Below are 144179 nucleotides of genomic sequence, written 5' to 3' on the forward strand. Positions count from 1 at the left end.
ATAGCCTGGCTGTGTATTATTTCTTGTTTTGACATTTATAGACATATATATATTTTAATCAGTGTTAGGCCTTGCTATGGTCATGCCTTGTAAGTGGCAGCAGGCTTAAGACGCTTTGGCCAAAGGGTTAAACTAAATGACCCTTTTTACAAGAGGATATATAGGTATTTCACTGTGTATTTGTGCCATTGGATGTAGCACTGGGCTCTGTTTGTGTTTGTTTATAACTTTAGACTATACAAGAGCACAGGGGGAAGTACTTTAATGACCCATGAGTGGGTGCTATGGAGGGCCAGGTTCTGTAGGGGAGAGTCCTCCATTTCCTGGCAACCATTCGCTTCCAATTATCCTGCCCATACCATAGTAAGAGGATTGAAAGGTCAGGGGAGGGTGGGGAAAGGTACTACTTTGCTTAGAGATTCGTTTATTTATTGTTTGTGTTTAAAGAGATATTATCATGGGAGACAAGGTACGCCTTTTTACCGGGATCATACACCGAGCAAAACAAGATAGTAAAACAAATTGTCATTTATTCCATAGAAACAGACGTACACACAGTGGATTACAAAATACAAGAGAAAACACAATTACTGGGGGTCTGGGCTAACAAACTAGACTTTCCTAGGTGAAATAAGAGGTAAAACAAAGTCTTTAGGTTGACCGGGACTTGTCCCAAAATGTCCTAGAACTCAAATCGGCATGAAGTTCCTGATGCAACCGCTGTATCTGCTCCGGAGCTGCCACAATCCCTTGACCGGGAAATAGTACCAAACGTCCTGGTAATCTTTTTGGCTTGCAATCCCAGCCGTGACCGCTACGGTCTATACTCAGGCCCCGAAAAGTGAGACTTAGAAAATGTCTCACCTTCAAATTTCTGAAGCCGGCTCGCTGGTATCTCTCTCAGAGCATCTTTTAGTGATTTGAATTTGCTGCTGCTGCTGTCTTGGCACTTAGAATCTGAGTGAATCTCTCGACTGGATTGGCTACTGGCTTTCTTATAGTATTTCAGCTTCATTCATGAAATACTCCAGCCAATCCAAGCATGGAAGAAATCCTACCAGCCAAACAGAGCATTGCCAGTCTATCTTAGCCGGGCAAGCACAGATTTGGATTCTGACAAGGACATACGCCAACCTGGCACCTGTGCCACTTGTCACTCAGAAGTTACCCACTGAGTTAGGCTCCTCACAATCTGGCTTGGGGCAAATGGTGGTCCGAGACCGCCATTCATCCCAGGACGTGGGTACTTCAGCATAACGCCAGAGCTCAAATGACTTTCACACCGTGACAAGCTCTGGGGCTTTCATGACCGGGACCCAAGCAGACTTGGTGGCACCAAGCTTGGTAGCCACATGGTCTCTCGGAACCATTGACCTGGAGTCCCCAGCTCTTAATACCGTACACAAGCATATTATGAAACAAAATATTTTTTCTCATATTTTTTCTAAGCCCCAAGGTTGAATTAAAAAATGCTTAGGTTCATTTCCATGGCTGTATCTGATCCCTTTGAAAAACGGACTTAGGTTTCATAAAAACCCTCGCAACCTCATATATGGTTGGAGCACCCCCAGAACCTCTATCCTGGTTCTGGGGAACTGGGCATTGAACTGGGGATCCCTCTGTTACTGGGGGACCCTGGTACCATTCTTGGGATACTTTACACCCTTATGTCCCGCTTACCTTTCTGGTCTGTGCTGAAGCAGGGAGTCCTAGCAGTGAGTTGCAAAAGCATTTCCAGAGCAGAATTTTGACCGGAGCCTTGTGCCTACATGTATCCGGGCTGCCTGACCTGACTCCCGGGTACACTATTGGGGCGCCCAGTATCTCTGGACCCCAACTATCTAGGCACAATCTGATAAGACTTTCTCTGCAAAATCCCCCTTGAAACTCATAGCCTAGCAATCTCTGCTTGCTGGCACCCCTAGAAAGGTAAAATACACATAAAATCTTTATTGTTGCACAATTACATACATTGCAGATACAATTAACAGGTTCAAGCGCTGACACTCTAAAACCCACCAAAAAACAGCCAGGCATAATACCTTTATTGATGGTCTGGTTACCCCTCCCTGTCACAGTTATATCTGTGATTGCTTATCGTGATCTGAGGTATAACTGCTTCTGAGCAAGTATAGCTGGTTGAGGCAGAATTCAAGCCCCCACCCTCCAGCTCCACAATGGAGGTAGGAACCATGTGACCACCAGTGGACTTCACAAGATTACAATCTCTTCTCTCAGTGTGTTGTCAAAGTCATTCTTTAACCAGGTTCCAAACAGCAGCAGTACAGCATCAACAAGATGTTAAGATTATTATACACATAAAAAAAGTGGATGAAGTCCAAGTATCCATTTATGGATGTACAGTACAGCAAAATATACAGTTGTATCATATTACTTTTTATTTATACTTCATATGACCAAAAAAGGATTCATTTCAGTGACATTTCTGCAGACAGACTAATGGCCCATCGGATTAATACAGCAGGGGTTCCTGGCATTCATTTTGAATGGGACTGCCAGGGACCCCCGCTGTAAATCCGATGGGCCTGTCTGAAGAAATGTTGCAGCATTTACCCAGCATATACCCAGCATGTACCTGGGTCTTTTTGGTGATTGCCCCAGATTTGTTTTAGAATAATCGTCGGTACTACAGTATTAATATAGTCTATTTCATCTAGGGGCATATATACATACCAGTACATACCTAATTAAGGTTCTTTTGACTCATTAGCCCTGGTCTCACCTTCTGACACCTTGTTTTTTTTGGCTCTGGGGATTATTAATCCATTTTTAGTTTTCACTATGTATTATATGACCACTTATTGTGATGTTGTTATCTGAATACTTTTGAAGTTTATTATTTTATTTTATTGGTTAGAACACTTTTGCTCCTGTTTGTTATATAGATCAGTGAGTGTATTCAGCCACCCCATTTTTGGACCGTGAGTGCATTAAATAGTGACTACTGTGGCCACCTGGTCACTCTATTTGTGTTTATTAATAGTTATTATTTCCCTTTTGCACCGGGTCATTTTTATTCTTGTTTGAAATTGGAATGAACAGTGTGGCTCCATGTAAATAACGAGATTACATTTAAACCTGACTCTCATGAGTAATTGCTGTCATTTTTTCTGAGAACCTGGCAATAACTGCTGAAAAGCTCATCCCATGAGTACAGCACACCAGTGCATATTGTTTTATATACAAATCTGTAAACAAATTAATATTGTTTCTATTATCATCTATTATACATACGACATCAGATCTATCTTTTTTCCCAAAACTCTATCAATGCCTACTTATATATTGTATCCTCTAGAGTCTAAGTTTATGCATATATTATTGGTTTGTCACATATATAGATTGGACATCCTGAATGATCTTGAACATACTGTTTATGTTCAGGTGTACTGTATGTGATTATTTCACAACATGTTTTGTGCTTGCCCTACAGTTAAAGTTATTTAGCACAATAGCCAATAAGTGAAATACAGGCATACCCCGCTTTAAGTACACTCACTTTAAGTACACTCGCGAGTAAGTACATATCGCCCAATAGGCAAACGGCAGCTCACGCATGCGCCTGCCAGCACGTCCTGAAAAGCAATACCGGCTCCCTACCTGTACCGAAGCTGTGCGCAAGCGGGGAGACTATAGAGCCCGTTACACATGTGTTATTTACATCAGCTATGCACATATATAACGATTGCAGTACAGTACATGCATCGATAAGTGGGAAAAGGTAGTGCTTCACTTTAAGTACATTTTCGCTTTACATACATGCTCCAGTCCCATTGCGTACGTTAATGCGGGGTATGCCTGTAGTGAGCTCACTTGGTGCACTTCAGATTTGTGCCTCTGGTCTCTGTTGGTTATTTTCAACAGTGCTGCATCTGCCTCTTATCCCCTACAACCTGACAAGTAGTACACTGTGTCTGAGTGTTTATTTATTTAGTAAGGGATATAGGCAGCTCGTCTCACATATTTTATTTTAATTACTTTTATACTCACAATCGGTAATATATGTTTTAAGTAATGTTAATAAAAGCTATATTTTATACTTCAGTGGTGTGCATTTATGTCATGGAACAAGAATCACATTCCTGCCCGACCCCCCTTCTGCTTGTCAGCTCCTTAAGTTCAGCTGCAGGCATTGGCTCCACATACACACACTGTGCCTGTGTAACATGCAACAATGTTGCATTTTTTGCCTCTGAGCACATAATCAGTGAACTGCTACCGCAGCTTCTCCAGTCCTCCCAGTTAATGGACTTTCCCATGTTCTCCCCTGTCTTTTGCTGACAGTTAGTGCAGTCCCACTCAACCTTTAGTGTGACCCCTGCCCCTCACTTTCTTTTCCACCCTAGATTACAGTGAGTACAGACCTGTCTGCATCCACCCCTGGTAAGGCCTTTCTCTCTTACCATAGTCCAACCTCATAGAAGCATCCCACATAGAGAAGCACTCTCTGCCTACACTACACCCACAAGTTCCTGTGTTTTCTAATCCAGCAATAAAATTAAGAAAGACATTAAGGACTTGTCATGCTTTGGAAGAGGGAGGACATGAGTTGAGCTTACTGGAATCATTCACACATCATTCGTGACCCTGGTTCCAGGAAAGTAAGAGAGAGACCGTGTATTAGAGGTCTACGCAGAAGCTATCACTCACAGCCTTCGTGCTACAAAAGTGCAGCTCTACACAGCTATACAGCAAACTGCTACAGCTTTCTGCAAAACAAGCAGCAGTTTAAACAGAACAGTAAAACAAAGACCTGTGTTAGGGAATCACACAGGAGCTACTACTCAAAGACTTTATGCTAAACAGAATAGTCTCTGCACCCCAGGACAAGCAGCAGCTTCACTCTGCCAGACAGGGCAGCAAGCTTTATACAGCAAACTGCACACAGCCTGCAACCTTACAGAGAAGCAAGCAGCTTACACTGCACGAGCAACCCTGCACACAAGGCAGCAGCTTTGCAAACAGACTGTACACACAAACCTAATTGCCTTTTTCTCTGTCTGAGTCCACCCGCTGCTCGGCCCCACAGTGAGGAGCCAACGGACACCTGTAAGTACAGCTACCCCAACGCTGCACGCTGCAGGACACCGCTCGGCACCATCTGAGACAGACGCCCTACGCTGATAAGGTAAAAGACCGCACGCCACACGCACTGGCAAAAGGCCTACACACACCAACAGCATGGCAGAACTCAGAGCCTCACCAGACTTCACGCAGGAAAGCGATCTCTCAGATACAGAGACCGCTGCGCATCTGCAACAGGCGCAGGCAGGCGCAAGGCCCAAACGGACAGTCACACTGACACAAAAGGCCCGCGAAAAATATGAGAACGACATTGAAGCGCACCGCGCTAAATTAGAGTTGGCCTGGGAAACAACCACACTGGGAATACGCAATGTCACTAGTATTGGCAACTATGCGCAGCAGCTCGAGCAGGCAATAACGCAATTAAGGACTGATCACTCGCGTTATCAAGAGCTATCAGAGGCATACGTTACTTACCTGACCAGGGCCAACACCAGCGAAAGCCTGCAAGAAAGAGACTTACAGAGCAACATTGACCTGGCACGACACAGCCGCGTACGTACCACTATCACGGAGGCTGAGAGTAGGAGAAAGGACCTTTTGCTGGAAACCGCATCGCAGCGCTCAAGCACATCCAGACACTCATCAAGGTCAGCAAGATCAGCGCAGTCTAACGCGTCCAGCGCAAGCACAAACGCTACCAAGGCGAGAGCCGCTGCAGAGGCCGCACGTGCCCGGGCCGAATATGGTCGGAGAGAGGCAGCCGTAAGGGCAGAAAAGGCGCGCATAGAAGAGGAGGAGCAGGTCGCCGCCGCCGCCTCCGCTGCCAATGCCGCCGCCGCTGCTACCGCCGCCGCTGCCAATGCCGCCGCCGCTGCTACCACCGCCGCTGCCAATGCACGTAGAAAGGCCGAATTAGACGCGGATCTAGAGGCTCTAAGCAAAGAAGAAGACGCCGCTGCCGCCATAGCCCAAGCCGAAGTCCTAGAAGCAGCTGCGAGACAGGACGGCGGGGAGCTACCCTACAGACGGATTGCCTCAGAGGATCCAGCCCAACGCACTGAAGACTATGTAAGGAGCCTCTTCAGTGTAAACACCAGCGCACCATCTCAACACGGAGGGAGCGACACCACAGACAACGAAGACTCGCTAGGACCACGAGGAGAAGACGCTGCTCCGTCAATGGCACACGCTGCCTGGGATAGCCACAGCCGCAACAGTGATCCACACGCCAGAGCGCACACGGATGCACCACAACAGGCTCGTAATCCAGGTACACCCACGCGGGAGAAAACAGCCCCTCACACTGGCCAGCAGTCATCACGCGTCCACGCCAAGGAAGAGGCGACCGCACAGACCGTCCCAGCAACTACCTCAGAACGGGGCAAACGCGCCGACGTCTCAGGTCTGACAGACATAGCCAAGTACATGATCCGGCGCGACTTGGTGCACGCAGGACTCATCAGCTTCGACGACCGCCCTGAGAACTACCGGACGTGGAAGTTCACGTTCAAAGACGCAATCGACAGCTTGGACTTCTCAGCAAGGGAAGAGCTCAACCTGTTAGTCAAGTTCCTGGGGAACGTATCCAGGGAGCAAGCGCAGAGACTTCGGACGGCAAACGCGCATCAACCCCAAGTAGGTCTTGACCTAGTGTGGGAAAGGCTAGAAGAGACCTATGGCAGCCCTGAAGCAGTCGAGGATTCGCTCTTCAAAAGAATCGAGAGCTTCCCCAAGATCACAAGTAAAGACTACTCGAAGTTACGAGATCTTGGAGACCTGCTGCAAGAACTGGAGTCCGCAAGGAAAGACCATTCCTTAATAGGTCTCAACGCCCTAGATTCAGCTCGTGGAGTGAGACCCATCCTGGAGAAGCTACCCTTCAACCTCCAAGAAAGGTGGCTTTCACAAGGTTCCAAATACAAAAGGGAGAAGCAGGTTGTCTTCCCCCCATTCTCATTCTTCGTGAGCTTCATCTGCGAAGCGGCAAAGACAAGAAACGATCCCAGTTTCATCTTAGGTGCGCAAACCACATACAGTGCAAGCAGCCCGAAGAACGAGAGACCAGCGACGAGATATGGTAACCCCCAAACACCCATCTCGGCCCGCAGGACGGACGTGCCTCCCACGGCCCAAACTACTCCCGATCAGTCGGTCGCCGGAGACAAGGAACCAAGGGACCCAAACAGGGAATGTCCCATACACAAGAAGCCACACCCACTCAACAAGTGCTTTGGGTTCAGGATGAAGTCCCTAGAGGAACGCAAGAGGTTACTTGGAGAATTCGGCGTTTGCTTCAAGTGCTGTGGTTCCACGACCCATCTAGCCAGGGACTGTAAGGAAGAGATCAAATGCACAGTGTGCGAGAGTGACAAGCACGTGACAGCGTTACACCCAGAGGCGATGATACTCCACCAACTCAAGAACCCATCCTCCATAGCGGAGCATGGCGGGGAGAAAGAAGAAGGAGAGTCAACATCCGTCACATCTCAGCGCACTGAGGTTTGCGGAAAAGAAGGTGACAAAATGTCCTGTTCCAAAATATGCCTTGTCGCAGTGCACCCCCAGGGACAACCTGAGAAGGCTATTCGGATGTACGCAATCCTCGACGACCAGAGCAACCGATCACTGGTCAGGTCAGAGTTCTTCGACATGTTTAACATACAAGATGGTGCCTTTCCTTACACTCTCAGAACGTGCGCAGGGCAAATGGAGACCACAGGGAGAAGAGTGAACGGCTACACCATATGCTCAATAGACGGCAAAGTGAACATGCCCCTTCCCACACTCATCGAGTGCAACCACATGACCACAAACAGGGACGAGATACCCACACCAGACGTGGCACTCCATTACCCCCACCTCAAAGGAATAGCCAACCACATCCGGCCGGTGGAACAAGACGCCAAGATCCTGCTGCTGCTCGGTAGGGACATCATGAGGGTACATAAAGTCCGTAAACAGCACAACGGACCCCACAACGCGCCATACGCCCAAAGACTCGACCTAGGATGGGTGATAGTGGGCAACTCGTGCACTAACAGAGAGCACGGGCAAGACTACGTTGATGCCCGCAGAACGGAGGTGACAGAATGTGGACACACATCTCTCTCTGAACCATGTCTTGGCCATCTCCAAGTGACCGAAGGGCCAAGTGAAGAGGAAAGACAAGGTCATACCCCTGAGACCAACAAAGACATCCTCACGCCGATGGGATGCGACAATGGCTTAGGATGCTCAGCAGTCCAGACAGCCAAGGATGATGAGTCGACTCCACCGAAGGAAGAGAGTAACCTCCCAAAGGTGACCGATAAAGGGATCGTCCTAAAAACAACAAACAATCAGACAATACTCCCGCGAGCAAGGGCACAATTAAGACGTACAGTTGTTCCTCTCCACAGAGTATCAAGCAACAGAGCAACCAATTGCCACGGCTGGCATAGCCGCAAAAGATTGCGCCCCACAGGCGAAGCCACAGTGTCAAAAGGACTGTTCGTTCAAACACGTAAAAGGGGACAGTTGCAGAGACATTTCCCAAAAGGATTTACAAGGACAAAAGAGACTGTTCTTCGTCATGTCCAGGGAGAAAACAACCTCCCGATGGCAGTCAACAAAGAAACACAAAAGCGTTTCACCAAACTACGCGGAGATGTTCTCGTGCAAGAGAAATGTACCGATGAACTACGGTGCACAGCGTTCCAGACAACAAGGAACGATGACAAACAAACACCCTCGAGGGAAGATAGAGGATTCCCGAGGTTAACTGTCAAGGAGCCCTCTAAAGACGGACTAAGCAGTCGGGTGACTCCGCTACCATTCCGTTCACCAAGGAGGCACTTCCCAAACAATGGAGAACATGCCATCTCTAGGTTCACCTCGCACCTCTGCGGCCCACAAAGGGAACCAGAGACCAAAAACAACTTTGTGGTCTTCATCCAGAAGATATTCTTTACCGGCCACGCAAAGCCAGCACCTCTAATGGAGGAAGGCAAAGAATGTCGGTACCTCCAATCACCTGGGGCCTACCACCCTCAGGAACCCGATCAAATCCGGGTAATGTTCAACCCCAGCGCTCAGCTTCAGGGAGTCTCCCTGAACGACGCCCCCTTTATTGGATTACATTCGACAACCAGTTTTCCAGGGACAGTAATCCGCTCCCACAAGGAGCCAAAAGCCCTCTCCTTCTGCCAAACGCCAGGTGATAGAGCGACAGGCTACCACGGCTGGTATACCTACAAGGGGATACACTCTGTGGGTGAAACTACAGAGACAAAAGGACTGTTCTCTCACAAGGCTAAAAGGAAACAGTGCCAGAGACTTTTATACAAAGACATTGTGGTGCAACCAGCAAACCTGGAGCTGTGCATCCACCCTGCATCCTTTGCCAAAGAACCTTGGCCAAGGGACCTCGATACCAGTGATACCGGCCGGTGTCACATCGCTATGTGGACATGGACTCTTGCATTGTTAGAGAATGTGATGTTATCTTTGTTATGCATTGCACATATGTTCCACATATTCCAGTTATATAGTGGTATCTCCAGATACCAGACGGGGAGTGTCATGGAACAAGAATCACATTCCTGCCCGACCCCCCTTCTGCTTGTCAGCTCCTTAAGTTCAGCTGCAGGCATTGGCTCCACATACACACACTGTGCCTGTGTAACATGCAACAATGTTGCATTTTTTGCCTCTGAGCACATAATCAGTGAACTGCTACCGCAGCTTCTCCAGTCCTCCCAGTTAATGGACTTTCCCATGTTCTCCCCTGTCTTTTGCTGACAGTTAGTGCAGTCCCACTCAACCTTTAGTGTGACCCCTGCCCCTCACTTTCTTTTCCACCCTAGATTACAGTGAGTACAGACCTGTCTGCATCCACCCCTGGTAAGGCCTTTCTCTCTTACCATAGTCCAACCTCATAGAAGCATCCCACATAGAGAAGCACTCTCTGCCTACACTACACCCACAAGTTCCTGTGTTTTCTAATCCAGCAATAAAATTAAGAAAGACATTAAGGACTTGTCATGCTTTGGAAGAGGGAGGACATGAGTTGAGCTTACTGGAATCATTCACACATCATTCGTGACCCTGGTTCCAGGAAAATTTAAGTGAATTTTTTCTTTTGAGCACACTGTCATGTGACCTCACTATTTCACTGATTCACTTTCAGTTCCCAGTTTGCACCTACTTAATAATTATCGACAATGCTACGCTATTGTCCGTCACTAGGGGATTTGATCTGGCATTGCGGGGGTCTGCTGGTTCCTGTCGGGGGACCTCATGATCGCCGTGGCCAGCTTTTCCCTATACTTATGTGCAGTGTTCGACAAATCACCCAAAAATCTACTCGCCCAACCAAAAAATCTACTCGCCACCTAGTCCCACCCGCAACCCCGCCCCCAACCCCGCCCCCAACCCCGCCCCTAGTCCCGCCCCCAACCTCGCTTTAAAATAAAATATATAAATAAAATACATTTAATAAATTCCTAGTCAGAACAACATTCGTTTTTGACAAATGTATTTATTGTATTACATTATACTACAATTAGTCCTTGTTACATGTGTGTGTGTAAATGTCGGATCTAGAATTAAAAGCCTGGTGTGAATGACTAGTTTCCTGAACCCCTTAACCAGTGTCTGGATGCCCCCGCTTCACAATATCTAAAGCAGCAATCCCACCTGGGATCTTACCTGATCCGCAGTCCCTCAATGTCCAGGGACGCTCATTCCCGCAATGTTATACATTGGGGAGGTGTTCCCTACCTCTCTTCTGGGTTAGGGGGGGTTCCGATGTCTTCTGTGTGAAGCTTGAGCCAGATCTGGAAGAAAGCAGTATAGGGTAGTTAAGATTTCGGTGTAGTATAGGGCAGTTAAGATATATAGGGTAAATAAGAGATCCAGATCCAGAGTGTGAGTGACTGAGAGAGAGAGAGTGTGGGGGAGAGAGAGTGTAGGGGAGAGAGAGAGTGTGTGGGGGGGGAGAGAGAGAGTGTGGGGGGGAGAGAGAGAGAGAGTGGGGGAGAGAGAGTGGGGGGAGAGAGAGAGAGTGTGGGGGAGAGAGAGTGTGGGGGAGAGAGTGTGGGGGAGAGAGTGTGGGGGAGAGAGTGTGGGGGAGAGAGTGTGGGGGAGAGAGTGTGGGGGAGAGAGAGTGTGGGGGAGAGAGAGTGTGGGGGAGAGAGTGTGGGGGAGAGAGTGTGGGGGAGAGAGTGTGGGGGAGAGAGAGAGAGTGGGAGAGAGAGAGAGTGTGGGGAGAGAGAGAGAGAGAGTGTGGGGAGAGAGAGAGTGTGGGGAGAGAGAGAGAGTGTGGGGGAGAGAGAGTGTGGGGGAGAAAGAGTGTGGGGGGGAGAGAGAGTGTGGGGGAGAGAGAGTGTGGGGGAGAGAGAGTGTGGGGGAGAGAGGGAGAGAGAGTGTGGGGGAGAGAGTGTGGGGGAGAGAGGGAGAGAGAGTGTGGGGGAGAGAGAGAGAGAGTGTGGGGGAGAGAGAGAGAGTGTGTGTGTGGGGGAGAGAAAGAGAGTGTGGGGGGGAGAGAGAGAGTGTGGGGGGGAGAGAGAGTGTGTGGGGGGAGAGAGAGAGTGTGGGGGGAGAGAGAGAGTGTGGGGGGAGAGAGAGAGTGTGGGGGGAAACAGAGGAGAGAAACGGTGGGTGACACACACAGAGGGTGGGTGATACACAGAGAGAGAGAGGCTGGGTGAGTGGTTTGCTGGGTGAGTGGGTGAGTGACTGACACTGACTGGGGGTGGGTGAGTGACTGACACTGACTGGGGGGTGGGGGGGTGACTGACACTGACTGGGGGTGGGGGGTGACTGACACTGACTGGGGGGTGGGGGGTGACTGACACTGGCTGGGGGTGGGGGGGGTGACTGACACTGACTGGGGGTGGGGGGGTGACTGACACTGACTGGGGGTGGGGGTGAGTGACACTGACTGGGGGTGGGGGGTGACTGACACTGACTGGGGGTGGGGGGTGACTGACACTGACTGGGGGGTGGGGGGTGACTGACACTGACTGGGGGTGGGGGTGACTGACACTGACTGGGGGTGGGGAGGGTGACTGACACTGACTGGGGGTGGGGGGGGTGACTGACACTAACTGGGGGTGGGGGGTGACTGACACTGACTGGGGGGTGGGGGGGTGACTGACACTGACTGGGGGGTGGGGGTGACTGACACTGACTGGGGGTGGGGGGTGACTGACACTGACTGGGGGTGGGGGGGTGACTGAAACTGACTGGGGGTGGTGTGACTGACACTGACTGGGGGTGGGGGGGTGACTGACACTGACTGGGGGTGGGGGGGGTGACTGACACTGACTGGGGGTGGGGGGGGTGACTGACACTGACTGGGGGTGGGGGGTGACTGACACTGACTGGGGGTGGGGGGTGACTGACACTGACTGGGGGTGGGGGGGTGACTGACACTGACTGGGGGGTCACTGACAGGGGGGGTGACTGACTGGGGGGGGTTACTGACTGGGGGGGGTTACTGACTGGGGGGGAGGTTACTGATTGGGGTGGAGTTAACTGATTGGGGGGGTACCTCTGGTGTCACACACATACACATACTCCCATACACACATACATTCATTCACACACACACACACACACATTCTCCCCCCCCCCCCCCACACACACACACACATTCTCACACACACATACACATTCTCACACACACACAGGGGAGGAAAGGCCGCGACCAGCACCACGCTCCTCCCCCACGCACCCGCGCCCATCTCCCGCTCGTGTGGGGGGCAGGCCGACATCCCCCCCCCCAATCAGCAGGGTGGGTGGGAGGCACGTGGCGAGGTATCCCCCACTGGGCGCCCCAGGTGACAGTCAGCCCCGCCGTGGCCGCCACTGCCCTGCTCCCCTCGCCAGCATGTCACAGTGCACGGCCAAGATGCAGGCTGCTTCTTCCCCCCCAGCCCACGGCGGCATGAAGCACCACGTGCCTCCCATGCGCCAGCTGCCCCCCCCCCCCCCCGCAAGCCAACCGGGCTGCAGCAGCGGGGACCTCCCGCCCCGGACATCGATCGGTGGATCGAGGGGAAGGGGACAGGAGGAGGGGAAGGGGACAGGAGCAGGAGGAGGGGAAGGGGACAGGAGCAGGGGACAGGAGCAGGGGAAGGGGACAGGAGGAGGGGACGGGACAGGAGCAGGGGACAGGAGCAGGGGACAGGAGGAGGGGAAGGGGACAGGAGCAGGAGGAGGGGACAGGGGACAGGAGCAGGGGACAGGAGGAGGGGAAGGGGACAGGAGCAGGGGACAGGAGAGCTGCCGCGGTGGGGAGTAGGGAGCCATGTGGGGACCAGGGGGATCGCAGGGAAGGAGCAGAGGGGCCGCAGCATGGAGAGTACTTACCCTCCAACAGATCTCCAGGCAGAAAGAATGGCCGCTCGTTGGGGGGGCGGGCTCATATAGAGCCTGGCCGCACGCCCACAAAGCCTGGGAGCACGTGCCAATCAGCGGTCAGGTAGGGGAAATTTTTTTTTTTTTTTTTTTGCGCGAGCAGGGAAATTTCAGCGCGAACGGGGGAATTTTAAAAAAAACCACACGTGCTGCTTGGGCCAATATTTACACGCCCGGGGGTTAAATCCACCCGCCCCGGGCGAGTAAATGTATAGGATTGTCGAACACTGCTTATGTGATTGCTTATGGGCTTCATTCACTACAGCTGCAGCTTTCCGCTTTCTACTCAGGACTTTGGTACATCAAGGGTTAATGTGGATGCCTCCGCGTGATGCACGCGTGTCTACTGGGCTAGTAGCGCCATACACTGAGGTTCATTCCTCTCATTGCTATAGTATGGTTTATAGTTGATCACTCCCTATCCCACCCCCTTTTTTTGTCCAATAGCCAATATCTAGCCAGGGGAACAGCTACGACAATGCTTGTCATTGACTTTTAAGTGGTGATGCACTGTATAATGGTTGCCATTAAATCCTTGCAAAATATAGCGTACAGTATAAAATGTTATAAAAGAGTCACAGCCAATGGCTCAAGACATATTTCTGAGCTATCTCCTTACTGTTGTCTGTAACAAATATACTGTAACAACTCATATACTTTGGTAACCATCATTTAATCATGCCAAAATAATCTTTGTGGATTAGTTAATATGTAAATCTCTGTAGTGCCATATGTCTTAAAAATGTAACAACAACATCTTCAATATTTATAATCTGGATATTTAAAAAAGAAATAAAAAAAACTTTGTTTATCCGAAATTCAGTGTTTGAACATAGCAACCTCACAATACCTGATTTTAACAGCTGTTTGATTTACTAATACTACTCAAATTCTTACCCATTTTAGTTTTGTAAAACGCCTAAGGGAAAGGGTCATGTGAGAGAAATTACAGTCACTGTCAACCTTGGCCACACCTGTAAGTCAGTCTCAGAAATAGACTTTTAAGGTGGCAGACTGGATTTATAACCCATTGAAAAGGAAGTTGAATATTGCTCTGCCTGGACGATAGGACGGCAAGGGTTCTTTTGGAGGAGTTTTAACAACAAGAAGATGTCCAATATCATAAAGGTCTTGTGCTTTCTCTATTACATCTATTTGGACTTGGCAACATTATGCAACAGCCCAAAAGTTACAGTTGCTAGGCTGCAAGGGGACATCATGATAGGAGGATTGTTTCCAATACATACAGAAATATCTAATTTAGGAAACCAAACTGAGCCGTGTGATCTGGGTTGCACAGGGTAAGTTTGCCTTTATTAGCATAAGATAATATTTTCTTTACGGTGCAATCAGCTTATCAAGTAGTTATACTGTAACTATTGGTATTTTTGTGTTAACATATTATGTAAACCTCTGATATATATGGACAATTAATTTTTGTATGGTATCAATAGATTGTGTATAACTGATTTTGATCCATTAAAAGATATGAAAACCTGCAAAAAAAATTGTAGATCAATATACATATTAACATTCAATTCACTTGTGTTAAATAAGACAATGATGTAAAGAACTATATTGTATGGACAAAGTTGTAATGTTACAAATGATACATGTTATTTTATATTAAAAAAACAACATGGGGATCATACAGTATTTCAGATTTTTTTTAAACTTACATTGCATTTTCTCTGTGTGGCTATTGTATGGGTTCATACATGGGCAAGTAGAATTTGAACCATTTGTATTTTTTAGCAAATAAATGTACTTGATGTTAAAGCTACAGCATACCGAAAAGGAATATATACTGCGTGTGTGTGTGTGTGTGCGTGTATATATATATATATATATATATATATATAATCAGAGGTTTACATAATATGTTAACACACAAATACCAATGTTTTATTCCTTGAACAAAGGGATGCTGTCTTTATTAATAATGTATTTGCATGAATGATTATTATGAACTTATATTTAGCTCAAATGACAAAACAGTATGAAAGCAAATTATTTCAGTTAAATTCTAGAATCAAAATTGAAACCTACATGATTAATATTGAAAATGTTTTTTTTCTTAATAAGCCACTTCTGAATACATTTGAAATATATTCATGATTGTTTGTTTTGACCTGGAAAACAAGCTCTACTTTGTTCAACAACATAAATCTGAAATGTTTATTAAATTAACATTAACCAAAGAATGCTTAGACAAAATATGATTCGTTATATAAAGTTTTGCTAAAAATCTACGTTTAGAGTCACAATAAAAAATTCAGGAAATTACCAGTTTAATTTTCCTCATTTAATATATGGGTCCTGAAACATATATGTAGTACTGGTGCAACCTTGACATACTGTATGGGCAGCAGCAAACATTCAGGATTTAAATTTATCTTGCACACATACAGATGTAACACATGGTATTGCTTCCTCTTCGGGGTCGGTGCAAGGGTATTAGGTGCCCTAGGCAAACCTTCAGCCTTGCGCCCCCCTCTCCCACAATTAACTTTCGGAGAAAAAAACCTCTATCTGCCATGATGCCATGTCAACTGAAAAATGTACATTTTATACCTAATAGATGTTTTCTAACTTTCTGCGTGTGAAACTGCAAATATGTGCGAGTGATGTACAGTATACATCACGCGTTGTTACACATAATCACGTTCCACCAACCGCCCCTCCCCCAATTTATAGAACCAAGGCAAAATAATCCTGTAATTTTTTACTGTATTCGTGAATATTCTCTATGTTGGTGGAACTTGTTGAGGCCCTAAAACTACCCCTCCTTCCCTCACATATACTCCCCCTCTCTCCCCTTCTTTTCTCTCCCCTCTCCCTCCTCCATTTTCCCCAGTTCTTTTTAATGTGGGCTTCTCCTGCTTGCATATTATGCATGTCTGCAGCAATGCGCCAGCGGGAATAATAATGTTTGCTGCATCTTTACTTGTATCCCTCTTCAGCAGATAGTGATGATGCATTTATTCTTCAGTTAGGGAACAGCTACACTTGACCACTTTGATGGGGCAGTCCCATGTAGCAGGTTAAACAACTATCAGTGTACTCAGATTCCTTGCAAATATCCAATCATTTTTATTCCTTAGCGGGGTGTCCCCCAAGGCTGTTCAGTGGTGCCCCCTCAGTTCTCGCAGCTACGGCCCTGGGAAGTAGATCTACCCACCAGACACAAAATGGCCGTGGCGTCAGAGTTGTGTTATTACAGATGCAGCGGCCGTTACCCAACCATTTCTCGGGTTGAAACACACACTATAGTGTGTGGTGATCCGAGATGGTCCGCTCCAGACTAAATAGCCCATCGGATTAACACAGCAGGGGTCCCTGCTGTGCTAATCCTACCGGGGTCTACCTGTCTGTAAGAGATGCACAGTCACTCTATCTGCGCACCTCTAACAGGTGATCGCAGGGTTTTTATTTAATTTTAATACAACAGTATTGTAGCAGGGTGTCTTCAGAGCTGAACCTCATTGATATCAGGTCCGGGGACCCCCTACTTTCCGAGTTACCCGATATGGTTTGCTGGTATCCCTGCCATGTTAAAATCCTGAGGGTCACATGACCGTGGGATTTTAACATTGCAGGAGATACCGGCAACCAATAACGGGGCCTGTATCTCGGGAAGTATGGGGTCCCCGAGGATGAAATCAACTTTGTACAGCTCAAACAACCCCCCAAAGAAAAAATCATTACCTTAGCGCAGGAGTGGGGAACGTCCGGCCCGCAGGCCACATAAGGCCCGCGAAATGATTTGGTCCGGCCCCCGTGCAGCCCTGCCCGTTATATTAAAAAAAAAAAAATGGCAGCGATTCAGCATGCGCAGAGCAGAGGTCCCGCAGGGCAAGCAGGGTGTCCGGCCTGCTGCCTGTGAGCCCGCTCCCCCCCCTCTTCCCAATTTGGGACTGAGGGCGGGGAAGCCCCAACCCAGCATCCCCCGCGCTGTGCTGACCTGCGCACTACCAGAGGTCAGCCAGTGCGGGGTTTACAGTGAGCAGTGCGGCTCTGCACTCGGCTATCAGCACAACCCGAGAAGCCCAAACCACTGCAGGTGCCGCTGGAGGGGAGAGGAAGGGGGAGGAGAGGAGAGGGGAGGGGAGTCTGCACCAATGTGACAGCAAACAAGCGGAGGAACTTCCTGCTGGGACAGCATGCTTTAGGTAGGAAGAGCTGTACTGTATCAATAGTCAGTCTGGCCACACCTCCCTGTTTATGGGAGAGAATATCAGGCTTAGCTAAATGTATGTATATATATGTGTGTGTGTGTGTGTGTGTGTATATGTGTGTGTGTGTGTATATATGTATGTGTATATGTGTATATGTGTTTGTATATGTGTGTGTGTGTGTGTGTGTGTGTGTGTGTGTGTGTGTGTGTGTGTGTGTGTGTATATGTGGGTGTGGGTGGGTGTGTGTGTGTGTGTGTGTGTGTGTGTGTGTATATATATGTGTGTGTGTATATATGTGTGTGTGTGTGTGTATATGTGAGTGTGAGTGTGTATATATGTGTGTGTGTGTGTGTGTGTGTGTGTGTGTGTGTGTGTGTGTGTGTGTGTGTGTGTGTGTCTGAGAGAGTGTGTGTGTGTGTGTGTGTGTCTGAGAGAGTGTGTGTGTGTCTGAGAGTGTGTGTGTGTGTGTGTGTCTGAGAGTGTGTGTGTGTGTGTTTGTCTGAGAGAGTGTGTGTGTGTGTGTCTGAGAGAGTTTGTGTGTGTGTGTGTGTCTGAGAGAGAGTGTGTGTGTGTCTGAGAGTGTGTGTGCGTGTGTGTGTGTCTGAGAGAGTGTGTGTGTGTGTCTGAGAGAGTGTGTGTGTGTGTGTGTCTGAGAGTGTGTGTGTGTGTGTGTGTCTGAGAGTGTGTGTGTGTGTGTGTGTGTCTGAGAGAGATTGTGTGTGTGTGTGTGTGTCTGAAAGAGTGTGTGTGTGTGTGTGTGTCTAAGAGTGTGTGTGTGTGTGTGTGTGTGTCTGAGAGAGTGTGTGTGTGTGTGTCTGAGAGTGTGTGTGTGTGTGTGTGTGTCTGAGAGTGTGTGTGTGTGTGTGTGTGTGTGTGTGTCTGAGAGAGAGTGTGTGTGTGTGTGTGTCTGAAAGAGTGTGTGTGTGTGTGTGTCTGAGAGAGTGTGTGTGTGTGTGTGTGTGAGTGTGTGTGTGTCTGAGAGAGTGTGTGTGTCTGAGAGAGAGAGAGTGTGTGTGTGTGTGTGTGTGTGTGTGTGTGTGTGTGTGTGTGTGTGTGTGTGTGTGTGTGTGTGTCTGAGAGTGAGAGTGGGTCTGAGAGTGGGTCAGAGTCTGATTTCCCTCCCCCCTTTCCGGTGTGTGTGTGTGTGTACGTGTGCAGACACCAACCCACAGTCAGTCATAGTTACCCACCACCCAAGAGTCAGTCAGTCACCCAAAGAGAAGCAGTACCAGCCATCACATTGGGGGTGAGTTAATTAAATGTTTGACCAAATATAGCAGGCTAATTTTTAAGTTGATAATTTTGTATGGCCCTCGAATGATTTTATAAATATCAAAATGGCCCTGGGCAGAAAAAAGGTTCCCCACCCCTGCCTTAGCGGATAGCTGCTAAAGTAATGCAGCCGCTTACATATTTTATTTTTATTTATAGTGTGCGTGAGCAGGGCGTCTCCGGAGCTGAACAAAGTTGATGAGCCATTAGTCTGTTGCGGCAAATCTAGTGAGGATCTCTGGAAGATCTCTAAAAAAAACTTTGAGAAATGTTCGGATAACGGCCACTGCATGTGTATATAGTAAATAATGCAGTGATTGCTATGACCTCTCCAGTCCCATCCCTAAAGCATTCTGTGCATGGGCGTGAGCAATGCATCACACGTTTTTACAGTGACGCTAAGTGAGACAACCTGAAACTAACTCTCTTTGGAGCAACTTTACAGCAAGCCAGCTATTTACCACCCTTAATATATGTCTCCCCTTGTGTTAAACAGTGAGATACCATGTTCCATAGAAACAATTGTGAACCTGATGCTGTGTATACCTAAAGGGTGCTTTTATATGCAGGGTGACTGTGTGTCATTTTAAAAGCTCTCTTTCTCTGCCTTGTTTATGTTTCTGTCTACATATTCTTGTTAGATCTTATATATGAAGTTGCTGTGTTGCACACACATTTACCCTGCATCACCCTCTATGCATACACAACAAAAGGATCATTCTTAAGAAAGTGTGGTGGAACAAGCTAACTAAAAACTGTAATAAAACTGTGATTTCAAATGACAAGTTTCCTGTAAGGCAACTGAGCTACGTACAGTATAAGTACATAGTCTGGATAAACTGAATCTTTCTAATTTGTATTTTGTTTGCTTTTGATTTAGATTTGATAGGAGAGGCTTTATAAGGTCCCTTGGTATGGTTCATGCAATTGAAAGAATAAACAACTTGAATCTCTTGCCTGGTATAACATTGGGGTATGAAATTTATGACACGTGTGCAGATGCTTCAAAGGGTCTTCAAGAAACAATGAGATTAATTGGTGAACACGATTCATCTGACAGTATTATAGAAATGATGTGCAATAACACAAATCACATACCATTTGTGAAAGCAGTTATAGGTGCAGGGTATTCTGAAGTTTCCATCACAGTTGCCAGGCTTCTCAGCTACCATCGCATACCACAAGTAAGTAATCCACCTAAAGAGAATGATCTGAGAAATATAAACAAATACAATATGCACCAAGTTTATAATATTCCAAGGAAAAATAAGAATTAAGGCCATCGAATTTCCAAAAAACAAATGTACTGTATTCAAGTCAAAAGGTGAACCAACATTTTGGTTGTCTGTGCAGCCTTTGTCCCTCAGGGGTCCAGTCTTGACAGTGAATATGTGTGATTGCAGTATGTTAAATATAAAGGACAGGTTACTCTAAAGCATTGAATTACATCTTGGTTGCTTTTTAGATCTAAGATAAATATTCAGCATGCACCTCCATTTGCACTCTTAAATAATATTATTTTTAGTGACATTGTTCTGTCCCCTGTATGGGTTTTCTTTGTCTGGCTGCAATTCCCTTAGTCTTAGTTATTACTATGTAACTCCCTTAGCTGGCTTCTTAGCCTGTTGCCATGGCAACCCCCCTTTACTCCTCTGTAATTTGGACTGCTCTCCTCCCCTTGCTACTTGGTGCAGTCTTTGTCCTCTTCCTACTTGCAAAGGCAAACACACTTCCTTTTCAAGCTAGCAGCCATTGTGAGTAGTCACCTCACTGATTTCCCCATGTAAAGTTATTGTTATTTACCTATCTCATTTGCCATTACCATCCCCTTTTTCTCAGTTGATCCCTTACCCCAGTGTGCTCCCTAAGTACCTTTTTCCCTTTTTTATTTCTTGTTGTGCCCAATAAACACTGCAGTAAATAAGAAGCTTCCTCTTGTTTGGTATATGGGAGTGAGTTAAGCTGCCTGCCTCTACTCATTTGCCACAGTGAGCTTTGGTCGGAACAGACATCACTGCTGCTGCTTCTGCTCATCATGTCTGGAACATGTAGTCATCTTGCACAAACAAAGCTACATTGTAATATGTTTAAAATAAGTTTTTCCAGGTGTCTCATGCTCATTTAAGAGCATTCTGTTTGATAAAAAAAAATGAGAGGTCCTTTACATTTTTTTAATCTCACTTTTATTAGTCACATATTAGTCACCCTTAGCTGTGTAGGGAACGTTTAGGAGGATATACAGTATTCAGCCCCTGCTGGCATTAACCTTATAGCTTTTTTTCTGTTCGTTGGGTCTTTTATGAATACACTTGGAAGGCTTGAGGGCCTCAAAGACTTGAAACGGATGCTGACTCGTCAGAAACCTAAGAGAATATCACGGAACAGATGATGCAAGTGCTGGTATCAGATTACATCAACAAGAATACGAAATATCACAATGTCACCAGCGGTAGCCAGACTGCGCAGGTGCGCCACTGACACAGGAGTGGATTCACCTGGGACTTTGAGCACTATAAAGGCTGGACCCCTGAAGATCTGACACATACTGTACCATTTCCTTGACAGGCTTCACAGACAGCCAAAAAGTCTGTTCACCTTTTTGGCTTGCATAAATTAGATTTTTGGAAATCCGAAGTTCTTTAATTCTCCTTCTTTCTTGGAATATACAACATGGAAAGCGGTGGGTCTTCTATGGCATTAGGAGCACAGGTATAAGTATCTCAGCTGTTTTATTCTATTGTTTGGTGTGCAACATATCCTCTGTTTCATACTAACATACCCAGTTTATAAAAAGCATGTTATATCTGTATTACAGCACTAACCATTTTAGTATCATTTGATTCACTTTTTACAAATTGTGTTAGCTATGTATTGTACTGTACTGTGATGATTAGTAGATGCTGATCATATCCTTCAGCAAAACTTTAATTTATATTGAGTCACATGATCCATTAACAGGGTCATGTTATGTGATATGACATGGCAGCCATTTCCCTGGTTTACCATTTTCTGTGCTACTTTTTAATATGTATTACTTTTCTGTATGATAAAGATAATAGGCTATATTTATTTAGCAGTGTTAGGCCAGTAGACCCCTCTTGGCTCATTCAAGTGAATAGCTTTCATTGGCCCAGATACATCAAACAGTGGTAAGGAAAACTGGAGGTGTGATCTCCAAAAATTGCATGCAAGTTGACCAAAAATGTACTAATTTTCTGAGATAACACCTCCCGTTTTCCTTACCACTGCTTAATGTATCCGGGCCATTGTGTCTTACAGATTAACACCTCTCAGTACATATTGCCCATAATGCCAAAGTAGAAATAAATATGTGTTTTCTTGTCACACAGATAAGTTATAGTTCATCTGCTGCAATCTTAAGTGATAAACGGAGATTCCCATCTTTTTTGCGTACTGTTCCAAGCGATGTTCACCTGACTAAAGCTCTGGCGACACTCACAAGCATATTTAAATGGACGTATGTAGGAGTCATTTCCAGTGATGATGATTATGGACGCTCTGTCTTGGAATCTTTGTCAATGCATTTTGACAACCAACCTGTATGTACTGCCTTTAAGGAAAAGATTCCCTCGGACGTAGGGAACCCAGGAATTGATGAAACAATAAAACAGATTATCGGTAAAATAGAAAAATCTTTGGCACACGTTGTGATTCTGGCTTTAAAGGTACCAATTGTCATACAGCTGTTTTCTGAAATCATAAAACAAAACATATCTAGAGTCTGGATCTCCACTGATAACTGGTCCACCTCACGGGAGATTGCTGAGATGCCAAACATTGACAGGGTTGGGTATATACTTGGCTTTTCTTTTAAAAATGGAGAAGTGACAGGATTCAGAAAGTACCTGCAGACTTTGCATCCAGGACCAAATGCAATAAATGCCTTTATTGAGGAATACAAACATCTCCGCTTTGAATGTACAGAAGAGTATAAGGAGTATAAAAGCTGCATAAGTGTGTCACCAGAAAACTGCAGGGCTTCAGAATCTGTCAAGTTCAAGTCACCATTGGCCTGCAGCATTGAAAATGTCTCCTTAGCAACTGATGACTACTTAGATAGAAACATTGAATTGGATGGATCTTACAGTGCATATTTAGCAGTTAACGCAATAACTGAAGCATTACAAAATATATTATGTTCCAATGGAACATGCAACACCAACACAAGCTTTCCTCCATGGCAGGTAAAGTATTTTTCTACTTGCAACAACACTACAGTATATTTAAAGTAACAATACATTTGGAGAATTTAACTTTATTTCTACTGGAATGTGCACCCTTAGCTAAGCTGACACTGCACTTAGCTGCAGAGTCCTCTTGGTTCCAGAGAAAAAATATTTAAAATTGCTGGGGAGCAACAAAAAAAGCCCAATATAGAGTAGCTGTGAGGTCACCCAATAGAAAGCTGCAACCCTATCCCCTGATAATGTTGTTGCTTTCGCCTGACCCCAGGAGCCATATTGTTCTCCTACACTTGAATACTTGTCTTGGAAAATAGTAAGCTCATTTCTTTAGAAATGTATACAGTATTCAGCTGTGTTGCTGGGAAACAAATATTTTGCAAACTAATCTATTAAAATCCTTTCTGTAGCAACAGTTGAAACACAATTGCTGTAGGTGCACTTACTGCTGTTGAACTTATTTTAGAATGAGTTTGTGATAAAACAGACCACAAATAGGTTCTTATTCTTTCTTACACTTTCTTACACTTTCTTACACTGTCACTCTCTTGTGCAAGTCCCATTACTAGTTAAATACATGTTCCAGAATGTAACTCAAAATCATAGTCCTCACACACACCGCTCTGCAGGACACTGCTCTCCATACATTTCAAATATTCTTCCATACACCCGCCCCACTCTGCTTGTGATTTATTTATTTTTGTGTGGTGACTCCCTTGTCTGAATTTTTAAAATACTGGTAACACTGTTATCCATTTTGTGTCTTGGCTTTCAATGCCGGAGCTGTAATAATTCACTGACTTTTTTTTTCTTTAATTTTCGTGTAAATTGTGATTTTCCTTTTTTTTTTTTTTTATATATATTTTGAATGAAATTCCTTTAGCTAAATTGCTGCATACTCCTTCCTTTCTAATGACAATTGCCACAAAAGCATTTTGCAGCTTTCATGGGTAAATGATTATTTAAATAAGAATTATTGTAATTACGCACTAGTATTATTTGCAACATGTAGAAAAACAGCACCAGAATGATCGAAGAGAAAAGGCTTGTTTCTGTTGAATAATATGTATTTGTTAATACGTTTATATATGACTGTTTTTGCACAAATATTGCTCATGTTTTGTAGCTGGGAGTCTTTGATAAATAGCCAACATACTCACTGCACTCAAATGTACTCAGGAGCAGCATATACACTGGCGACACACTTTATTCGAGCTCGGCTAGTCCCATGAATTCGGGTATACCCGGGTGTATTGAGGTTTGTGACTGTTTTCTGCCCGAGTGCATTGAGGTATTTTCCAGGCAGGGATTGAAGCATTTTATTCCCGCTGGCTGCAATACTGCACAGTATATATATATATATATATATATACTGCATTACAATTCATGAATTTATGCCATCTGGTAGACACGCGAAGCATTGCAGCCTATTAAATCCTAATCATTATCATTTAACAGATCAGCCGCCCGTCAGCCAGGCATGAACCCAGGCTGGGAAGGCAAACGCAACGGGGCTTGTCAGAGGTGAGGAGTGGCGCATTCCAGGTATCTGCCAGGTACAAACTGGGTATTTGCTCGAATAAAGTGTGTCGGTGCAGTACAGAAGTGATGAGTACCGTGCAATTTATAGAGTGAAACAGAATGGTTCTACTCACCAGGGCAATTTATGATTACTCATAATGGCAAATCACTACAATAATAACCAATTCCTCAACTGTGTCTCATAAGCATCTTCTTTTATATTCATTACTCATTGTTTCTCTTGCAGCTGCTTCGTGAGGTTAAGAAAATAAATTTTAATGACTCTGATGAGAATATCTTCTTTGATAATCATGGAGATGCTAATATTGGGTATGACTTACTTTTTTGGCACTTCATCAATGGGTCCATGCACTTTCATGTCGTTGGAAAATATAACCTTCAAAAAAGCTCCATTGATTTTAATAGCTCTAAAATCGTGTGGAACACGCCACATAATAAGGTAAAAAACTTTTTTTGTGCCCTGTGCAGAATTTCACTCTAACGTTACAATTCTCTTGCAATTGTATTATCTTTAATTATACTGGAAAGACACTATATAGTACCCTTAAGGAATATGATTAGTAATAATACTAGTCGTAATACTTTATTTGTATATAGAGATACCCTTACATGCAGCAGTACTTATAGTAGATCCCTTCTCTTCCTTTTGACTAAGATCTAGTGTAGTATCTGTATTTATCAGAAGTGGCTGCACTTAATCCTTTCATCATGGCTGAGAATACACTTTTGGTCACAGCACCAAGCAGCCAAGCCTTGTCCACATGCGGGAGCCTTGTACCTGTATAATGCAGTTTGTGTAAGACCCTGCACTTGACAATTGGGATCACCTGGAATGACACTGAGCACGATCACATGTGGATCATTGACATTTTAAGTGTTGCCCTTTCCCCCCCCTCCCTGGAAACCTGTTGCTGCTACTGGGATGTCTGTGGTGCGGTCTTACCTGTGAGGGTCCAGGAGAGCTGAGTGTCTGCAATTTTGTGGGGTAACAGGACAGACTTTCTGTGTTCCTTAAGTTCTTTTCATGTGGTGACAGCGCCTCCAGTCACAGAAGCAGTCCCTACCATGACAGTCTTACTCCTATACTTCAGGCTAATAGACTGCAACTCAGCCAGAAGTATATAAACAGGATCTTTATTTGATGCAGCCACTGCAGGATGGTATAACAGCGTTGCATAGAGTAGAGTAGAGTCCATTTGACTACATTCAACTTGTAACTCCCTGGTAAAGCCCAAATTTGATTCTGCTGTCTCCTTTTCACCCCTTAAGTGTCCATTTGACTACATTCAACTTGTAACACCTTGACAGGACTACACCCTGCTTAAAAATACCAATTGTTTAAATGGGCGTCACATTGAGCTGAAATTAATTCAGTCAGGTGATATGTAAGACCTATATATCTAGAGACACATTGGGGAAGCAGCAATGCAGGGGGCAAGCAGCATACATTTAAAGTAACAAGTTTTAAGTAGAATACAGTGTGGAGTTCAACAGGGAGTTCAACAGGAGTAAAACAAGTGGACAACACCTACTGGTCCTGAATCCTGGATTTTGAACGGTGCTGGAAAGGAGGAAATTATCTACTGTTCGAGACTGTGTTTCTCGGCACTAAACTATTGCTGTCATGCCGCCACTACTGTTTTTATTTGTTTTGACCTCACTTCTATTCAAAATACGCACCTCCTTCTACCAGCCTCATTATGTCTCTAACTCTATTTATATATCTCCATCTCTCCTTCCTTCGCCACTTCTCAGTTCACATGAACTCCTTTCTTACCTGCGCCCTCTGACACTACACAGCTATATCCCCTGCACTAAATCACACCCCTACAAATCAGCCTCACACATTCTCTTTCTATCCATGCTTCTCCTCGCTTCTGGGGATATCTCCCCCAATACTGGTCCCTGCCTTATTTCTGCATGCTCCCATCCTTGCCTTCCACATACAACTTCTACTCCTTCGGGTGTTAACCCCTCTAACCTTATACCCATCCCTATCACCCTCCCTCCTCTCTCCGTTCTCCTGTGCTCTTTGGAATGCACGCTCCCTTTCCAACAAGTTTCTTTCTGTGCATGACTTCTTTTTCTCTAACTCTCTGCTCCTATTTGCTATAACTGAGACCTGGCTCACTCAGTCTGACTCTGCACTGGAAGCTGCCATCTCTTATGATGGCCTTTCTTTCTCCCACACTCCATGCCGTGATGGTAGGGTTTGAGATGTGGGGCTCCTGCTCTCCTCTATCTGCCGCTACCGTACCCTTCCTATTCCACCCTCTCTTGCTTTTCCCTCCGTTGAGACTCACACTGTCCAGATATTCTCTCCTCTCCCTGTCCATGTGGTGGTCATCTATTGCCCAACTACCTCTACTCATCCCCCTTCTGCCTTTCTCTGTCACTTTGAATCCTGGCTCTCTTTCTTTCTCTCCTCAGACTCCCCTGTTCTTCTTCTTAGGGACTTCGATTACCACATTGATGACCCCTCTCTCCCTTGGGTTTCCCGCTTTCTCTCTCTATCCTCTTCTTTTGGCCTTCAACAGTGGACTGCAGCCAGCACCCACAAAGATGGCCACTACCTAGACATGGTTTTCACTAAAAACTTCTCTCTCCCCCGATTTCTCCATTTCCCTTTTTCCTCTCTCTGACCATCACCTCATCTCATTCTCTCTTTCTCTCTTCTCCCCTTCATCTACACCTTGCTTCTGCAGAGACCTGCGCTCTATTAACCTACCAGTTTTTTATTCCACTTTACGCTCCTCCCTTTCCTCTCTCAGCTCTGCTCCAGACCCTGACAACCTAGTCAGGAACTACAACTCTGCCCTATCCTCATCTCTTGATCTACATGCCTAGCTATCTCTCTGCCGTTCCCGCCCTTCTAACCCCAGACCCTGGCTAAATTCCCACACGTGCATGCTGCGTTCCTGCGCTCATTCATCTGAACGCCTCTGGAGGAAATCTCACACTCTCACAGACTTCCTTCACTACAAATTTATGCTATCCTGTTTCAACTCTGCCCTCTCTCAGGCTAAACAAACCTACTTTTCCTCACTAATCAACACGCACAAGACTAATCCACGCCGACTTTTCTCTGTCTTTGAATCCCTACTCAGACCACCCTCTGCTGCCTGTTCTTCTTCCTCCATCTCACCTCTGGACTTTGCCGACAATTTCAAGGAAAAGGTGGAATCCATACGTCAGGCCATACCCTCTGTATCCTCCTGCCATCCTACACCTCTCCTAACTCTCCTCCTGCATTCCTTGACTCTTTACCCGCTGTCACGGAGGAGGATGTGTAATTGCTGATCTCCTCTTCTCCCTCTACCTCTTGAACCCATTCCCACCCACCTCCTAAAACCTCTTGCTCCTACTATAATCCCTACGCTCACAGACTTTTTAAGTTCTCCCTCTACTCTGGTACCTTTTCATCCTCCTTCAAGCATGCAACAGTTAAACTATTACTCAAAAACAGCAAGCTTGACCCTACCTGTGTAACTATCGACCTGTCTCCCTCCTGCCTTTTGCCTCTAAACTCCTTGAACGTCTTGTATTCTCTCGCTTGCTCCAATTTCTCAACACCTATTCTCTCCTGGATCCTCTACAATCTGGCTTCCGCACTGCTCACTCTACTGAGACAGCCCTCAGTAAAATAACTAATGACCTCCATGCTGCCAAAGACAGAGGTCATTACACTCTTCTCATATTGCTCGACCTCTCTGCAGCATTTGAGACTGTGGACCACCCTCTTCTCCTTCACATTCTCCATACGCTTGGCATCCATAACAAAGCTCTTTCCTGGATCTCCTCTTACCTCTCCCAGCGTACTTTCAGTGTCTCTTTTGCAAACACCTCCTCCTCTATCGATTTCTCTGTGGGGGTTCCCCAGGGCTCTGTCTTGGGACCTCTTCTCTTTTCTCTTTACACACTCTCTCTAGGTGACCTAATCACTTCTCTTGGATTCAAATATCACCTCTATGCTGACGACACACAAATTACAGACTAAAGTTTCTGAATGTCTGTCGGCTATATCATCTTGGATGGGCCTCTGCCGACTTAATCTAAACATGGCAAAAACAGAGCTCCTCATACTTCCTCCATCCTGGCCGTATTCCCTCCTTCTACATTACTGTTGGAAGTACCATCATTCATCCAGTAGCCCAAGCACGCTGCCTAGGGTTCACACTCGACTCCTCTCTCACATTCTTTTCTCACATTCAAAACGTTTCTAAAACCTGTTGCGCTTTTTCCTCCGCAATATTACAAAGTTACGCCCTTTCCTCTGCTGCCCGACTGCTAAAACGTTGACTCAGGCCCTCATTCTTTCCCGTCTTGATCACTGTAACTTCCTGCCTCCCACCTGTCTCCCCTACAATCTATCCTTAATGCTGCTGCCAGAATCACTCTGCTCTTTCCTAAATCTGTCTCAGCATCTCCCTGCTGAAATCCCTCTCCTGGCTTCCTATCAACTCCTGTATCACACACTCAATTCTACTCCTCACTTTTAAAGCTTTACACTCTTCTGCTCCTCCTTACATCTCAGCCCTAATTTCTCGCTATACACCATCCCGGCTCTTGAGTTCTGGTCTTCTCTCTACCCCTTTTGTATCCAAAGCCCTCTCCCGCCTTAAACCCTTCTCACTGGCTGCCCCACACCTCTGGAATGCCCTTCCCCTCAATATCCGACAAGCACCCTCTCTATCCACCTTTTAAAAACCCCCTTAAAACACACATGCTTAAGGGAGCATATGAGTAGCTTGATGGCTGATAATTAACACCTCATACATTAACCCTAGACCCTTGCAGATGCACTTACCAGAATGCTATCCTCCTGTCTCTGCATGTTCTTCCTACCAACCAGAGCTTAGATTGTAAGCTCTTCGGAGTAGGGACACCTTTTCCTAAATGTTACTTTTTAAGTCTGAAGCACTTCTTCCCTTTGTGTTATGTATATCTTATTATTTATATGATTGTAACTATTACTTCTGTGAAGTGCTATGTATAATAATGGCGCTATACAAAGACATACATACATACAGTAGGGGTTTCAGGCCCTTGGATGGTGTTGGCCAGCAGATAATGTGATGAGGCCTTGTGCTAAGCACAGATCTTCGCTCCTCCACCCATGAGGCACACACGCTCCTCTTCCCAGGAGGGGCAGAGGAGAACGAATTCCTCTAATTTAGAACATCCTCCTACATGCAAAAGGGGAGGGCACAGGGTCTGCACCATGATAGGCTACAACACAGACCCAGTGTCCACAGACCACCTCTCCTGCCACTCAAGGAACCTGCATGAGGGGGGCAAACCCCACAGGATAGCCTGTTACTGTCTGTTCCTAGGAGAATGTACGTGACAGGGGGGGAGGGCAGAAAGATAGCTGGACCAGCCATAGCTATACTCTCCCCTAGGTGAAAATTCCCATATCCTCACTGGGATCCAATTTGGGCACCAACCAGTAACCTGAAGCCTGCAAAACAGAACAGGTTACACCAGATGTATAACATAACCATCACAGTCATATAGACAAATGCCCACATCATCCACTGATTTACAGTGATGATGAATACATAACTACTCTTCCATTGAATAGCTTGGTCCACACAATATATTTTTGGAGAACCAGGACGTTGCCTAATTTCTGCACGGTCTTTGTATATGCAGGTACCTACCAACCATTCTTCCATGACAGAGCGAATTTTGGAATCAGTATCAAATCTGTCATCAGATGTTTTGGTCTTTATATTCACTATGACAGCCAGCTGCAACCATTCCTGATGGTTTAGATCTATTTCATCCATTATTGGCTCCGGTACATATGGGAATTTATGTGAGTGCGACTGATGGTACCTGTTAAAAAATTGCTCTGTCAGCTCTACTCAGCTTTATAATCTGATGGTCAGCTCCCTGACCAGGTAATACCCAGAACTTAGGCTCACTGAGCTCTACCTCTTGATAGAATACAGAGGGGCCCTTAGGAAATCTTACTCCTAAATTGATCTCGCCCAACCTTTGCGAAGGGCCTCAGCTATCTCTTCCTGGGAGAGTTGACCTTCCTCCCACTAGTGGTCCATGATGGAGCCATCCACGAGCAGTAGCCGTGTTCTATTAAGGCTAGCAGCATAACCCTCAAACATTGGGTCCCAGCACTTATTAGGTTCCCTAGACTGACCTTCTACAGGTGGACTATCGGACCTTGTGTCCATCTGGGAAGACACACCAGTATTAACAGATTGCTGGGACAGAGATGAATCCCTAAAGGACTTAAATTACCCTGGAGACATAGCCACAGGAATACAACTTAAATGGGGATTTCACCCTCAGAGTCATCTGACCACCCATCCTTCCCAACAAAGTCCCAATCCCTTAAATCTGGTGACATTCCTTGGGACAAGCTATCACTAGGGAACTTGGTAAGCACAAAGGTAGCAGTAGCAAGGGCTGGTGACAGGGCTGATGACGGCATGGGCAACTGGGGCCAGTGTACTGGGCCTATCACTGTCCATGACCAGTCCAAGGGATGTACGGTTAGGTCAGCCACGACATCTAGGTGATGGTATAGGGGCCTTGTTGAAGGATCCACGATGACTTATTCCCCTGCTCGGGGTCTGTGGTGGAGCTGGAGCAGCTGAGCACCATCTGGCACTCACCCCGGTAGATAGTAGTGTAGGTTCCGCATCCGAGACGGCGGCCATCTTGTCGACGTCATCGGGTAGTGCCAGCCTTGCGAGAGTCTCAGGCAGGCCCACACTAGGCGGCGGCGATGACGTCACATCTGGCTGCACCGGAAGTACATCACCCCGCAGCACACCAAACAGGGCTCCGCCTGGCTCCTCGTTTGGCAAGGCCGCAGCGGACTCTTGTTGGGCAGTAGGATATGTCGCCTCAACCAACTGAAGGTAGGAGATGTCATCGGATCTTGCCTTTTCCTCGGCAGTTTGGTCTTTGGTAGCGCTGACATCTTCCTTGGGCATGGAGCTCCTCCGGACCTTCGACAGCACCATGGCCTTCAGGACAGACTCGATCGCAGGACACCGGTAAGTGCAGAAGTCTTCTCCGCAGATATCTGGCAGCTGTGTTCTTCATCAGAACAGGAAGATGGCAAGGACACCTCTGCCGGGCCACGATGTTGGGGCATCCGGCACCCCCTGGCAGTAATTGGCACAAAGCAGGCTTACTCTGGCACCACCAGAGGAAACGCACCCAACACCCCCAAGGGCAGTCGACTCACCCTCCAGGCACACCGACACCGGGGACCGTTTGGATTTGGACCACAGGAAACGTCTCAGATACCGTAACGTTGGGGCCTTGGGAACCGATCCTTGGTTGCACGGACCCACAGGTGGCCCAGCCAGATAGACGTAGCTGCTGGCCACTTCCCATGACAATAAGGCCTGATCGTAGATCTACAGGAGCAGGGGTGCAGAATGAAATGGAGGGGCCGCACCAGATGGCGTAGAGGCCCGCTCGATTGGTTGAATTACTGCTGCAGGTGGCACAGGGTTGGCAGGCCATATAAACTGTGTCCTGCAGTTCTGGCACAGTGCCATTATACTGGCATCTCCCCCAGGAAGTCTGCAGTTGGGACACACACATCTCAGGTACTGTCGTCCATAAATGGTGACCACCAGATAGCCTTCTGGCAGAGAATAATTCGTTAGGCCTAGCTCTGACATGATCATTTATCAGAGATAGATGAGATAGGCAAGGTAGAATGAGGCAGAGGATTAACAGCAGCTCTATACTCTTCCACAGCTCAGCAGAACTAAAGTCCAGCAGGGTTTGGCAAGCTCCTCCCATAGCCGAGACAATAGCCCTGGATTGGTGCAGGGTTATGGCTCCTCCCCTAGGTGGAACACAAAGCAGGGTTAGGACGGACCAAGGAGTGACTTGGCTCCATCTGAGCCAATCCCAGAGATGGGTGGTGTCTGGTTTTGCCGCCTAACAAGATGCAACTATTTTTGCAAACTTGCAACTACTTTTGCAAAACTGGTAACTGGCTTGTCTAACCCACACGGTCCCGTGATTCTGTTGGGAATGCCATTTTGACTGCGCAACACTTGCCATGTACTCCATTTTAAGCACACAGCAATAGACCATGAAATAAAGGTACACAGGGTCCCACAGTGCTGCCATATATAGGCAATTGATAATATCATTTAGAGCAGGGTTAACATCCTCTTTAGCAGTAACATCAGCAACTTGAATATCCCAAATGAGAGAGAAACAATGAAAAAGCCAAAATCCATTCAATGAAGGGAGGCAGCCTTCTAACCTATCCGGTGAGTTTTTAACTCCACCCGGTGGTCCCTCTGCGGGTGGGCCGGTATTAGCCTCTCATAACTTCAGAAGAAATGTAAGAGTATATACTCACACTTTGAGTTCGTTCTTTACTGCGTTTCTCTCTGCTCGGGTAAGCTGGATTATCCCCTGCTCCGTCGCGTGCATCAGTTCCAATGGTAAGGCAATAGTGGGTAAAGAAATAGAACGAGCACTGCTGCTTGAATAGGCTGGAGGCAAGGTGCTTAATAAAAAAAACTTTATTCCGGCATACAAGCCAAGGTTAATTTTGAAGAGGGGCAGGTCTTACATGACATACTGTACAGTGAAATCACCCATCATGTTTACAAACAAACATACCTCGGAAATTGTATAAAAACGAAATACTTAAATATCTAAATACCCAATTGTGTTTGTAAGAAAAAGCACCAACTGCCACTACTTCATTATGAGTCTTGTAAGCAGGTTTACATTGGCATAGCTTCTATTCTTAGGTGCCTTGTGATGTATTTGTCATGGTCCATTCAATCAAGGGATTATCTGAGTGATATACGTATTTCCTCGATTGTAAGACGCCATCGATTGTAAGACGCACCATCGATTTGGCCCTTACTATCGAAGAAAATTGCTTTTTCGCTTACCATGTCAGAGGAGTAAGAAGCTGGCGGCAGGAGAGGTCCCACATCTGCAGATGGTTGAAGATGGACAACAGATGGGACAGGTCCCAAGTCTGCAGGTGAATGAAGATAAGAAGATGGCGGGCGTGCTGTAGCAGGAGATCATAATAGCATGAGAGCAGGAGCAGAGCGGCATAGGGAAATGGCTTGAGAGGTGCACACTGTAACACCGGAAGTTGACCGGAGTACGACTTCCGGTTTCAGTGTGCACCTCCCAAGCCGTTCCCCTATGCCGCTCTGCTCCTGCTCTGCTCTCCTGCTATTATGATCTCCTGCTACCACACACCCGCTGTCTTCTTTTCTTCATTCACCTGCAGACTTGGGACCTTTCCTGCCGCCCGCTTCATCCTCCGTTGGCATGGGACCTTTCCTGAAACATGGTAAGTTAAAAGAGGGGGTTAGTGCTTTAGACACTTTAAAGAAAAATGTATACATCGATTCTAAGACGCACCCCGATTTCAGACATGTGAAAATCAGAAAAAAGGTGCGTCTTAGAATCGAGGAAATAGGGTAGTAATAATGTTGCTCTGTTCTTTATTCTATGTGATAATACATCACAAATGATGTATCCACTTACACACATCAAAAATGACTGCTCTCTTCATGTGTGCTGCCCCACAGGTTCCTGATTCAAAATGCTCAAAGTCTTGCATTCCAGGGCAGTATAAAATACACTCAAACATTATGTGTTGTTATAACTGCGGTCTGTGTGCAGAGGGCTACTACTCCAATGATTTCGGTAAGTGTCTTTTTATTATTATGTCATTCATGATTTGAAATGCCAGCAAAATAACAGAACACCAGTTAAACATTTTATAAAAGGAAGCAATGTTAAAAAAAAAAAAAAGTTTCAGATGGATCACAAGCCCAGATTTAGACCTGTAACATGTTCTTACTGCTAACATATATTTTAACATAAATTGAATTGCTTTGGTTAAAGATTCAGGAATGTTTTTTTTTCTTTTAAAATGTTTTTCTTAAATAATTGGCAAATATGTATTTTTTTGCCTTTTTAAGGCAACAATCCCATTTAGAAAACAAATATTGAACACTGCAGTATGTTTGAATCTGTGGGCCTCTGTTATTCTCCTCTGAGTTCCAGGTATGACTGAAGGGACTGAATTTGGCACCAGCCAATGAGAGAACGTTGGAGGGGAGCGCATACATATAGAAAAAAGCAAACACACCACAAATAGTGCAATATGTCTGATAATTTAAGGAAACAGTCTTATTCTCAATTCCAGTGAAATTTGTACTTACAAACTTCACTCTTTAGCAAATCCCATAAAGGTTTCTTTATGTAGTAAAACCACGGATGTTCCCCAGGGAGTAGTAGACAGGTAACATGATTCACTGGGTAAAACCTTGGTATGGTAATACAAGAAACCGGAGGTAGTGCAGACTGGTACAAAAAGGTTTATAAAAGTAATCATAGATAAAACACACTCACATTGTGTCAGATCTGAAAAGGCATTTCGATCAACAAACTGACGCCGGAGGCTGAAGGCTGGAAACTTTTTCCTTGGGGCGTGCGGGTGGTTGCAGAAGTCCCGCCCTCTTCCCTGAGGCATTTAAATTAAATGCCGGGGGACCACGAAAGGCCTCTGCAACCTCTACTTACCGGGCTTAGTCGGCTTTGGTATGTGTGACCATGGCAACGCGGCATCACACGACCCCGCAACGTTAAATTAGGTAAGGGGGGGAGGGCAGGAACGGAGGGAGCAAGGCAGGGGGGGGGCGCAGCAAAATAAGTTTGCGTGCCCCTGATCTAATTGTTACCTTACAGAAGGATTTTCTAGTGATTCACATGTACAGTATGTGTACATATTATCATGCCAAGATTTCTTCCATTAACATCTATCTGTAAGGTATCAATTAGATTACTGGCAGCAGCAGTTTAAACTTAAGTGGACACATTAATTTTCAATAGGTGTTCCTCTCTTTAGATTTCCCTGTCTATGCGAACACTCTTTTTTCTTATTTTTGTTGTGTTCAATATTCCATTCAGATGGGAGGGAGATATTTTGTGGTATGGCATGAAGGGAAGTACCACAAGTTCATTTTTGAAGGTCCTGTGGGAACGGGCCTGAGGAAGGGGTAGTCAGCCCCAAAACATTGCCAGTCTTTTGCTCCACCACACTTACTCCCTTTTTTTGCAGTTAGGCAGTTTATTGTTTGTACCCAATTCTCCTTGTGTTTTCCTTGTTTTCCCTTCCCTCCCTTACCTCCCTCCGCTCCCATGTTTGCCATTTCTTGGCTTGTGTTTACATAGATTTCCCCTAGGTCAGTGTCAATATCCTATGTATATACAGTATATCCTTTATTGTACACTACTTCAATTACACTACAATCTATTTTTTGGCATATTCCAGTGTTTTTTCAGTTTATTCCCAAGAGTGCTGGGGACATTACCTTTGTTGCCTTATAGATTTGGGAGGGTTAAGGGTCCCTCTTATTGTTCCCGTGCACTGGTCATTTTATAACTGTGACTGTAACATAAAAGTAGTGCTGTCTGTAATACCGTATTTGTTGTATGAGCTCAGGTTCAGTTCAGCGTAGCCTGGCAAGCCTGCTGCTATTGCCGTTTAATATTCTGATTGAAAATAAAAGCCGTGGTCATTTTTCCCCCAATTTTTCATTGGGTACAGGGAGAGGGCAAGAGGGAAAAGGTTGGTCATTCTTGTGTAGGATGTTAGTTTGGTATGTTTTTACTTTAGAAGGTCCAAAGTCATGTGGAATCTGTAACTAAACTCAAAATATTGAATACCGAAGAATGAAATATGCATCTTTGAGTGTGTTTTCTGATTCTATATTTTCTTAGCCCAGGCTCTGACGCACAAGCTGCATCATACATTAGGCAAAAGCTATGGGGCAGTGGTTATCAAATGAATATATTTCTTGACAACAGTTTGGGCACATTTCTAGGAGGGTCAGCAGATAAGTGCAAACGTTCTGTTGGTGACTGGATGCTTTTCAGAACTTGGACTTGTTCATAATTACAATTTGTACTTATTTATATATTTATCAGATTTGAGTAAGTGTGGTGGTCTTGCACAGAATTTTTAAACCTGAAATTATCTCAAAAAAGCCCCAGATCTCAATAAATACCCAAGTCCAAAATAGATAGGATGTAAAAAGAGAAACATTCAATGTACTGATTTGCATGTTATTAGTCAGAGTCCCAATACACAAATCAACAACTCTGAAATAATTTCAAAATATCTGTTTTCTTTTTTTTTTTTTTTAGATATCAAGGAATGCACGAAGTGCCCCGATGATCAGTGGTCTAATAATGGAAGCTCTCACTGTGAAAATAGGACAATCGAGTATTTCCAGTGGAAGAACCCCTTTGCCATTGTTCTGTCAAGCTTTGCTGCAATTGGTTTCCTGCTAGCGTTATTAGTAGGAATCGTTTTTATAAAACATGTTGCCACTCCAGCTGTTAAAGCAGCAGGAGGCATTTACGGCTGCGTGATGAACCTGTCTCTCTTAATCAGCTTTTCTAGCATTGTGTTTTTCATTGGTGAACCAAATGACACGTCATGTAAGATCAGACAGCCTATGTTCGGTATTAGTTTTACTCTCTGTGTATCTTGCATTCTGATCAAGTCTTTTCGAATTGTGCTGGCGTTTGAGTTGGGCAAAAGAATACAATACAACGTAAAGTTAACTTATCAACCCCTTGTAGTTATTACTACATTAACCGGTTTTCAGGTTTGTGTTTGCACACTATGGCTTTTTTTTAAAGGACCTTCAGTTACGAAAATTGTCATAATGCCCGAAATTGTGATTCTCCAGTGTAATGAAGGATCCGCTGTGGGGTATGGTATTATGTTAGGGTATATCGGTTTCCTTTCTCTTATTTGTTTCGCTCTAGCTTATAAAGGACGGAAGTTACCGGACAAATACAATGAGTGTAGATTTATCACATTCAGTATGCTCATATATCTTTTTGTATGGTTTGCTTTCATACCAATTTATGTGACCACCACCGGAATGTATCTTCCTGCAGTGGTGGTGGTGGCCATATTGGCATCCAACTATGGTGTATTATGCTGTCATCTTATACCCCCATGTTACATAATATTTTTCAAAAGAGATAGCAACAGCAGAGAAGTGTACCTGAAAAGTATACAATCTTTTTCCAAAGGCAAACGTTCTATTTCTTATCTTGCTCATGAAGTTCCAAGCAATAAAACATTTAAAGAATGCCAGACTTGCCTAAATATTGAGGGCAGCCATTCTAGCTCCATTCATGGATTGAGAAAACGGAGTGGAAGTTGCTAGGAATTGTCACGCTCTATATTGCTGATTATTAAAATCTATAATTAGAAATGTCCGAATATGTCAAGATAGTTTTTTCTGCAGTTTTGAGTGAACTTTCCAAAAGTTTGCAGAATCTGCAAATATTTGCTGGAGTTATAAATTCTAGCGAAACAACCCAAATTGTGCAAAATTTGCTATTTTGCTTTTTGAAAGTGGCAAATGTAGCTGTTTTGCTGTGGCTAAGTAGCAGTCTAGTGACTTTAACAAGGGGTTTATTACAAATTCAATCGAATTACAAAATTAATCGAACATGCAATGCCCATTGACATTTTAGAGAATTTGTCGCAAACTTTTGGATTGAATCAAACTTTTTTGCAGATCTAATAAGGGGGCAATGCGCAAATTGTGTTTGGTCATGGAACATTTTAGACATTTCTACCTACTGTATAACAATGACAACACACATTTTATTGACATATCTTAATGCAAAAGCAGACACTATGGAAATCTGACGACTGACCAAGAAATCTGCAGAAACATTTTAAGCGAAAAAATTAAAAGGACAAAATGGCAACATGAAATTCACAGGTACTCAGACCCTTCAACATATGTTTAATTGTTAGGTACATTCTGAAATATTTAGCATTTTAAAACTAATATAGTTATTCTTTGAAACCAGAGATATTTCTTACCTTTTAAAGTCTCTTGCATCTTAATATTAAAGAAGCTGGTTCAGGATGACTGGGGTATCGTCATTAATTCTGGGAAGAGCTGTTCTATCCTGTCACTGGTCGTTTGAGCCAGGATTAAAAATGGTAAAATTATAATTCTATTTTCTTCTTTTTAGAAATCTATAAACAGTACAGCACGTTCAAAAATGTTTAGAGGCAAAATAGTCCTGGATACTTTTCCATGAATGACAGTGCTATCATTAAACAGAGATGCAAAAACTGAGAATTCAATGCAATATTCCTTGAGTGGTAATATCAATATAACTGTTTTGTCCTTATTTTAATTACTATTAAAGATGTGATAATCTATTATTTTTGGCTTCGCTTTCTTTGTCAGTGTTTTGAGAAGAACATTATTTTTATCATTAATGACACCGAAGTAATTATGTTATGTTGGATCTAAGCAAATAATGCTGAAATAAATCTTGAGTGTACAAGCTACAGAATTCAGTTTTTGCCTGTGTCATTTATTCTGTGTGATCTTGGTAAAATTACTGTATCTCCCTCTGCCCCGATATGCCATACTTAAAAACAAGATGTGTGTCCCACTGTATCAATAAAATAATTGTATATAGAAAAAAATTATAGTTATTTCAAAAGCTCACAAATTGTATGATGTTTCGAATACATAAGACAGCAAATAAACTGCATCCCTGAGCCAGTTTCAAAGTCTATGCAATGTAGAATAATCATAACTAGGATACTCATCTAGGATTTGAATATCTCAGAGCTTAAATGTGTAGACAACAAAAGACAGGGGTGCCAAATGCTACATCCAATTGACAAAACATATATGTATAACCCATGGACCCCGGGGCAATCGCAGATCGGCCCCCCGTAGCTGTACTGGGACCTGGCTACATGTCTTAGTGTGGTGCATACCTGCTGGCAACAGGAGGGCCTGAGTCTCCCGCGATGGTATGGGGGATAACAGTAACAGGTTTCTGGGGTGGATGCCTTCGTTCTCATTCAGTGGTGCAGCGCCTCCATCTTTAGTAAGCCCCAGGAATGCGGGGTGGAATCCTTACCAAGAGTTCCCACACAGGGATGAGAGATTCCAGTCTCACACATGTTGTCTTTCTTTAAAAGCAGCAGTCTTTATTCACCGCAGCAGCAGCTGCAACAACAGCAGACAGGTACAGGGTGTCTGATCCACTTTGATTGCTCTCCTTTAGGATGGTCCCTTCCTGCCACCACTCTGGATCGAGGGCATCCAGAGTGGGGCTAACTCTTCCCTCACCCCCTAAGCAGGGTGAGAGGTACTGGCCCACCTCACTAACTATTGTTCTAGCAGCTCTACTCAGAAGCTGCTCCTCTTCTCCTCCCTAACACTAACTAACACTTGTCACACACTGGACCAGCCAGTGACAGACAGACTCTCCAACACTAACCACTAAATAGGATGTGCACTGCTCTTTATATCAGCAGGCCTGTGTCTCTTGCCTTGACACAGGGTCAGGTGACCTACCTCCACCACTCAATGCAAGTGCTTGAGGTGGGGGAAACCCATGATAACTCCTGTCAACCTGCCCTTACCAGGGCTTATGCCAGGAGGAGGATAGAACTATAGCCCTATTTCTTACCAATGCTACATATGGTAAGAAGTATAAAGTTTAAATACTTCAATAATAATAATAATTACTTGGTTATTTAGTTAAACCCTTTGGCCAAAGCGTCGTAAGCCTGCATACCAAACGTCAAGGTATAACCAAAAATACAGATCCTACAATACATTGTGAACCTCTGGTCCACTACACTGTGGACCTGAGTAGGCCCAAATATTAAGCCAAAAAACAACCGTTTCTAAAGAATTTAAAAAATCTAATTGCCCTCAATAATCAAAATCTAGCCATGCTAAAAGGAATGATTAGACTGACTTTGTTTATTTAGAACTTAATTACAAATTGCATTTCTTAAGGGCTTCTGAATGTTAAAGTGTCATACAGTATATTTTATTTACACTTATCGCACCCCGTCCATATTAATGAGCCAGTAAAGGTAAGGGAGGGGAGGGAGGCCTTTATTCTCTAATCCCTTCAGGTACCGGTAGGAGTTTTCATCTGTTGTTAGTAGCAGTCACAATCATTATACTTTTGCATGGTCTTTTACAGGGGAGAGGCACAATGGCCAGAGCCACAAAGCTCCATCCTAACTTAATGTCTCGTTAAGACAAACAGTGTATCCTCCAAAGGGACAATAACATAGTTTTAAGCCATGTTTTCTCCTGTAAACTGCATAGTGTTAACTATAATGGAAAATAAATACACAAGTCCTGTGCTCCTCCCAAATTTGCTTTCAAATCGCAACAGGACTAACAAGCTATTAAATACATTCTACATTTTGATCCTGTCTATTAACAAAAGAGCCATTTAGTTGCATCTTTTGGTCAAGAAATTATTCAACTGCTAACCCCTTCAAGGTAAACTCCCTTTTAAGCAGGTACCAATACTGAATGTATATTACAGGCATACCTCGCTTTAAGTACACTCACTTTAAGTACACTGGCGAGTAAGTACATATCGCCCAATAGGCAAACGGCAGCACACGCATGCGCCTGTCATCACGTCCTGAACAGCAATACCGGCTCCCTGCCTGTACCGAAGCTTTGCGCAAGCGGGGAGACTATAGATGTATGTTTGAACTGGGGCGCTCCCTGGAATGTGCGGCTAAAGGATGTTTCAACGCCTAAGATATATTAAAAAATTAAAAGATGTAAAAAATTGTGTTGTCGTGTAAAAGAGTATAAAAAATGTATACTGGCCCTTGTTGTTGATTTTTGGCTGCTGCTTGACCTTGAAGAAGGGAACCCCGAGTCCTTCTTAGCGTTGCAATAGAAGTATGGAGATGGTCAGCGCAAACTCATGGACCTCACGGTGTTGATGGAACGGAGTGGAATTCAATAAAAGATGGAATAAAAGATAATAAAACACAGTATTAGTGCATACATCCACATGTGTGGGGAACGAGGGGGGGGGAGGGGAATTGAAGGGTGGGGTGATAGTGGATTGCCACTAGATATATAATAAATGAAACGTGAACAAATAGTTTCAATGACTCACACGGGCTTGTGTGAGACTTCACCCTCAACGCTGACTCTGGTTGGTAAATGTAAACTCCTATAGTGGAGTAACAATAAACAAAAACTCACACGGCCTAATGTGAGTTCGTTCCCTCAGTGGGTGATGTCAGCCTGCTTAGGTGATGTAGGTACTTCTCAGCAAACAATCCCCAGTGGGTGTGGTGTGTGAGTGGCTCTTTCCCCGTCCCCATAGACCAAAGTATACAGAAACCAGAATTAGCATAATAAACAGGTCTTTAATGGTAACAGTTTATAACATGAAACATGGAACATGAAACATGGAAAACAAGCATAAATATACACAGTGTAAATACAAAGTAAATAACGAACACACTCACACTAAAAATCAACTCTTCTTGCCCAGCATCAGCCGCATTTATTTTGCTAATTCTGGTTTCTGTATACTTTGGTCTATGGGGACGGGGAAAGAGCCACTCACACACCACACCCACTGGGAAGACTATAGAGCCTGTTACAAATGCGTTATTTACATCAGTTATGCACGTATATAACAAATGCAGTACAGTACATGCATCGATAAGTGGGAAAAGGTAGTGCTTCACTTTAAGTACATTTTCGCTTTACATACATGCTCCGGTCCCATTGCGTACGTTAATGCGGGGTATGCCTGTATTGCTTATTGTCCTGTGAATTCAACGCATTTCTCTATAGAAGCTTCATCAGGAGTATTACTCCTGATGAAGCTACTATAGTGAAATATGCTGATTGCAGGAATGAGACTGCTGCTGTCCTGTGCGTACATCGCCACGAAAACTTCCAGTCCCGGAGCTGGGTATACTGGAAGTTACGTCACGCTTCGAGTCGATGCTGGTCATGAGTGACGCTCTGCGGTCGTTAATGCGTACATTAATGCGGGGTATGCCTGTATTGCTTATTGTCCTGTGAATTCAACGCATTTCTCTATAGAAGCTTCATCAGGAGTATTACTCCTGATGAAGCTACTATAGTGAAATATGCTGATTGCAGGAATGAGACTGCTGCTGTCCTGTGCGTACATCGCCACGAAAACTTCCAGTCCCGGAGCTGGGTATACTGGAAGTTACGTCACGCTTCGAGTCGATGCTGGTCATGAGTGACGCTCTGCGGATCTGGGAGCTGTGAGATCTTCAGCACTCCAAATTTGAGTACAGGAATACCCCGGTTTAAGGACACTCACTTTAAGTACACTCGCGAGTAAGGACATATCACCCAATAGGCAAACGGCAGCTTACGCATGCGCCTGTCAGCACGTCCTGAACAGCAATACCGGCTCCCTACCTGTACCGAAGCTGTGTGCAAGCGGGGAGACTATAGAGCCTGTTACAAATGTGTTATTTATATCAGTTACGCACGTATAGGACGATTGCAGTACAGCACATGCATCGATAAGTGGGGAAAAGGCTGTGCTTCACTTTAAGTACATTTTCGCTTTACATACATGCTCCGCTCCCATTGCGTACGTTAATGCGGGGTATGCCTGTAGAAACTTCTAAAACCAATGCGTTTTTTAATCTGGGGTATTGTCAGTGCGCATTTGTTTGTGCCTATCTCAGTGCTGATTAAATCTCTGTTTATACCATCTGCAGCATTGTATGCTTGTCTCTCCTCTGAGGTGGATTCGTTTCTGAGCTGGACATACAGATAAACTTCTGATGTGAATCCCCTGGCATCTAGCTGTACCTTGTGTTTGATATTAGTATAATTTCTTATTTTGATACTTTTCACATCACTTGCACTACTTATCCACTTGAAAGTCATAGACACTCACTGCCTCTTGAGTTGAGAATGAACTTCAAACTGCCACAGAAATGTATTTAGACCTATTTGCTAATTGGAGAATTGGCAAGTAGCGCAGAACCTGAAAGGAAGGGCCAGACACCTCCAAAAATCTATTAAACAAAACATAATTAGGTGAGCTGAGACCTATCCCTATAATGTAATGTATCAGTGTGACGGAGCGGCCTGTAGGCGAGGTCAGACAGACACATAGACAGAGGGTGAACCTTAACTAAATTGGTTTATTAACCCAAAAGACAACTAACACATTGGGAACACTGTCCCTTTAAGGCAAAACACAAAATCATAAAATAAACACCTACTCCATGTTAGGAGACTAAATAAACATTACTCCGGCCCTTTCTATCTGACTGACTGGGTAGGCTAGTTCCCAGTCCAAAAACATATGAAACAATATTTAGTAAGACATGGAACAATATTTAAAGTCTTAATTGTGCGTTCTGGTCCGGCGTCTCCGATATCTCCAGGCACTTAAGATGCAGGCAGTGAAGTCCTGCTGCTCCCAGTAAGTCTATTTGCCCATCTCTGGTACAGGCTTCTCTGCTGGGTGAGACTGTGGGTTCCTCACGGTTGCCAGGCAAAATCTTCTGTCAACCAGCCTGGATCCCTGCGAGCAGGAGCTTTGTCTGTGATCCTCCTAACAGACTCCAAACAGGGACACTGACAGCAGCTACTTCCAGCTTTTTATACCTGTTCACTCAGGAGTTTTACATGTCAGCTGCAGGAAACCTGACACCTCAGTTCAGTCTCCTGCCCTGTATAGGGAGTTAACTTCTTCACTCCCTTACAATCAGGGACACAATATAATGCAATACCTTTACTGACTATGCAGCTAGGAATAGATTTGGCCTTTTATTTATGGAAAACAAATATGCAAATCCTGCGCTCCTTCATCTATGGAGTATGCTACTAGGAAAATCCATTTTTCCAATGGAGCACTGATCGCGTACCACACTGAAGCTGGCGGCTGGAACCCAGAACTGACCACATGATCTCTACGAAGAGAAGTCATGTGAACAGAAAGTGTAGGAATTTGCACTACCCTCTGGCGCTGAAAGGGTTAAGGTTAACACAGGGACTTAACGTTGCATAAGGTAAGTCAGATCTAAAGTTTCTGCCACATCGATACCCTGAGATAGGGCTTTTACAGGGGCTGGTGGGTGTAGTACCACAGTTAGGCATAATTTAACTAACATAAAAACATTTCTGTCTTCTCTATTTCTCAAATCAAGCTAAATATCTATTTCCGGGTCTGGATCAGAGTAACAACTTATTCTATATAAATGCTGAAGTGGACGATCAGGTTGTTTTTGGCTGAAAATCCTCATTGACGTCTATGGGGATTTTCATCTGAAAGCATCACTAACAGCATCCTTGCCATACTGTATATAGAATTATAAAACACAAAAACAGAGTGTGAGAAGGTGACATAGGGGATCTCAAATAAATAGCACTATGATCTAAGCTGCCATTTTGTTCCCAACTAAGCAGCCATTTTGTTCACAGCCATTTTGTTTGTCTGTTTTTGTCCCTGTCGGTCATCCATTTTTTGATGTGTTCTGTCTCTGTGTCAACCATTTTGGTGTTTTTCTGCTTGGATGCATGAAATGGAAGGACAGCTTGGGTTTGAAAGAATGTTTCGCTCTCAGCAAATTTTGTTGATCATAGCCATGGCCAGCTGCAAAGGAAAGGAGGGTGCGTACAGCCTTGAAAAGTGGGATCAGAGTTAGAATTGACTTCTCAACATTTAAGTGTCTGGTGGAATCTGAGATAGAAATAATTTCTCACATTACCCCCTAAGAGAATACACAAACAAAACAATGTAGGGGAAAGGTTACTGAGCTTGTATAATGATTTTAGCAGACTTTCTCAATTTCCTTTTTGTTTTTTCTTATACATTAAATTTATTTTCTATGACGTACAAACCACCACATAAGGGGGGCGTGAGCTTTTAGTGTTGGGTTATAAATATATTGTATGCCGTATATCTGTCAGAGAGCTTTGTCGATAAGCTGTCTCCAGTGTGCACCTGTTTGCAAATAAACTCACTCGTTATTCTGTTATTGAACCCTAACTTGTATTTTTTATTCACTCTTTCACAGATGGCGCATTCCGAATGGGGACCCCAATATCATCTGAACCTGGCACCAGGATGGACCAGACTCCTCGATCACTCAAACCTGAGCTCATATGAATCAAGGTAACATTTGGAGAAAAAAAATGCCTACGTTTAATTGTGTTTGAGTGATCTGTAGTGCTCGGTCTTGAATAACAACCCATCTGAGTGACGGGGTTACCTACAGTTTCAAGTGAGCTTATTCATTTAAATCTGTTCCTGTGTCCATTTTTAAAGTATAAGACTTTCAAGTTTATTTGTACTAAGGTAAGAGTCTCACTGAGTCTTGGTATTTTGGTGAAGGGAAAGAGTGTTTTTATGGTTAAGGGACTGTCTTCAGGCCGTACCTTGGTTTTGATACACTATTTGTTTTCTGAGCACAACAGGTCCTTGCTTATATATTTACTCTGTCTTGTCAATAACATACCACAAGAATTGTACGTAATCAAGTTGTTTTGATTACTGTAACACAGAATTGTACATGATCAATTAGTTTTGATTATTGTAACACAGAATTGTACATAATCAATTAGGTTTGATTATTGTAACAGGAGAACAATGGGAAACCAAAGTTCTCATCCGACCAAAGGGTCACCTGTTGAGGTTATGTGTACACTAGACGGATCATTCACAGGGAAATATACTAAAAAATGGGTACCGAAAACAGAAGCAGATAAGAGTAATACATTTATTTGGCCAGCAAAAGGCACTTTTAATTGTACAATTATTAAATGTTTGCGCAATACACTTATTAGTTTTTCCTCAAAAATGTTGTGTTAGGTTGTAAGGTGAAATATGTTAAAAAGAGTTTATTTGCAATAAATTACTATGGGAGGAAGTGTGAACCTATGGGCGCAGCACCGTTTTTCTTATTCGTAATAATGCGAACTCAAGGGCTCATAGTGGAACCTTCTAACCTTCAGTAATACCTGTGTGTTCGTGGCAGTATAAATCTTCGATTTTATGAGGCTTTGTGGCTGAGGCTCAGCATGGCATCGTCCGGCTAACCAATGCTGCAGAGTCAGGTATGCGAGAAGAAGCCTTCCCCTCCATTTCCCCACAGCAATAAGTGGTTATAAGCCACGTCCTGATACAAACTCAAGTCTCGGTGCCATCAATTAAATTGTTGTGCCCTTGACGAGAAGCTGTAAAAATGGATCTGATCACCTCATGAATTTTACCTGAATGAATCCCCGTGTGAGAATTGAATCATGGTAACACCAGCTTATTACATGTATACAAATCACCATTCAGGAACTTGCAAGTGCTTACAAAAATAAGAATATTATTAATTGCTCACGATGAAGTTTACATTTCTAAAAGGTATACACCCATTATAATACGAAGTGGTCAACACTGGACAAAGGCCACGAGAGAGAAAGAATTAGAAAAGCAGCCCAAACAGCCAGCCCCCCTCCTCCAGTTTAAAGAATGTGAGACACAATCCACACATGAAAGTTAACTAGCTCCGTAGCTTCAAATTAGGTTCAAAAGCAGGTTAGTTATACAGTAGAATGCATTAAAACCAGAGACATAACATAAAACACAGACAAAGCTCAGTTTTTAGCACATCTAGTGAGACTCATACACGGTACAGTGCCTAAATATATATGGATAAATATCTAATAAGTAAATGGTCTTTTAGTTTGACATTTTTGGCCAAAATTGTTGTAAGCCCCTGAGGGGGTTTAATAGGAGCTTGTTAGGTGTCCAGTATGTGGTGCAGTAGAATGGGCAGACAAGGTTGTATGGTGCTCTGAAACAAAAGGCAGCTAATATTGTGATAACAGCTGAGGTCTTGGGTGGAGTACCCCTCCAAAGAAAATAATAAATGAGGCTAGGATATAATACTCCCACAGGCCTAGTAGATGTGTAACTGGAAATATAGTCCCACAGGCACTGAGGTAAGGACAATACACACCTGCCGGTGTCCAGCATCAAAACAACATCACGGCAATAACATGGGGTATGTGAACAATAATCCTTACAGCCACTTGTAGAAAAAGGAGAGTGGAATGGACTCACATTGAATGTTGAAACTCACGTGGTTGAGGAGCCTTAAAGTCCACTTGTCCTGGGGTATACTGTGCCTCTGTTCATGTAGATCAATATGCAAAGAAGGAGAAAAAAATGAAGCACTGGTTCCACTGTTAGCTTGAAAAAACACAGAGGTGCGTTCCCATAATAAACAAGTTTAATGGATCAAAAAAACGAAACAAACAGAACATCTACGCGTTTCGGGCTTGTGGCCCTTTATCAAGGTGAATAAAAACAGCTTACATATGTACAGTAGTATTGCAACTATATTTCACCCAGTTTATTCACCACCAAGAAATTGGTTAATAATTTACCTAAGGGATGTTTTAAATATCTAAAATGTAAATCTTATAAATACATGCAATCCAAATTTGAATTTTCTTCTACTATCACAGGGAATAGCTACAAAATGACATCTTTTTAAAATTGCAATACTAAATATGTAATTTATCTACTTAAATGCTGTTGTGGAAAACAATACATAGGCCGAACAATTAGGGCCTTGAAAGTTCTAATACTCGAGCATTTACGCCTAATTATAAAAATAATGTTAATCACCCTGTCTCTTTACATTTGACCAATTGTAGTATGGGTAATGTAAACAATTTCTCATATATTGGTATAGAGCATATACCATGTCCCATTAGAGGTGGGGACAGAAATGGCATTTTAGACAGGAGAGAGCTCTTCTGGATTTTTACCTTAAAGACTCGTATCCCAAGTGGTCTCAATTCAGACTGGGACGTTGGGCCTCTCCTGCTCTAATTTAACAAATACTTGTCATTTTTCTTTCCTCCCCCACATGGGAAGCACATTTGTCTCTACATATATTTCTCTTTAGTTCGGAACATTTTCTATGAAATAAATACAAGGATATGAACAATAAAGATATATATATATATATGTTCATTTAGTATTAATTTTTAGCAAAAAAGATCTTATTATATATATTCATATTCTTAACCCATTATCAATGGCTTTTTGTCAAATTTGTTGTTGGGATTGTCTCTCATTCTGTTAAAGACCATTATTATATATTTTTTTGATGAGGAATATCTTTTTCACTTTATTATGAACACTTTAAATGGTTGTGGACAGTATGTGATATTTGTTTAAAATTGGATATCATGCATTCTATTGTGAGTGGCAATTTTTCATTATTCATATTGAGTGATTTATATATATTTTATTTTTATTCTTACTCATTGCTCAAGATTATTGCTTCTATATTGCCATTTATATATGATATATATGTTCTTTCCAAATTTACAAATACAATTTCCATTGAACTCTAACTGCGGTTGTCCAACAGGTATAGAACATGCTTAACTCATGAATGAGGCATTATTTGCTCTTACTCATTGAATTAACTATTCCATTGTTTCTTTATTTGTTTTTTAACTTTGTTTTAATGTTTAGACACGTTTTTTCATTCATTTGTGGAGTGTCAATTTTTTTATGTTATAATAAAGTTTGTTGTATTGCACCGGCTCCAACGCGCTGACGTCACACGTCCCACGTCGCTTTTTTCAAACCAGGAAGTGATGGGGGATTGGTTACAGCAGCGCGAGGAACAGGTATTTAAGCACACTCCGGTAAGCTGTTTTTATTCACCTTGATAAAGGGCCACAAGCCCGAAACGCGTAGATGTTCTGTTTGTTTCGTTTTTTTGATCCATTAAACTTGTTTATTATGGGAACGCACCTCTGTGTTTTTCAAGCTAACAGTGGAACCAGTGCTTCATTTTTTTCTCCTTCTTTGCATAGTTATAGAATGGGGAAAGAGAAGGATATTGTTTAACTAGGTTTGCAGGATCAAACTGTTCTGTTTTGTTTTTCATTATCATTTTTGTAAAGTTGGTTTGCTGGGGCATGGGAAATTATGCTTGTTTATTATGCTTTCTTGCTGTCTGTGTGTAACCAGTAAATATATTCAATTTTATTTGTTCTGATTAGGATATGTTTGGGAATATTTAAAAAAAAAATGCTGGTAAAGCAACAAATAAACTGTCCAAACTATGTGTCAAGAATGTACCTGCCCCTTATAATGTCCCGTTGTTTTATTTTTGGGATGCCATGAAAATTTAGTCTGCATTTGGGCTGTGGAAGAAGCTCCATTTTTACACTTTGAGCTGCCCATATGTAACTGTGTATATTACAAAACCAGCAGTTAATATTATTTGGAATACTGAATGCCATTATCGGCTACCCCAAGGACATTTGACGCAAAGCCCAGGCTGCCTGTGCGCCTGGATGAGCAAACTTTGAAATTATTTTTTTAATCATATAGAATAATGCTGAGTGTCTTTCTGTATAGCACTGTCCACAGATGTGCTTGGTGCTTCACAAAGAAATGACAGTACAGGAAATTGGTGTGGAGTCCTATACAAAATCATTTGTCTACTATAAATTTTACTGAATATGTGATGTATTTTATAACTTTTGAACTTTTTTTCTCTCCAAAGGTATCCCATTTTGAATGCCTCTCAGCAAACCAGATGTTATTTTGCATTTTAATGGTACCTGTTAGAGAAATGTAACTGATAATTTGATATCAGATTATATTTCTCCCCAGCAGGAGGTTTTAATGCAAATCTCCTACCCAAGGTTTTAGGGGTTTTTATTATAGCAGCAGGTTCACCAATACATAACGCTGAACATATAAGGAATCTGCTAGACGCATTGTTACTCCCTCAGTCAATATCAGTTATAAAATTAGCAGCCCATACCAACAGAAAGGACACGATATCACAGGTCAATGCTTTTGCTGATTCTACTGCTAAAAAAGTGGCCGGACGGCCGTATGTCCAGCCATATGCTATCACTACTCCCACTGATCCAGACACAACCATTACCATACCACTTGATCTATCCTTCTTTTATAAACAGTTAACCACAGAGGTTGTCCATGAATGGACAAGCAAAGGTTATCAACAAAAAGGGGACTTTTAGTACGGCCCTGATGACATACCAGTCTTACCTCCCTCTTTATAGTCTTAAATTATTCGTATGACTCATGGGTTATCACACATTCAGGGAGGGGGAATGCTGCTATCCATCAGATTGTTTTTTGCATAAATATGAAATCTCTCTTAGATCCTATGTAAAGGATACTACAGATATTATTAGGGTTTTAGACAATATTGAATGGCAGGATGGCTACTTACTGGTAATGGCGGATGTAACATCTTTGTATCCATTGATTGCTCATAAACACGGAGTAAAAGCTGTAGAGAAAGTATTAAGAGCAGATAGTAATGTCAAAGAAGAGCAGGTACAGAAGCTTATTGAATCAATGCTATTTATTTTAGAGAATAACTATTTCTGGTTCAATGATAGATATTATTTGCAAAAATGTGGTACGACCACATGGAGGCAAGGTTCGCACTGAGCTATACTAATATATTCACGGGCTCATGGGAAAATGACTATATGTGGTCCAACCATGAGCTCGGTGCGTACCTTTTCACCTGGCGGAGATTTATTGATGATATACTGTTTTTCTGGCGGGGCAGCATAGAATAATTGGAGAACTTCTTTATATATATATATGGGAAATAATTATATGAATTTAAAATTCACGACATAATACAGTAAAATAGAACTAGAGTTCCTTGACCTTGTCATTTATGTGGAGAGCGATGAGGTAAAAACCAGAAAAAAAAAAGGCAGATAGTATTAATTTTATAAGGGAAAGTAGCTGTCATAATCCGGATTGGATTAGAAATATTCCATATGGCCAGTTTCGCATATTAAAAAGGAACTGCACAGAGGAACATACCTATCGCCAACAATCTGATATTCTAATCAAAAATTTAAGGATAGAAAATACAGCCCCCTCACTATAGAGAAAGCCATCAATAAGATAAATAATGTTCAAAAGAAAGATTTAATAATAGAAAAGAGTCAAACAGCTATAATTAAGAAGAATTTTAATATGTCGTTTTTAACACAGTACAATATAGAGGCACCAAGATTTAGAAACATATTATGCAAACATTGGCTATTTTAAAAAAATTACCCTATTTTAAAAGACCACATACCAGATAGACCCAATATGATTTTTAGAAAAGCCCCAAATATTAAAAGTAAACTGGCCCCCACAACTCTAAAAAAAAACTGAAATATAATCCACAAGGCTTGACAAACCTAAAGGATTTTTCGGATGCATTATGTGTAAGGCTTGTGCACACAAAGATACTGTAAAAACAAATTCCATTTTGTTTCTAAAAATAATGGTGAGAAGTTTGATATTGAGAGCTACATTAACTGTAAGACAGAATTTGTAATATATCTATTGGAGTGACCGTGCGGCCTTCAATATATAGGTCGCACTTCAAGGCCACTAAAAGTACGTGTCCTTGAGCACCTGGGAAATATTAAAAAGGGGGTTTTAACACATAATGTATCCAAACATTTTAATATCTATCAAAACTCCGATCCAAAATGTTTAATTTATAAAGGCATTGAACATATCCCAATACATTGGCGGAGAGGCAATAGACTTAATAATCTAGCCAAAGAGAAACCTTTTGGATACATAAGATGCAGACCTAAATGCCAAAGGGGCTAAATGTAGATATCGACATTGGGGCCTTTTTAATCTGATGCTGTTTTAATTTAGTATTTCATTCTATGGGTATTAGTTTATACTGTTATTTATATATCATTGCTCCCTTTATGTTTCATGTAGATAGTATTTTAATAAGTTTAAAAAAAAATTCATATGTTTTTAGTCTATTTCCAATTGTGTATTTTTAACCATGCATTTTCCTTCTCCATTTCAGAGTTACATCAAGCGTCTATTATTACACTATTTTTATTAATTATTTAGTTTGGTGTTAATGTTGCTATTATACTCACTTTATTAGTTATTTAGTTATGTATTAAAGTTATTGTTCTGTGTTTATATGAAGTGTGGTTTGGGAATGAGATGTTCATTTAGCATGAATGTAACATTGATTTATAATAATTATAGCTGAATCTGTGATTTAATGATGCACACATTTTCCCCACTCTATATCCTTATTGTTGCCATGTGTCCTTTCCCTTTCCCTATGATTCTCCTTGTTTAAACTGGCCGTTATGGGCTGAACGGCATAGTTTGTTTATTGAGACATGATACTAATTTGTATCTGGCATTAAATTGATTAATTAATTAATTAATTCATGATATACACTATAAATAGTCAGAGTAGAGGACATGCAACATGATTCCTGATACAGCCTAGCGAAACGCGTTGAATCAGCAGTTTCTAATCTGTTACTGTGAGTACCGGAGTACCAGAGTTTGCAGACTGGCAGCCGAGTGAGCAGAGACTACTTCCGCCCTGACTTGAGTCATCACAGGAAGTGAGGCACGTGGATGCAGAGGGGGTAGCAGGCAGACTGGCAGATTCTACAACAGCCAGCGGTTCTTTCCCATTAACTTTATTTATGTTGAAATGTGAGTGAAACAGCTCTATTTGTTATCTGTGCAATACACTCAGTTCTTTACTATACAACACCATTTGCGAATTCTTTCTTCTTTTTGGGAGGATTAACTCCAGATTGGAAGCAACTACATAGACATACACCAAAGAGGGCTCATCAAAGTACTCCCATCAGAGATAGGTGTATCTCTGATACGCCATATTTTCCAGAGGAATTTGTGAGTGACACCATTGCATAATTTTCTAGATTTGGTGTTCCCTCCTTTATAACCTCTGTCTGTACTCTAGCTCATTGCTCTGCATAGCTTCTTGTAACCTCTGTGTGTGCAGTCCTATGCTTTGCTCTCCTGTGTCTTTCAGCATTTGTTCCTGCTCCTGCTTACCCCTGGGTCTCCTTGGCTTGAACTCTGCTTTGTACTGGATTACCCTGCTCTCTCCTGCCCTTGAACCCTGCTTACGGATACGACTTTGCTGCCTTCTGTTATCCCTGGACTCTGGCTTACGGACATCACCATCCTGCTCTCTATTGCCCTAGACTCTGGCACACGGACATCACCATCCGAACTCTGAATCCCAAGGCGTTGCAAGTATACCTTAATCTTCTTTCTACAGGCCCGGCAAAGCACTACCACACTCTGGGCACGCCCTCACTGCTGTGGGTGCGTGTTATAACCCTACCCACCTCAGTACTGGGGACTGCCCAGGTCTGCGGGCATACAGGCGTTACAATTGGTAAACATGTTCCTATTGGTTCAGGAAAAATCATGTACTCACAGGGCCCATTTTGCAATTTACAAATTGATATTATTGAAATACCACGCAGCCTACACTATCAATATGTTTTGGTTGTTGTTTGCATGTTCTCAGGATGGGTCGTCAGCACGCGGACGCACGCACAGTGGCTAAAAAGCTACTACATGAGTTCATACCCAGATATGGAATATCTCAGCATATTTTTTCAGACCAAAGCACACATTTCACTGCCGCTATAGTCCAGGATATGGCTAAGGTTCTAGGTATTATCTATCATTTACATTGCCCATACCATCCTCAGAGTGCAGGGAAAGTTGAGAGGACTAATTGGGTCCTAAAGAACAAAATCAGCAACAATTGTGCTGAGACAAAGTTGCAATGGCCAGATGTGTTACCATTGGCGCTTATGTCAATCAGAAGCACTCCACAAGGTAAAACCAAATTAACCCCACATGTAATTATAACGGGTAGGCCAATGGTTAGTTGCTGGCACATTAGCATTAATGTTGCATGATCATGCTCTCACTGATGACTTAATTAATGTTTATTATGTAAGATTAATGAAATCTCTTAAGTCTCTCCACTCACAGGTACAAGCGGTACAGTCTACCAAAGAGAACACAAAACAGCATCATCTCAAGGAAGGCGATTGGGTAATTGTCAAGCATTTTCTATGCAAGAACGCTCTTCATCCCAGATGGAAAGGCCCATTTCAAGTACTACTCACCACCAATACAGCACTTAAAGTGGCAGGGATCTCTTCCTGGATCCACGTTACGCACGTGAAGCTTGTCCCAGCACCACCCAAAGCCACGTCAAGTTAGCGTTTTGAAGGGCAAAGAAACCCTGACCGCTAACCCCCGGGGGAATATGACTCCAGGCAAGGCCCAGTCTTATCCGAACAATTTTCTTTCAGGACTCAATAGCATTTTTTATTCTTTATAGTGTGTTTAAGTTAGAACTTAGGATGTATGCACCGTTGGGCCTGCGAAAGTATCGCCCGCAGAGAGATGACAAAATTGTAGTGGGAATGGTCTGCTGAGCCTTGTCATTAATACTGATTTTTCTATGGTCCCTGTATTTCGCAGATACCTATCATCATGTCCCAGGTAAATCTACAGTGAGCACCATCTCACCCACCAACATCACAAAGTCCACAGTTACACTTCGAGATAGGCGAGACTTACATTTAACCCCTTGGAAAAAGACAATACATTTGTGGACACATGCAGTACAGTGTACAATGGATCTGGTATTAACGAATCTTGCTGGGTATGTGGGTATGTGCTGTGAAAGCGTAGAAATAATATCAGTAAGTCAAGGGTTCAAAGTATCACCGTGAGTTTATTGTAGCAAGGTACAAATGAGAGAAAGAATTCAAAATGAACTAATTCCTCTGAAAACATATTGCTTGACATCACACTTTTATACATTTCAAATGAGTAATACGCCCCTTAAGGGGGCTGGCTTAGAGATAAAAAAACAATATGATGACATACAAAATCCTTATTCATGCATAAATATGCTTCGCATGCTAACCTTTATCATATATATTTCCCCATAATTTGGGCCTCTTAACCTCCTAATTTAAGGAGTAAACCTCTTAGCCTTTTGTGTGGTGTAGCTGCAAGATAAGAGAAGCGGGAGGTCAGCAAGAATGAGTTTGTTGGAAAAACTCTTAAATGCAATTATCTCAATTTCATGACTAGTAGGAATTATGCAAGGGTTAGTCTTTGCTAGGAGCGATGCTCTGCAGCGCAGCTTTCATACACGTACAGATACACATACATATAAGCAAACATTCAAAATGGCTGCTGCACCAAAATGGTGGTGATGATAGTCTGTCTTCATATAGCCTAAGCCACACATCTTATCTCAAATCTTCACAGTTCCTCACAACCAGGAGTCACCCTGGATTGGCACCCCTTATACTCATGAGGATTTAACACCTGCAGTTAATGAAACACCACGATTACCCGAAATGTTGAAAGGAAAATTCTCCAGAAAATATAACAGGGTACCCTTGATGAATACAATCACAATTGGAGATTGTTACATAAGCAGCAATACCGGCAATGTCCCATAGGTCAAGTCCTCCCTCCTACCAATGAGACGTGTTTCCAACTAGGAATACATGTAAATATAGAACAAGGGTCCATTTCCTATTGGTACAAATGCATAGATAACAGTACACTAAATCTGACACAATATAGAGCAATACAAAAGGCAGCTATGAGATATATAGCCAAAAACACATGTTTATCAACAGACACAATTTTTCGCGGATGTAGAAATTTTAGTCTACCCCATGGAGTCTATTGGCTCTGTGGGAAATGGGCATATAGGGTATTACCTTGTAAATGGATAGGGTCTTGTTATTTAGGAAAATATTCAAGTCCATATATATAAAATATATAAGTCCAACATTGTTAATATTATGTATTTTTATTTTTCATTCCAGGTTGGCTAGTCTTATCTTGTCTATGTCTATACTGTAGTGTCCATTATACACCAAAGAAACATTGACCGTATGTCAGTTTGGGGTAGGTGATAATAAATGGTGATATCTTTTGGCGGTAGCCAAACAAAATATCTTTTGTTGCTTGAACAATTATAGCCCGCAGCACATTAATGGACATGTCCCGACCAATGGCTGAGGAACAGGAAGTCATAGGACCAAGAAGGAGACAGGCAGTCGGCTTAGCGAGGACAAGGGGTAAGGATGTGACCGGAGAGAGACAACATTCCGCCCTCCAGCACGAGGCAATAACTGATCCTAACCATAGCGCAGGGATTTCTACAAGGACTGCCATATAGAAAGCCTTGTTTGTCACCCCTGCACAGAGGGACAGATTCACCGGTTGTACGGGACGGCTCATTCGCCGCTCCGCACGGAACAGGACTACCCCGAGCCCCTAAATGAAAAGAGAGGCATGAGTAACCTGAGGCACATGGACGACCTGTGCATGTAAAATCACCCATGGGGATTCCTGAATACAAACAGCTGTTCCCCTTAGCCACAACACAGGCCTGCAACACCTCAGTATCCTGCAAGCCAGCAGGTACCGGCACTGCACACCTGGTAACAAGGTAAATCTCCCAGAGTGTGTGGGAAACACTGCTCCACAAAGTTTAATAAATCTAGGCCATAGAATCCCAAGAGGGGAGAGTCCCCTGTAACCATGTAAAGGTTGTGTGTTACTTGCAATTTTAGTTTGTTAACAAAACCACAATTCAAATTGTAATTTATTTTGTGGTGGGTGGTGGCCACAGTCACAAGGGCTTACATACACTATTGTATTCCTATAAACATATAGGTCATGCTGATTAAGAGAGGATAGAGAGAGGACACAATCAGTCAATTGTTCCTTAGGGGTGTAATTAAATTAAACTACACATATACATTATGCATATACATCTGCATTTCCATTTTATCTGAAGATATATATTTCCCAAGAACCCATAGTTACAGGTTTATCAGCACAAATTTGGAGATTTTGCAAATTTTTCTACTGTCATAGGATAGATTATTGAGGCAATCCTAATTCCATTGATGACTGTAATTTAGATTGGGATATGTGATGTTATGCAAACAAAGATGCCTGCTGTACGTGTTTGACAACCTGAATGCTTTTCTTGTTTCATAATCGCTCATTTAATTTGCAGATCATCCGTATGTGTCATCCATGTTTTGTTTGTCCCTGGGCTACTTGGAATAATTACAAAAATTGGATTTATGATAAAACAGCAAGGTTCACAAGTCTGAAGCTTTATTCCATGCTTTAAACTGTCTTCTAGTATAAATAAAAGTGGTGTTTACAAAATAATATCAATTATATCCTGGTATAAGGTGTATGTCCCTCAAGAAGCGTAATCATGCTTCCAAACAATTGGAAAAACACAAATGGAGAGGTGACAGCACACTACAAAATTCACAGACTCACTGTTTCAGATTTCTTAGTGCATGTGGAGAAAAATCACAAGAAGATTTACATCATGATAAGTAATTGCCTTTACTGACCAGGAATCAGGCAAACATCCCAATAAAGGCAACGTTGCAGGTGCTCAAAGACAAACAATGTGCCCCATTTTATACATGTCGATGGACGCCATCACCGGAACTAATGTCACTGTGTGTCAGTTTCCCCGGATATGTGGCATCAAAACAATTTCATATAAAAGAACTACATTTTCCATAAATCTGCTCACCTTCAACCCAAAGAGGAAGCGCCATGATGTCATGGTATGATCTAAATATGCGGCCTCGGAGTGTGCTACAATCTCAACAATGTGATAACGTATCTACAAACCCAGACATACAGTATATAACATAAATAAGGGGGGGGCCTATTGTGTGGGTGTTTCTGTATTTGGAGAAGTGAGAGAAAAAACCTCAAAACAGGTGCTACAAAAACACTGGACTGAAAATAATGAAGCAGGAGAGATAGTAATGTACCCTTAATGGCGGAGTCGAGAGTCCGTAAGCAAGACTGAGGCTGCTGTAGGATATTAGTCTAAGTGATCCACATAATGCAGGGACAAATTGATAATTGGAGAAGCCGATAGCCCCACGGATGGCCACACGAGCAATACCAGGCACCTGAATTAACCCCTAGTGTAATAAGCAAATGGAAAATCCTGCTAATGTTCAGCAAATCGTCAAACATATGAAACAAGGTACTGTCAAACATATGAAACAAGGTACTCACGGACCCGTAATTACAGGTAAGAACATCCCGACATCCCGCTGTGCTTCCTTCTTGTGATGAGATCAAAGTAGCAATTGAAAATAGCAAAAAGGAGCACAGCGATGAAGAGAATTGGAGGCAAAAAAATTAGCAAAGTAACAATATGTATTGAGGCATGTAGCCTAAGAAAATGTAAAAACAGAAACCTCTAACGCTTTTCCTGCCGTGATGGCGCTTTATCAGAGAGTGATTCCTTAAGCCAAATAGGTGTCACTTTATAGCAACTCCCCCACTGGAAGAACTGGCAAAAGCACTCCAAGGTAAACCCCCCTGGGAGAAAATACATTTCTGAGAAGCTGGAACACCGAAAAGATGGTGGTCTGTCAGTGAGGGAGACTACCTACAAAGAGACACTAATGTATGAAAAAATAAACCTGGTCATTAAAAGATAAGTAAATAAAACTGACTCACAGGTAATTAAAAAATATGCAGTCTCGGAGTGTGCTACAATCTCAAAAATTTGATAACGTATCTACAACCACAGACATACAGTTTATAACTTAAATAGGGGGGCTGGCGGCTATTTTGTGTGCTTGGGGAGAGGGCTTATTGCATTTGTATTTGTGCGTGTGGGTATTTGGGTAGGGGACTTATTGTGTTTATTTGGGGAGGGGGATTATTGTGTGTGCATTTGGGGACGGGGATTAGTGTGTGTGAATTTGGGGACGGGAGCTTATTGTGTGTGTTTTTGGGGCAGGGGGCTCATTGTGTGTGTGCTTGGGGAGGGGGGCTTATTGTATTTGCGTGTGTGTGTGCGCATTTGGGGAGGGAGATTAGTGTGTATGTGTATTTGGGGAGGGGGGCTTAATAGGTGTGTGTGTATTTGTGGAGGGAGACTTATTGTGTGTGTGTGTGTGTGTGTGTGTGTGTGTGTGTGTGTGTGTGTGTGTGTGTGTGTGTGTGTGTGTGTGTGTGTGTGTGTGTGTGTGTGTGTGTGTGTGTGTGTGTGTGTGTTGGGGAGGGGGGTTATTGAGTGTGGGGATGGGAGAGAAATACATGGGGGTGGGAGAGGTGGGGGTGTTAGAGAAGGAGCGGAGAAGAAAGGGGTGACGGGAGAGTGTAAGAGCGAAGTGAGAGAGAGGGGAGGTGTGTGAGAAGGGGGGAGTGTAAGAGAAAACAGGGGGGTTTCTTGCAAGGCTGTCAACACGAGAAAGGGGGACCCTGGTGGAAACTCTAGTCCTGGGCCCAGGGAAAATGTCTGTGGCCCTGTGGGCTATAAAATACATTATAATAGATAGAGATAGTTACACATTCCTATCAATCCACCTCTCCACAAAGCGTGCCTAACGTAAGATATGTACAAAAAATCTGTTATAATTGTGAATAAAAAGACTAAGAAAACAAATGAATTATTATATTAGGAGTCTTAAAAATATATTTTAAATATAGGAGGCTCATCTTATTGTACATAATGGATCAAATACGCAAAAATATACTGAACATTAAACATGGAAATACAACTGAGTATTTTCTATACTATGTTAATTATAATGAATCTCTTTTCTATTATGCAACCAAAATTAGGTCAATCATTGACGTAAAAGGATTTAGGGATGGTTGTAGACAGCAGGCTAAGAAATAATGCTCTATAAAAAGGAAAAATATATAGTATCTTTGGATGGAAGGGAATGGAAGAAAGCACAACGGTGTCATTGTTTGAATCTTTAGTATAACCAAAACGCAAATATGGAGTACAGGTTTGGGCACGACTCAATAAAAAATACATTATGGCACTAGAAAAAGTACAGAGAAGAGCCACCAAAATAATAAAGGGGGTGGAAGGTCTGATTTATGAGGAGAGGCTAGCTAAATTAGATTTGTTTACATTACAAAAGAGACATCTAAGATGGGATATGATAACTATATACAAATATATTCATTATCAATGCAAGGAACTTTCAAGTGAAATATTCATCCAAAGGGCACAATGACACAATATTAAACCTTATTGTTGGAGGAAAGTAGATTTCACCAGCAAGAAAGGTGAGGGATTCTTTACAATAAGGGCAGTTAAAATGTGGAATTCATTACCCATGGAGACTGTGATGGCAGATTCAATAGATATCTTCAGAACAAGGTTGGACATCTTTTAGAAATGTATAAAGGGAAATACCAAATAAGTAAACATGGGAAGTATGTTAATCCAGGGCCAAATCTGATTGCAATTATTTGGAGTGAGGAATTAATTTATTTTTGCCGGGATGAAGGTCACCCTCCTCATCCTCAGGGGCACACTGCTGATTCCTCCAATAAAGATGCACAACCCTAAAAATAAAACCAATATTCACACATTTGGCTAGCAGGACTATTGCTCATTACTGTAGCTGTAGTGTGCTCTTGTTGGGGGTAGGGGAGTAAGTTATGTGTGTAGTAACTACAGTCACCAAACGGTTTACTGTTATTTAGATCAGAGGTTTCTGTAATAATAGATACTGTATTACAGAAGCCTATGATAGAAATATTATCGTGATGCAGTATTAACACATTATTAATGGTCGTGTTCATTCCGACATCGCAATTTGGATCCGTATTGCACCTGCTACATTTTTACTGCAATGTTGATGAATATCAACTTAAAGTTGCGGTAATAATTCCTGTAAAAAAAATCTGCAATAGTAATTCCACTTTAACCGAGTTTGATGTATCAGGGCCAATGTGTCTTGTGGAGTAGGAGACATACATTGTCATAAATTTCCCAATTCATCATACAATACAGAAGGTGAAAACACCTTGGATGCACCAGAAATAAGCAGAAAGCCAGCTCCATATACGCCTTGGCCAGCTGCACTACACACTCACAAAACTGAATAATCTCACTTGCTTTATCGAATTATGCATACTGGATACTACATAGACCCCTGATAATCATTGACTGACAACCATGTGTACCCATCCTTACTAATTCTATCACTTTGGACAACAGTCCTCACCACCACTACATGCTTCTCAAATGTTCCCAGATTCTTTCTACAAGTATTCCCCTCAAAGGGATTACAGAAACTTTTAGGCACCACACTTGTGCTTGAATAGGCAACCAAGGCCCCATTTACACTGACCCTCGATGAACTGGAATCCCATTCCCTTGTGGAGGTTGGCTGACTGTCCTAATTGCTGAAAAATGTCAGCCAGGCCATGAAAGGGGGATGAATTTTGTGGCATCATGAGTGGCAGCCACAAGTGCTTATTCTTGACTTTCCACCTACCAGTATGACCACTGTGTCCACCATCTTTAAAATGGCAATACCATCCACTGTACAACTACTTGGTTCTGCACTGCCTCCTTGAACTCATATGATTGATCTCTCGCCCACCCGCTTCAACCGCATGAAAATGAATTGCTATGATTCAGATTGTTTATGGTCTCCATTTGATTTTTGTCATTCAAAATTCGTCCTGTCTGCTATAATCCCTTTTGTTCCCCAGACTATTTTTTTTTTCCAAACTTTTTTATTAGGCAGATATAAAGTGTACATACAAGGAACGATATGCATAGCCTAATATAGAAACATTTTTGTATTTTTTTGGGGGGAAAGGATGGCAAAACCTGTTGCCCGAGAAAGAGGGGGGGTGAGAAAGAGAGAGGACAGAGTGGGAGGGGGGGTTAGGGGGGAGATGAGTGTCTACCTTGGTCTCTGGTGTCCCTTTTGGACGAACTTCGTAGAGGTACTGATTGTCAAACGCTTCCTTATCCGTAATGCCTTATCTCCTTGTTTCTTCCTTGGTGAGCTTGACTCGTTCTATATGATTATCCATGGTTCCCAGATTTTATAGAAAGCTATTGTTTTTTGCTTATGGTGCGCGGTTAGCTTCTCCATAAGCATTACTTCATTTATCCTGTTTTTTAGTTTAGTCTTGGAGGGTGGGGACACTTTCTTCCAGGAGGCCGCAACCTCACATCTCGCCGCTGTGAGGATGAAGGAGACCATTTTCCTCACTGGACGGTCAATTTTTTCCATTGGCCTGGCCAGTAGGTAGGTCCCCAGACTATGTTTAATGTTAGTTTCATAGTGTAAGAAATATTGTGGGGTGTGAGAAAGAAACACATTTAAGATAAACAAATAATTGTTTAGAGGACATAGAATGATACATAAAACAATACCAAGGATATGGGCTTTATGCCCAAACGTAGACCAATAAAGGACACAAAGTTGTTCTGCTAAATATCGTTTAATATTTTATAATATGCAGCTTTGGTTGCCTAACAAAACATGCATAGGGTAATTTAGAAGCTAGGAACTACTATATGAATCTGTTTTTAGAGTATATATGTCAGATAACAGAACAGAATAAAAAATGTTGATCCAGGGCACATCGTTTTTTCGTAAAGATTTATTGTAGCACAAAAAGCACACGACGTTTCGTCCTTCTATGACAGTCACATGAAAAATTCCTCATAGAAGGTCGAAACGTCGTGTGCTTTTTGTGCTACAATAAATCTTTAAGAAAAAACGATGTGCTCTGGATCAACATTTTTTTATCCTATACATTGGATTTTTTAGGCAGTTATCCCTGAACCAGGAGCACCGGTCATTGCAAGTATTCTTTGTTATTTAATTGGTGTGCAGCTTTACCTACTATTAGATAACAGAACAGAAACACAGCCCAAGCTGTTCTCCATTTTTAACCTGTATTTGCTGGCATGTCCCTGAAGCTTGTTGTAACTGCCTCTGGAAGAATAAATACATTTGGAAATGCAATTTCGAGCCAGTATCGAATCTGAGACACACCATATTTACGATGGGTGATTTTAGGGTGTAAGCCGGCCACAGGGGTGAGTCTCAAATCTTCTCTTTCAACAAGGTTGTAAGTACGTGGTCTATACAAAAGAACAAGAAGGAGTTCAGAGAAGAAGATACAGTTATTATATGGACTTTCAAGACTTTGCTGTCTGAATAAGGCTGCGCCTGGCAGGGACATAGGGCACATGTGCACGGTTGATGTCACATGCTCAGCTGGGCGATTTATGGCCAGCTAGTTGTGTGCGGGGGGGTGTGTCAGGGGGCACAGCCATGATGTCACGTAGCTGGTTCGCCCACATTGGGCGAACCGCTCACATGATGCGCCAGCGAGCGGCATAATCAAATTTGGTTGTCTCTGCAAGCAGCTAAGCGCTGTGATTGCGCAGGCGCTCACTCACTCTGGTAAACCAGGAGGAGACCCTCAGCCTGAGATCATGCCTCACCACTATCTTAATCCTAGCTGTTATTTGAGTCATAGTAATTGCTATCAAAGTTAAGTATAGTTACTTCTACATTTTAAGTGAATCCCTTGTTTGTCTGAATCATTACATTAGACCAGATAAAGTATTTCTGTAAGCTACCAAGCAGGAAATGTCTAAAATGCAGACGGTAAATTTAGCTTGGAATGCTTGCCATCATTCTAAAATATTTCCCATGAATATTTATTACACTTGACCTAGAAAACAAGCATTTTGTTTTCCACGCCTCTTGAGTGTAAAGAAGAGCCAGGATACTCTGATGTTATTGTTGGTAGTGCTTTCTTGCTCATGATGAACATCAGATGCTCTGCAGGGCACGTCTACCATAATCATGTTACTAAATGTACTGGTTTACGTACTTGCTTCTTGTTTCCTCTGGAGATTAGTTCCATCCTGTGACATCCATGAACAAGCAATAGCTCGGCTACCTGGGGACATCATGATAGGAGGAATCTTTCCCATTCATAAAGGAGTTTTTAATAAATTAGAGCGCACTAATGCAGATGATTTCATTTGTACCGGGTAAGTGTATTTTTATTGTTTTTTTTCTGATGGTTTTGATGAACCCAATAACCAAAAAGAAGGGATAAGGTCTGCAACCACAATTGTAAATGTTTAACTAGTCTTTGTGTAATAATTGATGGAACTTATTTTTGAATATTCCTCACTTACTACTTATCTTTTATGCGTGTGGTCTATGTACAGAAGCTACAAAGAATGCAAGTTGCAGAATAGTAGAGGAAACAATATTTTTTTTTAGCACTAAATTCTATTACTTAAAAATCTGAATTTCAAGATATTGTCATCGTAGCTAATGACCAAGAGAAAAACAATAAAATGCACAACAAATCTAAGAAGATAATATATAAGTGCATACAGTTACATAGTAACCTAGTTACATAGTAGATGAGGTTGAAAAAGACGTAGGTCCATCAAGTTCAACCTATGCTAAATTTAGACAACAGATGCTTTATCCTATATCTATACTTACTTATTGATCCAGAGGAAGGCAAACAAAAAACCCCATTAAGGTGAAAAATTAATTCCTTCCTGACTCCAAGAATTGGCAATCGGATTAATCCCTGGATCAACATCCTTCCCATGTATACTTATTTGGTATATCCCTGTATACCTTTCCCATCTAAAAAGATGTCCAACCTTTTTTTAAACAAATCTATTGTATCTGCCATCACAGTCTCGAGATGGCACCCCACACATGCAGCTTCACGGGGTGTTTTGGCCGCGGCTTCAAAGATATGCGGCCTTTTTTGTGGAATGCAAAGCTTGCAAATCTCTCCAGCGACACAGTAAACTCGTCAGTGAAGATGCAATCCTGGAAAGTCTCCCCAGTGTCGATCCATGCCTGGGCCTGGACCACTCTTTTGATTTTGTTTGCGTCCCATATCATGGGGTATGCTCTGTAATGACAAGGAATAAATAATTTTAGCGGTACCGTACAGTTTCCTAAACAACACTTTTACCTCCTGTACTGTCCAGTACTAACCTCACACGTCCATATTTCCATCCAATGCTGCGTCTCATCTTCTTTATGCTGCTTTCGGATACAGTCAGATTGTGCTTTTCCTGCAGAGTGTTTTTGACCCTTAATGCACTCTTCTCATCATTCTCCTCACTTATTTTGTCCACCAGATGAGTTGTCTCCCTACAATGTAAAGAAAATATATTGTTTTATTAATATGCAGCAATATAACATTTATATATAAATATACAAAATATATATACTGTTGTATATATATATACAAAATATATATACTGTTGTAATATAAATATAAATATACAAAATATATATACTGTACTGATATAAATATAAATATACAAAATATATATAATTTTGCAATATAAATATAACTATACAAAATATATATATATACTGTTGTAATATAAATCAACAGAAATAACAAAATTATTAGATTTAAATTAAAATTAATTTTATTTTAAAGTTGTATAAATATACTTACGCGTTAGTTACCCTTGGTGCCCTTTTGCGGTCTCTGTTTTAGCAGCAATTCGGTGTCCGCTCGTGTACATGTCCTTAATTCGAATGCTGTGCTCCTTGGAAATCTTTTTAACAGGCATTGCTGCGAGTAGAAAGAAATACAAACACAAGAATGTATATTCGATGTTTACTCGATGTGTATTCAATGTGCAGTGAATCCATGAAATGGATGGTGTATTTATACGGTAATGACTCACATTAGAGTACGCCCACATTGAACACCTGTACCTGGTCGCCATGCATAAAAGGTTACACACTTGCATAGCCCACCACTCGATGATCTTTATCTGAACTTGCCCTTGTCCAGATACTACATTGTGCCACCTGCTTCCATGGATCAATCCCGATTCTACGGACAAAGGAACCCACTCGCCTCTGCCGTGCCTGTCAAGCAGAAAAAGCGAAAGGCGGTTGCCGTTTCCACGCCAAGGCAAAAGCGACAGGCTAAGGTCAATAAAGAAAACCTTCTGCTGACCCCAAAGGCTAAGGTTTTCATAGATGTCAGCCTTATTATGTCAAGAAGATATACGGTGATGTACTCTCGACGCAAAACGATTGGCAGCCAACCCATCGAACCCGCAGACCACTTCCTCACATACGCTTCGACGACTCTGCCGCTGCTTTCCCGGAAATCTTCAGCCCGTCTTCTCCACCGCTCGTCCTTGATGCTGCTGCCGCCACCCTCACGGAAACCCACAAGCCATCTTCTCCAGTTCTATCCGCCGACGCTGCCTCTGAAATCCACGTGTCACTTTCTCATTTGCTCTTAGACGACTCTGCATCTCGCCCGGAAATCCAAAGGTCACGTTCTCCATCCCTCTTCGACGACGCTGCCGCTGCTTTCCCGGAAATCTTCAGCCCGTCTTCTCCACCGCTCGTCCTTGATGCTGCTGCCGCCACCCTCACGGAAACCCACAAACCATCTTCTCCAGTTCTATCCGCCGACGCTGCCTCTGAAATCCACTTGTCACTTTCTCATTTGCTCTTAGACGACTCTGCATCTCGCCCGGAAATCCAAAGGTCACGTTCTCCATCCCTCTTCGACGACGCTGCCGCTTCTCCTCTACCGAAGTACTTTGTATGAAACGCGTAGAGGTCACGACAGGTCATCCTGCGCGTGTATGCTGGTAAGCTGAGACGGAGCCTGCAGGAGACAGCAGCGGTTTTATCCATCTCCGCGGTGCCGAGATCCGGATCCTGTGCAGACACCGCGAGTCTGCTGACTGCCTCAGTGTGAGTGTCCGTTTCCCCTTGCAAGTGCCCAACCCTATGGCGGTTTCTATACAAATCTGTTGATAGGTTGTTTTCATGTTTTTTTTTTTTCATGTTTTTTATATAAATTTTACTGTATTTGTATACTGTGCAGCTTAGGGTTTAGTCATCATTAGGTGTTCTCCTTGGTAGTACTTAGCCGTCCAGCTGCACAGCTGTTCTGAGGTGGGGTTGGATCCCCTCAGTTTTTGTGTATTTTTAATAAATTACCTTCCACTAATCCCTGGTGCGCATGTGTGCATTTTTTATTAACCCATCCCCCAGATGTTCACACGCCAGGCACAAGAAGCAGCTCTTTGACCGGATGCTGAATGGGATAACTGTGGATCTCCCCGGGAATTCTATTGTGCTAGCAAAGATAGATCTGCTTCTGGAGACAATGCTAAATGTGGAGCAACGGATGCTACAAATGGATCAACGGATGCTACAAATGGATCAACGGATGCTACAAATGGATCAACGGATCGATCGACGGATGGAGAAGATAGAGGCTGACATAGCGGGCATACATTATTTGCTCGGTGTTAATGCCCCTGTTTCCCCGACGCTGGAGCAGGGGGGTGACATGGATGTGATGAATGGGACCTTCGACCCCCTTCCATCACCAAGCGCACCCCCTCCACCAGAAGATGTAGTGTACATGTATGCCGTTGAGGAGGACATGGCAACCCCATCAAGACCACGCCAGGAGACAACACGGCGACCAAGACCGGAGGAAAGCTTCCTCCCAGACAACCTACCATCGCCCGTCGCCTCAAGCACACCCGCTCCCAAAAGACCTACAGTCGCTCGCATCGATACGGTGCCCGACATCACCCTGTGCGATCTGCCACCGGCACTCAGGGAGAAGTATAGGGTGAAGAGTGCTGGTGCACCCCACAAGTATGCCTTGTTACTTTATAAGCACCATGTTCCCTACTCGTTGTACTGCGACTGGGCCTTCAAAGTGAACTACGACGGAAATCGCGTAAAAAAGGCGCTTCCTGCCAATTTAAGACGGAACATTCGGGATGAAATGCGGCGCTTTTATCCAATTATAGATCCTGTAATGAAAGGCGTTCGGGACTGCATTAATGGCGTTTTGCGCCATGCAAGGAATCGGCCATGGACGGACAATGCTGAGGACTTTCTGTAAGACCATACTGTTGTGCTGAACTGTATTGTACTGTACATGATTTGACCTGCTGTACTTAAATAAAGGAGATTTTGTTGTGTGTTTTTTTTACTTGTATTTATACAGAAATGTTTTAACGTGCTGTCCACTCACACAGGACATGCACAATTCCAGTCCCTGCGGGCCGCAAACAGGCACAGTTTTCAAGGTTGTCCTGAAAACCTGCCCTGTTTGCTGCCCTCGAGTACTGTACTGGTGCAGGTCTGACTGACAGTTTTGCACACCATCCCACTGTACTGTATATGTTTCTTTAATAAAGGAGATGTTTCGTTTGTATACTGCATTTCATGAATACATTTTTTTTTGTAATCACAGGTAAGACCATACTGTTGTGTTGAACTGTATTGTACTCTACTGTACATGTTTTGACCTGCTGTACTTAAATAAAGGAGATGTTGTTGTGTGTTTTCTTACTTGTATTTATACAGAAATGGTTTAACTTGCTGTCCACACACACAGGACATGCACAATTCCAGTCCCTGGGGGCCACAAACAGGCATGGTTATCAAGGTTGTCTGAAAACCTGCCCTGTTTGCTGCCCTCGAGGACTGTACTGGTGCAGACTGTTTTGCACACCATCCCACTGTACAGTATATGTTTTGACTTGTCGTTCTTTAATAAAGGAGATGTTGCGTTTTGCTTATTTTATGAATAAAGAATTTGTTTTTAAAACATGTGACTGTAAACCATACTGACTGACAGAAAAGCCGGTGATACACACCAATACCCTCCAACAAATTGTGGCTCAATACGATAAAAACAGAGATCGCTACATAACCTTTTCCTTATTGCACGCTTCCACGTATGAGGAGTTGGCGAAAATTTGTAAAAGTCATAGTTTTCGATAAAATACTGATAAATTTGAATAACTGTTGCCATCTTATCCTCTGTTGCATTAATCGCGGCCAATATCAAATATGCGTAACTTCTGTCGGGTTTTTGGAAAGCGGGCTGCACTTGAACACTCATGGCGGGCAGGTCTCTGGAGAATACTGTAACCGAAACTGGTCTTTGTCTTTCTTTAATATGAAAAGCCTAAATTGATACATTTTTGCAACCTCTTCCTTCAGTCTCAAGGCCAAGTTACAATAGCACACTGTGGTATCTTTTTTAAACGAAACACCTGCAAATCGACACATTACTGAAGCGCATGCGCATTACAATTCATGAATATCTGCCATCTGGCGGACACGCGAAGAATTGCAACCTATTAAATCCGAACCATTCTCAATAAACGCATCAACCACGCGTCAGCCGTGCATGACCCGTGGCTGGGAATGCAAAATGAACGCGGCATGCGCCAGGGGAAGAGCGTCACATTCCAGGAAAAAGCCAGGGAAAAACAGGCGATTTGTTAGAATAAAAGCTGCCGCAGCAGTAAGTCGTTTTTTTATTCTTGCATCCCAAATGCATATCCTTACATTTATCTGTATTAAACCTCATCTGCTTTTACCTGCCCACGTTTCCAGTCTCTCCAAGTCCTTCTGAAGAGAAATTACATCCTGCTCTGATTCTATTACCTTACACAATTTAGTACCTTCAGCAAAGATGGAGACTTTGCTCTCGATCCCAACTTCAAGGTCATTAATAAACAAGTTAAAAAGCAGAGGTCCCAGTACCGATCCCAGAGGTACTCCACTCACGACTTTAGCCCAACCTGAAAAAAATTCCATTTATGACAACCCTCTGTTGTCTGTCCTTTAACCAGTTTTCAATCCAGGTGCATATATTATTACTGAGTCCAATTTTCTTTATTTTGTACACCAACCTCTTGTGTCAAAAGCCTTTGCAAAATCTAAGTAGACCACATCAACTGCATTACCCTGGTCTAAATTCCTACTTGCCTCCTCAAAGAAAAAAATAAGGTTAGTTTGGCAAGATCTATCCTTCATAAATCCAAGCTGACTATTACTAATAATTTTGTTTTCCATTAGGTATTCCTGAATATTATCCCGTATTAAACCTTCAAGTAGTTTCCCTACTATTGAAGTCAGGCTTACAGGTTTATAATTTCCCGGTTGTGATCTAGCTCCCTTTTTAAATATAGGCACCACATCTGCTTTACGCCAATCTTGTAGTACTGAGCCTGTGGAAATTAAGTCCTTGAATATTAAATATAATGTTTTTGCTAATACTGAGCTTAACTCCTTGAGAACTCTTGGATGTATGCCATCGGGGCCAGGTGCCTTATTTACTTTAATTTTTTCAAGTCGCTTATGAACTTCTTCCTCAGTTAACCAATTGCTCATTAATATGGAGGTTGTGGCTTCCTCCTGCGGCACTACTATGAACTTGATTCTTCCCTGGTAAACACAGAAGCAAATAATTTGTTTAATACCTCAGCTTTTTCCTTATCTCCAATAATCTGCCTACCCATCTCACACTGAAAGGGTCCTATATTTTCTTTTCTCATTTTTTTGTTATTAAGGTACTTAAAAAACTTTTAGGGTTGACCTTACATTCTATTGCAATCCTTTTTTCATTATCCATTTTTGCTCATTTGATTGCCCTTTTGCAATTTTTGTTATATTCCTTATAATTCTGATACGATGTCTCTGTCCCTTCTGACTTAAAGAAACTAAACACCTTCCTCTTCTTGTCCATTTCCTCCCCTACCTGTTTATTTAGCCACATTGGTTTTGACTTATTTCTTTTATACTTATTACCCAAGGGTATACACTGATAAGTGTGCTTTTCTAACAATGTTTTAAAGACTGCCCATTTATCTTCTACATTTTTCCCTGCAAAAACATCATCCCATTGTATTACTACTAGATTAGACCTCAGTTTATTAAAATCTGCCTTTCCAAAGTTGAAGGTCTTTGTTGACCCCAAGTAATCTGTTTTTTGATAATTTATTTCAAATGAGACCATGTTATGATCACTGTTACCCAAATGTTCCAGGACTTGAATATTTGTTATTACTTCTACATTGTTGATATGACCAAATCCAGAACTGCCCCTCTCCTGGTTGGTTCCTCAATAATTTGGGTCATATAATTGTCTTTAAGCACCCCCAGAAACCTGTTCCCTTTTGTTGTAACGCTAATCTCATTGCCCCAGTCTATGTCTGGATAATTAAAATTCCCCATTATGCAAACATGACCAAGTTTTGATGCTTTCTCCATTTGCAAAAGTATTTTAGCTTCCTCAATCTCACAGATATTTGGTGGTTTATAGCATATTCCCACAAACATTTTCTTTATACTTTTACCTCCACTGCTAATTTCTATCCACAAAGTCTCTACTTTTTCATTATTCCCTTCATAGACATCATCCCTTAGAAATAGGTTTTAGATCCGGTTTAACATACTGTATAAACATACTCCACCTCCCCTTCTATTTGTTCGATCCTTCTGAGAAAGAGAATAACCCTCTAAATTAACTGTCCAGTCATGAGTTTCATCCCACCATGTTTCAGAAATGCCTATGATATCATACTGCTCCCTGGCAGCTATTAATTCAAGCTCCCCCATTTTATCTGTCAGGTTTTTAGCATTAGCAAGCATGCATTTAAGTTGTTTTCAGCCTGTACTATTATCTTATCTGCTCCTTCCTTTTTGCTCCCACTTGGTTTAGTCTTTAGAAGTTTTCTAGTATTACTGTATCTGTATTTACTATGGGTGTCTCACTGCTTGTCAAACTTGCCCTTGCCTACAGTGAAACAACAAAAGACAAAAATACCCAATGCTACATCCAATGTGACAAAATACATAGTTAAACACTTAGTATTCTCATGAGTAAGGGTCATTTAGTTAAACCCTTTTGGCCAACGCATTATAAGCCTGCAGCCACTTCATAGCATGACCAGTATGCAGGATCTAACACGACCTGTGAAAATTCTCATTTACCTCTGTTGTGGAGGGAGAATGGTCTGCATAGATACATGAAAAAAACTGCTACAGCCTGTCCTCGGTTATCCGACACAATGCGTTACTCAAAATGGCGTTGTAAAGCGAAACGTTGTAAAGCGAAACACGTTTTCCCATAGGAACACAGTTTAAATGAAAGGTTCCGTTCCTGAAGGCATTTTTAACACTAAAATACACCAAATATTTTATGCAGGCAATAAGATATGCAGCACACACAAATTATATAGTGTATATACTGTATTATATATATAATATAGCATAATAAATAATATATTATATAGTATAATATAATATTATATAGTATTATATTATATATATATACGCTCTTACGACGCTTTGCAACGTTGTTTATGTGAATGTGTATATATATATACACATATACACAACGTTGCAAAGCGTTGGATAAGCCATTTTGGCGTTGTAAAAATGAATATAGGTATGCATTGCATAGCGTTGGATAAGCCATTCGTTGTAAAGCGAAGCGTTGTAAAACGAGGACTGCCTGTACTTACAAAAAACCATACAGTGATACAACGTAACTGTCCCTGAAGCTGAGGTCCACTCTCTCACCCCGAGAGACAAACAACAAAAAGTAATCTGTATTAACATGAATAGTCCCCAATTCAAAGAATAAATTCACAGGAGGGTAGTTCTTTAAAGCGTATAACTGAAAATCCAACAGGTCACATGGATTTGATTGCTGGGCTCCTCTCTTTATTTTGATTGGTAGTTAGAACTAGATATGGAAAGGACAGACATAGTATAATTCCGTTTGTTACAAAATGCGTTCATAACAAGTGATGCACAGTGCACTCACACATGTGTAGAAAAGAGTACACCTGACTGACAGGCAACAGCGACTTGATATTCTCTACATCGCATTGACTCTGGATCCCAAACACCTCCACGTCTCACCTATCATTAAAGTGACTGAGTCCGTCAATGCATGTCCATACGGAATGGGCCTAGCTAAAACATTAGCAACATAAGAAACAGACAAAAAAGTACTTCATATAAATGACAGATAGAAAATGTTGGTTAATATCAAACAGAGTGATGTAGATCCTAAACAAACATTTATAACAGCCTTACAATATTAATCCAGAATGGCATTGTACTCACACTACCCACTTATCGAGGTTTTTAAGCAGTTATCGGCCAAAAATACCTACAGCTATTCAGAAAGCCTTGATAAGTAGGCGGTGAAAGCATTTTCTCAACATTTTTGGCTCTCTCCAAAACACATCCCCAAGTGTGCCACGATCAGCCCCTTATAGGCAGTTTTTGAAAATCGTGCAATTCTAGTAGCCTCGATAGTGTTATCGAGGGATTAGAATGGGGATTTTATCCCAAATTCGTCTTGCCAGAAAAAGTTGGCATGAAGCTTGTAAGAAGCTTGTGAGAAGGCGGCGAGAGAGGGACTTAGAAAAAAAAATGCATTTTTCCTGCATCGGATTGATGCCGGGGGTCTGCGGAGCTGATATTACATCTTCCATTGAGTGAGGAGCCAACACACCCTCCACCCCCCCTGAGCCGCCAAGCACCCCGCAGTGAGTCGCTGAGCACGCCTTCCCGCCCCCTAGTGAGCCGCCGAGAATTGCCCCCCTAGTGAGCCACCACCGAACACCCCCGTACCTCCACCGGGGGGCTGGCTCCAACAGAAGGCACAAGCAGCAGGACACAGTTGGGGAGAGAGTGGGGTCTGCTCCGGGCGGGGGGCTCAGACTGACACCCCCCACCCCCCTCCCCATGTCCGCACCAGAGATATCTCCTAAAGCACTGCTGGAATTGCCCTGAGGTCACTCTTGGAGAGGGGGTACTGTGAGGACTCTTGGGCCACGCAGACCCACGCGCGGGTCCCGCTCGACCGCACTTACCTGAGAACCGCTCCGACGCCCGCTGTCGGTCTCCCGTAAGGTCGGGTTCCCTCGCGTGCTTCCTCGCGCACACGCAGGGTGCTTACCATGAGAGCAGCACCCCCCACTGGTATGGTGCACAGGTGCAAACCCCGCATTGCGAGATAGAAGTCTGGCTGCATCCTGCGTCATCAGCACGCAATGCACGCGTGTGACCCGCGCGACGCACCCTAGCTACGGGTCAAGAAGAGCTCATTAGCTCCACCCTCTTCAGCTGCCTTGCCCATCCAGCCTATCACTGGACTCTGCGGAGGTCACGCCTCTGCTCCACCCCCTGGGGGATTGGTCAGTGCCTGCTATTTATGCTCAGCTGTGCCACTGGCACTTTGGCTGAGCATAGACTCCCGTTACCCTGTGTTTGCCTCTGCTTATCCTGCCTTGTTCCCGTCCTGTTGCCTTGTTTCTAGTTCTGATCTCCCATGTACCGACCCAGCTTGCCCTTGAACCCTTTGCTCTCTGGAATACTGATCTCGGCTTCACCTTGCTCTCCGCACCTCTCCTACCCTGACCCTGGCTTTGAACTTTGACAATCCGCTCCTCTCCAGCCCTGACTTTGTTAATAGTACCTTCCACGCTCCGGACCTCTCCTGCATCGGTGTCAGGGTCGCCTAGACCTCCTGCCTAGCCATAGCTTCCTTGTCCACTGGGTGTGCTGCTGCTTTCTGTTGGCTCTGGGTTCTTCTGTCTGTCTGTCTTCTTGTTGCTCCTGTCTCTGTCCTTTATAGCTTGTTTCCTGTCTGTTGCTTTTGCCTTTGCTTCAAGTCAGACTCCTACAGTATGCACATGCCTCTGTCTTTGATTCCTGATCTATTCCTGTACCTGTACCTGTATTTGAGTCTGTTCACAGTAAAAGCCCTTGCTAGTAATCTGGCTTGTCCCTGTTTGTTCCTGCTCCCCGGTCTCAGTCCCTGCTCCCTGTTCTCAGTCCCTGTCCTGCCCCGCCTGTCCTGTTCCAGTCTCCTCGTTGCCGACCTCTGCTTGTTACCTGACTTCACTACCTGACGCCTGCCTCGGAACCCTGCTTGTTACCTGACTTCGCTACCTGCCGCCTGCCTCGGACCCCTGCTTGTTACCTGACTTCGCTACCTGCCGCCTGCCTCGGACCCCTGCTTGTGACCCCTACTACGCTCGTGCTATTCCGGCCACCGAGATCCTACCCGCCACAGGAGTCTCCCATGACAATCGGACCTGGCAAGTATACATTTACTCTGATCTCTACTATCCTAGACTCGGCCAGCAAGACCATTCTACATTCCAGAAGGGGTCCCTGTGTCTGTGGCTGGTGTTTGCATATTCCCATCTCAGCACAGGGATCTCGTCTAGTTTGTGGTGAGCACAGCATAACATTAAGTCATAATGGCAGCCATAAATATGCAACACATACTCTTGCTTCCATGGGACAGCAATGCATCAGATAACTCCTGTTCACAGCATTATCACCATCTTCATTGGTAAGTCACCATCTAAAATAGAGGGTCCCACACTCCGTGAGGCAAGTGAGTATGGTATGACTTAGTATAGCATATAATGTACCTGACAGCTACTTGTTATCAATGCTGCAATTCCATTCATGTAATGCAGTTGTCCATACTGTCTGTGCAGCATGAGTGGTACATAAAAGCCGTGGTTGATGTGCTGAAGCAGCAATGGTGTGCCTGTGAGGACAGACGTGTCCCCGTCTTTTAACCACATTATGCAGGAGGCTTGGCTGTAGGTGGTCCAATCATAGCCCAGTCTAAGGGCAGTGCCGTGATTAGCTGACGTCATCTGAGAGGCTTGTCAGTTCCCCTTAAGGTGATTGGATGACCCTGTTTCTCAGTCTCTATTGGTCAGAGTAAGGCAGACTGGAGCCGCATACAATGGCGCAGTGTTGAGGGCAATGAAAATATATAACATAAAGGAACCAATATAGCAGTACTAGGGAGCAGATAGAAACCACAGAAATGTATTAATATCACAACAGAATCCTAATATGGCGATATGGGTGGCAAAGGGGTATTATAAAAATGGAGTATAAAGGAACACTTCGTTGAGTCCCTTAAGAATTAGGGTCTGTAGATCATAGATCCATTTGCCTTCTCTTTGGAGGAGAATGTGGTCCCAATCTCCTTTTCTTTGGCCAGTACTGAGGTGATCAATGCCAAAGAATTTTAACCCCTGCATGTTACCATCATGGGCCACATTAATGTGTCTCGTCAGGGGGGTTTCTGAGTATTGCGGACCGAGCCTACATGTTCAAGGACCCGACGTCAGAGTTGTCGGAGGGTCTTGCCCACGTACTTCTTCCTGCAATCACAAGTTTCCAAATATATGACACCTGTTGTCAAACAGTTGATGAAGGTCCCAATCTCATATGTTTTGGAATCATTCCAGTTGTTAAATCTTTTTGCTGGTAACATGTAGGTGCAGGCTTTACATGATGCCTTCGATTTGGTATTAGTTGGAGCAGTAAAGTGGCTATGGACCAACATATCTTTCATATTTCTGGCTCTTCTACTATGTGGATTTTGGCCTAAGGACCGGGCAAAGGTCCTCATTTGCCAGTAGAAGATGCCAGTGCCTCTGTAGGATTCTCGTGATTTCACTCCACCTATGATACTAGTTACTTACAAATCTGATAATTTTTGATTGTTCGTCAGCAGCAGTTCTTGACGATTGGCTGATCTAGCCCTGTTGTACGCCTTTTTTATACACGTGTTACTATACCCACTCTCTTTAAAACGAGACTTTAGTTCTAAGTGCTTGATGTTCAAAAGTTTCCATTGTGGTACAGTTCCAGCGAATGCGCATGAACTGTCGAGTGAGTATATTGTGCACTAGATGTGTGGATGGTATGTGTCAAATTGAAGAAGGCTATTCGTTGCCGTATATTTGCGATACATTCTGGTAAGTAAATTACCATCACAGTATTTATTGATTGTTAGGTCCAAAAAATTGATAGAGTCAATCTGAATCTCACTTGTCAATATAAGATTGAATGTGCTTATATTCAATACAGAGATAAACTCGTGAAGAGCATCCCTTGGGCTGTGCCATAGGATGCATATATCGTCAATATACCAACCCCATAGGTCGATATATTGGGTATACTCATCCATAGAGTCTGCAAAAACTACTGTTTTTTCCCACCAGCCAAGGTACGGATTAGTGTAGGTAGTTGCACAGATAGTGCCAATTGGTGTACCTTGAAGCTGGTGAAAAATTGTTGTTAAACAAAAAATAGTTATTTGTAAGAACAAAATCAAGTAGTGCCAATATAAATTGTTAATGTTTTTGAAATGAGGTGCCTCTGGATCCTAGATAATAAGATATCGCCTTCATACCTGCATGATGTTCTATACTATTATCCATCCTACAGATGTAGCAGACAGTAGCGCAAATGCATTAATGCTGTCGTGTTCTTTAACAGTTGCGCTATTGAAAAAAAGGGTTATGGGGATAATGCATACATAATATTATGTATTATTTTTGGCGTTATTTCATGTTAACGGGCGTAATAACAGCTGCCACATCTGTGAGTTCCAGCACCAAATGGGATTTTTCTGATCATTTGTTTTCATTCTTAAGATTAATGAGTTTCTGTTTTTTTTTATTCCAGCTTGGATATTCGGCACATGGTTGAAACCCTTTCTATGATATATGCAATAGAAAACATTAATAATTCCACCTTTTTACCGGGGATCACGTTGGGCTATGAAATTTATGATTCGTGCTCTGATCCATTAAAATCCAGTCAAGCAACACTGAGATTAATTCCAGAGTCTGTTACCATTAAAAATGTAACTGAGTGCAACCAAACAGAAGTTATACCTGCTGTGAAAGCTGTTGTTGGAGAACAGTATTCAGAAATGTCAATTGCAATGTCCAGGATTCTCAGCATTCATTCTATACCCCAGGTACAATGCCGCACTCTTTAATAACGTTTATGATATCAAAATTAGAATTTGTTTTATATTATGTGTAAATTTGCTTACCATAAAAAAAAGTTCAAGAGGAAGTCAAGCAGATTAATGGACTAGAAATACAGTAATGTGTTCATTAAAGTATTCCTCAATTTAAACTCACCCAATACACGCATAGAGATAATGGCATTTTCCCAGCCATATACATATTGTAGGCAACATACGAAGAGGAGACGTAATTGAATACACCTAAACCCTGAACCAGTACTTTAACCACTACAGTATGTCACAGATAATGTGTTACATTGATATACTTAGTTTCATTGGAACATATTTTTCTTCTCAAGCATAGGGAAGATTACTTAGATATGTTGAATAAACGGCTGTGCTCTGAAACCACTTCCCCGTACTGAAAAAGATTACAGTCTCATTTATTTGCATGAACCTGAACACCTTTCCAGCTCTGGAAAGTGGCTTCGCAGCATTTTGAATAAGTGCTTATATTTCACACAGAGGTGCTGCTCAAATTAGATCACAAAAAATAAACTTACACTGTAAAATGTGTCTATGCAATAACTCAGTATATATAACACACTATATATAACTCTCTATATATAACACACTATATGTAACTTACTATATATAACACTTGAGACTCTAGCATAATAGGATTCACTCTCGCTGCTCCAGTAAAACCTATATTTAAGAGTCTGGCGGGAGCCTATTCTAATGATAACTAATGGACATTGTTTTTGTATATCATTACCTCTGTGGATCAGTGTTAACCCCACAGAACATAATGTTCATTACTGATTTTGATAATATGATGTAATGAGCCCTGATTTAACAGCACTTGGTGTATCTGAGTCTAATTGTGAGTATATACTTTGTATTCTTTATGTATGTAGATAAGTCCAGCATCAACTGCTGCTACTCTCAGTGACAAAGTGAGGTTCCCGTCATTCCTACGTACTGTTCCAAGTGATACACACCAAACAAAAGCTATTGCCAAGCTGATCAGAACATTTGGGTGGAACTGGGTTGGTATCATTACAAGTGATGATGACTATGGACGTTCTGCACTTCATTATTTGAACATCTTTTTAAAAGAAGAAGGAATATGTACTGCATTCTCCCAAATTATTTCAACATATGTAGATCATCCTTCTTTGCCAGGTGTAATAAGCAACATAACTAATGAACTTGTCAATTGCTCTGCAAATGTTGTGGTTGTCTTTATAAAAGCTCCTATTGTCATTAAACTTTTTAAAGAATCTATCAAGAAGAACATATCTAGAACTTGGATTGCAAGTGACATCTGGTCAAACTCAAATGTAGTTGCTAGTATGGAAAACATTGAAAAGGTTGGTACCATACTTGGATTGAACTTCAAAGTGGGCCATGTCCCAGGATTAGCAGAATTTCTGAAAAACCTCCAGCCTCCCAGACACGGAGCAATAAATACATTTTTTGAAGAATATAAAACACTACGATTTGGTTGTACAGAGGAGTACATGGAGTATCTGAAATGTATAAGTTCATCTTCCAAACATTGTAATTATTCGGATGCTATACAGCAAAAGTCTCCCCTGGCATGCAAAGTAGAGAATGTCTCTTTCGCAAATGATGACTATTTGGTTCACAATGCTGAATGGAGCACAGTATACAGCACATATCTGGCAGTCACAGCAATAGCTCAAGCTCTGAAAAATATTGTGTGCAGAAATGGAAAGTGTGAAGATTTGACTTTTTCACCATATAAGGTATGGTAAAAACACATATTATAACATATATTTAAAAATACACTTTTATATCTAAAATCAATGTGATATGAAGTGAGGTAGAATGCACAGATTCCAACAGAGAGCTGTGTGAAGTGAATTGTTTAGAGCATTTAGGGGCCAACGTTTGAAAAACATTATTGTAGAAAAAAAAAATATCTAGATTTACATAAAGATAAATGGACAACTCAATTTAATAATTACAATATTTTATGTATATGACACCTTTTTTATTTGAAAAAGCAATTGTTTTTTTATTTATTTCAAATAAAGAAAGGTATTACCTAACACTGAATTACTCATTTATTCTGCACTGGATTGGTTCAATTTTATTTAGCAACATATACAGTGTATACTGTAGGAGTTGTCAAAATTGATCTCTATCATTGTACTGATTGTTTAAAAAAAAAACAATTCAAGGAAAACTACAGTATTCTTTGAAGGGAATTTGATCAAAAATGGACATACTAGTTGGAAAGGCACTTTAAAATAAAATATCAGTCCCAGTACTTTGCTGTGCTTGGTAACGTTCAAGAAGCTAAAACCCTAACTCATTATTTTTTGGAATGCTAGTAGCACAGACAGGACGCTGTGCTACTGTAATGTGTGGTTTCTTTAGCATATACCACACTAAGATCACTCTACAATATCCCTTTATCTGAATAAAGTGCAAAGCTTTACAGCTTACAGAGCTTTACAGCATAACATATAGGGGCCGTAGTGGTCTATAATCCTTACTGAATATGCTGTACAGTCACTTTCTTAGGCAGCAGAAGTGGTCCATTGAGTACCAAAGAAATACATGTTACTACAAATTGCATTTGTCTTTGATACCCCTGGAACACGCTTAGTCTCAAATCTTCACCAATGTAACATTGATACTAAATGCTAAGCACTTTATGCATCTAATTCGATTATATACATTTAGATGATATATGCTCATTACTTACAACAATTATAATTCTCCATTAACTCACTTTTTTTAACAGCTACTCAATGAGCTAAAGAACAGCAATTTTTCCTATGATGGTGAAATGTTACATTTTGATCGCTTTGGTGACATCCTAAATGGATATGATGTAATTAACTGGATAACAAAGAACAGCTACACAGAATTTCGGTTTGTCGGAAAATACGATATGTTAGATGGTATGATAAAGTTAGACAGAAGTCTTCTTTTTTGGAACACAAAAGACAGTATGGTATGTATTGAAATAAGTCTGTAAAGAATGTTTATTTCTAACATAACATTTTTAAATGTATGAAATCATTGTATGTGTACCCAGGTAAATAAATAAGGATCGGTGAGTATTTTTATTACAGATGTAGCATGTAACATTTAGCCTCTAGAATACACAATATGTCCAGAATATCACAGAGTTTGCATAGTAGGATTCAACAACAGTACAACATATCCCACCAAAGAGAACAATGAAGCACTCTATGGCCCATAATTACTTATGTATTCCATAAGACACTTTCATGCATAGAAATGTATGATGTAATAGCATTGCTTAGTAAATATGGGCCCATATCTATAGTTAAAAAAACCATTGCCATTCTCTTTCTTTCCATGCTTATTATATGGTGCTGCTTATAGAGGCCTATCTTTAGAGGGAGAAAAGTTTGGTGGTTTGTCTTATAGCTACAGCAAAATGCTGAAGAGGAATTGTATTTTTATAGACCGAAGAAATGTACAACTGTGACAAGTGAAAATGAGGGGAAAAAAGGTACAATTAATATAAAAGAAAGGGACACAGGGCGCACCAAAGGGGAAGATAAAAATTTATTGAACAGACAGAAATAAAGCAAGTAGCAACTTACATGTATAAAGTCTGTAGTTCAGTGGGTTACTTGGATAATTGTCTGTGCTGCCTTATTGCAAAACCGGGAGCTGGGAGAAAATGTTGTGCTCGAGGCTTTTATATCCCGCGCGCTGGGATCAGCTGGTGCCTCAGCGTAGATCTGCTGCTTCCGGGTTTGCGTAGTTCATACCCCGAATGTTGCAGTCTAACGCGTCTCCGTAATTACCTTTACAAGGTCCTCTTTGGCGAAGGGACAGTTAACACAGGACAATGTGAATGCTCTACCACAACGAGTTTCACACACTGTGCTTCATCAGGCATAAGTTAATTGCATCCATACCTGGATTAATATATAGGGCCTCATGCAGTAAGGCCCGATCCAACATTTTCGGTAAGGGTTGCGGATTGGTGGCTAACAGGCCATTTTTTGGCGATTTGCCCTCGCAGTATTCAGTAAGGGCCGAATCCTTCCGATCCCTGCCGAAGCACTGCGAAAGCAAAGCTGCCGATGACCTGTGGCGATACAGCCTGGCTCCCGATAAGCCTTCCGATAGACCTTTGGTGCCGATAGATGTTTGCAGCTGAGAGAGACAAGCCGCTCTCTCAGCGCAAACATCGGCAACAAAAAAAGTATTTAAAAACAACTTTTACTCATAGTGTACATGTGCAGGGGGTCTTCGGAGCTGAACCGCGTTGGTTTGAGGTCCGGGGACCCCCTGCCCCCCGAGATACAGGCCCCTTTATGAGGTGCCGGTATCCCTCGGCGTTTAAAGGTCCCGATCACGTGACCGCGACCTGTAAACAAACCAGAGGGATACCGGCACCCCATAAAGGGGCCTGTATCTCGGGGGGCAGGGGGTCCCCGGACCTCAAACCAACGCGGTTCTGCTCCGGAGACCCTCTGCACATGTACAGTATAAATAAAACACACACACATCAATAAAGACTCGTTCCTTACCTTGGCGGCTATGTGCAACGGTAATGAAGCAGCATGAATGTCTTTTTAATTATACTGTACAGTGAGCAGGGGGTCCCCTGAGCTGAACCGCATTGCTTTGTGGAGCAGGGACCCCCTGCTTCCCGAGTTACAGGCCCCGGTATGTGTCATCGGGTGGCAGTGTCGCCGCCATGTTTATAGCGTCCCCGCAATAAACATGGCGTCCACACTGTAACCGATGGCACAAACCAGGGCCTGTAACTCGGGAGGCAGGGGGTCTCTGAGCCACAAATAAATGCGCTTCAGCTCAGGGGGCCTCCTGCTTCCGCACAATATTATTAAAATACATTAATGCTGCTTCATCACCATACCGGATAGCCGCTAAGGCAATGAAGGGGTTAACGCATAGTAGCATGTTTATTGGGGACAAATGCCCCCAATAAACATAGCAGCAATACACAACATACAGTATAGTAATGGGCAGAATGACTATTATCCACAAATGGATAATAGTGCAGTTGTCCATTTAAAATACATACACAACAATAAAGACATTAAATACATATAGCACTCACCCATGTCCCACTGCCACGATGAAGGCCATCCTCATCTTCATCCTGCCCATGCCCCATCCGCTTCTGCAAAACAAACACAAGAATTACAACATCCAAATTAATGTCCCTTAACCCCTTAATCACCATAGCGGTTATTAACCGCTACAGTTATTAAGGGGTTAAGCCACCATCACCCACATACCCTCCCCCACAAAGCCCCCCAACCACCCTCACCCAATACCCACAGGGGAGTCCTACCAAATACCCTTGGGCCTAATACCCCCTCCCCCAGCACATACAGTACAATAATGTGCCAAATAACTATTATCCACATAGGGATAATACATTATTTGGCCATTATTAAACACATTCAATACCGTTAAAATGTAAAGAAAATTGTACTAACCTCATCAATAAGAAGCCTCCGTCGCCAGCATCATCCTTGGGGTCCGTTGCCAACATTATAAATAGCCACAACATTTGAATATCATTAACATAACACTGAACCCCTTAATCACCTTATCGGGTACTAACCTGAAAGGTAATTAAGGGGTGAAGCCATCCTGCAATGCCTACAACAGTTATGCATAACATCCTCAGTGAAATAAATACCCATTGCCTAACCAAATTCCATTTAATCATTCAATCTGTAGGCTCACATGCCTCATAAAACATTGCATTTACAGTGTATACATGTAGCATAACATGTAAACTGCATGTACACGCTGCAAATCAATGTTAACAATACAATAATCCCACTCAAATCGCCATACATCACAAGAAGTATATTATTTAATCCAATAAACTCACCATCAATGAATTACCACACATCACTTACATCCCTAAACAATTAAAATACCATCCATACCAATTACACAATGAACTAAAGCTATCCTAACAGAGAACAACTTCAAAACATAGAAAAAAGTACACCAACAATTACAATATACTAAAGCAAGGCTTTCCATATCCTACTGTACGGCCTGGAAGCCCAAAACTTACATCTGTCTAAAAATAAAATACATTTAGCACACATCAATGCATAGCCACAATGATTAACAATACAGAATAAGAAGCTTTAACAACACTATCATTTCTTACCCTGTATATATATCTGTACACATACATACAGACATACATACAGTGGGAAGAAATGATATGCATTATAAAAAATGAAAACATGAAAAAGCAACAAAAAAAACAGTTACATTAAGTACATTTCTTTATTTAACTTACCATTACTTGCCCCCATCGACTCCCGTTGATCAGCTTACTCACGTACCAATCCACGACACCATCCACGACACCATCCACGACACAATCCAGGAACAAATCCACGAACCAAACCAGGAACCAATCCAAGAACAAGTGCAGGAACCAATCCAAGAACAAGTGCAGGAACCAATCCAGGAACCAAGCCACGAAGAAATCCACGAAACAATCCACGACACGATCCAGGAACAGGAAACCATAAAAGAAAAAAACATAACAAATTAAACATTAAAATAATAAAACATGACAATCAAGGGTTGTACTAGTTTTATTCTTAGTGAATCTGTATTAAAATACCTTGTTCCGGGGTCTTCTTGACGTCTGGTGCCACGCCCTGGTCTTCAATCTTCAGAAGGAGGTCCGTCCTCCTCGGCATCTGCCTTCAAAATGAGATGACATAGGCTTTTAAAGGCCTATGACGTCACATTTGTCGTCATATGGTTCCCACGGCCCTGATTGGGCCGTGAAAACCATGTGTTTTGGCCGATGTAAAAAAATTTGATGACGTCACTTAAAGGCAATGCCAGCACAGCCAATCAGAATGGCTTTGCTGCTATTGCCTTTAAGAAAACGTCATGAAATGACACATGGCCGGACTCACATGGTACTTGAACCAATCAGAGTAGGGATGGAGTTCCCACGCTCTGATTGGCTGGCTTACCATGTGAGTCCGGCCATGTGTCATTTCATGACGTTTTCTTAAAGGCAATAGCAGCAAAGCTATTCTGATTGGCTGTGCTGGCATTGCCTTTAAGTGACGTCATCAAATTTTTTTACATCGGCCAAAACACATGGTTTTCACGGCCCAATCAGGGCCGTGGGAACCATATGACGACAAATGTGACGTCATAGGCCTTTAAAAGCCTATGTCGTCTCATTTTGAAGGCAGATGCCGAGGAGGACGGACCTCCTCCTGAAGATTGAAGACCAGGGCGTGGCACCGGACATCAAGAAGACCCCGGAACAAGGTATTTTAATACAGATTCACTAAGAATAAAACTAGTACAACCCTTGATTGTCATGTTTTATTATTTTAATGTTTAATTTGTTATGTTTTTTTCTTTTATGGTTTCCTGTTCCTGGATCGTGTCGTGGATTGTTTCGTGGATTTCTTCGTGGCTTGGTTCCTGGATTGGTTCCTGCACTTGTTCTTGGATTGGTTCCTGCACTTGTTCTTGGATTGGTTCCTGGTTTGGTTCGTGGATTTGTTCCTGGATTGTGTCGTGGATGGTGTCGTGGATGGTGTCGTGGATTGGTACGTGAGTAAGCTGATCAACGGGAGTCGGTGGGGGCAAGTAATGGTAAGTTAAATAAAGAAATGTACTTAATGTAACTGTTTTTTTTGTTGCTTTTTCATGTTTTCATTTTTTATAATGCATATCATTTCTTCCCACTGTATGTATGTCTGTATGTATGTGTACAGATATATATACAGGGTAAGAAATGATAGTGTTGTTAAAGCTTCTTATTCTGTATTGTTAATCATTGTGGCTATGCATTGATGTGTGCTAAATGTATTTTATTTTTAGACAGATGTAAGTTTTGGGCTTCCAGGCCGTACAGTAGGATATGGAAAGCCTTGCTTTAGTATATTGTAATTGTTGGTGTACTTTTTTCTATGTTTTGAAGTTGTTCTCTGTTAGGATAGCTTTAGTTCATTGTGTAATTGGTATGGATGGTATTTTAATTGTTTAGGGATGTAAGTGATGTGTGGTAATTCATTGATGGTGAGTTTATTGGATTAAATAATATACTTCTTGTGATGTATGGCGATTTGAGTGGGATTATTGTATTGTTAACATTGATTTGCAGCGTGTACATGCAGTTTACATGTTATGCTACATGTATACACTGTAAATGCAATGTTTTATGAGGCATGTGAGCCTACAGATTGAATGATTAAATGGAATTTGGTTAGGCAATGGGTATTTATTTCACTGAGGATGTTATGCATAACTGTTGTAGGCATTGCAGGATGGCTTCACCCCTTAATTACCTTTCAGGTTAGTACCCGATAAGGTGATTAAGGGGTTCAGTGTTATGTTAATGATATTCAAATGTTGTGGCTATTTATAATGTTGGCAACGGACCCCAAGGATGATGCTGGCGACGGAGGCTTCTTATTGATGAGGTTAGTACAATTTTCTTTACATTTTAACGGTATTGAATGTGTTTAATAATGGCCAAATAATGTATTATCCCTATGTGGATAATAGTTATTTGGCACATTATTGTACTGTATGTGCTGGGGGAGGGGGTATTAGGCCCAAGGGTATTTGGTAGGACTCCCCTGTGGGTATTGGGTGAGGGTGGTTGGGGGGCTTTGTGGGGGAGGGTATGTGGGTGATGGTGGCTTAACCCCTTAATAACTGTAGCGGTTAATAACCGCTATGGTGATTAAGGGGTTAAGGGACATTAATTTGGATGTTGTAATTCTTGTGTTTGTTTTGCAGAAGCGGATGGGGCATGGGCAGGATGAAGATGAGGATGGCCTTCATCGTGGCAGTGGGACATGGGTGAGTGCTATATGTATTTAATGTCTTTATTGTTGTGTATGTATTTTAAATGGACAACTGCACTATTATCCATTTGTGGATAATAGTCATTCTGCCCATTACTATACTGTATGTTAGGGGGGTATAGGTGTTGTTGGGTATATATATATATATATATATATATATATATATATATATATATAATTATTTAATTATTTATTTATTTCGTTATTGTGGGGCTGGGGTGTGTTTTTTTATTATTGTGGGTAGTGGGGGTGTGTGAAGGGGGCATTAGCCCCAACGGTGGTTGTTTAGGGCTTGCGGGTGGGTAGCGGGAGGCCTTAACCCCTTCAGGACCCCCCAGGGTGAAGGGGTTAAATGCCCCCGCATCCCCCCCGCAAGTCCTAAACTCACACCCAGGGCCAAATACCCCCCTCACCCATCCCCGCTACCCACAATAACGTTGGCACGGTGGGTTAACCCCTTCATTGCCTTAGCGGTTAGCCGCTAAGGTAATGAAGTGTCTTTTAAATGCCTTTTTCCTGCCTCGGATGCATGCCGGGGGGCTCCGGTGCTGGTATCAGCTCCGGAGACCCCCAGCATCAATCACAGGCAGGAAAAAGGGCTTATTTTTCCTAAGTGTCGCCCTTGCCGATGCTTCTCCTTCAGCAAGTTGCCAACTTTAGTTGGCGGGCTGGATTGGCCATAAAATCTCCAATCTGGCCTGCCGATCAGCACCGAAAAGCTGATCGGGGCTTACTGAATTCAGGCGGGAAAAAAAAGTCCCGATAAGTGGCTTATCGGCAGCCGGGTGGCGAAATTTTTTTTTTCGGAAGAAAAGTTGCCGATAATTCCCACTTATCGGGGCTTACTGAATCAGGAGGGCAAAAAACAGCTATAAAATGCCGAAAAAGCCTTATCGGGGCTTACTGCATGAAGCCCATAGTCTATTACAGCAGAAATCAATTTAGTTTAATTGATTTATAAAATGACCAGTTTGAGAATAACAATCATGGCCATAGTTACCCTGCATGAGCAGTGATCGCTCTAGTAGTAATGCAAGAGGCAGATAATGAGAATACATTCTCCTGTTTCTAAAGACTGGGATCTTATATGTTTCCAAAATTGTGATAATGCTGTAAAGTCTGGCATGGAAGCTAAAGAATATGAAGAGCATATATAAAATGTATAATGCAAAATATACAATAATAAAAGACAACATAAAACAGATACAAAAAGTAAATAAAATACACATGATTCTTGCACGTGATTGAAAAAAAAAAAAAAAAATATATATATATAAGAATAAAGAATAAAAGACCCATAAGGGAAGAGAGGGAGTGGGGGGAGGGGGTTACATATGTGTGTGTGTATGTAAAATAAAGAAAATAAAGAGAGTGAAGAGAGAACAGAAAGGAGGGACAAAAGGGGAAGGGAAATGTTAAAGGGGGAGTGGGGGGAGTGGGGGGAAAGAGAAAAAAGAAAGGAGAAAAAAGTAATGAAAAACAAAGGGTTTATATATATATATATGTATATATGTATATATGTATATATATATATATATATATATATATATATATATATATATATAATAAATGAGTTCTTCAGTATTAGGTGATACCTTTTTTATTGGACTAACAATTTATGTCATAGGACAAGCTTTCGAGAGTTCTCCTCTCTTCTTCAGGTCAGCAATACTGATATACAAAGGATTCAATGGCTAAAACTGTGTAGAGAGAGGGAAAAAAAACAACAACAGATATTTACTGTAAATAAGGTAGGGTGTTAAGTGTTTGAAGCCAGGGGACAGTGTCAAAGAAAGGTGGGGAGGGGAAGGGATGCTGGGCGGGAGAGAAAGTGTGGATAAGAATTGAGGCAAGCAGGATAATTACAAACAATTTTGATAGGGTGTGAGAAAACCCATGTCCGCATTAAGTCCTTTGGTTTTGGTGTCAAAGAGTCTTGTCATTCTGAGTTCAAATGTTTTCCGTTCTTGGGTGCATTTAAACATTCCATTGAGGATTTTGATTTTTAAATCATTTATGGAATGATCTGGTTGTGAGAAGTGATGTCCTACAGGTGAGCTGTATCTTCCTTCTTCTTCTCTACTCCTGACTAAATACGGAGGCCCGTATAGTCCACTGACTAACCCTTACATGTTGTGCGCATGCGCAAGACTGGCAATCTCCTGCACTGCGTAGGGGATGCTACTTGTGTGAGGGCAGCTGGGTTCATGTTAGTTCCTGTAGCGCGCATTGGCGCGCATGCGCCCTAGGGGTGTAATGTAATCTAATACAGATCCACATTACACCCCTAGGGCGCATGCGCGCCAATGCGCGCAACAGGAATTAACACGAACCCAGCTGCCCTCACGCAAGTAGCATCCCCTACGCAGTGCAGGAGAGCGACATGTAAGGGTTAGTCAGTGGACTATACGGGCCTCCGTATTTAGTCAGGAGTAGCCCGATGTGAGTTTCCAAGATGGCGGTGCGTTTCAGCGCATAGATGCGGTTCCTAGGGCGCATGCGCGCCAATGCATGCTATAGGAATATACATGAACCCAGCTGCCCTCTTACATGTAGCATCCCCTACGTAGTGCAGGAGATTGCCAGTCTTGCGCATGCGCGCGACATGTAAGGGTTAGTCAGTGGACTATGCGGGCCTCCGTAGTTAGTCAGGAGTAGCCCCATGCGAGTATCCAAGATGGCGGTGCGTTCCAGCGCATAGATGCGGCTCACAGGGCACACAGCTGCACGGCTTTTTCGTGGGCAATTTTGTCAACACACGGGTGAGTTTGTTTAAGTCTTGATTCATGTGGGTATATAAGGGGGTTCATTAGCATTCACATATTGCACGTCCCTGAAGAAGGTCGAAACGTTGGATGTGGTGCCATGTTAATCTGAATACAGTTCTTCTGGATTTCTTTGGCTGTGTGCTGTCTCGTTTTTTCCGGACTTCTATCTGGTAAAATTCATCTGTGTATATATATATATATATATATATATATATATATATATATATATACAGCTCAACTCCGTTATGGCGCGATCCGCTACAACGCGGATCCTCTTATAACGCGGTATGAGCGTGCAACCCGTTTTAAAAAGCTAAGCTGCATTTTTTTTCCCCAAAGCTTTATTGCTATCTTAGACAGACACGGAGACAGACAGACACGCATGCACACACGCACACACAGCACACACAGCACACACAGCACACACAGCACACACAGCACACACAGCACACACAGCACACACATCAGTCAACCCCCTGTTGCTTTGCAAAAGTAAAGTGACACGCTTCTTCCTGGTCAGGTGTGTCTCAGCTGGGAGGTGAGCAGTGTGAGTGTCAGTGTGAGCATTGAGCAGCAGGAGAAGGAGCTGTGCTGGCTGCAGCTATAGAAGTGTGATGGAGAGCAGAGCAAAGCAGGGGGCTTCTGGAATAACCCAGCTTTGGTGCCCTGGGAAATGCACCCAGCTCATGCTGCTGCTGCTGCTGCTGCTGCTGCCTCCATCCTTTATCACTCTGCTTGGATTACTGCATAGTGGCATTTTTATTTTTTTACCCCAAAACACACTTTTATTATTATTTCACTTTTCTGTCCTTGCAAACATGTTAAGTGAGCTCATGTTGGGCGTTTTTATGGGGATTTTATGGTGATTTTACTGGGCAAGGAAACTTCTTTGCAATACTCCAGTGACATGTGCAATTGGAAAGGAAGGTGAGGAGCATGGATGTAACTTTCTGGCTCTGCATGGGTTACGGGAGCTCTCTAACCCACTAGATCCTGAGTCAGGCCATATACTATGCCCCTGGTTGCTGCATGGATAGGTTTCATTTACAATGCGGCTATTGATCTCTCAAATGGGCATTTTGGGGCTTTTGCATGAACATGTCATTTTTTGGCTACAGATCCATAGTAAAGTGCTCCCCAAACACAGCTGTAGTTCAGCAGCAACACATTTACAAAATGTGCCCTAATGTCAGTGTTGTGTATAATCTTTGTGCTTGGCATCTTGTAAAATAATTGGAAGTGTTCTGTGTCATTTTTTACATAGTCACTTTTTTTTTTCAAATTGCTCCACCCCAATAATAAACACATTACTTGGGTTCACGTATGCCATCTGTGTCATGACCAACTTGGGAAGTGGATGCAGCAATAGAGTCATGCTGTGAAACACACCCCCCCCCCTCTAAACTCATAAGTTGCTGTTTTTCCTATTAAACACCCAGCTTTATTGGTGACAGGCAGAAACGGGACACACACACACACTCCTCCCTCCTCGCTCTCTGGAAGCTGACGAAGCAGGGAGAGGAGAGAGGTGCAGATGCCAAGTATGTTGCGATGGCCATTTCCCCCCCCCCCACCCCGCGATCCCGGTAATAACACGGTCTCATTCTGTGGCCACCAAGCACCGCGTTATAACGGGGTTTAGCTATATACATATTCTATCCTGGGTACCCTTTGTTTTTCATTACTTTTTTTCTCCTTTCTTTTTTCTCTCCCCCCCCTCCCACCTCCACATCCCCCCTTTAACATTCCCTTCCCCTTTCGTCCCTCCTTCCTGTTCTCTTTATTTTTTTTTATTTTACATACAAACACTTATATAACACCCCTCCCCCACCCTCTCTTCCCTATGGGTCTATTATTCTTTTATATACATTTTTAATCACGTGCTAGAATCATGTGTATTTTATTTATTTTTTCTATCTGTTTTATTATTGTATATTTTGCATTATACATTTTATATATGCTCTTGATATTATTTAGCTTCCATGCCAGACTTTACAGCATTATCACAATTTTGGAAACATATAAGATCCCAGTCTTTAGAAACAGGAGCATGTATTCTCACTATCTGCCTCTTGCATTACTACTAGAGCGATCACTGCTCATGCAGGGTAACTATGGCCATGATTGATTTATAAAATTACCAGTTTGAGAATACCAATTAAACTAAATTGATTTCTGCTGTAATAGACTATATATTAATCCAGGTATGGATGCAATTAACTTGAGCCTGATGAAGCACAGTGTGTGAAACTCGTTGTGGTAGAGCATTCACATTGTCCTGTGTTAACTGCTGCTTGCGCCGAGGAGGACCTTGTAAAGGTAATTACGGAGACGCGTTAGACTGCAACATACGGGGTATGAACTACGCAAACCCGGAAACAGCAGATCTACGCCGAGGCACCAGCTGATCCCAGTGCGCGGGATCCAAAAGCCTCGAGCACAACATTTTCTCCCAGCTCCCGGTTTTGCAATAAGGCAGCACAGACAATTATCCAAGTAACCCACTGAACTACAGACTTTATACATGTAAGTTGCCACTTGCTTTATTTCTGTATGATCAATACATTTTTATCTTCACCATTGGTGCGCCCTGTGTCCCTTTCTTGTATGGTCGTTCTGCCTGCGGAGTCTGTCCCCGGTGGATCTTTGTGGAGGAGGGAAACGCTTCCACACACAGGAGCTGCAAGGTGGTGGAGTTGATCCATTTCAGGACATTTAGGAAGCATGAGCGCGGACCAAAACTTTGATGCACAATAAATATAAACTTTTGCTTTGCAATTTATATGTATTTAAAATTGATTGTCCCAAAAGCCTGATTATTCTATCATATTTAGATGAATGCTAGGTGATTATATAGCATGGCCTTGTATGCACTGCTGTAAACATTTCTGCCCGATAAGAGTTTACAAGTAGAAAGCTAAAGTCTGATTTGTCTTGTGGGGGAGTACTGTAGTTATTCTAGTCCAGGCTTTTTGTCTGCATTACTACAGACAAAATACTCAATGTTAACTGAATTCCTGACTAATAATTCGTATTTCGTTGCCTGGATGTTAGCCGAATCAGAAACCTACCCCACCCTTTTTCTTTACATACCTTGGCTTCCATATACTGTATTATGGTGTGCAAAAAAAGAACATTGTTATCTAATTCAATACAAACAGTTATCAAACTTCTTATACTTTCTTTCCTAAATATACAATAACAATTTTATTTTGAGGCAATGAAATATAACATAACTTGACCATGATCACAAGGAGCATACACTGGAATTTACCACTGACTGTACCTCTCCATGTCCTAGATGGGTAGAACATAACATGAATCCAGGGAAATAAACGTACTGGTTTAGTTTACCCAATACATAACAGAAATGTTACACTAACCCATTTACGTGGGTAGTTGGATTATATTTTTATGAATACTGCTTCATTAAGAGGATTTTATTACTTACAGTACTAGCAATCAGTCACACGCACCAGGAAGGAACTCGGGGTCGGGAGAAATCAAACACTGAAAAGTAATTTAAAACGCATCTACTGTAGAAGTCGGATTTTTGAAAAGGCATCCAACACCGCCAGGGTTTAACCTCGAAAGCATATCACTGCTATGTATCTAATTTCTTTATCAGAGCAAATGCACTTTGAAATTGGCTTATGGATACATTTTGACCTCAACCAGCAAAAATGAGAATGTACAAGAAGAACAAAACACATAAGTATTAAAGATGAACACATGAGTGTATCTGCATATCTTCCACAGGTCCCCATAACCTGTTTCACCCCCTGTGTCACCAGGTTGCAAACCTAATAAGTGACACACTCAATGTGCTCATTTGAATATCACTGTAAATAATTATTGTCTCCGGTTTAAACACTGTATGATACAGTATGTGAGGGAGTGGAGCCAGTTCTGTGGACCTCTTGAAGACACGTGTTTGAAACTATACATACATACATTATATAATAATAATTATTTATGCTTCTAATACTACAGGTTCCCATTTCAAATTGCTCACAACAATGCACCCCAGGACATTACAAAAAGCATTCTTTCATCAGCTGTTGCTATGAATGTATTCCGTGTACAGAAGGATACTATTCTCCTGCAGCTGGTAAGTACACTATGGGCTAGATTTACTAATGGTTGATAAATGAAAAAAATTGGCATTATCAGTATCTATTTATCAACCTTTTTTCAACGTCAGCTGTAAAGCAGTGGGAAAAATCTTTTTACTGCAGTGATTTGTCGGCAATATTTATCACGCAATGGATGCAAATAAATTAGTAATTATTGTCAAATTACTTATACACATGCTATTCACTAAAGACTACTATACAAAAATGTTGCCAAATGTTATCCCCTACCCCAGGCTGGCATTAGGACATTCCTGCTTATGTGTATAATGGCCACTGTCACAGGAGACCAGCACTTTTAACACCTTTATACCTTTCTGGGATCATTCACTAGGCAAAACTGGGTAGTGGAATAAAATGTAGTTTATTCGGGTAAACCCGCGTACACACAATGAAATACAAAGAATACAGGTAAAATACACACTTACTGAGGGTCTGGGGGTGAAAAGTAGCCTCAAATAGGTGTAGGGCGCCTGCTTCGGATGGCTTACCCTGACAGGGATTTAGTCCCGAGATTCCTGGTACTCTTTTCGGGTAGAATTCCTGACCACGACGTTCTATTCTCAGAACTTGGTCCTCGCATCTGACTTAGTCTCTGCTGGGCAGGCTTTCCTAGCTCCAAAAATGAAGCCGGTTGCTCTGCTATTCGCAACAGAGCAACTTTGAAAAGCCCGCCCTTGCTTCACTGACTCAAGCCATTAGATCTGGTTCTCTGCCTCGGCCGTCCCCTTACATACGCTCCACTAAGCTATCTCCAGCATGGAAGACAGAACGACGACCAATCAAAGTGTGGCAATTTCTCCCACCGGCCAATCAAATGGGGACTCGATCTGCCGCTGATGTCAGAGGAGGAGGCGTGCCAAGCCAGCTCGAAAAATCCGGGTGAGCTGGAAATATGAATCAGCCAATGGGAAATGCGCCTACCAGCAGCATCTTCCCCTAGCCAACACATTGCCACCTGCTCGGCAAACTCCACCAAGTCTGGCAGTTCAAAAGGTGTCCCCACGGGGTGCGCTTTGTTTTCCAGACCTGGCATCGCCTTCCCGCTCACCAAATGGTTTTCTCACCTCTGGACCTCCTGCCTCCTTTGAACTCCGATGTCTATGCAGACATCCCGGCACCTATGTAGATGCCCGGGCTTACTGTATAGACATTTATACACACTGTATAAACATTAAAACACATGTTTTAATAAAGTATAACTTTTGGGGAACCTTATATCTGTGAGGGAAATGGGTCTGGGACACTTGGGCTCGAAAACCAGGATTCTGGGGGACCCCATGTAGCCCCGGTGTAATTCAGCTCGTGTACCCGCAAATCATGCCTGCACGTCGGGGAGAATTACGGGACTACTGATAACTTTGTACCCCTAACTACTGCAAACAAGATAAACACATTTCGACCCAAATATCCCACCTAAAACTCCAACTTCCAAAGTTTCATGTTTATTGGGGAAGGGGAACATGTAAAACCCCAAAAAGGTCAGGTTTATGTGATATATTACTTTGTCGCTGGCTTATGGTGCTATTTAGCTGCCAGGGACCCATGGTTTTCAGGGGTAACCATTCGGGCTTCACCTTTATTATGAAGACTGGCTAGCCTCTACCGTCACAGCCACAATATGCATAGACAAGATAAGACTTGCCAATCTAGAATAGGTGATAATATACTGAATTCTTAGTGTGGAACATGCGCTCCAATGCCGGGTCCGTTATACGTACAAAATTATGCTTGTCAATAATTGATCCACAAACACCATAGGGGGTAAAAGGTTTGAAGCAAGAATTCTGTGGTACGGTATCCTAAATGCGGACCTATACTCCCTGAAGGAGCTGAACAAAGGAGTGAACTCCCTGCTCAGAACCTCATTGGGATGGGCCCTGGAACACTATTAAACCACAAAGCATATCATCTGGAATAGAATAAAGTCTCTTACTCACATCTCTGGAGCATCCCCATCCAATACTGGTGTGTGGAGCGTGCTGCAACTTGTTTGAAAGTCCAAATCCGCACCCATAGAGGCTGTGTGCCTTTACCCCTATGGATGCGGATTTAGAATAGGTGATAAGACTACATGAATTAAACTTTTAACAACTTTGACATATATTAACTCATTAGTACTCCAAGTGTTCAGCTTATCATAGTTAGCCCATGGCCAGCTGGCCACTAAGTGCTACAAAGGGGATAACATATTACTAACACCAGACTAACTATTCCCCTTGCATACCAAAGAGCTTTGCTTTGAAATTTCATATGAGCCCTATTAGCAAATAAGGGACTAACCTCCACCTCCCTGTCCCTGGGGGCCTAACCATCTACTCTGTGGTACCTACCCCCATCACCTATCCCCACAACCATCTCCACACACCAAAACACCTAACACCCCACCCCACCTGTTCTAGGACTAACATACAGCCCTATTAACAAGTGATACTAGCCAACTGTATTGGGGTGGTTCATGGGAATAAGTGCTCTTGTAAATAGGCCCACCAGGTGGAAGGATAATGGGGGTTAGCCCCTGTTTTCTATAGGGGTTAGTAATGCATTGCAAATCAATGTCTTACTAGCCTCTTTAGTATGCAACAAGGTTTGCTAGTCAACTATTTATGTATACAGGTGGTCTGATTTCCAAAATCCACATACAGTATGCCACAGATTGGCCAGTTTTGTTAGTGGAAGGGTGCGCACACTTCTCCCCGTGCACACCTCTGCCTGCTCTCCTCTATGGCTCGTGTCCCCCTTGGGGGCGCGCACCCCAGTTTGCGCACCCCTGCTTTAGTATGCAAAACAGAGGTTTTTTACCATTAGTATAACTCCAACTGAAGGTTGCAAAAATCCAAGCAGATACCAGGGAATCCGTCATTAGATCAAATCCGATCTTCTTTGAATCCAAGTCCAAATTCTTCAAAATCCAAAGTCTGATTTCAATGCCTGAAATGCAGCTTTTGCGAATTGCTGCCCCTAGAAAAGCAGTGGAAAAGCAGTGGTTGTGGTTTCTAGTCCTGCTGGGTCTGTTACAAGTACATCATTCCAGTCACTAGGTGCCTTAGTCTTATCAACTCAATATAATTCTTATGGAAATCCTTTTAGGAAGTGTGGGATGTGACTCTTTTAAATTTACTTTGCATAGTGATTAGCATATCTCCCAGGGTACCTCGCAGGGTATATACAACTGAAAACACCAATACATTGAACTCCTCCTCTTCAAGACAGAATCCGACCGGATTGTATCCAATGACGGATAGTGAGGTGTCCGGTCTGAAATTTTAGTACCCAATCCAAAGACTGATTTTGGTGTGCGGATCAGGTTTAAATAAAACCAGACACATAAAGCTTTTAATCTAATTCTGACAGGTCCACCCATCTATCCATCTATCTCTCTATCTATCTCTCTATCTATCTCTCTATCTCTCTATCTATCTCTCTATCCATCTCTCTATCTATCTCTCTATCTATCTCTCTAAATACAGTGATCTGGTATAGTTTTTTTTTACTGTGGAACTTTTTAAGTTCTTCTACTTTATGACTCACCTGGTAGTACATGTTCTGATGAGGTCCAATAAGAACTTTTATTTATTCAGATAGAACCTTTTTGAAATGAATCGAATATAACACGTATTAATCAAACATAGATTTTTGTACCCAACTACTTTAAAGAAGTAGTGCCTCCTACTTGTTTATTTTTACCTCCCATTTAAAAAAAAAAAAAACATATCAGTGAAGTAAAATCTTCCTATGGGGAAACAAAATGGCTGCCAAATCTCGGACCAATAGGAAGCTGTAACATTATTGGTTGTGGTTTCCTATTGGATTGCCATTTAAAGCCCCTCTAAAAACCAGGAAGTAATACCGATAACTGCACCGATAAATATCTCAGGACCCGCGGCCCCGAGCTGAAAATAGTGCGGTTCAGCTCTGGATAATCCACAGTTCTAATCATGTAACCGTATGGAGGTTACGTAGGGTGAGTTGCTCCTTTAACAACCTTTGTTGTCATATTACGCATTGATAATCTTGATAAAATAAGGAACAATCCCATTAATAAGAAACATTGATCTTTTTAACTACGGTAATTGAAGTTTTATGAACTTCAGGAGGTAGAATATTATGATTTATTTTTAAATAGCCCAACTGTAAGGTGCAGGGTAAGTATTCACTGTGAAATGAGGACCACACAAAGTACGAATGGGGAGGGTTCAGGAGGAAATAATCTAAGCCTCATTTTTAATTCCCTTGGTTTGGACCCCTCTCAACCGCAGATCGGCCCATTGTAACCGCCCATTGTAACCCAAGACTGAGGTGAAAAGGAGGCAAAACCTTGTTTCTCCTTAGGGGAAATAACATCAGTTGATCCCATACGTTTATTAAAATCCCAAACAAGGTGCATTATAGCAGTTATACAGAACAAGTTAGTGATATGCGCTCCAACATTTATATCCAGTCTTGATTCAGTAGTAGTATAAGTCCTTTATAAAGATGCAAAGGAAAGGTAACTGGGGCTAGTGAGGTATATAAGCAATGACCATAACACTTCAGTGACTATATAATCAAAAATAGGATATCTCTGTCCCTAAAGGTTAAAGGCTGAGATTTAAAAAAATCAGACCTAAAACCTCATTGGGAGAGTCCTAAATGAACATAAAGTAATGGTGTACTCACATATAATTACCCCAGTCCTGTGTATCTTGGTAGGCGTGCAACCAGGAGAATAATGCTGAAGTCCAAAGGAAAAACACTCCAACGCACAGCCAGAAATAGAGTGGGTCCCAAATTAAAAATGTTAGTCCAAAATCATCTTTATTGGTCCATATTAAAAAAAATGGAGGTAAGTACCCAGAGTACTTACCTCCGTTTGTTTTAATATGTACTAATAAAGATGATTCTTTACTAACATTTTTCGTTTGGAACCCACTCTATTTCTGGCTGTGCGTTGGAGTGTTTTTCCTTTGGACTTCAGCATTATAGCAGTTACAATTTCAGTACATTATAGAACATAAGGATCAAAATATTACAGTGGTCTAACAACCATATCTCCTTTTTTGTTATAGATATGAACGAATGTCTAAAGTGTCCTATCACTCAGTGGTCGGCTAATGGAAGCGCTCGATGTGAAAATAGGACAATTGAATATTTCCGCTGGAATGACCCATTTGCTATAGTGCTGACAAGTTTTGCTGCATTTGGTTTTCTGCTAGTGTTAATAATAGCAATTGTGTTTATAAAGCATGCGGATACACCAGCAGTTAAAGCAGCAGGGGGCAATTATACTTACCTATTGTGTGTATCTCTGTTATTCAGCTTGGTGAGCATTGGGTTTTTCATTGGTCAACCAAGTGATATTTTCTGTCAGATCAGACAACCCTTGTATGGTATCAGCTTTACCCTTTGTGTTTCTTGTATCTTAATCAAATCTGTTCGAATTCTCTTAGCATTTGAGTCAGGAAAAAGAGGCAGACAGATAGTTACAATAACTTACCAGCCAGCAGTTGTTATCAGTGTGTTAACTGGTTTCCAGTTGTGTGTTTCTATATTATGGCTATTTTTTAAAGGACCTTACGTTACAGAAATCTACACAATACCTCACCTCCTAAGTCTACAGTGTGATGAAGGATCTTATGTGGGATTTGGTATTATGTTGGGGTTCATTTGCTTTCTTGCATTTGCTTGTTTTATTCTAGCATTTAAAGGTCGGAAATTACCAGAGAAATACAATGAGGCCAGATGTATCACATTCAGCATGCTGATCTATATGTTCATATGGATTGCCTTTATCCCCATCTATATAAATACCAGTGGGATGTATCTTTCTGCAGTACAGGTTATTGCCATATTGGCTTCAAACTATGGGGTGATATCTTGTCACCTTTTCCCAGCCTGCTACATCATATTGTTCAAAAGAAAAAGCAACAACAGAGCAAGGTACCTGCAATGTATTCATGCATTCTGCAAGGCTCAGAGATCAGTACTCTCTCTTTCACAAAATAATTCGGACTTTCACGTTCCACCTACTGATTTTACTGCAGGCACTGCTGGGCTGAAGAATTCTACACGGCCAGTGCAAAACACTTTAAGTGCCACTCTTTCAGTAAGAAGAAGACGATTTAAGAGTTGTTAGTACTTTAACATTTGAAATATTATTGCTTTTGAATCAACTATCAAAATCTACAAGTCTAAAACCGAACATATCTCTAAGTGATTAATCATGTGACCTACCGTCAAAAACGTGAACTACAGAAGCTGCAAGATAGCACTGTGCAGCCACGGTTTAGCCACAGTCACAGGACAGCAGCAAAGGTTTCATTCATTTTTGGGGCATTTTGCTTTACTTCCCGCTGTCACAGAAACAGAAACTCTGTTATACATCTGTATATTTGGTCTTTCATTATGCTTGTAAACTCATAATAAAAAGTCTACAATTATTACATGCTTGAACGACTCAGTTGGTAAGAAATGTGTTGTACATCAACATTCAATCTATTGGGCAATTACCAAAAAGTTAGTAATTTACAACTTTCTGTAAACTTTCTTTACAACTTAGTAATTTACAACATTTTCAGTCTTGAAAAGATTTAGTTGTCGTTCATTGTGCAAAATAAACGAGAACTTCAGTATTCCATGACGCGTTTCTTATTTGAACGAACAATTGATATTTTAGGATGAGCTTTGAGAGTTCTACGCAGAGGCAGAACAAGTAAGCGCCAGGGGGCTCCAGGCTCAAATGCTGTAAAAAAACAATAGAGATGTTAAACGGATTTGCTGCTTTAGGCTAAGGCCCTGCGGCCTCAGTCAGCGCGCCTGCACTGCAGACAGGCGGCGCGCTGAGAGGCAATTCACCGCTACCTACGGTCTGTGAGCGGGGACTTGCATATATATTTATATGCCAGTCACCTCGCCAAGCGCGCCCGCTCAGCGAGCTCAGCGCTAGCGGGGACGCAGCCTAAGGCACTGAAGTTCTGGTAAACTGTTTATTTGTACTGTTTCTTTGTGATATATTTAAAGTTTTTTATCGGTGCGTACTCATTTACAAACTAGTTAAAAATGAGCAGGTATTTATTTAAGTTTAATTCCCTGTCTTCCTGCTTCAACGCAGTGAACTGCAATTATACTTTACAGCTGCATACTGTAAACCCAGAGTATAGATTTTGCACTGGAACCAGAGCCAGCACTCGCTGGTGCCTGCAAATAATTTTTTTATCCTGTCTTACAGTTGTTGTTATTGACTCCATATGTGAAGAATTCCTGTAAGGTATTTTTTTTTATAAAGACTAAAGGACTATCTGGTCACTATCTCAGGTGACAACAACTGTTGGACTAGAAGACACCGACAATGGACAATAACTTACTTAAAGGGACTAAGGGTTAAATCCTTAGATGTTTGTTAAATAGTTGGGAGAAGGAGCGACTCAGTGAGTAAAGACACTGACTGGCACTGAGTTTGAAGCAGGGGAGCCTGGTTCAATTCCCAGTGTCAGCTCCTTGTGACCATGGGCAAGTCACTTTATCTCCCTGTGCCTCAGGCACCAAAAAATAGATTGTAAGCGCCACGGGGCAGGGACCTGTGCCTGCAAAATGTCTCTATTAAGCTCTATGTATTGTATTGTATTGTATTGTATTGTATTGTATTGTATGTCTTTATTTATATAGCGCATTAATGTACATAGCGCTTCACAGTAGTAATACATGTGGTAATCAAAAAATAACAGATAATATAAATAACAGATCATGGGAATAAGTGCTTTAGACATAAACATAACATCAAGGAAGAGGCGTCCCTGCCCCGAGGAGCTTACAATCTAATTGGTAGGTAGGGAGAACGTACAGAGTCAGTAGGAGGGAGTTCTGGTAAGTGCGACTGCAGGGGGCCAAGCTTTATGTATCATGTGTTCAGAATGTTCACAGTGCTATTCGTATGCTTCTTTAAGCAAGTGTGTCTTAAGGTGGGTCTTAAAGGTGGATAGAGAGGGTGCTAGTCGGGTACTGAGGGGAAGGGCATTCCAGAGGTGTGGGGCAGTCAGTGAAAAAGGTTTAAGGCGGGAGAGGGTTTTAGATAAAAAGGCGGTAGAAAGAAGACATCCTTGAGCAGAAGAAGAAATCCTGCGAGAGGTAAGCGGAGCACAGCAGAGCAAATGCAGGGGCTAAACACCAAGATAAATAAAAGTCCTTTATTGCATGATCGACATCATGGTAAGTGGTGAGTAAAAATCTCTTACGCGTTTCAGGCGTCTGCCCTTTATCAAAGAGTTCTCTTTGATAAAGGGCAGACGCCTGAAACGCGTAAGAGATTTTTACTCACCACTTACCATGATGTCGATCATGCAATAAAGGACTTTTATTTATCTTGGTGTTTAGCCCCTGCATTTGCTCTGCTGTGCTCTGCTTACCTACCGCAGGATTTCTTCTACTGTTTATCATCAGCGTGATGCACGCCAAAGGAACAGCTGATATCTGCCAACCGTGAGTACCCCAGTCCGCTTACCTGCGTTCTGGGGCTAATGTTCCTTGTACCCACACAACTCCTAAGTGGGACATTATACTGTTCTTAGGTAATCAGATATTTTACACTGATTTCACCGTTAGATACAGGTCCCGCCCGCCACAGAGGAGCAAGGGTTAACTGTATGGAACACACGGTTTACATGCTTCATAAGACGGCTTCTCCAACTTGTTATTGATTATATGACATATACCTACAATCATTTTTACAAGGAATACCACTTAGCTGAGCACGGTACTGGGGATTTTTTCCCTATTTTTTCACTGACTATCCTTGAGCAGAACGCAAGAGTCGGGATGGTGCATAGCGAGAAATTAGGGCTGAGATGTAAGGAGGGGCAGAAGAGTGTAAAGCTTTAAAAGTGAGGAGAAGAATGGAGTGTGAGATGCGGGATTTGATTGGAAGCCAGGAGAGGGATTTCAGGAGGGGAGATGCTGAGACAGATCTAGGAAAGAGTAGAGTGATTCTGGCAGCAGCATTTAGGATAGATTGTAGGGGAGACAGGTGAGAGGCAGGAAGGCTGGACAGCAGGAGGTTACAGTAATCAAGACGGGAGAGAATGAGGGCCTGAGTCAGAGTATTAGCAGTCGAGCAACAGAGGAAAGGGCGTATCTTTGTTGTATTGTGGAGGAAAAAGCTACAAGTTTTAGAAATGTTTTGAATGTGAGGGGCGAATGTGAGAGAGGAGTCGAGTGTGACCCCTAGACAGTGTGCTTGGGCTACTGGGTGAATGATCGTAGTTCCAACAGTAATGTGGAAGGAGGTAGTAGGGCCAGGTTTGGGAGGAAGTATGAGGAGCTCTGTTTTAGCCATGTTGAGTTTAAGGCGACGGAGGGCCATCCAGGATGATATAGCAGAGAGACATTCAGAAACTTTGGTCTGTATAGCAGGTGTAAGGTTGGGTGTTGAAAAGTATATTTGTGTGTCATCAGCATAGAGGTGATATTTAAACCCAAAAGATGCTATTAGGTCACCTAGAGAGAGTGTGTACAGAGAAAAGAGAAGATGTCCCAGGACAGAGCCCTGGGGTACCCCCAAAGAGAGATCAATAGAGGAGGAGGAGGTGTTAGCAGAAGAGACACTGAAAGTACGATGGGAGAGGTAGGATGAGATCCAGGATAGAGCTTTGTTCCGAATACCAAGAGTATGGAGAATGTGAAGGAGGAGAGGGTTGTCCACGGTGTCAAATGCTGCAGAGAGGTCGAGTAATATGAGCAGAGTGTAATGACCTCTGTCTTTGGCAGCATGGAGGTCGTCAGTTATTTTAGTGAGGGTTGTTTCCTTGGAGTGAGCAGTGCGGATATAAATATATATTTATGTAAAACTAGCAGCGCTATACAGGAACATGCTATTATTATAATTATTCATTTGGGTTCACATATCATTAAGTGCTACGTGTATCCTCAAAAGTCATTAACGGTACATTAAGAATCATGTTTAAGAAAAGATGGCCTGTCGTTAACTTTGATGGACGTCTGTGCTAATGACATGTTAAGGAGGTGGTGACCACCTCAATGCATAACCTCAGCAGTTTGTTAAAGTTAACACAGGAAATAACTCATTGGTTAACACATTTTTTAAAGTCGTGGCTATACCTGGCATTAGGTGCTGAAAGAAAAGAAAACTACTCACTGGAGTCTGCTCTTCAATCAACTGAGGATCCATTACTTTGTGTCAAGTTGAGATTCCACCAACGGACACCCAGAAATGATGCAGACTGAAAGTAGGTTTTCGGGCTCGAATTTATTTTCCTGATTATTTTTTTGTTTTGTATATTTTTGTGCCATCGGCCCCATTAACTGGATGTCTATTTCGGTGCCCCTGAGGATCAGGAATATGGCCTTCATCCCGGCAGGGGTAAGAAATAAATGTATTTACTGTGTACATTGATTGCCAATGTGTCTATCTAGGCCATCATTGAAGGCTTAGGTAGCTACAGTGACAATCAATGGATTAAAATATACCTTTTAATGTTTTTTTTTAGTTCTTTGTTATGTATTATATGTTATGTATTGTATGGGCAATATCCCTATCAGCCATATTTGACCAATAGACCAATTACAGGACATTACTGTAAGGGTATTTTTGTTGGGGGTGGTGGAGATTAGGGGATTGGTTATGGGGTGATGTGGAGATTTGAGCTCACGTGTGTGTGTGTGTGTGTGTGTGTATGTGTGTGTGTGTGTGTGTGTGTGTGTGTATATATGTATATATGTATATAAAGTATGTATATATGTCTATATAGGTGACAGGCTGGGTATACTAAACAGAAAAGAAATGTACTGGATGTACAGTTTAGGCACCATGCAACCCTCTGGCATCAACATTGACTGGGAATTGAAGCATTTCCTATAAATCTGTCTTCTATGCTCAAATATAGATCTGTATAGATAGTACAAGTCATTTTCTAGATTTATCTTTATCTATATCTTCTACGGGACTTATACCCATTAGTTTCATATGTGATATATATGTATTCATATACATGTCCTCATTGTTTGGAATGTTTTAATCGTATGACATATATCTATTTTTCAAGATAAGTCACCTTATGATTATATACATTATTCGTTTATATATATTTCATTATCATAGTTATTATAGACTTATATATATATTTATCATTTATCATTTATTGCATAGTTATACACAGGTGACTGTATTATATATTTTATGTGGGTTTTTTATTAGCACTTTTTAATATTATTTGTATAAATTGTTTATTTCACATTGAAGACTAGACTAATTTTTTTACTAATCATAATATATGTTTTCTATATTTAACCATTTATGGTTTTAAAATTATTTTATATCTATCTTGTTAATATCCTTTATATCACATATCTATGTCTATACATTAGGTATACACATAGTCTATATTGTCACTTATATATGTAGCCATACTCTATTAGTGTATATCTAGCACATGCACATTATTTGATCATACATTTTTTATTGTTATATATGTCTTTATGACATTGATACATCCACACACATTGTTGCTATGATGTTTAATATTAGTCTTTCTCTTCTTTTTGTTTTGTATTAATTGTTATCTGTTGTTATCTCTTAGGCTCTCACAGTCTCACACTATGACCAGTGTCAGGTTAACATCCTATATTATTGACTTTTGCCTCAGCTTTTAACTATAGCTGTTTGCATAATTAATCAATTAGACCATCACGCAATTCATTGGATTTAGATTAGGGCGTATACTTCAGGGACCACTATATAGTCGGACACTGTGAGAGCCTCAGTACTCTTTGATAAAGCGCCTCCACGGCGGGAAACGCGTCAGAGTTTTAACCCTGTGTGTCTGTCTTTTTTTTTGGCCAAATATGCCCAATAAATAATCTTTATTAATTTATTTTTTTGCCCCAGTCTTTTTTCAACTTTTTGGCAGTGCTCCGCTTTTTTTCCTTTTCTATATATATATATATATATATATATATATATATATATATATATATATATATATATATATATATATATATATATATATATATATAGTATATATATATATATATATATATATATATATAGATAGATAGATAGATAGATAGATAGATAGATAGATAGATAGATAGATAGATAGGTTCCTTACCGAGTAGATCCAGGATCCCAAGATCACGAGGCAAGAAGGAGACAGCACACTCAAAGGTACAAAAAGCAGCGTGTATTCAGTAGAAAAACCGGCACATAAACCCGACGTTTCGGTCCTTGACACAGGACCTTTCTCAAGGGAGTGCTTTGAGTGTGCTGTCTCCTTCTTGCCTCGTGATCTTGGGATCCTGGATCTACTCGGTAAGGAACCTATCTATACATTACCTGTATGGGACAAGCACCTTTTTACCACATATGTGTGTGCCATCTGTTAATTTTTTTTATATATATATATATATATATATATATATATATATATATATATATATATATATATATATATATATATATATATATATATATATATATATATATATATATATATATATATATATATATACACACACACACAGTATATATATATATGTGAACGAAAAGAAAAAGAAATCCCAACTATAGCACGCTAGCATACAAAAATATCAAATTTATTAAATACATCACATAGAACAAATGACAATTAAAAATAACCACAGTGTCCCTGATGCAGAAATAAGATTGAAAACCTCACTAAAGGCTAGAGAGACCTCTGTTGAGTAATAAGAATGAACTATATACTGAAACAGATTGTATAAGAATACACACAAATGCTAGCTATCCCACAAGTGTGGAGGCATGTGATCAGGCTCCTATCACTCAGACCGGCCGGTCAGTAACCACAAAGAGTTAAAAGTACCCTGACTGTAAAAATTATATATGAAGGTCTGAGTAAACCTATAGCAAAGATTGATATTGTGCACAGAATGAAACAATCAAAAAAGGTCAACAGATGCCAAATAGCCAGCATAAGAAATAGCAGTTGTATCCTCTATTAGTAAAGATGGGATATTTAGCACAAATCCATTGAGAATATCCTACACCAGGAGTCAGCTGCTAACGATATTGTTAGAGGAAACAACACTGTGGTTATTTCTAATTGTCATTTGTTCTATGTGATGTATTCAATATATTTGATATTTTTGTATGCTAGAGTGCTATAGTTGGGATGTATTTTTCTTTTCGTTAACATATTATAATTATCCCTAGCACCATCAGTAGTGTTCATTATTTACACTTTACATACTGATTTTGGCACTATTGATTTTTGGTCTGTTGCATGCTTTTTTTCTGTATTATTTATCTATCTATCTATATCTATCTATATCTATCTATATCTATCTATCTAAATGCAGTGATCTGGTATAGGTTTTTTTTTACTGTGGAACTTTTAAAGGTGCACCACCTTGACAAAGGTCCCTCTGGCAGACCGAAATGTTGGTTCTGTGTCTTTGTTTCACAATATACAATTGAGTGCTGCCCATGTGGTTTCATCTCAACAACGGTATAGTATTTCCTATATATATATATACAGCTCAACCCCATTATAACGCTGTGCTTGGGGTCCAAAGAATCGCATCGCGCAATAAGCGGATCGCGTTAGAAATAATGTACAATTGTATGCATTGTACAATAAAGTATTTAAGACACCTATAATCGTGTTGTAAAGTATTCATAAATAAGAAAATTGAGAGCCACGCTTGCATCGCGTTATAAGCGGATTCGCGTTATAACGGGGTTGAGATATATATATATATATATATATATATATATATATATATATATATATATATACTGTCGTGCCGATTTGCTAACATGTCCTGTTCTACACACTCTAGTATCCAGATAATTGATACTATAATGATCAAACGAGAGAGTAAATTTGATTGTTTATTGGACTCTTTTCAAATATGTGAAAAAATTCTCTAACTCCATCACTGGGCTCCTCTAAATAATTAAAATGTCATCGATCAAGCAGACCCACACATGGCAACATGTTTGATATAAAGTAATTACATAACACAAACCTTTAATCTAAATGGTTCATAAAGATATTGGCGTATGTGGGCACCACATTCGAACCCATTGACATACCCCTAAATCTGACTATAGAATTTACCCTCAAATAAAAAGTAATTCTCCTTGAGAGCAATTGTCAGCAAATTCAAAATAAATGTGAGTGTTCGTGCATCCCATCCTAAAGACTGCTTTGTTAGTAATACTCAATAACTGACATACTTTTAACATTGAGGTATATAGAATCCTGACATCGAACATAGCCAACAGTATATTGCTGAGTGCATAGATAACCACAGTGACAATCAATGAATTAAATGGCTAGTGTTTTTTTAGATTGTATTGTAATTTGTATTGTATTTTATTTAATTGCAATGTACTGTGTGTTGGTAGAAGAAGATTGTATTATTTCACAAGTTTTTCTTATTTATCTCCATGCTCTACTTTACTCTAATAAAATGTCATACTTTAAAAAATGCTTTTTAGTCACATGAAGTTTGCGTATGGGAATAAGGGGTGGAATACATTGCATTTAGATTAAAGACACAATAGTACACTGGTACAACCTATGGTTACTGCAGAATACTATGGCAGCCTCAATATGCCGTTTTGCAGCCACAGTGCAGTCGCGGTCGCAGGGCTGCAACATGCAAATAAATGCCAGGGATTTACACTTGGTTTTGCACAGCACCAAAAACAGTATGTCTGTCTAAATATGTATGTTCAATGACAATTTATATTACTCTAACGCAGTGAGGGGAATGTGGACCATTGCTAACAAACTGGGGGAAGATTTTTTATATCTTTGCAATATACAATATCACAAACATTTCCCTTTTCTTAGTACAAATTTTGATAACTATTCAACAAAGTGTAAAATAAAGAAGGTACGATTAGAGAGGCTTTTCTGTTGTATATTTTCTTGTCTCTTTAATGATACCGTGTTAGATACAGAACATTTACATTCAAAGCAATTTATTATTGTATTTTTTCCCTTTATTTATTGGGGATATTAAAATAATTATTTTATTACACAAACCATGTTTCTATTTTATTATGAGAAGAACCAGCAGTCATTTATAATTGTTAAAATCCCCAAAGTCATAAAGAATGCTTCAGCTACAGCATAGGAACAAACATAGAGAATAATGTACAAAGCAGAAAGGGCCATATTTCTGGAAGCGCTGGAAGATGCTTAACAGCCTGTTTAAGTCAACAGGACAGTGTTTTTCAACAGGGGTTCCATGGAAATCCCTATAGGGTTCCATGCAATGTTATGGTCATTTGGAAATTGTACCAAATACTGAAGGGTTTAGAATTCATTTGATCTCAGATGCACTATTAGAGAGGGTTGGTGTCCTTACAATGCATCTGATCTCAGAAACACTATTATAGAGGGTTGGGGTTCCGAAGAATTTCACAATATAATTATAGGGTTCCTTAACCAAAAAAGTTGAACATCCCTGCAATAGGTTATGAGTAGCCTTATGGCAGAAGACTGTTTATTAAATATGGGCTAAAATGTTTGTGGAATTACATAAACAAAACCATTGCTATAGCGCCATCATGTGGTCACTACACGTTTGAGTATTACTGTATATTATATCTAAGAATTTACCAGTTGTGATTTGTGACCAAAGTGAGAACAGTTCAACCAGACCAGGTCTCTACTTCTTTACTCCCTTGGGTGCTACTTGAAGTAGCTGAGATGAAACCAAACATCATGTTGCGTGTGTCGCATTACATCATAGGAGGGGCATCTTTGTTAGACTCCCCCAAAAAATGGTGTATCCTTTTGAGACATAAAGGGAAAATGTAGGCTATACTGGTTTAGGGATTAGCTCAGTGAAATCCCAGAATTCATTGGTATCTGCTAGTTTCTCCTGTGTCTTATAAATCGTACATATCTATTTGTGCAACCAACTGTGGGGACTGTCATTATCATTATCCATGTTTAGACTTGTTAAGGGGTCTGTGGACGGACGTTCACAGAGGTACGCAATTAGGAGGCTTTATAACGTGAATTATAATTTATTGTGCCTGTTCCTTTTCATCAGGAAAATTATCCAAACACAGGGGGGGGGGGGACAAAGCTTCCAATCACTTGGGAGTAATTCTAGTGAAAACACTATGCAATCAATTCACATCTCCCTAGTCAAGCATTTCTCCCCAGCCCCAAACATAGCATGAAAATAAGCACATACAGTATAAGCAGTCTCTTAATAATGAAAGTCTTATCTGTTTATCAGCTGTAGAGTAAGCTTCTCTGCTCTCCTGGAACCGCACTGAGCGTGCACAGAAAATCAGCATCCAGGTTTAGAAGTCTTATTTGGGCCTTGTGTCTTGAAAGCAGCTCTGCTAACTTTGGCAGAGCTCAAAACAAGTGTGTCTCCAAGTTCAGCTCAGGTGTCAGCTAAAGAGTTCTTACTTCCTGTTTGAACAGACAGGCTTTTGTAAGCCATCTCAATCAGGCAGGTGGTGTTTAGTAATTAACTACCAGAAGTTAACCACCACACTGCTAGATTAAAGGCACATTACTAAACAGGGATAAGTCCCCTGTTACATACCTCCCCTTTTTGTGGGAAGCTCGGGCTTACCACGGCCAAAGCCCATCCTTCCACTCTCATTCGAGATCTTTCTGTGACTTGAATGAGATTGGATGGAGGAAGAGAACCTTCTGTCCCGCTGGGATTGGAGCCCTTTCTCCAGTTTATTTTTGTCTCCTCCCGAAGGTGCTTGAGATCAGCACTCCTCAGTCGCTCGAGGGGGACTTTTTCCACGTAAAGTCTTCTTATTGCTTGCGCGGTCTTGAGATTTCTATTGCGTCCGGCACTCCTCTTTTTGTAGATAAAGTGTAAGGAAACAGTTGTAGAGCAGTTAGGACTAGCCCTTGGAGTTTTCTGCTCTTGAAGCGGTCTTTCTGTAGCTTCTCCACACCACGGAATCACCAATTCAGCTTCTTCAGCTAAGGATTCTGCACTCCTACCTCTGTTTGTTGCCTGTTGGGCAGCTGTAGGTTTGGCTAGTGCTTTCTTTGGTGGCTCAAACTTCGTATTTTTATTTTGAAGTTGCGTGGAGTCCCCAACTCTCACTGTACCCTTGTCCTCACGGGCATTAGTTACTGTGGGATACTGGTGCTTGGGCAGAGCCAATACCTTTTTCCGTATTGGAGGAATCTGTATCAGAGTCTCCTTCATATTCTGGAGCTCTGTAATTTTTGTCGTCAAGGTTGCAGCTGCGTCTGTTTTCTCCTTGGTGTACTGACTCAAGGGAATGGAACAGTCTCTCTGTCTCTCCAGCTCTTGCTCCAGTTTCTGAGCCTTCTCACGCTCCCTCTCATACAGAGTCACCTGGTATCGAAGCTCCGCCTCCAATGATGCTCTGAAGACATGCAGCGTGGCCTTTAGCTCCTCATACTGCTCTGTAGGGACGTACTGGGTATTCAGACGTTCCTGCAGCGCTTGTACCTCTTTAGCAGCCTGCAGCTTTTCTTCCTGCAGCGTTTGCTGCTTCTCCTCAGCAAACTGGAGGTGTGTACGCAGACCTTGCAGTTGGTTCTGCAGTCGATGCTCTGCTTCAAACATTTCCTCTTTAAAAAGTTTATTTATTTCTTTAAGAGCCTGCAGCTCTTCATTCTTTCCCTTGACGTATTCTGTCAACTCAGAATTTTCTTTTTTTAATCTTACATTTTCTCTTTTTTCAGTCTCTGTACTATTCAGGGCTTCCTTGCAGTCCACCTTTTTGCACATCTGCTTGGAGGCGGGCTGTCTCCTGGCGTGAGACTTCCATCTCCAGGTTTAAGTTCTGAAGCTCCTTCTGAGAGACTTTGAGATCTAAGTTAAGATGTAGGATAGTTTTCCTTGAAATGTCCAGCTCCTCAGTGAGACTGTGTAGTTCCTTTCTGGAAACTTCCAGGTCTGTGCTGCAGCTGTTGGTCTCATGATGTGAGGCATCAAGTGCTCTGCGGAGTGTCTGAACCTCTTTCTGAGATACGTCCACTTCTATCCGGACACTGTTGATCTCCTGTTGTGAGGCATTCAGCTCTATGCGAAGAGTGTGAACCTCTTGCTGGAAGACTGTCATCTGCTTCAGTGCCTCCTCATACTTCCGCTTTAGCGTAGCCACCATTTTATCAGATTGGCTCTGCTTTTCATCCATGGCGGAAATAGCAGCCTTTGCAGTATCTAGCTCAGTCTTGAGATCCTCCAATTGTGTCCTGGCTAAAGAGTAAATGGTGAGCACATCTTTTTGTAGCCTCACGTTATTTTTCAGTAGCTCTGCGTAACCATCTTCCTTTTGATTCAATTGTTCACGGAGTAAATCACAGTCACGCCTGGCAATTTTCAGGGCGTCTTTAGGGCTGGTCAAGGCATCGTCACTCACTGGTTCCGGCTCCATTTCCCTGGGATGACTGGTTGAGGGTTCCTCACTGTTGGCACCGGACAGACACTCCTTTGGGGTACACGACTTCTGCCTTGGGCCCTCTGGATATTCGGTTATACGCGGAACGAATTCTCCATTTTCTCTAGCCTGCAGGGCATCTCGGTCCCCCTTTTTCTCCACAGGATCTGCGGACGTCTCTGTTACTTCCACGGTAAGTGAAGAACCGCTTTTCTTTTTCTTCCTTTTTGATTTGGATGACACCGTCCCTTCAGGGATACTGGGGTCTCCATCTTCATTTGAAGTTTTAGCAGCGTCACTGGATCCACCCGGCTTTTCTTGCAACTGTAATAGCTGACGGAAATAGTCGGTGATCCACTGCTCCCGCTCTGTCTCCTGCTGATCATATTCATCATCAAAGGGAGCGGTCTTTTCTGTTCGTGCCGAGTTCAGGCACCCCCACCATTCTTGGGGTGTTTTGTGGGTGTGACTCGGTTCGGGTTCCCCGTAAGAGATGTCTTCCTCTTTATTGGACTGGAAGAGCCACTCTTCAGTGGGCTAGGTTCATTACAGGAACGCTGCATCTTGTCCTCCATTTTTAGGCTATCAGGTGTCATTTTCTTCCTGACCTCAGGAGGCGCTATTGCAGCTGTTGCCACTGTATTTGCTAGAACCCCCAATTGTGATAGTCCTACAGGTGGGCATATTTTGCTTGTAGAGGTCATGGCTCTCACAGGCATCTCTGTAGATTTTTCTTTCTTGGGAATTTTTTTTTTTTTTTTCAATATCAGCAGTACTGTGCATGCATTTTCTCTTATCAGGTATACAAGATTGTGCAGTTGCTAGGTAAAAAAAAAGTCTATTTGCTATACACCATTTATTTGCTAGGTGAATCCCTCCGCTTCAGCACCAGAATTTGGTTTTCTGCCTGAGTTCAGTAATTTTCAGTCTCATCTTTGGGTATTATGGCATTCACACTTCCCACTTTGGGTGTCTGTTTTGCTCCCAAGATAATAGGCATACTTTTTTACTTGCAGAAAAAGAAACATTCTTTGCAGTGGACTCAACACTCAGCAATTGGCTTTGAAAAATCTTTTTCTTTATAGGGCAATTTTACACTCAGCCTTTGTTTGCTAAAAATACCCCTGCTTCAGCACAGTCTTTGTATCAATTTTCACACTTTTCTGCATATACTCCATTCACAGCTGGTAGCCCTATGCGGTGTGGCAACCTTTATTTGCAAAATCAGTACCACTCATGGGTCACCATATGTATTCACTGCTTCAGCGAAACTTTTGAAAACAAGAAAAACCTATCCCTTTTTAAGGGCTGACTCACTTCTTGAACCCTGACTATGGCTAGAAGGCAAAATCCCTATTTCAATGACCGTATTACACTTTGTGATCGGTAATTAAAGGTTTACCTGCTTCAGCAGTCTCTTGGGATTGGGGAAAAGTGTCCATCTGTGGTTTTGTAAGTTTCAGTGGTGTGTGTCCCTTTAAATCTGATCTCTGCTGCATGAGGGTTTTTTTTTTTCCAAGTTGTTTAGACTGTTTGTAGGCAAAAAAGCATAACAAAAAATTTCACATAAAAACTCCGGTCCTTTTTAACTACAAGGACACCTCTTGTCCCACTTCTGACGACCATATGTGGACGGACGTTCACAGAGGTACGCAATTAGGAGGCTTTATAACGTGAAATTATAATTTATTGTGCCTGTTCCTTTTCATCAGGAAAATTATCCAAACACAGGGGGGGGGGGGACAAAGCTTCCATTTACTTGGGAGTAAGGCCTTGCCCCCGCTGCATGCTACAGCGTCCGCTGTGGCGGACGCTGCGCTCACCAGAGCCCTCCCCGCAACGGCGCCGGGCCCGCGCGAAAGCTACTCCTGCTCTCAATAGAATTGAGAGCAGGAACTCGCGTCGAGCGGCTAGGCACGCCCCCCGGCGGTTCAGCCAATGAGGGCGAACCTGCCAGGTGACGTCATGGCCACGCCCCGTCACTCCTCCGGCACGCCCCCCCCCCGGTCTCTGCTCCTGCAGTGAGCTGCAGACCGGGGAATCACCGGAACGCGCAGCCGAAAGAGCGGGCGCGCATTAGAGCGCCGTGACCGGAGCCTTAGCCTAATTCTAGTGAAAACACTATGCAATCAATTCACATCTCCCTAGTCAAGCATTTCTCCCCAGCCCCAAACATAGCATGAAAATAAGCAGATACAGTATAAGCAGTCTCTTAATAATGAAAGTCTTATCTGTTTATCAGCTGTAGAGTAAGCTTCTCTGCTCTCCTGGAACCGCACTGAGTGTGCACAGAAAATCAGCATCCAGGTTTAGAAGTCTTATTTGGGCCTTGTGTCTTGAAAGCAGCTCTGCTAACTTTGGCAGAGCTCAAAACAAGTGTGTCTCCAAGTTCAGCTCAGGTGTCAGCTAAAGAGTTCTTACTTCCTGTTTGAACAGACAGGCTTTTTGTAAGCCATCTCAATCAGGCAGGTGGTGTTTAGTAATTAACTACCAGAAGTTAACCACCACACTGCTAGATTAAAGGCACATTACTGAACAGGGATAAGTCCCCTGTTACAGGGTCCCTTACTTGTCTTTAATGGGTTTTTCACTCCACAAACTTTCACAATAAAATGACTGCTGCTGGGGGTGGAGCCTATAAGAAGGTACTACAAATGTTTATAAGGAGATACAACATGAAATAAGAGCCTAGTTAAAGCATCAACACGTGAAATCATACTCAGTTCTGTAGTATTAGATAATACTTACTGCATTTTTTAAATTATTGTTATTCAATTCTTTATGCCATTTTTAATGAGTTTTAAAGCATCCTTTGATTTCTATAGCAGGTTTTAGCCCAGCACCCAAGCAGTGCAAGATATTTGCAACACTTTCCTGTATATGATAATTTGTTGCCAAATTTCCCAGCAGTTTGAGCTATTAAATGTAACAATAGATTATGTTACCTAAGTAATTTATGGATTGCTGCTGAGTTACACCGACTGAAGGATTCATTGAAACTAAAAAGCAGCCTTTATGTTAGTTGCACAATCAGTATTTTGACAGATTTATAACAGGAACACCATAGGATTGCCAGCATAGGAAATAATGTAGAATGACACATTGTCACATGGTTTACATATACAAATAAGGGGGGAAAGATATATTTGTACCATTGCTGCTTTAATTCTAGTTTTAAAAGATATATGCATTAATAAAACATAATATATTATAAAATCTGTATGCCATGCTGTATTCAGAAAAGCATATATATACCATGATACCATGATACATGTTTTTTACCATGATACATGTTTGCCACGGCTTCTCTAGTGCAACTATTGATACTGCTGAAAGCGTTCTTTCAATTAATATGGTTAGATGTTCTGGTACAGTAGAGGCAACGTTTATTCTAACATTTGCTGTAAACTAGCCGGGTTACATTCTGGGTATGTGCTGGGTATGTGCTGGGTATGTTCTGGGCTAGTTTGAGGCACGTTTAAGGCATTTCTGCATTGACTAACGACCCATAGGATTAACACAGCAGTAATCCCTGGCAGTCCAATTCAGTTTGAATGGGACTGCCAGGGACCCCCGCTGTTAATCTGATAGGCCATTAATCAATGCAGAAATGCTGGGGCTAGTTTAAGGAAAGTTTAAGGCATGTATTCAGAATGTACCTGGGTGTACCTGGGTCTTTTGGGGAATTGCCACTGTTTTTTGTTAGAATAAGAGTTGCCTCTACTGTAGCTTTAAGGTAGCTAACATAATAATATATACATTGTGTAAGTGTGACATCAAATGAAGGATCAAGTTCTCTACTCAGATCACCGTCTGTTACATGTTTTTCTACTTCCATTTCACCACAGGACTTTGCTGATTATTTCAAGACAAAGGTGGATTCCATATTGTATTGTATTGTATGTCTTTATTTATATAGCGCCATTAATGTACATAGCGCTTCACAGCAGTAATACATGTGGTAATCCAATAAATAACAGATAATATAAATAACAGATCATGGGAATAAGTGCTTTAGACATTAAGGAAGAGGAGTCCCTGCTCCGAGGAGCTTACAGTCTAATTGGTAGGTAGGGAGAACGTACAGAGACAGTAGGAGGGAGTTCTGGTAAGTGCATCTGCAGGGGGCCAAGCTTTATGTGCCATGTGTTCAGAATATCCACAGTGCTATTCATATGCTTCTTTAAGCAAGTGTGTCTTAAGGTGGGTCTTAAAGGTGGATAGAGAGGGTGCTAGTCGGGTACTGAGGGGAAGGGCATTCCAGAGGTGAGGGGCAGTCAATTAAAAAGGTTTAAGGCGGGAGAGGGCTTTAGATACAAAGGGGGTAGAAAGAAGACATCCTTGAGAAGAACGCAAGAGTCTGGATGGTGCATAACGAGAAATTAGGGCTGAGATGTAAGGAGGGGCAGAAGAGTGTAAAGCTTTAAAAGTGAGGAGAAGAATGGAGTGTGAGATGCGGGATTTGATCGGAAGCCAGGAGAGGGATTTCATGAGGGGAGATGCTGAGACAGATCTAGGAAAGAGTAGAGTGATTCTGGCAGCAGCGTTAAGGATAGATTGTAGGGGAGACAGGTGAGAGGCAGGAAGGCCGGACAGCAGGAGGTTACAGTAATCAAGACGGGAGAGAATGAGGGCCTGAGTCAGAGTTTTAGCAGTCGAGCAACAGAGGAAAGGGCGTATCTGTGTTATATTGCGGAGGAAAAAGCGACAGGTTTTAGAAATGTTTTGAATGTGAGGGGCAAATGTGAGAGAGGAGTCGAGTGTGACCCCAAGGCAGCGTGCTTGGGCTACTGGGTGAATGATCGTAGTTCCAACAGTAATGTGGAAGGAGATAGTAGGGCCAGGTTTGGGAGGAAGTATGAGGAGCTCTGTTTTAGCCATGTTGAGTTTAAGGCGGCGGAGGGCCATCCAGGATGATATAGCAGAGAGACATTCAGAAACTTTGGTTTGTACAGTAGGTGTAAGGTCGGGTGTTGAGAAATATATTTGTGTGTCGTCAGCATAGAGGTGATAATTAAACCCAAAAGATGTTATTAGGTCACCTAGAGAGAGTGTATACAGAGAAAAGAGAAGAGGTCCCAGGACAGAGCCCTGGGGTACCCCCACAGAGAGATCAATAGAGGAGGAGGAGGTATTAGCAGAAGAGACACTGAAAGTAAGATGGGAGAGGTAGGATGAGATCCAGGATAGAGCTTTGTTCCGAATGCCAAGAGTATGGAGAATGTGAAGGAGAAGAGGGTGGTCCACGGTGTCAAATTCTGCAGAGAGGTCGAGTAATATGAGCAAAGTGTAATGACCTCTGTCTTTGGCAGCATGGAGGTCGTCAGTTATTTTAGTGAGGGCTGTTTCCGTGGAGTGAGCAGTACGGAAGCCAGATTGTAGAGGGTCTAGGAGAGAATAGGTGTTGAGAAAATGGAGCAAGCGAGCGAATACAAGACGTTCAAGGAGTTTAGAGGCAAAAGGCAGGAGGGAGACAGGCCGATAGTTAGAAAGACAGGTAGGGTCAAGCTTGCTGTTTTTGAGTAATGGTATGACTGTTGCATGTTTGAAGGAGGATGGAAAGGTTCCAGAGCAGAGGGAGGAGTTAAAAATGTGCGTGAGCGTAGGGATTATAGTAGGAGCAAGAGGTTTTAGGAGATGGGAGGGAATGGGGTCAAGAGGGCAAGTGGTAGAGGGAGAAGAGGCGATCAACAGCGACACATCCTCCTCTGAGACAGTGGAAAAAGAGTCAAGGAAGGCAGGAGGAGAGTTAGGAAGAGGTGTAGGATGGGAGGAAGAAACAGAGGGGATGTTCTGACGTATGGATTCCACCTTTTCCTTAAAATAGTCAGCAAAGTCCTGAGCGGAGATGGAGGAAGGAGAGGCAGCGGAGGGTGGTTTGAGTAGAGTATCAAAGACAGAGAACAGTCGGCGTGGGTTAGACTTGTGCATGTTGATTAGTGAAGAAAAGTAGGCTTGTTTAGCTTGCGAGAGGGCAGAGTTGAAACAGGATAGCATAAATTTGTAGTGAAGGAAGTCTGCGAGAGTATGAGATTTCCTCCAGAGGCGTTCAGAGGAATGAGTGGAGGAACGCAGCATGCGCGTGTGGGAATTTAACCAGGGTCTAGGGTTAAAAGGGCGAGTGCGGCAGAGAGAAAGCGGGGCATGTAGATCAAGAGAGGAGGACAAGGCAGAGTTGTAGTTCCTGACCAGTTTGTCAGGGTCTGTAGCAGATCTGAGAGAGGAGAGGGAGGAGTGTAACGTGGACTCAAAGTCAGGTAAGTGAATAGAGCGCAGGTTTCTGCAGAACCGGGGTGTAGATGGAGGTGGAGAAGTTGAGAAGCGAGATAGAGAGAATGAGATGAGGTGATGGTCAGAGAGAGGAAAAGGGGAAATGGAGAAATCAGAGAGAGAGAAATTTTTAGTGAAAACCAGGTCTAAGTAGTGGCCATCCTTGTGGGTGCTGGCTGCAGTCCACTGTTGAAGGCCAAAAGAAGAGGTTAGAGAAAGAAAGCGGGAAGCCCAAGGGAGAGAGGGGTCATCAATGTGGCAATTGAAGTCCCCAAGGAGAAGAACAGGGGAGTCTGAGGAGAGGAAGAAAGAGAGCCAGGATTCAAAGTGAGAGAGAAAGGCAGAAGGGGGATGAGTAGAGGTAGGTGGGCGATACATGACCGCCACATGAACAGGGAGAGGAGAGAAGATCTGGACAGTGTGAACCTCAAAGGAGGGAAAGGCAAGAGAGGGGGGAATAGGAATAGTTCGGTAACGGCAGAGAGAGGAGAGCAGGAGCCCCACACCTCCACCCCTGCCATCAAGACATTCCCTCTGTTTCCTCCTCATATTCTACACCTCTTCCAAACCCTCCTCCTGCCGTTCTCAACTCATTTTTCACTGTCACATGTGTCGCTACTAATCTCCTCTTCTCCCTCTACCACTTGCTGTCATGACCTCATTCCCTCCCATCTCCTAAAATCTCTTGCTCCTTCTCTAATCCCTATGCTCACACATATTTTCAATGCCTCCCACTACTCTGGTACCCTTCTCCCCTCCTTCAAACATGCAACAGTTATACCATTACTCAAAAACAGCACATTTATCCCACCATTCTCTAACTATCGTCCTATCTCCCTCCTGCCTTTTGCCTCTAATCTCCTTGAATGCATTGTATTCTCTTACTTGCTCCATTTTCTCACCTCCTATTCTCTTCTAGACCCTCTACAATCTGGCTTTCACACTGCTTACTCCACAGAAACAGCCCTCACTAAAATAACTAATTACAGTACTTGCATGCTGACAAAGACAAAGGTCATTAAGATCGGCTCATATTGCTCAACCTCTCTGCAGCCTTTGATACTGTGGACCACTCTCTTCTCCTTCAAATTTTCCATACTCTTGGTATCCATAACAAAGCTGTATCCTGGATTTCCTCTTACCTCTCCCATCGTATTTTCGGTGTCTTGTTTGCTAACCTCCTCCTCCTATATTGATCTCTGTGGGGCCACCCCAGGAGTCTGTTATTGGACTTTTTCTCTTTTCACAATCTCTGTAGGTAATCTTATCACATTTTGTGGGTTCAAATATCACCTCTGTGCTGATGGCACACATATTTACTCTTCAACCCTTACCTTACAACTGCAATATAGACGAAAGTCTCAGAATGTCTCTCAGCTATATCATCTTGGATGGCCCTCCGCAGACTCAAACTTAGCATGTCAAAAACGGAGCTCCTCATACTTCCTCCCAAGATGGGCCTTATTACCCCGTCTACATTACTGTTAGCAGCACCATTAAATACCAGTATCACAAGCACACTACCTAGAGGTCACATTTGACCTCTCAAATGTAGCTAAAACCTGTTGTTTTTTCCTCTTTCACATTGTAAAGATACACCCTGTCCTCCGTTGCTCTACTGCTAAAACTCTAACACAGGCCCTCATTCTCTCCCGTCTCGACTATTGTAACCTTCTACTGTCCAGCATTCCTGCCTCTAACCGTCTCCCCTTCAATTTATCCTAAACGCTGCTGCTAGAATCCCTTTACTCTCTCCTAAATCAGTCTCAGAGTCTCTCCTGCTGAAATCCCCCTAATGGCTTCCTATAAAATCCCGTATTATACACAAAATTGTCTCCTTACTTTTAAGGTTATACAGTCTTCTGCCCCACCTTTCATCTCAGCCCTAATTTCTAGCTATACACCATCCCGACTCCTGCGTTCTGCTCAAAGATGTCTTCTCGCTATCCCTTTTGTATCTAAAGCCCTCTCCCACGTTAAACCTTTCTTACTCACTGCCTCACACCTCTGGAATGTCCTTCCCTTCAATTTTCAACTGGCACTCTCTCTATCACCTTTAAAACCCATCTTAAATCCCACCTCCTCAATGAGGTATATATTGTATTTTATTTAATTGTTTATTTATTTTTTTAGGCTGCTCATTGACTGGGAATGTGTTTATCTATGCCCCTTTTAGGGTATAAATAAGCACAGTGACAAGCAATGCATTTTTTGGCAAATTCTTGTTTTTATTTCATTTTCATGTATTGTATTTGGTGCTTGTCTTTTTTTAGGTTACCCAGTCATTGCCATTGTTGCAACTGTTGTGGAAAAATTGAGTTTAAACTTGTCCCTTTTAGCCTAAGTGATTTGGTTGAGATCTTTTTTTACAATCAGCTGTGTGCGAGTGCATTTAATACGAATCAAACATTACTGTCTGACTAACACAAAATGCACTGCTGAGATAGTCAAAAACAGTCTAACTTATACCCCAAAAAGGGGCGGGCATGCACAATTTCATATGTCATTATTGGTTATACATGTGCTGTATATTTTAGTTTAGCCCACTAAACACAAAGAAAAACTTATGATGCCTGGAAATCTCATCTTCCTCTTCAAGGCTAACAGCTGTATATCTCCTAACTAACTACAAAGAGATAATTAACAGATAAGAACTTGAGGGGCCAACCTCAGAAAAATAAGCACAGAGTCGGCTATTATAAGCTGACAGAAAGTTTAGAGAAGAAAAAACTTCTTTCAAAGGTCTATTCTATTGCTTCACTGCTACCCTTAATGCACTGTAACACAAAACATGGATTTTTATATAGTTATACCTATATTAATAATATAAAAAATATTATACTTTCACATTTCAACATTTGAGACTATTAAAGTCTGACTGAAAAATATAAACTTTCATTTCCATTATCTTTTCAATTTTTTCCCTCTCTTCCCTCAACCTGGACTCATTCTTTCTTCTTAACTGACATTCTATGTAACAATTTTGTTCCTTGTGAGATAACATCAACTGTGGAGAATGATTGCACATACACCACCCTAACCTAAATAACATATATAACATAATAATACAGTACAATATGGCCAAATCACAAAAAAAATAATTGTTTAAAACATATTGCCCAGGACGAAAATACATTTGAAAACCAAGTGGTGAAAGTCCATCCTTCTTCTGCAAAGAGTTGGGATGCTGCATCTTGAATATGCTACTGTAAAATGGATTATGCATGGTACTGTTCTTATCAGGTATATGGCTGTGCAACATTTTAAAGTGTAACATTGAAAGTGTCTGGAGTTAATTGTGGAGATTAATCTTTAATCATGGATGCATTCTGAATATCTGGACTAATATTCTGATTAATTTCTTCAAACAGGTATGACTGTGATCTGATTTTCATCTATTAATTGAAAGAACTCTAATTAAATTAACATCTTACTGGTATGAGCTGAATAGCCAGACCCCTCCCTTAATTATTTGTCAATTGAATGTGTTTAACTATATAAGGCAGTCTCTCTTGGCTGTGAGCCATATGGCTGTGGAACATTTTAAAGTGTAACATTGAAAGTGTCTGGAGTTAATTTTGGAGATTAATTGAAGGTGAAGATTAGAGGAAGATCTGGAATCTGCACCACAACAACAACAATTCTGCAGCTGTGAGAACTTGACTTTCTAGATGTTGTGATTATTTGAAATCTTCCTATCCTCCAATACCTGAACTGTCTCTCCTCCTCCATCTCACTATGCCCTCCCTATTGCTTTTTCTGTTTACTCTTTCCTCACTCCTTTGTGAGCGTTTCTGTTCTCTACAACTTCCCCACTCCACCATTATTTATACACCTCTCTCCCAACAACTTCTTCTTTACCCCTCAATAAAAAAACACCCACACAAATCCACTATTCACAACCCTCTATCTACTCATTCCTGCTGCTGGGGATCTCCCCAAAGCCTGAACATACACACCTGATCTCACCCATGCATCCCTGCCATCTCTTCCCCTGTAAATGGTGTTAACCTTCTGATTTAATACTAACTAACCTTAAAACTTTCCCCACAAGTTAAGCATCCAAACAGCCTGCACTCATGGTTACTGTCCACACTCAGCCAGTCCTTCCACTCATTGTGGCCAAGCACTGCCATACACAGCACTTATTCCCTCACCTGCTGTCTCTGTAAGTCTCCCAGAATACCTCTTAGATTGTAAACTCTGCGGGGCAGGGATTTCCTTTCCTATTGTCTGATTTTGCTATGCTTAATGTATTATTTTAATTCCCTGTACTGTATTCTTTGTGAAGCACTGAGTACACTTTTGGCGCTATATAAATAAAGACATACAATACAATACAGTATATAGGTGCAACATGATTTCCCTATGATAGCACACGTTCCCCCTTTTCCTGCCAATATATAGTCCAACACCATTCAATTTTGCAAAGCTACAGTTCGTATAGCAGACATTTCCGTGGTTAGTTGTCCCAAAGCATCTGCCATGTCATTGCTGATTTGTTCCATCAGATTGGCATGGTCTCTTAGTTGGTCAACAGTACGCATACGACCATAAATTTGGAACAAAGCGGAAAAGAACAGCTTAGTTTTGCTCAAATGTTTACAATATTAAAGGTTGGGGTTCCATAGAGAAAATGTGTAGTCTCCATACGCACTGCAGAAATCATCAACATAATAGACAGTTTGGTTGATGGCTTTGATCATCCCACAGATATCCCTTGGCGTCCATGGGATTGGGAGTATTGGTATACCCCCATCACTGTCCAAGGGAAGGTGGGCACACACCCAGCAGTTACAGACATTAAGCACATCAACATATTTATATATTGCCTGGTGATTACTGTTCTTATAATGCCTTCATGGATGGCTGGCCTCTCTTTATCCTGTTAAAAAGATTGGTGGTGCCTTTAGCTGCATTTCCGATATACGGGTCATCTCTGGAAACAACATATGTGATAGCTATGCCCATCAGGCTGCTGGCTGTAAGGATGGCAATTACCATCTTTCCAAGTCCCAGGGGTGGTATTTTGGTTGATGTGGGTGATCAATGATCAATTCTATAGTATTTTACTTGACTTTCGTTGATCGAAGATGGTAATGCTGTTGCACCTGAGGTTCCTCGAACACATTCTTCGGGGAGGCTCTTGGGTTCTTTATCCATGGACCCAGGAGGCAATGCCCTCTCAGATGTTGAAGGTGATATAGATCTCTTAAAGTGGGAAGTGGGTACCCACGTGTCTAGGCTTTGGCATTTTACTGCGGTGCTGGTCATGATTAGGGATGATTGATATGGACCATTCCTGTGTGGTACCAATGCGTCCTTTCTTTTGTGAACCTTCACATGGACCCAATCACCGGGTTGTAGATCGTGGCAAACCTCCTGGGCCTGGTGCGGCAAGCCTGTGAGAACCTGTGAATTAAATGCTTTGACAGAAATCAGTAACGACTTACAATAAGAGACAGTCACATCATCAATCATGGTTAAACTTTGGCATTGTGCTGGAATGGGAGGAGTACTTGGGATCCTCATAGGTTTCCCCATCAAAATCTAATGCGGAGACAGTCCAGTCTTTCTATTACATGTTGAGCATATGCTCTTAAGAACAAAGGGAAGTGCATTGGGCCACTTCATTTTAGTCTCTGAACAAAGTTTGGCAGTTTTTTTTTGTTGAGATTACCATTCTGTCTTTCCACTGCGCTTGCGCTTTGATGGTGATACGCACAGTGAAAATGTTACTGTATTTTTAATACTTCACAAAGTTTGTCATAATAATTCTGGTGAAATGAGTTCCCTGTCACTATTTATGGTCAAGAGAATCCCAAACCCTGGGATTAACTCTCTTAAAAATCTTTTGCATCTTGTGTCTGCAAGAATGCATGGATAGGCTTCAATCCTGGCAGTGAAAATGTCCAGTACAAAAAGTATTCACATTTACAACATTTAGGCATTTGTATAAAATATATTTGCAAGTTTACCAATAGTCACCACAGTGGGGTTGCAGCCTGTCTGATTTGAACTGTTTTGCCCACCTCGTGTACCTGTCAAATTACCATATTGCTGTCCAGAGCAGTATACCAACATTTTATAATTTCAACAATAATTCCCTCTTTTGCCAGAGCAAGGCATACCATAAATCTCTCAAGCAAGGTGGGGTAAAATGATCTCTTGTGCCAACAGGTGGCCGTCTGGAGAGCGCCAGAGTCCATCAGGGTATAAGAGGCCCCCTACCAGTCTCTATGATTCTAATTTACACCATGGGGCAGAATTTTACATTTGAGCTAGATCACTAAAATCAGTGATTAGAGACTGGGTGGCAAATACAAACATTATAGTATCTTGAGGCACCTGCGGATATAAAATTATATAGTACCAAAAGCATAAACAGAATCAGTGTACAGATTAGTTATTTTACCTGTAGTGAGCACACAAACTCTGGTAAAAACATATAACAACATTTTTTTAGGAACTGGATACACCTGGGGTAGAAAATTTGCATTTAAACCATTATGTTGGGAACCAGCATAATCTGATACCAAACTACCATGGGCGTCCGCAGAAATGTTTTCAGGGGGGGGGCATAATGTTAACTAGACAGAGAGAGAGAGTGGTTGTGGGGGGGGGGGGTGACGGGGTGGGTGACTGACACTTTGACTGACTGACTCGTGTGTGACTGACACTTGGGTGACTGACTGACACTTGGGTGGGTGACTGACTGACTGTGGGTTGGTGTCTGTATTCATTCACAGACAGACAGACACAAACACACACCCTCCCTCTCTCAGACTCTCCCCCTCTCAGACTCTCCCCCTCTCAGACTCTCCCCCTCTCAGACTCTCCCCCTCTCAGACTCTCCCCCTCTCAGACTCTCCCTCTCAGACTCTCCTCTCAGACTGTCCCTCTCCCTCTCAGACTCTCACTCTCCCTCTCAGACTCTCACTCTCCCTCTCAGACTCTCCCTCTCAGACTCTCACCCTCCCTCTCAGACTCTCACCCTCCCTCTCAGACTCTCCCTCTCCCTCTGACTGTTCCTCTCCCTCTCAGACTGTCCCTCTCCCTCTCAGACTCTCACTCTCCCTCTCCCTCTCCCTCTCAGACTCTCCCTCTCCCTCTCAGACTGTCCATCTCCCTCTCAGACTCTCACTCTCCCTCTCACTCTCCCTCTCAGACTCTCCCTCTCAGACTCTCACTCTCCCTCTCACTCTCTCCCCCTCAGACTCTCTCTCTCCCCCTCAGACTCTCTCTCTCCCCCTCAGACTCTCTCCCCCTCAGACTCTCTCCCCCTCAGACTCTCTCCCCCTCAGACTCTCTCCCCCTCAGAATCCCTCGCTCACTCAGACTCTCTCTCACTCAGACTCTCTCTCTCTCTTCTCAGACTCAGACACACACACACCCCACACACCCCACACCACACACCCCACTCTAATGCAGATAGTCCCAAGGTGTAGCCCCATCTCTTTCTTACCCCCTCTCTTCTTCATTCACTCTCTCCCCTCACCCCTCTCTTCCTCACTTCCTCTATTACACCCCCTGTCTCCTCACTCTCCCCCCTCCATCAATTATGCCCCTCTGACTCAAACCCACTCCCTGAATCCGTCCTCCTCACATTCATTCCCTCCCCCCCTGATCTCACACACACACAGACACACACTCAGACACAAACTCAGACACTCGCAACAAGGGGGAATCGGAGCAGGGGGGGGGGAATCGGAACGGGAAGGGGGGACCCGGAGCAGGGGGGGGAATCGGAACTGGAAGGGGGGACCGGAGCAGGGGGGGGGGGAATCAGAGCAGGAGGACAAGGGGGAAGCGAGAGTGGCATGGAGCAGTACTCACCTGACTTGCTCCATGCAGGAAAGGGCGGGCCTCGCTATGCAAGGTCAGATAGACTCGCAGGGGTGAGCAAACTTTTTATGCCGAGCCCCCCTTTTCATCCATTTAATTTCTCGGGCCCCCCCTGCCTGACGTAATCAAAATCACATGAACCCCCCCCCCCTTTATTAAACGATATACAATGTAAATACAAATATGTTTCAACAGCTCGCGCTTGCAAAATTAGGCTGCGTCCACGCTGCCGCAGAGAGTGGTGACATCACCAAATCTCCAAGCATGAGCACAGGGTGTCCTGCATAATTTTGCAAGCACGAGTGGGGGGTATGGATCAGGGCTATTTCTGTGTTTGTGTGTGGGTGTGTGTGGGTGTGGGGTTGTGCGCATTGACTGCTGCTGAGCATGCTTCAATGTCAATTTTGTTTGTCTCGCCAAGCACACAATCAATCATAACACAAACAACACCCCCCACACCACACACAATCACAGCACACATTCAATCACAAAACACACACATCACTACACATTATATATATATATATATATATATATATATATATATATATATATATATATATATATACACACACACACACACACACACACCTCACTATACATATATATACACACACACACACACACACACACACATCACTATACATATACACACACACCACTATACATATATATACACACACACACACACACACACACACACACACATCATTATACATATATATATACACACACACCTCACTATACATATATACACACACACACACATCACTATACATATATACACACACATACACACATCACTATACATATATAGATACACACACACACACCACTATACATATACACACACACACACACACAGTGACATCACTATACATATATATACACACACACACACACACACACAGTGACATCACTATACATATATATACACACACACACACACACACATCACTATACACACACACATCACTACACACACACACACACACACACACACACACACACACACACACACACACACACACACACACACACACACACACACACACACACACCTGTACTGCTTGCTCGGCTCCCCACTCAAGTAAAGCCAGGAAGAGGAGGGCTTGTGTCTGTGTGCAGAGGGATGCCCCGCCCCCTCTGCAAGCACAGGGAAACACAGCACGGATCTTCTGCCTGGCATTGCTCTGCTCTGCTCTGCTCTGCCCCTGCTCTGCCCCCAGGTTTCGCCGCACAGGCTGCGCCCCCCCCTAAATAATTTGGCGCCCCCAGTTTTGCGCACCGCTGAGACAGAGCTTGCGAGGGACAAAAAAAAAAACCTGGCAGCGTGCCAACACGCGCCAGCCAATCAGGAGAAAAGGGAGGTTTTTTTTTTTGCAGAAGAGCGCGCTAAATCCTGTCACGCCAGTGCCCTCTGTTCCCCGCTGTTGGCGGCCCAGGATCCAGGGGGGGGCAAGCGCCCCCCTTGCCCCCCCCTGCGGACGCCCATGCAAACTACCCGTCGTATCTCTCTGACAGGAACAATCAAAATACAAAATAAAATATAGATTGCTTAGAGAGATACATTCTTTAAAATGAGAGATTATAGACATGGGATTCAAGGTGCAACACCTTTGGAGAGAAAAATAATCAGCAGTTATGAGTTATGTTACATATTTGGTTAACTTCACACTAAAAAAACAATGGTGTGTGTTGGACTTCAGAAATAAAAAGCAAAAGAAAAACATTCTAGTTCTCTAACATTCTGTACAACCCATAGAATAGTTTTTAATTCCACTCTATTTGTGCTGAGAAGGAGGCAAACAATCTAAGCAAAAATAAAACTGAAAATGTGGCATTTGAAGGCAATATTTCAACATAAAGTATCTTCATCCCAAAAACCTGTCCCTGTCTATAAATTCTTTAAATATAATATACTTTAAACAGTGTGCTTGTGAGCTTTAAGCAGCTTCTTAAAAAAAAAAAAGAAAATAATAATAATAATTACCAAACATACCCTAATAGTTTTGGACCAGAATAAATTAAATTGAAATGTATTTACTGGTTTCCCACAAACAGAAAACACCCAAGGGGTTTTCCCTTAACTTTTGAAAACACGGTACACAGACACAAAACAAACAGAATTTCACACTTTTCTCAAACACAGCCGAGCAACTTCACAAAAATAACAAGAAAACACATATTTATCACCTATTCTAATAATAAGATAACAAAAAAGTTTGATCCTGCAAACTACGTTAATAAGAATTTCATTCTTTTTTCTTATAACTATCCTGCTTTTAAAACTAATTTTAAACTACTGAACTTCTAGTTAACTTTTGTGCCTGGAATATTATTTCAGTGCAGCATGCTCAAAGTTGGGGAAAAAATGTGGGAGTGGTTAAATTTTGGACTACTGTACTGTGGGCTTAATTGTTTCTGTCACTCTCCTTTTTTGAGGTGGAAATTCAGGGGAGGAAAAAAAATGTATGTCTGGTAAAGAGAGCCCATCGCCTGGCCAGTACGATAAGGACCCTTATTTTTCTAGTGACTTGGCTAATTACAAAAATGGCAAAGATCAAATAATCTTATTGCATTGCCCTTTCTTTGTCCTCGTCTTTCTCCACAGACACTAAACTCTCCTCTGCCCTATATTGATTAGTTCGTCTTGTGGTGGGGAATACACCTTTAAATACAAATAATACTTAATCGCGAGAAATTAATTATATTACATTTTTATAAGAACGTGTGGGTTTCTGGATGTCATTTTTGTAGACGTATAATAAGGCAGCGTCCCTTTTTGAGAGATTTGACATCATTTTTAAGCTACTTTTCCCATGATTCAACTGTCACACAGGTACACAGGTAAAATTCATTGGGGTGTTCAGGTCCTTCTTATATTTTTCATCATGGGCACCACAATATAACTTGATGGCACGAGACTACTTCTATATCAGGACCTCACTCATAGCCACTTATTGCTGTGGAGAAAGGGAGGGTAAGATTTTATACTAACATTCCTGGCCCTGCAACATTGGTTAGCCGGGCAATTCCATGTTTTACTTTCAGCTACAAAGCCTAATGAAATCTGAAGATTTATACTACCACAAACACACGGGGATTACTGAAGCTCAGAAGGTTCCACTATACGCCCTTGTTTTCGCCTTCTTATGATTAAGAATACCAGTGAGGCTGTGCAATAGCTTACACACTTCTTCCCATAGTAATTTATTGCAACAAATTTTTTTTTTTAACATTTACAGAATGACTGACAAACCTTTCAACATATATAACTGACAACCTAACAAAACGTTTTGGGGTAACTTTATTTCCCTACCTAAACCTAAGGCGTGTTTTCCTCTGAGATTTGTGTGAAACCCAGTGATTCAGTGTGGCGCTAAAACACAGTGATAGTGATATTTAAATAATATTAAATGATATATTGTGTAACTGAAAGAAACTCTCAACCTTCCAGGGAATATACACTGATTCCCTCACAAAACGTATGAATCCAGGACAGGAAGGGAGCAGGATCATCAGGAACACCCAGAAAAAAACATACAATAACAAATCATAGTGTAGTACTTATGGACAATTATGGGTCAGAATTCAAGAAGAAACTTGGCTCTTACGGATCACCTACTTACAAGAAGCAGGATAAAAAACAGCGTTTTTTGTATGTAAAGTTGAATAATATATTCCTCCGCCTAAGATAGCAGCATACAGCAGTCACTGATGATTGTAAGCTGGATGGTGTGATCGCCGGGGCTTTCGCTCTCACAAACCAGCAACCGCATTCATACAGAGAGAAGAGGGAAACATAGTGTGTACCAGGTAACACTAAAAATTTATAGAAGAAGCATAGAAATGTGTACTGACAATGCAACGTGTGAGCACATTCACATAAAGGTTTCTTGGATATCAGGCAGCTACATACACGGCTTAGCAGTTGGAAATGTCCTCCGCTCCACTCAGAAATCCCCTCCTCGAGGGTGCCCCCTCGTCCGGATAAAAAAGCTAGAAACCTGAAGGGAATGATAGCACCAAGTGCAATCAAAATGGTTGAATCAAATAAAAATAAAAATGGATGGCTTCAAAAACTAGAAGGATTCTATGGGTGTAGTTCATGCACCGCCTGTAGACATAAAAACCAAGAAAAAAAGAAATTTAAGAGTAACAACAGAAATGAGGAATATAAAATAAAACAATACATGAATTGTAATTCAAACCACATCATTTACCTTCTTGAATGCCCATGTGGGCTACAATATGTGGGTAAAACAACACGAGCAATTAAGACACGTATCATAGAGCATTTGAGTAATATTAGACGAAGTGTTCAGACCCATAATGTATCTAAACATTTTTCCATATTCCACAACTCCAATGTAGCAGGATTAAAATTTACTGCTATAGAACATGTGGCACAACATTGGAGAGGTAGAGACAGAAATTTAGACCTAAGTAAAAGGGAAATGTACTGGGTACATTAACTCAACACTTTGACGCCAAATGGTCTTAATGTGGATTTTGAGATTGTACCTTTCCTCTAATTATTGCACTTTATTTATTGCACTATGCACTTTGGCTATTCTGATATAATTCACATATTTAATCTGTATTTTTTATTCTTTTATATTAAATTATGCTGGTCTATTTTATATCTATGTCCCTTTAACTAATCAATGCCCTTTCTCTCTTTTTTCCCCCTGTGTATGCATATGGATCCTCTCCATTTAATTACTATCAACTTGAGTTTTATTATGATCTTAGTTTTTTAATCATAGTTTTTAATTATGTTTTTATCTCTAGTACCTCTTAATATAGAGTGATTAAAATTAAATTTATTATATGTATTTTATGCGTCGATATTTTTGGCCACAGAATTGTGTACCCTTGTGGGAGAATCTGTGTGTAAATTAATTAAATGTGTTTTCAATTAGTATCTCAATTGATGATGCTACTTAAGTAACACCCATTAGGGGACATGATTATTGCTCCTGAGGAAGCTGCGGATGCAGTGAAACGCGTTGAGCCAAGCTAAGGAAGGAGACAGAGTACAGCTGCATCATACACTGACGGTCTGATAGCCTGCTCCAACCCCAGAGGCACTGCTGCTGCGGCTCGGCGAGTCTTCCATACCCCCTGATCTTCCCGTCCTTACCGGAAAAGGCGTCACTCCGAGGCCAGGAAGTGACGTCAGACGCCATCTATCCGGACGAGGGGGCACCCTCGAGGAGGGGATTTCTGAGTGGAGCGGAGGACATTTCCAACTGCTAAGCCGTGTATGTAGCTGCCTGATATCCAAGAAACCTTTATGTGAATGTGCTCACACGTTGCATTGTGAGTACACATTTCTATGCTTCTTCTATAAATTTTTAGTGTTACCTGGTACACACTATGTTTCCCTCTTCTCTCTGTATGAATGCGGTTGCTGGTTTGTGAGAGCGAAAGCCCCGGCGATCACACCATCCAGCTTACAATCATCAGTGACTGCTGTATGCTGCTATCTTAGGCGGAGGAATATACAGCTAAACCCCGTTATAACGCGGGTCTCGGGGTCCACCCCGAGACCACCGCGTTACTAACGGGGTCGCGAGAAGAAAAAAAATGGCCGCCGCGCTTTAGCGCATATTCATCCCGCGGGACAGGAGATGGGAGCGGGCATGTCCCTCCGCTCCCCGCTTCCCCCTGTCACCGCGGGACAGGCCGCGGGGCAGGAGATGGGAGCGGGGATGTCCCTCCTGTCCCCGCTTCCCCCTGTCACCGCGGGACAGGCCGCGGGGCAGGAGATGGGAGCGGGGATGTCCCTCCTGTCCCCGCTTCCCCCTGTCACCGCGGGACAGGCCGCGGGGCAGGAGATGGGAGCGGGGATGTCCCTCCTGTCCCCGCTTCCCCCTGTCACCGCGTGACAGCCCGCGGGGCAGGAGATGGGAGCGGGGATGTCCCTCAGGTCGCCGCTTACCTCAGATCCCGCTGCCTGCATGGAGGTGGTAGCGGGGGGTTTCTTCTCCCCACCGCTGTCCCGGGTGCTCCCGCTGCCTGCGCGGGAGGAGGGGGGGGAGCGGGTGGTGGTGCTGGTCGCGGCCTTTCCTCTGCTCCGACCCCACCCCCCGTCTGTGTAGAGTGAGAGAGTGTGTGTGTGTGTATGTGTGTGTGTATGTATATATGGGAGAGAAAGTGTGTGTGTGTATATGGGTGTGTGTATGTGGGTGTGAGTGTGTGTAAGTGTCTGTGAGTGTGTGTAAGTGTGTGTAAGTGTGTGTAAGTGTGTGTGAGTGTCTGTGAGTGTCTAAGTGTGTCTAAGTGTGTGTAAGTGTGTGTGCGTGAGTGTGCGTAAGTGTGCGTAAGTGTGCGTGGGTGTGTGTGAGTGTGCATGAGTGTGCGTAAGTGTGCGTGAGTGTCTGTGAGTGTCTGTAAGTGTGTGTGAGTGTCTGTGAGTGTGTGTGAGTATGTGTAAGTGTGTGTGAGTGTCTGTGAGTGTCTAAGTGTGTGTAAGTGTGTGTGTGTGTGAGTGTGTGTGAGTGTCTGTAAGTGTGCGTGAGTGTGCATAAGTGTGCGTGAGTGTGCGTGAGTGTGCGTGAGTGTGCGTAAGTGTGTGTGAGTGTCTGTGAGTGTCTGTAAGTGTGTGTGAGTGTGTGTGAGTGTCTGTGAGTGTGTGTAAGTAAGTGTAAGAGCCGGAGCGGGAGGTGGGAGGTTTGACAGGGAGGGGGGGCGTGGCTTGAGTGGAGGGACCCGCTACTCTCCCCCCCCTCCCTCCACGGACTGCAGGAGGGAGCTGCTACTCTCCCCCCCCTCCCTACACGGGCTGCAGGAGGGACCCGCTACTCTCCCCCCCCCCTCCCTCCACGGACTCGGGCTGGAGCACTCATACATACGCACATACACACACACACACACACACACAGGCACTCACGCACTCATACACACACACGCGCGCACACACATGCAGGCACTCACGCACTCACACACACACACACACAGACAGGCACTCGCACTCACACACACAGACCGCTAACCCAAGCCCCCCCCGCCGCAGTACATGGCCCGCCGTAGCCGCAGCGCAGGGCCCCGTCACCCCCCCAACCCCCACAGCACAATGACCCCCTTAACTTTGTGAAACAAAAGTCACAAGACGTTGTACAGGCAAAATACATCTGTTAAAGTGCAGTTGTCTGTTTATTTCTATATAATAATTGTGTGCAGTGTGCAGTGTGTGTGCAGTGTGTGTGCAGTGTGTCAGTGTGTGCAGTGTGAGCAATGAGCAGTGTGTGTGCAGTGTGCAGTGTGTGTGCAGTGTGTCCAATGAGCAGTGTGTGTGCAGTGTGCAGTGTGTGTGCAGTATGTGTGCAGTGTCAGTGTGTGCAGTGTGAGCAATGAGCAGTGTGTGTGCAGTGTGCAGTGTGTGTGCAGTGTGAGCAATGAGCAATGTGTGTGCAGTGTGCAGTGTGTGTGCAGTGTGTGTGCAGTGTGTGTGCAGTGTGTGCAGTGTGAGCAATGAGCAGTGTGTGTGCAGTGTGCAGTGTGTGTGCAGTGTGTCAGTGTGTGCAGTGTGAGCAATGAGCAGTGTGTGTGCAGTGTGCAGTGTGTGTGCAGTGTGTCAGTGTGTGCAGTGTGAGCAATGAGCAGTGTGTGTGCAGTGTCAGTGTGTGCAGTGTGCAGTGTGTGTGCAGTGTGTGTGCAGTGTGTGTGCAGTGTGTGTGAAGTGTGGGCAGTGTGAGCAATGAGCAGTGTGTGTGCAGTGTGCAGTGTGTGTGCAGTGTGTCAGTGTGTGCAGTGTGCAGTGTGTGTGCAGTGTGTGCAGTGTGGCAGTGTGAGCAGTGTGTGTGCAGTGAGTGTGTGCAGTGTGTGCAGTGTGTGCAGTGTGCAAAAAAAAAAAATGTAAAAAAAAAAATTTTTTTTACATTTTTTTTTTTTTTTTAAAAACGGGAGCCACGGGAAAACCGCGTTATAACCGAATCGCGGTATAACGAGGCGCGTTATAACGGGGTTTAGCTGTATTATTCAACTTTACATACAAAAAACGCTGTTTTTTATCCTGCTTCTTGTAAGTAGGCGATCCGTAAGAGCCAAGTTTCTTCTTGAATTCTGACCCATAATTGTCCATAAGTACTACACTATGATTTGTTATTGTATGTTTTTTTCTGGGTGTTCCTGATGATCCTGCTCCCTTCCTGTCCTGGATTCATACGTTTTGTGAGGGAATCAGTGTATATTCCCTGGAAGGTTGAGAGTTTCTTTCAGTTACACAATATATCATTTAATATTATTTAAATATCACTATCACTGTGTTTTAGCGCCACACTGAATCACTGGGTTTCACACTGTTTCTCTGCACTTGATTTGGGGGCTGCTGTACAGTATATATTCTAGATATTTGTATTTTATTTATAAGCACTTTTGTATTAGCATTTTTTGCCACTATTAGACACTATGGAAGTTGTTTCACCAAATATCTTTGCAAAAAGACAAAATAGACATTTATTATTTAAAGACACTAATATAACACACACACCGGTGAAAGATGATTTTTTAGATGAGGAATTCATTAAATTAGAAAGACTACTAATTAAAGATACCAGAAGATGGCTAGACCTTAAATTTTTAAACAGATATATGGATTGTAAGCGTATCCCAAGAGGCCTAAGATTCACAAAGAACCCATCATCAAATTTGGATGATGAGGAGTTTGTGAAGAAATGGCATGAAACAATTGACAATTGCTCCTTTAATCTTATGACATCCTTGATAAACCAACATAAAAAGCATATCAAGAAAATTGATGAAGAGGTTGTCATAATAGAGGAGAAATTGGCACATATGGAAGATACTATTGAATTTAAAATTAAAGATCGTGAACTAAAAAAGAAAATTGATTAATTAGAACAAGAACTTTTTACTAGCAAAACAAATAAATTTCAGAGAGATGAGGAAGATTACCTCAGAGGGGAACAAAGAGATTGGAAGAAAAAGAAAAGTTTTAAACCACAAAGTAGATTTGAGGAAAAAATGGTTAAAGATCCCCTAAATATACCAGGGAAATATGGAAGCAAACCATATCTTGAGAATGATAAACATCATTTTATACCTAGATTGCCATGGAGAGATAATTATGATCCTAAATTGTCACATGGCTCTAGGAAAGATTTTACACCTAAAAAACATTTTAATCAAGAAAGAGAATTAAGGGAGAGAGATCTATATAGAGAAAGAGAATTCTTTAATGAGAGAATACCACTAAGAGAAAGAGAACAAGCATTAGAAAGGGAAAGACGTAGAGAGAGAGAGATGATTAGGGAAAGAGAACAGAGAAGAGAAAGAGAATTTAAGGAAAGAGAAGCACAAAGAGAAAAAGAGAAGGAACAAAGAAGGGAGAGAGAACATAAGGAAAGAGAGTTAAATAGAGAAAAAGAATTACAGAGAGAAAAAGATACCATTAAGGAGAGAGAACACAAAAGATATAAGGAACAGAAAGAGAAGGATAAAGAGAGAGATAGGAAAGAGCGAGAATATCAAAAGGAGAAAGAACTAAGAAGAGAAAGAGATCTAAGAAAGGATAGAGAAGATAGAAAAAGAGAAAGAGAGAGATATGATTCCGCTAAATATGCAAAAGCGAGTAGATCTCGCTCTCCGATTGGAACAATAGGGACAAATGACCTTTTAGACATAAGTATTTGGGAAACAAAAAACCCATTTACTCCCCTCTTAGAAAAAGAAGAGGGGAGCCATTACCCCAAAGGGGAAAGAGACAGAGAGGCAAGCGGGGGGGAAGAAAGAAAATAGTAAAAAAGTCCCTCCCAAATTACACCAAAAATATCTTCAATCTGAGTAATGTAGAATTAACATCATCCCAATTAAGTGTCATTTCTAAGGGTTTGTCTTTTGCCCCTACTTGTGGCCCCAACAACTTTGAGCTCTTTGTGGACGCAAATAAATATATACGTAAATTAACGGTAAAAAGATTTTTTCTTAGCAAAAATGTTGAATCAAGGATGACTAATCCAAAACAAATTGTCGAAATAGAAAATGATAAATTTAAGCATACCACTCTTAAAAATAAATCGACCTTTAATCCTACTTACTGTAAAGGCAATCATATTGAGGTTTTTTATAATCTAATTGTCAAAGATTTTGAAGAGCTCTCAAAGAAAAACAAGAAATCACAAATGAGAAATAATTTGAATAAGGAAGAGAGGGATGCCCTAGAAAAAATAACAAATAATACCAACATAGTTATTAAACAGGCTGATAAAGGAGGAGGGATAGTCATCCAAAATAGAGATGACTATCTAAAAGAGGCCCACCGTCTTCTAGGAGACAAAAAGACTTATGAAATTCTAAAATATAATCCTACTGCTACCTTTACCAATGATTTAAAAATACTTTTGGATCGAGGTAAGGAATTGGGTATATTAAATGAAGGCGAATATAATTTCTTGTTTAAAGAACACCCCCAATTGCCAATATTATATACACTGCCTAAAGTCCACAAGAGTTTGACGCAACCCCCCGGGAGACCGATAATCTCCGGGATTAACTCTCTGACATCAAATTTGTCAGTTTATATTGATACTTTCCTCCAAGACCATGTGAAGACACTCAAATCGCACCTGAAGGACACTGCAGACGTATTGTATTTATTAGAGAGCGTAACATGGAAGAATGAGTTCATCATGGCCACTATAGATGTTGCGTCTCTCTATAAGTCTATAGAGAAAAAATTGGGCTGTGAAGCAGTGAGCTTCTTTCTTAAACAAGATCCAGATATGAATGAACAGCAAATACAATTCATTCTTGATAGCATTTGTTTTATACTTGACAAAAATTATTTTTGGTTTGATAACAACTTTTACATTCAGAGATGTGGTACCGCCATGGGTACGAGGTTTGCTCCCAGTTACGCCAATCTCTTCATGGGACTCTGGGAGGAACAGCATATATGGCCCGGTGGCGTACTGGGGGCGGACCTTGTCCTTTGGCGGCGCTACATCGATGATGTGATTTTGATTTGGCAAGGCAGTCAGGAAAGTTTGGACGCCTTTTTGTCAGGTATAAATACAAATAATTATAACCTACAATTTACCTCTGCTATTAGTACAAGCTCCCTTAATTTCTTAGATCTCAATATTTATATAGAGAATGGCATTCTAAAAACTAGGTCCTATTTTAAGGAAGTGGACAGCAATAACTACATCTTACGTACAAGCTGCCACCAGAATTTATGGATGGACAATGTCCCTTATAATCAGTTCAGGAGGATGCGCCGTAATTGCACTGATACATTGGTATTTAATGATCAGTGCAATATACTAAAAGAACGCTTTGTTGAAAAACAGTACAATCCAGGACTCCTGGACGTTGCATTTGAAAAGGCTAATTGTCTAGATAGAAAGGATCTAATAATACCAAATAAAAAAGAGAAAGTTTTAAATACAAATTTTGACACAGCATTCTTAACTTCTTTTAATAAAGAATCAAACAATATCAAGAAAATAGTCAACAAACATTGGCATGTTTTATTAAATGATCCAATTCTGAAGGATAACATGCCACAACACCCCAAGGTGATCTTTAAAAAAGCTAGAAACCTGAAGGGAATGATAGCACCAAGTGCAATCAAAATGGTTGAATCAAATAAAAATAAAAATGGATGGCTTCAAAAACTAGAAGGATTCTATGGGTGTAGTTCATGCACCGCCTGTAGACATAAAAACCAAGAAAAAAAGAAATTTAAGAGTAACAACAGAAATGAGGAATATAAAATAAAACAATACATGAATTGTAATTCAAACCACATCATTTACCTTCTTGAATGTCCATGTGGGCTACAATATGTGGGTAAAACAACACGAGCAATTAAGACACGTATCATAGAGCATTTGAGTAATATTAGACGAAGTGTTCAGACCCATAATGTATCTAAACATTTTTCCATATTCCACAACTCCAATGTAGCAGGATTAAAATTTACTGCTATAGAACATGTGGCACAACATTGGAGAGGTAGAGACAGAAATTTAGACCTAAGTAAAAGGGAAATGTACTGGGTACATAAACTCAACACTTTGACGCCAAATGGTCTTAATGTGGATTTTGAGATTGCACCTTTCCTCTAATTATTGCACTTTATTTATTGCACTATGCACTTTGGCTATTCTGATATAATTCACATATTTAATCTGTATTTTTTATTCTTTTATATTAAATTATGCTGGTCTATTTTATATCTATGTCCCTTTAACTAATCAATGCCCTTTCTCTCTTTTTTCCCCCTGTGTATGCATATGGATCCTCTCCATTTAATTACTATCAACTTGAGTTTTATTATGATCTTAGTTTTTTAATCATAGTTTTTAATTATGTTTTTATCTGTAGTACCTCTTAATATAGAGTGATTAAAATTAAATTTATTATATGTATTTTATGCGTCGATATTTTTGGCCACAGAATTGTGTACCCTTGTGGGAGAATCTGTGTGTAAATTAATTAAATGTGTTTTCAATTAGTATCTCAATTGATGATGCTACTTAAGTAACACCCATTAGGGGACATGATTATTGCTCCTGAGGAAGCTGCGGATGCAGTGAAACGCGTTGAGCCAAGCTAAGGAAGGAGACAGAGTACAGCTGCATCATACACTGACGGTCTGATAGCCTGCTCCAACCCCAGAGGCACTGCTGCTGCGGCTCGGCGAGTCTTCCATACCCCCTGATCTTCCCGTCCTTACCGGAAAAGGCGTCACTCCGAGGCCAGGAAGTGACGTCAGACGCCATCTATCCGGACGAGGGGGCACCCTCGAGGAGGGGATTTCTGAGTGGAGCGGAGGACATTTCCAACTGCTAAGCCGTGTATGTAGCTGCCTGATATCCAAGAAACCTTTATGTGAATGTGCTCACACGTTGCATTGTGAGTACACATTTCTATGCTTCTTCTATAAATTTTTAGTGTTACCTGGTACACACTATGTTTCCCTCTTCTCTCTGTATGAATGCGGTTGCTGGTTTGTGAGAGCGAAAGCCCCGGCGATCACACCATCCAGCTTACAATCATCAGTGACTGCTGTATGCTGCTATCTTAGGCAGAGGAATATATTATTCAACTTTACATACAAAAAACGCTGTTTTTTATCCTGCTTCTTGTAAGTAGGCGATCCGTAAGAGCCAAGTTTCTTCTTGAATTCTGACCCATAATTGTCCATAAGTACTACACTATGATTTGTTATTGTGTGTTTTTTTCTGGGTGTTCCTGATGATCCTGCTCCCTTCCTGTCCTGGATTCCTCTGAGATTTGCAATCACAGGGAAAAATCTTAACCCGGGAGTCCGAAACACGACATTAGACTTGGACCTAAACCTAGGGCGTGTTTCCCTTTGAGATTCGCAATACCTGAGACCATCAACCTGAAAATCTTGATTTCAAGAGAAAGACCCCCTCTTGAGATTTCAGTACACCACCCTTCGGACTATCCCGTAACCAGAGGTCCTAACTAACCAACCTTCCCCCTCCACTGGGGTCCAGAGCCTGGGTGTTTTTTCTCTGTTGAAAGCCCCCACCTTGGATAATCCCATCCAAAGAAGTATTTAATCCGTTTAAAAAAAAAAAAAAAGTTGTCTAACAAATCACTTAAATAGTTTTAAAAAAATGGATGGCGTCAAATTAACATGAGGATACCTTTAACTCATCACTCCCTTTTCCAGACCCCACCTAAAAAAATCTTACCTTTTTGGCACGCCAGTGGCTCTGGCAAAAAGGCGTGCTGATATTTCTGGCATCTTCACTAAGCTTTAGCCATTTAGGTCATGGCATCAGAATTGTGGGGAAAAATTGAGATTAAACTTGTCACTTTTAAGGTAAGCGATTTGTTTGAGATCTTTTTTTGCAATCAGCTGTATGCAAGAGTCCATTTATTATGAATCAAACATTGCTGTCTGACTAACACAAAATGCACTGCTGAGATAGTCAAAAACAGTCTAATTTATACCCCAAAAAGGGACGGGCATGCATAATTTCATATGTTGTAATTGGTTATACATTGTCTATATATTTTAGCTGACTAAACACAAAAAAAAAAAACTTATGATGCCTGGCAATCTCATCTTTCCCCTTCAAGGCTAACAGCTGTATATCTCTTGACTAACTCTACAAAGAGACAAGTAACAGATAAGAACTCGAGGGGTCCACCTCAGGAAAATAAGCACAGAGTCAGCTATTATAAGGTCACAGAAAGTTGAGAGAAGAAAAAACTTATTTCAAAGGTCTATTCGACTGCTTCACTGCTACCCTTGATGTGGGTCTGTCCACACTTTCCTTCCCAAATAATATCTCACAATGTGTTATATTTTTATGCTAAATACAAAGCACACATCATGATATACTTGTAGAAACAGTTTCACACCCTTATTACAGGGTATTGTGATAACATTATATAGAAAAGAGAACGCTCATAGTTCTATAAAATGATAACTATTTTATTGTATACGGCAAAAAACATAAGTAAATGCTGATAAATCTGTTATATATATATTTATTACAAAAAATAAGCAGAGCTAGTTATATATCATAAATGCTTGCTATACTCATGACCCAATTACGGTATTATGCCAGATCAGTCTCGACTATTCAGTTATGGTCTCTTGCTGTTCTTTCTCTGGTTCTGACCTTCTGACATTATACACAACTTCTATTCCTTTGTCATACGTCACATCTGTGCTGAAGCAGGATATGTAAATCTGCTTGTCTTACAAGAAATCATTCCTATTCCCGATAGCAACACTTAGTCAGAAGCTATCAGCAGAGCAACTTCCTCATTATCTTTCCTGTTAGCACAGGCAATAGCTAAATATATTATCCTGATGTAACCCATATTCCCACTCTCAATCGCAGATAGGGTGCATGTGAGGAGAATCTATATGTATTACCCGGTGTGGTGCTTTACCTGTTAGGCTCACAGGAGGCCTAAGCTTCCGCCAGTGAGAGCCTGGGGTGTATCCTCTGGAACAATACTATATGGTACAGTGCCTCCACCTGCGTTGGCTCCCAGCAGAGCGGGAGTTGTTCCTCGCAGGACACATTCAAATGAACACATACACTAGATGTAAAATAGCAACGGTCTTTACTATATGCAGAATATAACATAACACATACATCACATAATAGCAACACAGCCGTGTCACCCTCTGCCACTAGCTGGCAGCAATAACCTTGCCCCTAACTGGGCTATACCCTTACACCTTACTCCTCCCCCAACACCGTGTACCCAGAGTCCCACGAGTCCTCTAAGAAACCCAAAACCTATAGGTGGGATCAGCGCCTGATGTGCCGGTAGGTTGGTGCACTTAAAATACGATACCTGCTCCAGTGCTCCAGCACCTGGGGCTGCAGACACTTCACAAAGGATCCGCCGCTCTGCGATCTCCTCAGCGATGTCCTGTAACTCTGCCTGGCGGTGGGTGGCTCCCGCACGGAGTGATCCACCTTTAGACAGTCTCTTATCTCTGCAGCTGCAGAGAGTGATTCACCTTCCCAGCAATACCAGGAGATCCACGCTTCCTGGCTGTACCCTCACTTGTCTGGGTTCTACAGGACCCTTTCCATATCTAAGGGGAGTCCCGGTAGTAACCACAAGCTGAGGTGATTGGGGCCTAGCTAGAGCCTAAGGGGGCAATCTCTGGCCTAGTGTATGAGCCACTTGCTCTCTACACTTACCCACCCTCCCCTGTCTGTGTCCCAGTTTCTTCTGCTTCCTCACTGCAGCACACAACAATGTATCTTTCCTCTCAGGGAAAGCTGCAAGCCTTATTGGCTCCCTGGTGTCAGGTGGCCTGTCTGCCTCTAAGCACTCTGGGGGCTGTAGTCCTCCATGGCCCTCTTTCCTATTGGGGCCGCGTGCGCGATCTGTAATGGCCGTCGCTACTCTCTGATGAGCCTGCGCAACCTGGTAATGGCTGCCGCATCGCCCTAACTGCGCATGCGTGATTGTGGGCTGTCCCTGTGCTACGGAGCGCCTCTGCTGCCACTTCTCCTTTACCAAAATGGCTGCCGCATCGCTACTGCGCATGCGCAAACCTCCGCGACACAACCAAGATGGTGGCGTCCTGCCTCCGACGCCGCCGGGAGCCCCCGCAGCAGCGAGGGTAAAGAGGACTAGGGGGGAACCTGCTACACTGACATATAGAGAAATAAAATGCCAGGAAGTTCCATTATTGCAACAATCTGATACTATGTGTATAATTCTACAAAAGCAAAATGGGTCTTGTATTGCAGGGTGCTCTAAGCTGTACTAAGAGATATTTTGCTAAAAAAAATGCCTGTAGCCCCTTACACCCTCTCCTGCACATAATAGCATATTTTTGCAGAAAAAAATAAAAAAACATATACATTAGATGTAAGTATCTGTTACAGATTCTTGAATATTCCAAGGTACAGGAGTTTCAATTACCTGACACTCTTGTGTAGGTGAGAGTGATTGTGTTAGTGGATGTACAGTAGAGGAACTCCAAAACAAATACATTTGCCAGTATGCGGACATGTGATAGGTGCATCAGATCGTCTCAATTTGTAAAAATCACCCAATTGCAAAATAGGTGTGTGTTGTGGTTCATACAAACTTAATAGTGTAGTATCCCATCATGCCCCAAAACAGCTGCACCTTCAGAACATTCAAATAAAGTGGTACAATTACATGAACCATGGCTAACAACACTGATTTGCCCCTCTTCATAAGTATAAAATAACATTTGAAATATTTGACGAGAAATGTCCATACATTTAAAACTTGGTTGATCGCCAAAATTTAGCAGTGATCTCACTTGCCAGAAATTGCATAACATGTGGAGGCTACGCGGAAGCAATGTTCATTTAGGAGTTAAAAGAGAAAATGGTCTTGAATGAGTAAGGATGTCCTTGTACATAAAGTCTCTAATCAAGTCACAAATTGAATGCATTCTTCGTAGCTGTCGATGTGGTAAAACAAGCTGCTCCAAGTATACTCCCATCGAGGTTTGATACGAGCGTGGTAGTTGCAAAATTTGCGAAGTGTCTGTGTTTACATCTGTGTTTATGCAACAGAACATGGAAGCTTGTTACTGCATCCCACGGAATTGTAAGCAGGTAATATACTGTATGACCTGTAAGCTTATGAAAAACTATTAGTATCATTATAAAGCATAATAATTCTACACTAGAATAAAAAAACTGTGTTAAAAGAAACAGTAAATGAGTTAGGCTTATTGCCTCTTCAACTTTGGAAGAAAAGACAAAAAAACGAATAAAAATGAAAAAGATTATTATCCCTAAAATGAGAAACAACAGTGGTTTCAAATAACCTAGGATTCCAAACACATTTCCTAGTCCACCAAAGTCCACCTTTACCAGCAGTTTGTAGGCCGGTACCTATATGTGACAAAAAAATCACGCGTCATCGGCCCAAAAGTTTTTAGTGAGTGACTTAGGGTAGTCAACCACTGTGGAAAATCACCTGGGTGTAGATCTACACAAAGTAATTCACTGTGAACTCTTTGTAGGAGTGTATGCAGCATTTCATGTGTGAATACGATTGTTATCTTCATATTCTTTAAATGTGCCAAATAGGCTGTCATGTGTGGCAGTGGCAGTGTGATAGCTGGTTCCTGGATATGTACAGCAGTGTTAACTGTTTTATGTAACAATGGTGGAGTGAAGGTTTTGTCAAAACATTACACTGTTATTAACTGTAACAATTGATGCTTGAAAAGGAGGTATGTTACAATCCTCTTCTGTAGACATTATTATATAACTCCCATTATCCAAATTGTGAATTAATGTAAACAGAGCTTTTATTGGTGTTGTAGTTATTGGACAATTACTACCTTGCCGTTGATCATTACAAGGCATGTGTTGTATGATGTAGTCACATACTAAATAACCTTTATCAACACATCGTGTAATGCTTAAGAAAAATTCCTGATCATATTTTATAGACATATAGCGGTATGGTTGAGTAATCTGCACTCTTGCAAAA

The 144179-nt window shown here is 42.2% G+C and overlaps 2 protein-coding genes across 3 annotated transcripts; both read left to right on the forward strand.

Annotated features, from left to right (window-relative positions):
* Positions 1-14398: 14398 nt before the first annotated feature.
* On the forward strand, positions 14399-39028 carry LOC142493534 (G-protein coupled receptor family C group 6 member A-like). Of its 2 annotated transcripts, XM_075597704.1 has the most exons (6): positions 14399-14753; positions 19783-20086; positions 22253-23107; positions 24873-25085; positions 34216-34333; positions 36842-39028. In XM_075597704.1, exons 1-6 carry the CDS (start codon positions 14563-14565, stop codon positions 37879-37881), a joined length of 2721 nt encoding a protein of 906 aa, XP_075453819.1. In that variant the 5' UTR covers positions 14399-14562; the 3' UTR covers positions 37882-39028. The 2 variants fall into 2 exon arrangements, with proteins under 2 accessions (XP_075453819.1, XP_075453820.1); XM_075597705.1 differs by lacking the exons at positions 14399-14753; positions 19783-20086 and adding an exon at positions 20105-21611.
* Positions 39029-50791: 11763 nt separating this feature from the next.
* Positions 50792-99979, forward strand: LOC142492391 (G-protein coupled receptor family C group 6 member A-like). Its single transcript, XM_075595035.1, has 9 exons — positions 50792-50893; positions 54395-54457; positions 54893-54913; positions 76795-76907; positions 77620-77917; positions 78832-79686; positions 80694-80906; positions 93555-93672; positions 98743-99979. The coding sequence occupies exons 1-9, from the start codon at positions 50792-50794 to the stop codon at positions 99807-99809; spliced, it is 2850 nt and encodes a 949-aa protein (XP_075451150.1). The 3' UTR covers positions 99810-99979.
* The last annotated feature ends 44200 nt before the right edge of the window (positions 99980-144179 follow it).

Source organism: Ascaphus truei, chromosome 4 (assembly GCF_040206685.1).
Source record: "Ascaphus truei isolate aAscTru1 chromosome 4, aAscTru1.hap1, whole genome shotgun sequence".
Taxonomy (NCBI): Eukaryota; Metazoa; Chordata; class Amphibia; order Anura; family Ascaphidae; genus Ascaphus; species Ascaphus truei.

What these genes read in the sequence shown, in the direction of transcription:
- LOC142492391 (XM_075595035.1), top strand. Translation starts at nt 50,792, where the DNA reads ATGGCGGATGTAACATCTTTGTATCCATTGATTGCTCATAAACACGGA. An exon ending in TATATTTGCGATACATTCTG is followed by an intron (nt 76,908 to 77,619) that starts GTAAGTAAATTA and finishes TTTTTATTCCAG; the next exon opens with CTTGGATATTCGGCACATGG. An exon ending in GGAACACAAAAGACAGTATG is followed by an intron (nt 80,907 to 93,554) that starts GTATGTATTGAA and finishes CTAATACTACAG; the next exon opens with GTTCCCATTTCAAATTGCTC.
- LOC142493534 (XM_075597704.1), top strand. Translation starts at nt 14,563, where the DNA reads ATGTCCAATATCATAAAGGTCTTGTGCTTTCTCTATTACATCTATTTG. An exon ending in GCTACCATCGCATACCACAA is followed by an intron (nt 20,087 to 22,252) that starts GTAAGTAATCCA and finishes CTTGTCACACAG; the next exon opens with ATAAGTTATAGTTCATCTGC. An exon ending in CTACTACTCCAATGATTTCG is followed by an intron (nt 34,334 to 36,841) that starts GTAAGTGTCTTT and finishes TTTTTTTTTTAG; the next exon opens with ATATCAAGGAATGCACGAAG.